The sequence below is a fragment of the Larimichthys crocea genome, chromosome IX (assembly GCF_000972845.2).
Source record: "Larimichthys crocea isolate SSNF chromosome IX, L_crocea_2.0, whole genome shotgun sequence".
In the NCBI taxonomy this organism is placed as follows: domain Eukaryota; kingdom Metazoa; phylum Chordata; class Actinopteri; family Sciaenidae; genus Larimichthys; species Larimichthys crocea.
Genome location: NC_040019.1, coordinates 8,413,542 through 8,517,951, shown reverse-complemented (window position 1 = coordinate 8,517,951; position 104,410 = coordinate 8,413,542). Strand labels below are relative to the sequence as shown.

The window sequence follows — 104,410 nt, the reverse complement described above, 5'->3', positions numbered from 1 at the left end:
AGGCTGCTGAGCCCAGTTACATTGCCTGCTTACCCAGCTACAGTCCTGGTATGACACTGGCTTCGACACTGGCCCTGTATCCTGGGCCTGAAGAGTCCTGTGGTACGAATACTAACACTCCCCTAGTGTTTTGAGCTCACAGTTGAGCAGCAAGGCGCAACAAACTGAACTAACATGAGCTAACAGCAGCTATAGTTTGTGTCAGTATACTGTGCTGTAAATCATTACATACTTTTTATGGGAGATCATAACCTATAGTGCTAGAACAGGCATACATCACATAGGATTGACAGAGACGTCATTCACTTGATTGTGAGCGTAGCATCAAAATGATATGTTAATATGAATGTTATTTTATGGGAGAAAAGTTACACAATGGGGCTTTAAATTTTACAATTTATGTATGTAAACCAAAACAATATTTGTCTGCGACACAGTAACACAGGACATGAGTTAACATCAGGTAAAAGCAGTTGTTGGTGGTAAGTAATTACAATTCATTGTTCACAGTATCCCCTCACCCAGCAGATAATCCATGGGATTAAATTTTTGCTGTTTTGACAACATGCCCACCGGTCACTCCCTGAGAGAGTGCCTTTGAGAGCTAATTGAAAACACCTGCTGTGACATCACTGGTTAAGGTGAAGCCTCTAGAGGCAGAAATCAAATTTCTATCATTTTATTTAGTTTGAATTGACACGGATTTTGTAGTTTGTTAACTTATTTCCCAAGCTACGACATCATATCACCATTCATACCAGTATTTTATTTAGCATTTTAATGTAGAGCACATTGAGTTTACATCAAATGAAATGTGCTCTATAAATAAAATTTCTATTGCTAATCGTGACAATACCATAGCAAGGAGCTCGGGTGACAGTAGTAATCATCCAATCATGACATTCCCAATGTGCCCTCGCCTACAAGGTAACATTACATTTGTAACAACAATTTTAATATTTTATATATATCGGAAAATAACCACTATTCATTTCCCTTCCCCCAATAACGTGATCCTCACAGTCTCTTGGTTTCACTCCTATTTATCTTTCACTGTCTCTGCCTCTTCATCTCTTTTACTCCCTGTGATCCTCTTCGTGATCCTCTTCGCAATCCCTCCAACTACCCCTCTACTCTCTCCACTGCCCCATGGCCAAACACAGTGACCTAGACTCCCAGCCTCCTTTGATGTGAGCGATGTGACCCCTAAGCTCCAGATGCCCCTTCACCGCCAGTCTTATCCTCTCTGAGAGCCGGCACAGCCCACAGAGAGGACCAGTCATTAACCCCGTACAACCTGGGCCTCCCCTCCTCTGCTTAAACACATGATGTATCACAACACATACCCCCATGCATCCCCTTCCCCTTCCCCCACCGATTCACCCAAACATGCATGTGTGGGCGAGGACCGATGATGCAATAGGCTCTTTAAACATTTAAAGAACAGGTCAGCTTTTCAAAGGGAGGACCTGGAACCTTTGGCCACTGCTTCAGTTATCATGGTCAGTGGTTGAAAGTCTGCTGATATGTCAGAAGGAAAACAAATGAATGTCTAATGAATGGAACACCCGGATGATGAATGAAACTTCACACTGGTACATTGCTGGTTTATTTGGATTATGAGTGTATATCTTTGCCATACCTGGACTGATAGGGTTAGACAGGATGAAAAGAAACAATGCTTTTATCTACTAACTGATTGAACATGATGAAACGCAGTGAAGATGTGCATCATAGGAGAACTGTTTATTATGATATGTTGACACTTAAATGAGTACAAGTGCATTGAAACAGCACTGAATTCATTCTGTCTACATCGAGTATCTTTCAGTAAACCCTACATCATTTTGTTACTTTAGCAGAGAGAAATTAAAACAAGTCATCTCAGAGTAATGATGAGTCATGGCCTCAGTCAACCTTAAATCTGAAACCTAAACAAATCATAGTCTGGGTGCCCCGCATGACAAAGGAGAAGAGAGCAAGAACAAGAGCATTCCTCGAGCGAGAAAAACGAGGGAGGGGGATTACTTTATTAAGATGTACTGAAACACAGATCACCACAGATGGATGAGCGCCTCGCACAAAGAGGGTTTTCAGAGAATTAAATCCATCTCCTGCAGGAGTCACAAACATCTGTTTGAAAAGTCAAACTGTTGCAACTTTAGGGACTGGGAGCCTCCTTTTGAAAACCTTTGGACAGCAAGCTAAGACATCAGTGTCAGAGGGCTCTTTTTAAGCTCAAAAAGACAAAGCGTGAGAGGGACAAAGAGGAGAGTACTCCTGATAACTACAGGGCTGTGCTTCTTCATGCAATTCTAATAAAGAGGCTCCAACCTGGGCCTCAATCGACAGAGCATCTGGGCCATCCACATAAGGAGGCAAATGCTAATATTGCTCTTGCTGGCAGATAAAATAAAGTCTTGCACACTTTTCTTGGCACACTCCCAGGGCAGATGTTTGATGCCTGGCCTGAAGGTTTCTGGTGAGATGGCAGTTGGGGTTGGTCTGGAATTAGGAGAGCCCTCCATCAGATAACACATTTTCTGGTTCATGTAAAGACGTCCAGCATTTCAACAGAGACATGCATCACCATGATGTGAAATCTGCATCTGTGCACGGCGAGCTGGTTTTTGCCTCCACAGCCGGCCGAAACAAGTCCTGGGACAGGAGCGCTGAAATGGGAGCACAGACCCTTCCATCTCCCACCATTCAGTCTTTCAGCACCACTCCTGGCCAGAGTCCTGTTGAGAGAGTGGGAGGAGAAGAGGGAGGGCAGGGAGCATCCTCTGAGGGAGGCAGACAGGGATGGTGCTGTGTTGATAGGGTGAGAGTTGGAAAGTGTCTCAGAGCTAGAAAGCAGTGCAAAAGATGTGTCCTAATGGTAGTGAAGAACTTTTAACTGGAGCACCTCTGCACGATTTTGTACACTTAAACAACCAGCGGCTGATATCTATGCTCTCCTGTAAGGATAAAATGTTAGAATCACTGGTCATCCCACAACGACGACCATTACTAGAGGATAATATCCTTCAGGTACAGTAGTAAAGCTTTATACTCAGTCGAGTACAATGACTGCTGCAAGAGGACATTGATTTTGGTAAATATACTAAATTTTTTTAGTTTTGATGATTCTGTTCAAAACTGGTTTAAATCAGCTGATTCAGACTTATGTTGCTGATGGTTTCATGTGCTTGAATGATAAAGGTGTTTCCACAATACCAATCCCCCTGCTATTTACTCTATATACAGCATGTAAATTATTTTTTTTCTGTATAGAGTATAGAGTCTATTTAAATGTATATTTACATAAATAATATTTATGACACATCTCATCAATCCTCTTAAGGTCATGTGTTTTGTTTTCTGTTTTATTGTGAAACTATATGATTTCTGTTTTATTGTGAAACTTACCCTTCCTCTCGTTTCAGACCGCCTCACTTCCTGACCCTGTGTTTTTCCCTCCAGTTTTCATTGTCTGCCCCGCCCTCATTAGATTCACCTGTCTTGTTACCACTCCCCTCTCTTGTGTATTTAGTCTGTGTTTCTCCTCCTCTGTGCCAGTTCGTTTTGTACCTCAGTGCCTTACGTCCCAGCCTTGTGATTTTCCAGTGATCGGATTTTGCCTGTTTACTGACCTCTGCCTTTGCCTAGCCCTTTTTTGGATTTGTTTGCCTTGTCTGATTGATTGCCGTGTAGCAAACCTTTCTTCTGACTAGTAAACTGATTTACGTTTGAACCTTGAACTGTTTTCCGAGTCGTGCTTCTGAGTCCTAACTTTTGTGGAGTACCAGTCTTAACAATTTAACAACAACAACAACAAAGTTTGTTTTAAAACAGAACAAAACATTATACAATCCAAAATGTTATCTATACGTTCGCTGGATTAGATATCCTGGATACTCATGTTGGAACCATTACTCTCAAACCACTGGAAGTCATTTATTGTTATGCCTGACATTCATTCGATTCATTACTCAAGATAACTCCCCACTGTGAGTTATATGGAAAGGTTGGATGGTCATCACTGACATGTAGACGCCATCAGCATTCCTGTGTTACTGTTGCCTAAATATCTTACATCAAACATTTTACACCAGATCAAAGCATAGGTCCATAGGTTAGCTTCCACTTCTATGCACTTTACTGCTGAACTGCAAAACTTATTCAAATGACAGACATTCATTCCTCTAAAATACTGTTTTTGCCAACATTTTATTAATATCTGTTACTGTATTATTAAGTGAGCTTGGGTGATTGTTTTAATGTGTGATCTTGAACTTAATAATCAAGCATAATTAACCAAACTAACTACATTTCAGAGACCAACACATTAGAAAACAGACTGATATGAACACAGAAATGAAAGCGGAATGGGAATGCACTTTCATTTGACAAGAAACAGATGATAGAATTGGTGAGAAAAATAGTCTTTACTATGTAAAAGAATATTGAGAAGCCCTGTGTGATTCTGGGCCAAATCATTTACAGTAACTGATGAGAGGGTTTCTATGACAGGTAAATTATGACTCTGCAACATTTCTTATCCCAAAAGCCAGCTCAGCCGGGTGAAATATTGTGCTGTACCAACCATGCTATCCGGTTTAGTACAACTAACACACATCTATTCATCAATTACACAAAGACATCTTGGTGGAGACTCTTTTTAATCACAGCCCACATTAATCAGGATTTTATTTTAACATTATGTTTTCATCAAACAAAACGGATTCACTGTCAGGCTCACATACCATTTTTAACCAAAAGGCCACTCTCAGCTTCAGCTCTCCGTGGAAGATAACCGAGAGTGAGTGAAATTATAGCATTTGCTCAGTAAAGCCATCATATCAGATTTGAATGAATGGTTAACATTGCAGAAGTATCATCCATCTTTGTCATGGGGAGACCAGGCAGGGTAGACCGTAATTGTTTCAATGTCAAAGCTGGGCCCAGCTGGAAAATGGCCTCCAGCTGTCTCATCATTAGAGCTGATAAGGCACCGTGGCCAGGCTCCCTCCATTCCTCGCTCAGTCTGTGGGAATTACAGGTACAGACTGGAGGTAGAAAACAACCTTTTCTCTCATCCACCTGGGTAGTAGTTTCCCCATATGGAACATATTTAGATCTGTGTCAGTCCTTTGAGATCCTGAGCATGCTGGTTTGTTTCAATTTAAACATTTCTATCTGCTGTGTCCTGGGAAGATCTTAATGTGTTGCATTTGTTTTGTTTCACATGGTGAAATGGAATAGTAACAGTAATAGAAGGAGTCATAAAACACCCTAAATCTAACCCCCCTGTGTAAGATGGGGAGGCTTTATTTACATAATATGACAGAAATTGCATGTATTTTGTATAACTGTATTTTCATTTGTGTGTAAACATCTGAAAATAAGAATTGTTATGGATTTTATTACTTTAGAAAGAGTCTTTTATATCTACAGATGCCTCAGTTCCTCATCTTGGTGTCTGCCATGGTGGTCTGCCACGTTTCTACAGTAGCCCATGAAGAAATAACTCGGGCTCTGAAAAGGGTGGTTCATATTTTTTACATGTTTCATGGCCACTGCTGGAATGCAAGTGGAGGAGGTTACTATTGGCATATACACCACGAGAAATCTCTAACACTGATCCTTTAAGTGCCTTCGATTGTAGGTTTGGCTATTATTTTGGTGATTATCATTGGCGACAGCAACATTGTACTCACATCACCACAATAGGCGAACAATAAAATGTTAAAACACCCATTACAGTTTTTAACCCACTGTACCCTGTACTTTGTACATTGTTTTTTCTAGCGTGTTTTTGACTATTACTGAGGTTTTGATTAAAAAGTCAGTTCTATCTTTTGGTTTCATTTCTAAATAAAGGTTGAAATAATCTAACTAAACTGAAAGCTTGTTTCCAACTTGTCTGATTGTCTGACTTCTTGTGTTTCTTGTCCCATCAGACTTTGTTTGCAGTGCGACGTCTGAGCAATTACTTTGGTGAGTACAATTCGTCATAACCATAACTATAAAAATCTATAAATGTCTAATTCAATTAATCATTCAAACTTTATTTGTATAGCACTTATATACAGAGTATCACACAATAACCCTAACAGCTATCATAGAGTGCATTAAAAAGTAAAAAATTAAGAATATAAACAAGTAAAGAAAGGTTAGCTATGTGTGTAATGTTTACATTTATTAAAAAATATTATATTTGGATAAAACTCTTTGGCTGTCACATTTTGACACGACACATGGAAATGTCACTTGTAAATGTTCAAATTGATTGAAGATCTTGGTTAAACAAGGTCGCATGAACACTGATCACACCTAATCCAATACCAGCAGGACACAGAGTGCGTAAATAATCTGGTCATACAAAGCTGTCGATACCACACCCACACGCAAAAACCCTGCTACATGTTATGAACTAGTTATGGGATACCTCAGCCATGACTAGAGCCATGGCTCTAGAGCAATACTCAACAGGGAGCTCTGTAACTGCTGGGGGATCAATACAATGCCTACAGAGCAACTGAACCCAAGGGTAGTGATGCAGGAACCATGCCTGACCCCTCTGTGCTTAAATAGACAGTGCCAACACAGCAGGTCAATACGTCTAGAAGTAGCAGTATGGGGCCATCACATTTTGGGACAGTAAGTTGACTTGTCATGCGTGGCACAGCCAGACTTGTGAAAATGGTTTGTTCAGATTATGTGAAATGTGTCAAAAGTTTGTTTTATTGGAGGTTTTAAATTGTATATGTTTTATTCACATTAGTTGTCAAGATATTTAAAGTCTCAAAAATAGTATTGATCTAAATGCATCAAGTTATTTTTTCTTTCATACAGTTAACGCTGTAACTATTACATTAGGTTATAGTGACAGGAATGGGTGAGTCTCTTATGGGATTACTACAGTTTTGTTTTAGAAATATAAAAAGAGCCGACTTGAGTGGAGAATATCAGAAATATCAGCTCCTTCTATTAACACCGGTTCCAGATCAATAATTCCTATTCTCCAGAGGCACTCTGAGCTCTTTGTGGCAAGGTATTGATTTCCATAAATGCAGGTGTCTGCATGTTGTTCTTGAAGACACACTGTGGCCTCAATGTGTGCCAGTATACCCCCAAATCAACCCCACCCCCTTTGCCCTTTGCTTTCTCCCTCTCTATCCGGCCACCCGGGCTAAGAAGCCAGCGTAGCACCTCCACAGAGGCCGATGTGTGACTTGATGCCATCAATAAAACCATCATCTGAGATGGACTTCCATCACGGCCCGCACAGTAAGTCGGGCTCTCTGCGAGGAATCACCTTGATAGAGGCAGACCCTCGAGGAGACAAACACTCGATATCTCACCAGTAGGTTTTCTCAAATCCATACCAGTTCATGTTCTTGCTTTTTTTTTCTCGTTTTGTTTTTTTTTCTGCTCTGTGTTTTAGGTCTTTAGGGCTCTGGGTTGGTCAACAGTGCTTACTAGATCAACATAAACTGTTAAGGTTTAAAGTGAGCAGTGAATGAATGACGAGGAAAAATCTAGCAGAGAGGACAGCTAAGAACACTGGACCTCGGAGCAGTTGCAAAAGTATTGAAACAGCTGATAAATAATAATAAAAGTAAATAATAAATAAAAATGTATTAACTGTTAATATGCAAGCTGATGTAAAAGCTTAGCTGCAGTATGACCAAAGACTGACAATTACCAAGTTTTTTTTGTCTGGGAATCAGCTGTTCAGCTTTTATCTTATCCCTGACAGGTTGTTTGGTTTTTGTAGCAGCTTTTTATCTACACATGTGAAAAAGGTCGCACTTTGGTAAATGTGTGTGCGTGTGTGTGTGTGTGTGTGTGTGTGTGTGTGTGTGTGTGTGTGTGGGGTGTGTGTGTGGTGTGTGTGTTGTGTGTGTGTTGTGTGTGTGAGAGAGAGAGAGAGAGAGAGAGAGAGTCTGTGATATCATGCTGGTGGTCTTTTTCTTTCCTACACTTGAAAAACAAACTGACCTTTTGGCAAGCTAAATCTGTGATATATGAAAGACTAATTTCCACTTTTAAAAGATCAAGCATCAAGATGTCCCGTAAGCAGATTTTATAACCTCTGGTCTTCTGTGAGAGGATTTAGAAGTTGTTGTATGAGCCTGAAAAAGATTTATATGGCATGAAAGGCGCATTTTTCTTTCTAACAGTGAGTCTACACACAAATCAAACTGGGAAGAGGCCAGCACCTCTTTTTAAAGTTAGTAGAATTCATTTGCACATTGAAAGCAATGCTTTCAATGTGCAAAAGGTTAGCAATGTGAAGCTAAGACTTGACAGTTGACAGTAACAGTATGGAAGACACCCCACTGTCCCATATCTTAACAGAGTGCCCTATCAAGATGGATGGGTCTGAAAAGACACTAAACGGTTAAACTGAGAGATAGGACAACAGACAGTCACTAGTCATGATAGCCAAGTCTTTAAATGCTGCACACAAACATAACTGTAATCTCTATGTGTCGTTTAGGTTATTCCAGTCTGGTCTTGGTTATACGTGAGCAACTAGTTCTCACACTCACTTGGAAGAAATTGGACAAATTAGGTGCTGCAAATCTCAAAAGTAAAAGTCAGTTACTGCCATTAAAGTCCATGAAAAGGTATGATGTTACAGAAATTCCCATCATAGTTGGTGCTATGTCTATGTATATCCTCGCTGGTGTTGTTTATACAATCTTTTTTCCTCTCCTTTCAAGATCCTGACTCTAGGTAACCTACTTCTGCAGTGTTTGGGCTCTCAGAGAGAGAACTGCTACGCCCGGCGTTGGTCCAGAATGTAGCGGAGATGGATGAGTGTATGACAGCACTCTCCCTTTAGTCTTTCTATGGGAGGCTCGCACTCAGCTACGCAGTATGTGTGTGTGTCTGTGTGCATACTGGCTGTATAAACTCACCCAGAGGGACCCCAGGCCTGTGGGAGATATAGACCTCTCCTAAAATGTAAACACTCTCTGAAGTGGCGAGCGGGGCAGCTGTAGTTGCACACACACACATTTAGAGAAATGCAAGCCTAAGGTCAAGGTTAAGCGGTACACTCTTTCAAGACTCACTTTCCCTCTTGACCCTCCTTCTTGCCATTGGATCTGCTCTGGAGTTTGGGTGCTGAAACATGGGCCATCTTGACAAAAGAGAAACAGTGAGAATGTGCAGAGGGCTGGTGCTACAGCACAGCGGTACAGCTGGACACAAAAAAAGTTATTGTATAGAAACAGGAGAGAAACTGGCATTTGAAGCTTTAAGGCTTATGAATATGTGTTTCGAGTGAATGATGATGAAATATGGTGAATTCATCGTATAACTGCTGTGAATTTAAAGAATGGGCAGTGCAACTGTTGGTATAAAAAAAAAGATCAAGCTGGTGACGCAAATCATTCATGAAATGTATCAAATTTCATCTTAAGAGCACAGTATGTCATTTTGATGTCTCACATCGAAACAATAACAAAAGACATCTTTTAATAGAGTTGTGAAGTAGCATGGGATCATGGGAGTTGTTGTCTTTTTTGTTAAATAACTACCATTGTCAATGACTTGCCAATCTGACATGGTGCAGAAATCATGTTCACGGATTAATATATTCAAGTTATGTTTACTCATGTTCCTTGACTTTGTTTATCACTTTCTGACGTACGCTGTGTTTCCCAGAAGTATTTGAGTAGAAAGGGGAAAACAGGAAACACCACTGACAGGTGATCAAATGAAGCCCACCGTTACCTTGAATACAATTACAGATTTCTCAGTTGGAAATATTTGGAATCATATAAGTACATACCGCAATAAAACATATACCACAGGTCTCGTTGTTTTTAGATATTTTAGTGTGAAAATGTAATTTATAATAATATAAATGATTTTAAGAAAATTAAGATTAAGATTACGGGAATTTTCCACAGTTAGAGCTCAGTAAAATTTCCACTAAAAAATGACAATTCATCTGTTTACATCATACTGTGGGCAAAAATGGTAGAGAATAGCAACCACAGATTTGGGCATTAAGTATAAATGAACGGCTGAGCAGTTATGAACATAATCATTCTTCTAAGCCTCTCTTAAACACTGCTAACCAAACATTTGGCTTTGCGCTCAAAGATTGAGAGGAGTAGTTCATGACAGCATAAATAAACAGATCAGGATTTGACTAAATGGCCAAAGATTAAGGCCAAAAATTCTCCAAAAGCATTACCACAAAAAGAAAAACACTATCAATAACAACCATTATCTTCTTTTCTTACTCCCATTTGTGATTCAAAGAAAAAAAAAATCTTCTAATCTCTCCTACTTTAGGTTTATTTTAGGCCCAACATCAATATCAATTTGGCACACTCAGACTGCCAAAATTTAAATAATCTCAAGTGTCATTGAGTAATAAAAATAATGACTCGTTATTAATTAAAACGTGTATCAACAAATGCTTGATTTGTATGGTTCTGTGCATATTCATTTGAAGTGTATATATAATATTAGTTTAAACCAAATGAATGAAAAATGATAAAATATTGTGTATATAAATAAAGTATTTTAAATCATATTAAATGTCATGCGTAACACAAACATCAAGCAAATTCTTGTGTTTTCTCCAAAGTCTAGCATGAAAACATTTAGTACAATGTCAGAATGCAAAAGTCTCCAAAAGTCCATGTACAAATGTACGCAATAAAACTCACTCAAGTGCCATGTGGGTGTGCTATTACCAGGGTGATGTTTGTGTACAAAGAATAACACACTTAACAAGTACTTAACAAAGTACCTTTTGCTCAGTGAGAGTGCTGTGAAAAATGAGAGGGGCTGCCCGGAATTGCTGGTAATCTTCGCTTGAGTCCATCTTTATTATCTTGGTCAATGGACAGAAGTGGATCCTGAGGTAAAAATACCGAAGCCTGCTTCTCATCAATGTGATGCTCCTTATCTGACATTTGAAATACATTCAGCAGGAGGAGTGAGTGCATAACGTATAGAGTCTGAGATTTGGCTTCTACATTTATATATGATGTACGTAAATTTATCAAAAATCGTTTCCTTGATATGTCTCATGAAAGATACTTTATAATCGCTCAACGTGCTTGTAAATTCTAATTACATTATGTAATTATCCGATTATTTCTCAAGTTTTTACTGAGAGAGAAATTTGCACTCAAAGATGAACTCAAGGCTCTTGTTTGACTCTATGCATTTCTGTTCTGGCTTGTCAATGAATTTGTAACCTTTAAGATGGAAATCAAAATATGGAAGGTAAGGCCACTTTCTATGGATGTTTTTGACTTTCATGTTGAAGTTCTACCTACCTCTGAAACAAGGAAAGCCAGGACAAACTTAAAGTTTATTTTTGTGGCTGACAGACAAAGTGCATCTCCATCTTTGAAGCGCAACAGATATCAATCCAGCACAGGGAGGACACAGGGGGAAACATTAGCTGTGTTTCAGAACGACAAGGTGAGAAATTGCAGCTCACAGTCTACAATAGTTCCACTCTAGTGAACTATTGATTTAGTCCTTAGTTTTTCTTGGGCTCTGGACACTCTGCAGCCCTTGGTGGCACTCTTTCATTTTCCTCTGGGATGCAGGATGAAAGGACGCCACCACTGAACAAGTAACTCAAATGTGTGGCGAATCATTCAGGGAAACACCTCCAGAGATGGCTGGCCTTTTTTTTTTTTAAATGGAGACAATAGTCCTCTTTGTTTGCTGGTGCATCCTTAAGCTGCTTAGGGATACAAACACTTGCTCTGAGTCAGTCAAGTGCAAAGAGAAAGAGACAAGGACCTGACAACAAATTGGACTGGTGAGAGGAAAATGAAAAATGCAATAAGTGCACCTTGTATATCCACACACCCATCAACAAGAGCCAGTGACATGCAAAGAAAAGTGAGGATGGAGGACAGAGGGAACAAAGAGCAGCTATGTCACAACACAATAACAGTAACTTCCTCAGCTGCCTGAATGTTATAGTGTTGCAAAGGTTTATAAAAGTTAATAGTTTATATATCAAGGATATTTGCATTGAAAAGATACATATGCATGCACAGACAATCACAATAACTATTTTTAATAAAGTCGATATGATTTTGTGTGTTTTTTTGTAAACGAGATCATCAAGAGTCATGACAACATTTTTCCTCATATCTCATTATGTTCCTCTGGCTCATTGTTGCTTTGTTTTCCTGTCCTTATAAAGTAAATGGAGGAGGAAGTATTAACAGAGGTTACAGCAAAGAAACTGGGAACAGTTCCTAAAGTTGTGGATGGACAATGTCAAAACTGACCTCATTTTCATGTGTGAATTTCAGTGCAATTCCAAACAGATATCCAGCACAACAATAGTAACACCACTGTCAGCAGATTTTGGTAAACTGGCGTATCTCTGTTGTTGTTTTTTTTCTTCCATGAGCTGCACATCTAGCTTAAAAACTCCAAATCAAACTGATTACTGCTAAACCTGTTAAATAGTAGACTGGAGTGTTTCAATTATTTTGTTGTTTATCAGAATCAATCACAAGTAACAGATATGCTCATCAGCCGTTCAGTGCTACACAGATCGGAGGAGCAGTGGTGAGGGCATTAAGGCAGCAGGCAGGCAGACGGGCGGGCGGCAGATAAAGAGGACTCTATTAGTCTCGGCTTATTGTGCCAGTCTGATTTCTTTCTACTTCCTAATTGGCTGGCTTCTGTAGGCTTGGCAGCCATATTTCAGTTTAAAGGGGAAGGCTCCATGGGTCACAGGAATAAAGGGGCCCATTTGACAGGTCAGCAGGCTGATGTCTACAGCATAGTCTTAGGTCGAAGGTCAAACTAACATCAAGATAGGCTGTGGCAGCGTGGGTCAGCTCCTACAGGAGATCCCAATAAGTAAGTCGGCAGACTGACTGGAATGTAGCATTTCGCCAGAGATTTTCATGCAGAGACAATGAGGTAATTGATTTAATTTAATATGTTATTTGAAAATAAATAAATAAATAAAACTTTTCTTTGTGTGAGCCACACAAAGAAATTTGAGATTCAGGCAATGTTTTAAAGGAACTGCCAAATTAAAGCATTACAGATTTATTTACTTTATATTTTAGAAAAGCCATGCCCATTTCCAAAAATGTAAGTAAATTATTTTCAATTAATTAACCTGAAAAGATCCATCCTTCAATGTGATCATCAGCCTAAAAAGTGTAATTAAAACATGACTTTAGTATTAATCTACTATCTATCTACTATGTACTTGCTGCTAGGCAAAAGATCAGTGAACACACACACACACTGCACACAATATTTACAAAGATTAATTAGTGTAACTGCAGGTTGCATGGAGCAGATAAATTGTGTACTGTTTCATCTGACAATTTCAGTTGGTAGCTGTAATGTATTGCAGTAAATAAAAAGCTGAGATTTCAGGTTGAAGTAAGAGATGATGATTTGAAATAAATTGGTGATTTTACTCATTATTCTGCACAAGATACAAAAAAAAAGCTAAAGTAATCCAACTATGAGTAATCCATGAATTGCAGTAGTCAGAGGGCTTAAGTAACTGACAACAGTCTTTAGGGGGGATTTGGTTTGTACAACAGATCACATTGGAATCAGCACCCTCCTAACTCGATTAGCATTAATGTTCACCTCTAGGAAATGAGTAGCCCAAAAACATGAAATTCACCATGCACATTTGCACACACACACACATACATGTGCTCACACACACAAGTGCAGGACAGTCTGCCTGGCACCAGACAGCAGTGCACGGCCAAATGAGATGTGTGAGAGCCCCCTGCTGCCAAGAGGCGGACAGGAAGAAGAAACAAACCCTCTCTAATGGAGACATGACATGCTCGCCGGGGCGGAAACTCAAACAAACGATTAATGGGCCATGGAGCCTTCAGTACAGCAGCAAAATACCCACCACTGCTCCCCCCTCTCTGTACTCTTTCGCTCCTGTTCTGTCCCATGTTGGCCGAGGGGGTTCGACATTTCAAGACCTAGGCCCCTACCCTGAGGTGACATATTTCTGCCACCCCCTTATCCCAATTCTACTGAGATCCCTGAACTGAACTAAGTGGACAACACAACATCAATATGTCAACCATCTCAGAAGATCATCATGCACCAAAGGAGAGTGAACAGACTTGTTGATTTACTGTCACAAAAGTGTTTTTTTACAGTTATCATGGGCAAATATCCAACTTATCTACATGTGAGCTAGGTTGCAAGGCTATTTCAAGGCGCAGGAGATGAAGAAGTTTTGTCGCTATCTAGAAAAGACAAGAATTTTTTGATCATAGTGACACAACACCAAATGAGACACCAGGGTCAGCAAATTCCACAGTGAGGTGCACATCCCCTGAAAGAAATAGTGGAAGGTACTACCATAAATAATGCAGCTGACAGACTGCAGGTCGAGATCCAATGAGTTTTGTTTAAACTTTTAGGGTGTAGCTTATCAAATGGAGCTATAATGATTTGTAATTTGATTAACATAAACCAATCACAATATTTAGTGGCTGGTAAAGGCTGCAGGAACAGCTGAGGTGCCTGAATGAGTCTAGGAAGTGATAGGATGGGGGTCTTCCATTCTCATGGGGCCATGAAGGTCCATCCAGTTCGGTAGCTGGTGCAGTCTTCTCCTTTTGTCTTCCCCTTCCATCTCGGCAAAGAGTAGCGAAAGAGAGAAGCGGGGAAGAAGGGAAGCCCCTTACGTTCATGTGTTTTGATTAGCAGGTAATGATCTTTGATCTAATTCGCTGACTGGGAAAGTGCGGCTCCCATTGAAATCCGGTGGATGCTTGGCCGACCTGGAGCCAGTGTCACTTCTCGTTAGGGCCTGCAGCTCCATGACCTCCCCATTGCCAGTCCCAGCCCCCTCCTCGCAGCATGTGCACCCCGCGTAATGATATCAATAGCAGCAGGGGTGCAATGAATACAAATCCGCGTGCAGAATGTTTGGACAAGAATTCGCTCCCAGCCCTCCCTCCTCCTGCCGACCCATTCACCACCATTCAACCTCTATCCCCCACACAAAGGGCTAGGTTAGGCTGTAATCTGGATGGTTGATTTAACTCAAAATAGTTGGCTACTGCAAAGAACAAATGCCCCCTGCTGGTTTGCTATAACTGCATATGTTTCATAAAGTACTAGCTACATTTCCTCCATCATGTTTTTAATACTTTCAAAATCGGCATGTGAAAATGTGTGTGATTGTGCCGAATTGTTTAAATTTATTCATGCATGCAACTAAAATCACTCAAGCTGCAAAGTATATGATAATGACTGTTACATGCTTAATTGAAAGAATACAAAACTCACTTGTCCATTTGCATGAAATAAGGCCAGCAACTCGCGGGTTGTTCTTACAGCAAAATATAGTTTTTTAACTGTATATCATATCATAAAATATACAACACCAACTGGCTGTCGGAAAAGGAAACTACTACACAGTTCTGTGACCAGGCACACAACCATCCCCTATCAAACACTCTGTCCAGTGTTGGACCTGACATGGCAGCCACCTGATTTCCGTCTCTGTTATTGACACAGCCGTTTAAAGCAGCCGGGCCACCAGCGCCCATAACAAAGGCATGTTCATGGAACCAGCCAATGAAAGCCTCAGTTAAATCAGGGAGGAAAGAACCAATGCATTTCTTTTCTGAATTAACAAGACTGGAAAAGCTATAAAATCCCACGCTATGAGACCTGTTTATTATCAATTACTGCGGCACAATGCAGCCACACTGTGAACTTACATACATGTGCTGCAACCATGTGCCTCTCTGCAAGGATTGCATGCCATGTGCACATGCTTGGTGCACACTAAGTCCTCTCTTCTTCACTCGCCTGGTTCATTACTGCTGTCTGAACACACCTCTGTTGCTTTCTACAAAGCTCTTGGTTACATGGTTCAGGGTTTAATGTGCTGTGAAATGCAGCAGTTTTAAGAACAATGTCCAAGATGCCTTAGTTTTAATTATGAGAAAGAAGGAAGGATGAATGTAGTTGAGGAATCATCCCAGAAAGGCAAAGAACACAGGATTATAAAATGTGCTCAAATTCTTTCCTCAATTTATGTTTTTGTACTATTTGGTTTAAATTATAAGTAAAGATTCTTCTCCAATACTGATAAATGATGATTATTTTTCAACATTACGAAGAAACCGTGCTCATATAGTCAAACTTTAAATTATATTTTGGTGTTTTTAATCTATCTTGTATCGCAGAAACTGTCAACATGAGACATGAGTATGAATCTACGTTCCTTGCCACAGTTTGACAGAAGTTTCTTAGCTCGTGGTCTGTCATCACTGAGGATGACATCGTTTAAAATCTGTTAATTGTAAACACACGTGTGCGCGCTGTCAATCTGTGGTGCAAGAGGCAAATTTATAACTTTTGGCAGGAAGCGCCTGTCTTCTGCTTCTTTCCTAAAATGCCCTGTGAGGAAATGTTGCATATTTCTTGTCTTTATTTCCCCTTTTTTTATTTTATTCATAATAAAACATAAATGTTTTAATAAGGTTTTGTTAGGCGTATCAGAGGTTAAGATTTTAGATTTAGATTTCAGGAGTCACAAATGAGTAGAGAAGTCCATGCATCAGTCAAATGTGGACCGTGCTGAATATTTTATGGTGTAACGTATAGTCACTTAAAAAAACCCCAGTATGACATTTACACCGGTGTGAGAAGTCCCATCTCCACAGATTCAACACTCAGGGTGTCTTTGTCTCAAAGGCTTTTTATTCCTGTACATCTAAAATGCATTAGCATTAATATGACTACTGGAAATTAAATATTTATGTGTACATGAAGAGGGTTCCTTGGGTCAAACATCTTTTGTCATACTGTCTCTAGATTGTGTCAGTTTCCAGCTATTATTGCACACATCTTCTTGTTATTTTTGTATTTTTATAATGCAATGCTGACAATATAGTCAACACATCTAGATTATTTTCTCATAACAAGATGTCTTTTCAATGTTTGATAATGTAATGAAAAGTGAAATGGCCTCTAACTATCTAGACTAAATGAGAGGAAAGATTAAGATAAATAGCTACATCTGGCTCTCACTTGAAACTCTAAAGGAAGTCGAGATAACCAAGGAGGGTCTGGTTATTCATCACCATCCAGACATATGCCCGTACACAACTATAGCAGCTTAGAAAAACAGACATGGACGGACGGAAACTCACCAGCCATGCATACTCGAAAGCAGCACCTGACTTTGGGCCCTGTTTTTGGGGGGATTTTTTTTTTGTTTTTTTTTGTTTTTTAAATAACCACTCACTGAGTTATACTGTAAAGAAGCAGAAGGGAAAGCGATGGAGTGACAGCTGGACCAGGAGGGCACCTGGTTAATTTCACCTATCATCCAGACCCTTAGTGCCCCACACATCCCCTTGCATCTCTCTCTCTTTCTCTCTCCACTCTTTTTCTCAAGGGAGCAACTTTTCCTCCAGATCCTGACTGACATAAACCCCAGAGCCTCAGACCCCAAACAGAATTCACTGCAGACCCCGGGCTGCTTGTCTTCTGTCTGCTTCATCTATCTCTTTCTTCCACAATTTCCATCCCCTTAACCATCGCTCCCTTTGTTCTTGCAGTCGATCGATGCACCATAACTCAACTGGCCTCTAGTGTTTGATGTCTGAGCTCTGGATATCATTTCAACCGTTTTTCGTTGAACCAGTGAACCACACTGATAATACAATGTCTCACGAACATAGGCGTGCAAACGATGTGTGCTTGCACACACACATTCACTGACACACACAGGCACAAAACAATATTGAGACAGGGAGGGGTAAAGAAAAAGAGACTGCGGTAAGTCTTCATACAGGAGAAGGCCTAAAAACAGTAGGCGATATGTCACAACACTTAAAAATATAATGTAAGTAACCTAAAACCGAATCACCTAATAGAAATTAGCTGAGTATTAAATCTGCATTGTTAAGCATAGAGCATGATGAACAATTGCTTGTGATTCATCACAACTATAATTTACCAATTGCCCAAAATCAGGATGAATTTTAACAAACTGCCTAATCAAACTGCATTTTTTGGACTAGAGCAGAATCTTGCAAAGTGAAAATGTGTGCACCGATATACTGACATGCATTACCTGCACTTCGTAAAACTTTCTCCATATCAGGTTTGCTGTGTGATGATGATCTTTTGCAGCGGCATACTGCTTCATCCTCGTTAAGTTACACACCGTGCAACCCAATAACAATTTTATGTGTTGGTCTGTTGTGTGTTTACGTGCCCTGTTAAAGAATACTTCAGCAGTGAACAATGAGGAAAGAGCAAATGTAGCTAATTTACCTTTCCACAAGCTTGAACCAACAACATAACCAATAGCTACCTGTCTATCGTTTGGAATCTGTAAAATAGTAAAAAATAAAAAAATCATGCTGATGGAGACATATTCATAATTTGGTCACAAATAAACAGTGTAATTAACCTGCATGCTAATTTAGGAAATGTTAGCAGACTGTACAGTGAAAAAGCAGCTTTTTTTTATTATTTTGGGGGTGTCAAACAAAAATTTAAGTTTTGCAGCCTTTAAACAGTTTACAGCCTTATTCTGTCTGTGCTGTTGACATTCAATATTAATTTCAAATATGTTAGTTGCTAGTTCATTTTCTCATTTCAACAATTGCATTTGTTCTGTGTGGAAAACTGTGAAATTTGAGTATCACACATTATCACAACATTACTTTATTTCTCAAGCTGATTATGAACATGCCTTAATTTGATAGAAATCAATAATCTATACTACCTCAGTTCCCTTGAAGCAGGCTGATTCACCAAACGTAGCAGCGAGAGATCCGATTTGACCTATCATGTCATGAGATAGAGGAGTGTGTTCAGGTGCAATGAGCTGGGAGGGAGTGCAGTTGTCATGTTCCCTAACGTGTAGCAGGATGTATTGCTGGCAGAAGCAGCAGGGGAGATCCAGAGTCTCTCCTGAACACTCACAGCCTCATGAAAGAATGATGGTTGATTACCTGCAGGAGATGAGCTACGCGGGCCCTCCAGAGTCACAGGATAGCACTTTAGCACTGCAGAGCTACACTGCTGAAGATGACTGAGAAAGACGGAAGGAGAAAATCCATCTTTGTATTTATTGTAAACCGAGGGCAGGTTTTAGTTTTTTTTCTAGAACTGTCCAGAAAAATACGACCTCACACGTGTATATGAACTCATGTCAATCTAATAGTTTGCTGACTTGGATGATTTCATATTATTATATGTGAGTACAGATGTGTTTGTCTTTTTAAGTAACTTCTGAAACAGATGACAAACAAACAAGAAACAATTTTAAGCCCCAAAATGTGTATGTTTATGTTGGCAAGCCAATGAAATGACTTAAAATATGAAGCCATTTTTGAAAATATGGCAACTTTCATAAAAATATAGATTTTTGTCAGCAAATTCTGGTGGTTCTTCGTGAATCCTCACATAAATGTGAATGTCTGAAACTGTTAACGCTACCAACATCTTTACTTTACCAAAGTAAATTACCTGTTTACCCTCAACACCTGTCAACACTGTCACCTGATGCTAGTTTGGTTTAAAAACAAATATTAAATCTTTTTTTTTTTTTTTTTACATGTTCTGCAGACTTTACTGTCGATACCCTTTTTGTGCCACATCCCCGCTTTCTGGGAGAACAAGGTCCAGATGGCTTGGGGGCCCCGTCAGTTTCCCTCCACCAGCCACTCTGCTTATCGGCAAGTTCACTTCACTTGAAGGAACCACTGACAGCTCTGTTAATTAGCACCTTCAGCCCTTTTTCCAGACAGAGACAACACTAAGACATTCATATGTCTATTAACTCCTGTCCCCTTTTCCTTGTATTTAGCCTGTTTGGCCACTTAGCTTTTCTTTGATATTCTGTGATGCAAAAATACCAAATTAATGAAGGAGGAGAATTTTTTTTATCATATATAACAGCCAATTCCTCTTTTTAAAGACAGATTTGAATTGGCAGATAGTTAAAAGAGATTAGGAATAAAAAACAAAAGTGTATTATTAATTATGAAGTCTGTGTTACAATTAGTAAACTGCTGATTTATTGTTTATTTATGCTATTTTTTGCAACACTTTTGTAACAAACTTGAACTGAACTTTTCATTATCTCCAGATGTTTGTTGTAATGGCCACACTAAAAGAAAAAGAAAAATACAAACCAAAAGCAAACATTCTGCAACACAGTTTTTATTTTGACCTCTTTTATGTAAACATTTACAAAGATTATTACCACAGAATCTGATGCTAACAGTGACACAATAAGAAGTCTTGTGTCATCATAAATCCATCATCTCTTCATTATCATCACCACTGCCAACCATTTCTACACCACCACTGAACAAAAGATCCACTTTGTCTAAAACTGAAAGCCATGAGCCACAGTTCACAGCACAGTGGCATCAGTCCAGGGTCAGTCCGGGGCCCTTGGCTTCTACCCTCAGCGGAACTGAGTTCCTGACCTATTGGCCATTTGTCCGAAGTGCAGGTTAGATCCCGGACAGCCTGCAGAGGAGGAAAAGCAACCCGGAGCTTTGATCTGCTGTTACCATGGATTGGGAGTAATGAAAGTACCCTTGCTAAATTACAGTGGGGTTCAAAAGACTAATAAATAATCATGTCCACCAGTTACAAGTGACTGGTACAGATCTAGGTCACATTTGATAATTAAATAGTAACGATGGTTTGCTGGTGGATCAATAGATATTACTAGATTTATGTTCTGCAACCAAAAAAAATCAAACATATTTCAACCAACATGACAATCAAACATTTTTTTCAGGTTGTTTTCTGTTCATGAAAGAGTAATTAAAGCAGCTAGATGTTGTTTGCTTCTGTGATCAGTACATTTTCCTCCTATGGCAGAGTGTTTTTGTTCTTTAAAGCTCTCCCTCTTCTTGACCATGAGTGATATGAATATAATTTGGTCATTTATACATAAGATAAATAAAAAGAGCTGACCATGGGTTTAATCCTCCCATATGTTTGAAGTGGTGGGTTGAGGGGCGGGACAAAGGGTGTTGATTGATAGTCACTTGGCCTATAAGGCCGGCTGAGCTTCCTCCAGAAGGTCACATCCTGTCTGGCCCCTGTCCACTGCACACTTCCACAACATATCCGGGGTCTCGGCCCTCCAAGCTGACTGCACGACACACACACACAAACTCTGTACCCCCTTGGCGCCATGCTGCGGCGGTGGTCAGGGCCTTGCGTGCCATCCAGGGTCTGGTGTGAGGGGGTGGGGAGGAAGCATGAGGGGAGAGAGAGATGGGAAAATAGTCTTTAACCAATCACAACACTCAGTTCTCCTTATGGAAAAGGTTACAGCACTCCTCCTCCCCTTCTCCAGTCACTGTAACTGTAATTTTAGGTCATTCTGTCTTTCACATCTTTATTACTCAACACACCAGATGTAGAGTATATAACCTGTTTTCTCTGCACCTGGCTGTATGTGTATATATTAGTCTTCAAGGGACTCCTACAACCACTCCAACTGTACACAATGTTACTGAAAAGTAGTGGCCACTTCTCAAAGATGCTGCTTAACGTTAACTTTGAGTGATCCCTGATGAATGGCTCTTTGCGCAAACTTTTCCACACTGTCTAGTTTGTACTGACTGACTCTACGATCACTTCAAACCCGCTCACAAACATCCAGAACTCAAACCACGATGGGAGGCCCAGAGGAGCTCAATGGCTCTCAACCTTCTCTGGTTGACCTTGGACAATGGATGTAGCACCATCTTTTGGTAGGTAAGGTAAGTGCAGCAGTAAATGATGTGTGAAAAAGCATTTCTAAACTTTGAAGATATAATACACAAAAGAACATATTAAAACATACTTAGATAAAATGATGTGGTTATACTATTGGATAGTTCGCAGAGTATTTAGTAGAGTATTTGTAACATTTCAGCAGCTTATGATTTGAGATACAACAAACTCTATAGATAATCTGTTAAACATCTACAGACAAAGTGAAACAGTTGAAGTGTGACAAATACTCGATAAGTTATCATCTGTAAATGGCAGTCCAAATAAAGAGTGACCAAAGAAGCAAATAATACAGTATTTAATGGTAAACAATAACTCTTATGAAACTTAATGTGCAATATTAGAGCGATGGAAATGCCCATGATTATTTAAATACTGTGTGCTAAATTCATGTTCATCACTGTGGATGAAATTAAAGCTAACAAGTAAATGATTCAATTTTTCCAAAGTCTTACAATATCGGACATAAATGATTAATAATGTGAAAATATTCAAATGTGCTTAAAGTTTTTAAAGCATCCTGAAATTCAGTTTAATATGACTGATAAAATAATAGTGAAATAAAAGTATTTAGCTTCTCATGGCTTCTGTCTTAACCAGCTTTGTCATCTTGTTATCCAGGGTTTGTCTCAAGCCTTCTCCTACTTCAATGTCCAGCGATTATTTTGATTTTTTATTTTTTTTTCTCTGATCCCGGGGAAGACAAATGAAGTGCATAACCACAGAGAGACAAGAGCACTCGCAGAGGGTGAAAAGAGAGTCTGGGAAAACATTCCTTAGACACTTAGACAAGGAAAGGAGAGAAGGGAAGAAAAGAAAGAAGGAAAGAAAAGAAAGAAAGAAAGAAAGAAAGAAAGAAAGAAAGAAAGAAAGAAAGAAAGAAAGAAAGAACGAAAGAACGAAAGAACGAAAGAACGAACAAAAGAAAGAACGAAAGAACAAAAGAACGAACGAAAGAAAGAAAGAACGAAAGAAAGAACGAAAGAAGAATGGAAAGATGTGGTAATAACATTACCAAATCAAACTAGATTTTACAACCCAGTTCTGGATGAACTGACATTGCTTAAGTTAAATTGAGTATTAAGATAAATAAATGTAATTTCATATCATATAAACCAAGTTTCATGGCTTTCACTGCTGTAGTACAAATGCATGAGCTAATATTGCTGCTGTGTACAATCAGAGGTTTGACATTGTGCATAATTACAAATATATACAGTGATTTTAGCTCAGCTTTACACTGAAATCCCATTAACCCCGAGGCATGATAAAGTCAAAGCATAACACACCTTTGCTCTCGCTGTTTATCAATAATGTAAAACAGATGAGAAAGGGGAGACAGATAGGGCTTGGAAAGTGTTAAGGAGAACATATTGTTGATGATAAAATGACAAAGAAATAATAAAAGTATTGTTGTATTTAGTGTTAAATTGAATGGAGTGGTTGAGTGTGAGAGGAAATGTGGTTAGAAAGAGATGTAAGGCCATGGTTCATTTTAGGGAGCCGGGGTCGGATCTGTGCCAGAGAGGGGCGGAAGGTGTTGACTAGATGCAAACGAGTTGGCCCCATCAAGGAGCGACAGTGAAGCTGATAACCCAGTTTCCACCCACCCAGAAAGGACCTCTTTATAAGGGCTTTCTGATGGGGGCCCGAGGCACCTGAACAGCCCCAAAAATAAACCTCTCTGTCCTGATCCAGTGGGCTGTGGCTCCAGGCCAACATTTTTCCACGTTAACAGCACAACACACATTAGTCTCTCTTGTACTCTCATTCGCACAAACATGAGTTAACATTAACATTAACTTTCTCAATTGTGGATTAATTGTAAGGATTAAAAAGGGAAGACATTTCATGTGTTTTTTCGTAGATGCACAGAATTAAATTGTCAACTTTCGACAGACTATGTTGAACTCTGCCCTTTAAGCAACTTCTACACAGATACGTTCATGTGCATTCTCAGTGATGGGTCCATTTTTCCACTTTAGAATACACACATCAATCCCAACAACCTCTATTTTCAGAGTTTGCGGTCACAATGACACAAAATATGGAAAGTGTGGGAAGATGCTGAGGGTAATAAAAAAAGAAAAAGAGGTGCAAAAAAAGAAAAAATGAGAGAAAAAAAGAGGTCTGCTGACTGTATTTCATTTTAATGGCACAAAGGCAAACAGCTTGCTTCAGACGTAATAGTCCCCGCTGAAAAAGCCTCTTTCCTTTCTCAGAGGGTGCATCCAGATTTACAGCTTGACAGCGCTAACAGATCTTAGCACAGACACAGTTCTCTGGCAATGAAAGATGCTCTTTACATTACAATTGGCAGGTAGTGGTTTCAGGCTGCATTGTTTAATCAGAGAGCATACCACTGGATGCTTCAAAATTTAAGAAGGGGATTAGACCGAGACAGCAGAACATTTATGTCATACATGTGTAAATCTTAAATTGTCCTTGACACGTTTAAACCCTGAGTAAGTCACTGACATATAAAATAATCATTGCTGCGGTGTTGAGAATTTGTTTTCTTGGCATTTCAACCTTTTGCTTTAACTAATTTTTACAAATGAGAATGTCACTTAAATCATATAAGTTGAGGAGATGTCAAGCAGCACACATGTTTAGCCTGGTTAGGTTAGGGTGGGCTGGGTCAAGAGGTTCCCAATTATCAGGAATCATTGAAACCTGCCAGAGAGAGAGAGGGAGAGCTGATTAGAAAATGTTAAGTAAATAGATTATGTCTCAAAAAGTGCATTTTCAGTCGCAGTATAACTGTTCTGAGTTTCAGCTTGTGACACTTCATCATAGAAAGTTCACATTTTCAAAGGGATTCAGATCTGTGTGATCATTTTCCCAATCTGGTTCCAATTCAACTTACTGTAATAATGGCTTACAGCCAACACAACCCCAACAGACATTTCTATTGCTAATTAGGAAACTTCTGGCCCCAAGACAGTCCCACTGACTACAGTTCTTCCCTTGTGATCAAGCTAATTTAAGGTTTACTTTAAGCGTCTGCATGGCAGGTTGTTCCAAACATCTTCATGAGCTGCCTGTTTCCAAAACAAAGCCGCAGCGCTGTAATTACAAAATGACAATAAACCGAGCTAACCAGCAGTTGACCTAACAACATCTCAGCTCCACCCAGTCTGGGGAGAACATCCCTGTCTGACCTTTATGGAAAACAAAAACAAAAAAATATCCCACTGAAGAAAGTCATCCGTTAATGAGTTGTCAGCAGTTCTCCACACAGGAGAATAAAACTGCTGAGGCGAGAAGGGCTCATGTCAATCATGTTGGCCCTGTCATTCCTCAAGTGGCCTTTTGCCTCGTAAGCGATAGCCTGAGAAAGGGCAGCAATCTTATCATCGGTGGGAGCACACAGAGAGGAGAGCCAGACTGCAGGGACGGCTGCTCAGGAAAGACACAACACACTCACATATCTGCAAACAGATAATTGCTTTGATAATGGATTAACATTAACGAGATAACTATGGGACAAAAATCTCAATATATTTTTATATATCTACAACACAGAGGTGTTGGGTAAGGTGGGGGGTGGATTGTAAAGCTGTGTACTCCAGATTTAAAGGACCCTGCCACTTTTTTACCATGTTTTCATCTATCCAATACACATCATGTATGTGCATGTGTTTTGCATGATTGCAGACATGTTTCCTTTCTAACATTAGATTTAATATGTAACTACATTTCTTTGTATTGTGTCCCTTTAGAAGCAGGTTTTCTCCCCTATGCAGGAGTATGTAGCAGTTTCAGTTTTGAGTTGTATTCATCATATGTAGGTTAGTACAGGGTCGAAACTATAATTAAATGCGTTACAAGAGAAAAACAGATCAGCTCAGCATTAAGAGTTGCAATAGCAGCGCTATACAGAGAAGACAAAAATAAACTAAGGTAATGGAATAAAATAACATTTTAAGTAAAAACTGGAATAATATAAATAAAATCTAACAACATAAAATGTGTAATTTAAGTATAACAGTATACTATACACTGCATAAATAAGAAAAGGTCTGCAAAAGTATCACTGTATGAATCCATATGAATGTACTACATAAATAAGATATACTACATTAAAAAAATATATGAAAATTGAGGATTGTGTATAAGAATGTATAAGTGTATATATAAGTACTGCACAAACTATCCAGTCCTGGTGCTATATTTTGTCAGACTACTGGTTTGAGTTTGGTTTTTGAGGAATTTGGATGTGCGCTTTCTATACTTTATAGCATAACATATTGTTTTTCTGTCTTCTGGGTAGCCATTAGTTATAATTAATTTCAAAATGTTGTGAAAATTATCATGCAGAAAGGCCTGAAATGTTATTGATGTATGTAAGCAGAAACTGATTTGAAACCTTCTTTGTTAGTGCACTTAAGGACAAGCTGCCAAGAGTCAGCTCATGAGCCAAATCAAACCCAAAAGACAATTCAAACATGGATGATAGAGAAGGGCAAAGGTAATAACAAATCTGGTTAGTTTTTGGTTAAAAATGGTAGCTATGTGTGAAAACCGTAATGCTGGAGTATCCAGAAGACAATCAATGGGTAGAAGATTTACACAGATTTGTAAATCTCTAACTAGTGGATATAGAACGTCCTCTAGACAGCACAGCCCTCATTGTAACTTCTGCCTATCATTATATCCCACTCATATGAGAGCAGCAGTACTCTGATGCTCGGGCTCTTTGGCATATCTCAAGTGGATGCTGTGTCAGTCCTGGGAACTCTAAACAAAGATAAAGCTGCCGTTCCTGATGACTGGAGAGCTGCTGTAGCACTAGAGAGCATTGGGACGGGGAGAGGGGCCACCAGATAGACAAGGAGGGTGAGGGATGGTTTCACAGAGGACGGGATATAAGGTAAAAGCTGTCTGTACTGTAGCTCTGTATCTCTGTGAGGATTAACTGATATCGTAGGCAACGTAACCTCCTTCATTCCAGTTTGTTCTGGTCCCAGATAGTTAGGGGACAGACGGTGTAAATGCTCTATCTCTTCACAAATTGCTTTTTATAGCTAGGTCGCCCATGCTTTGTTCAGGTGTGTATTTCATCAATCAGTTGATGTACAAGCCCCCAACTCCACCTCATGATTACCTCTCTATTTCTTGCCCAACAGCCAATATAAGATATCTATACACTAATTAGATGTTAACATATGACACAGTCCAGTATTCAGGCTGCATTAACCACTTTTAGTGGGATTCTTAAAATAAATCCAAATAAAACTATTTTATAAGACTCATTTATTTCCACATGATCAGTTCTTGTAACACCTAAAAGATACTTAAAGAACTTCCTTGTGGCTTACGAATGTCTGAATTCCCATATGAAATCCAGTGTAAGTGACAATAATGGTAATTGTTTTGTATATTGTAACTACTATACGGTATGTACATACATGTGTGCTTTTATATTTTTAAATTTGGTTTGTGTTGTTAATATTAAATTAACAATAACATCTATTGTTTTTAATAATACATCATATCATATACAGTACATTATATTTTATCCACACTGTACAACAGTATAACATAATTTGTAGTAGTTTTAGAACTTGTGTAAATACATAAATAATGTCTGACATTATTAAACTATATTTTATAATGTTTTCACATAGATTTGTTTTAATTATCACAATGAATATTTACACAGCTGTGACTTGTCATAAACCCCACCACAAACTTTGCTTACTTTACCCCCACGAGACTGGTGTGTTATATGAATGGATGTTACTTGGAAGATCCCCTTGCTATGAAATATGACAGTGCTCTGGTGTGTATCCAGTGACAATCTCCATGGTGACTACACTGTGTTTGGACCAAATACATTACCTACTGTATCTACCACCCATTTTATTCCACCTTTAGCAGCATTCACACAGACAACTGGAAGGCACAAATCTTCACGGAAGACCCTCGGCTCATGTGTAACAGCAGCCATGAATAACCTATGATCGCATGTGCGCATATCATCAAAAAACAGCTAGCCCCGTAATCGCATCCAGATGGACTGAGCCACTTGTCTCCCTCACTTCCATTTGTGGTGTGCAGCTCTTCCCTCTGAGGCTGCTGTGCATGTGGTCATGTTTTGCACCTTCCCAGCAGCTGAAGAAAAGACAGAGAACTCAGCTTTGGAGGATGATCGACTGTTGTATCTTTTGCAGGAAATAAATTACATGATCATTTGACATGTAGCCAGATGTGATGTTTCTCAGATGTGAGACAAGCAGCCCATTATTGATGACAGAAAAACTCAAGTTTAGTACGATATTGAGGTTTTTAAGGGAAATATTGCCTAAAATATAATTTTAAAAAATAGTGTCAGATATCAAAAGCAGGACTTAATCATATCAACTAATGATTAAACTGTTAGTTGTTCATACTAAAATTAAACCATTACACAATTAATTTATAACACAATTGAACCAAAATGATTGATATCACCATATGTTTTTTGATTAAATATTAAGCCTAGCAATCTGTTAAATAATAATCTAATATAAAATAATATGATTTCTATAACCCCTGCATTAAATTCTTTGTTTAGCCATACTGCCATGAACACTTGGACACTCTGATACACTTGCAATTCTAGTTTTCCACCAAAAGAGTGCAGCATTGTGATGCTAAAACAGCCATTATGTGTAAAAATAAAAATCTTCTATGCACAAACTAATCTGATGGATACTAACATTATTCTTGCACAGTAGATTAATAATGTGAACATTTGGGACTGTGTAGTTAAACAGTGGGTGAACTCGATGTTGAGGTTCACAGAAAAAAAAAGCTGTCACACAAACCAGTCTAATTTTTCCATTCACACCATCCACTGTAGCACAAAGTGCGGGGAAATCCAGACTTTACATCAGCAGGAAGAAACGACATATCTACCAACATGAAGGCTGAAGTCAGGGACATCAAACAGACTTCCAAAGCCTGTGGTTACCCTGACTGGGCTTTCATTAAAATAGGGACAAACTGTACAAAAGGACACCAGATAAAGAAAGTCAGACCATAGTTCCCCTGATGATATAACCCGGTTTAATGGGGCTATATTGTCATCCCATATGTAGCCAAGAGATTTTCCCCCACACAATCCTATCATTAAACAGTGAAGAGAGACTTCAGCATAATAAACCTCCTTTAGATGTCTTTATATCAGGATATGTGGGGACACCCCAATTTTACACATGAAGAGCTTGTCATGAGAAGTACGACTCAGGAAATGAATATTGATGTCATCAGGGAGTTCATCTTGGCTTGGGATTAAAGACTTTAAAAAAAGATGGCATTGTGTAGGATGCAGTGTTTGGGGAACATGGCCGATACACAGAACCAAAAGAAAGGATGTGTTAGCCTCTTAAATGTAGGTCATTCTTTTTCAACGGTCTCTCTCAGGTCACCTAGAAATGACTGTAGTACCTCTTTAATATGACTAACTTCAGGAAAACAGGTTGTAGAAGAATTGTGCACAAAAGATATACTGCCAAATAAATGTACCATCATAAATACACTTTTGTTTTGTTATATCAACATATAACTGCAAATGAAGACAGTGCAGAAAATTTCCTTATTAATATCTGTATTTTGCGAGATAATGTGTATACACATAGTACACTGTATCATTCTTATACATACACTGTATCAAATTCAGAGTTCAGTAGGTAATGATAGAAAATGTGAAGTTCACCTCTACAGTCTAAAAATGCTTTACTCAACTCCTTTAATTCACAATCATGAAAGACTGTGAAATTATTTAAGGTGGTCTGCGAAGATAATGAGTCCAGATATCCATCCAGTCCCTCGTGGTGCCTCCACCTTGACCATCTTACAGCACTCCCAGACAGTTCTCTCTCTGCGTCCTGCTCAGAGTCTCTTCTTCATCTTACCCTTCTTTTGACTGCCCCGCCCAAAACCTGACTTCTTAACATCTCCAAGATACTTTTTGTTCTTGGTGCGGAGGTTCTTTAGACCTCCACTCTGCAGGAACCGGTGCTTCTGCTGTTTCTTGCGCTGTTTCAGGATCTGCTCGTTCGTCTTCAGCTCCGAGCGGATTTTGCGGCCACCGGGCGTCTGCTGCGGCCCTGCAGACCTCTGGAAGTTAGGGCTCTGGAAGTTGGGACCTCCCCGGCCACGGCCACGGCCACGACCACGACCTGAAGGTTAGTTAACACAGAAACAAGAATTGAGAAAAATATAATAATTTACTGACTTATCTATGCTTGGAAGGCAGATTCTCTTCACAAAACCTTTGCAGGTTGGGTTATTAGGATTGAAAATGGCAATATAATCTGATTTCAAGGAATAGCACAACATTTTGGGAAAACTTTAGAACAAAGACAGACAACAGAGAAAAAACACCTTTTAACACCTCTAATTAGCTAATTAACACATTACATCTCCTTTGTTCAATTCATACTCAGAGTGTGTAAAAACATGAAAAAATTGCAATTGTTATATTTTCCAGGGGAGTTAAGTGGCAGTCTATTTTAGCAACTTCCTGGAGCTGGTTGCCTGGGAACTACTCGTCGCCAAGAAGTAGTTATATAACCCTGTGAAAAATGGCAAATTGTCTTTTCTTCAGATTAATTAAACAAGTAATAATATGTTTAATACAGTGTTAGTTAGAGAGTTTTAGTGCAGGTGGCAGACTTTGTTAGAACCAGGCTAACAGTCTTTCCCGTCTTTGTGCTTAACTAAGCACCACCAGAAAGCAAATAAACAGATTTCCCAAAATGTTTTTTGCTTTTGTGTGTCATCTAAATAAATAGTTCTTAAAAGCTAGTTGGCTAGATATTTATTGTTATTTTATGTATGTATTACATAGTTTTAACCATGACCAACCTTTTGATTTATTCAGTAATTACTTGTTTTTTTATGTTTTAAAATGTTAAGTTGAGACTACACATGCTTTCCTACCTCCTCCTCCTCCTCCTCCTGGCCTTCTCCCGCCTCTTCCTCCTCCTCCTGTTTCTCCGTCTGAGCCAGATCCTCCATCATCAAACTTGTATTTTTTCTTCCACTCCTCATAACTGACACGTCGTTAAGTGATACAACATCAACAATACAGCTAAACATTGTCAGAGTGTGAGGGAACAGCAACAGCAGGACTGGTAAACATTTAACCAAAGAGGTTTTGTTGAAAGGATACAAGTTCTTCTTATTCTTCTTGTTACTGATGACCTGTCCGCTGTCTATTCTGATCTTCTTCTTCTGGTCCTCCTTTCCTGTTTCTCTAACGAAGCGTTTCCTCTTACGGTCCCTACGAATGATAGAGAGAGACGCCAAATTATGAAGACGAAATAGCAAAATTAGAACCATAAAGGTGACAGAAAGAGGAGGAGAGAGACGGATATAGAATGAATTTTATATTTCACCATTTCATTATGCTTTTGTGCTGGTTGAGCCGCTCTCCTTCATCTCCCATGAGGTCCAGCACAGCCGTGGAGGCCTGCTGTTCAAAGGCAGTGCCCTCTCCACCGAGACTTAACCTAACACCACACAGAACATGAGCCACAGGTAAGAACACACAGATAATACACTTCACTAATGTTTGATGTCATTTTTTTTTGCTCCCTAAATCCTAATGGTTTGTGCCTCACCCTCTCTCAGAGTTGAAGTCTTTGGGTCTGTATGGGATGTAATACTCCTCATCTTTGCCCGACTGTCTGCTTCTTTTGTTATTTGACCTTTCGTCCCCGTCTTCCCGCTGGCCTTTCCTTTTTCCACCTACCACTGCAGAGAACACCCCCTGGTGGAGAGAAAAAGAATTACATTTGTATTACGTTGCATTAAAAACTGACTAGGTTGGCATTTAGTGCTGAGTATAAAACGAGGGTTTGTAACAGTAATTAACATATTAGCAGATTGTTAGATTATGAAAAACATTTTTTGCTCTAATGTCTCTTTTGACAATTGATAAGATGGTCTTTTACCTACTCGATGACCAAACACACTGTGTGTTTTGGCGTGTGAGCTGTATTTCCATTATTCTTACAAAACTACATACTATAAATGCTTTGTTTCAAATGTTAACACTACACATGAATGAGAGTCTCTTGCCTTTAGATCTTCCTCCTCCTCCTCTTTGTCTGAAGACAGTGCACAATCATCATCAGCGGTGGGGGGGTTGATGGGCTTCTGTATCCGGCTTTCTGCAGCCAGCGCATCTTTCTGTTTGCTGAATTTGTCCAGCAGCCGTGTGTCTTTGGAGCGTTTGGTCCGCATCACCTCACTAGCTTGTGTCTTACTGCTAGAGTTGATTTCAAAGATAGTCTACAAGACGGCCGAAGGAGAAATGTTTTGTTTTAGCACAGGTTAAGAAGAAAAATGTCGCACTATGAGATATTTACATCATTATCTACTGTAACTCACCGATTTGGATTTGTAGCCTTTGATGGCATCGACTATCTGAAGGCGCTCCAGTTCCATTTTCTCCAAACCTAACCCTGAAACAAGATTAATCAAATGCTGTTACCAACTACTGTCTGAGTATCATCATCATCATCACTGCTCTCTTCACAGTTCATCCTCCAAACTGACCTAGTAAAGGATGGACGGCCATGCCGGACACATCCGTGCTTTTGACCCGCCTGATGGACTCGGGTGAGGGGTTCGGTCGAGACTTGAGATACTGCTTGTAGGCGTTCTCTGAGATACGATGCATGTTTTGCAGGTCCTGGGAGTTTTCGTGAGCTGTGATCAGATGAGAACTTTCGTCATCCAGGATACTCTGAGGGACCCGACCGAACACGCCCTCTACATCTGGAGAAGAGAAGGAGAGATTTAGATTGGAGACGGTGACAGAAAAGAGGCAAAGACTGTGACAGGTGTTGCAAAACATACAGTGTGTGTGTTCAGGTGTGGCGAACTGAACAGGCCTTCCAAGGAAGAGGTGAAGATCATAGACATAAGCCATCTCATCTTGACAGATCAAACTGTAGGCTGTCCCACTGCGTCCAGCACGACCCACACGGCCTGATGTGAAAAGACAGGTGATGACCATAAAATCCTCTTTAACATATCATATACGGTCTTCATTCAGTGTATATGCCACTCACCAACTCTGTGCAAGAAGAGCTTGGCCTTGGAGGGGAAGTTGTAATTGATGACATTGTCCAGCAGGGGGATGTCTATACCACGAGCAGCAACATCAGTCACAATTAGCACCATTGCTTTCCGATGCACAAATTTCCCAATGTTGATCTTCCTGGCAGTCTGATCAAGGGCGCTGTAGATGTAGGCACACTCTATGCCTTCTGAAGACAACAGCTGAAGATCAAAAGAAAAGAAAATGACCATTAACCAAAGCTGATGTTTAAAAAATGGGATTTACTACACAGGTTATACTGCTGTTTCTATCTTACCTCCTTGAGGTACTCGACATGATGTTTAGTGGCTGCAAACACCACCGTCTGCTCGTGAGGCTTCACTACATTCCTCAGAAGATGAAGCAGCAGTGCTGACTTGTCATCCACACGTATATGGAAAAATGACAGCTGAGGGAAGGGAGGAGAAGTTAAGATTTTGTAAGTGTTGGACAGACATGAAGTGAGGATTTACACGTGCATGCACATGAGTCATTATTTTTATATTTTTATGATTTTCTCACTCAGTGAGAGTCTCTTACGAGCACCTGAAGGCAGGCATGTTTAAAATGGTGTCATTTAATACCTTAATCTGGTCGCTGAGCTTAGAATCCACATCCAAACGAATCAATACTGGTTCAGTCAGTCCTGGAAATATAGAAAAAATGCTTTGATGATGCTCTTCAAAAACATCTTCAATGATGACGGATGCATGTAAAGCAGAAGCGATCGTTGATCTCACCAGCTCTGGCAAACTCCACCAGCAGTTTGGGCAGGGTGGCAGAGAACAGCAGAGTCTGTCTGGTGTCTGGAAGCCTCCGGATGATCTCCTGAAGCTGCTCGGCAAAACCCATTTCAAACAACCTGAGTGGAGGAAGGACAGCGGCGTGGTCACATATGCGTGGATATAAGTGAATACGAACTGTGGAATGAAAATATGACACCTTTCTCACCTGTCAGCCTCGTCAAACACCACGTACTCCACATTATGCAACTTCAGGTTCATCTCCTTGATGACGTGCATCAGACGACCGGGTGTTCCGATGATTCTGAGGGGAAAAGCAGGGATGAGGACTACATCATACAGTATGTGGACCAGGACAAACAACATTATATCATTACCAACACTCACATGTCAGGATTTTCATGAAGAGCAGCAAACTGATCATCCATTCTGAAAAACAGCAAAGACATTTAAATTCATCCCAGAATAAAAACAGAAGTAAATAAAGCAACAGGACAAGGATATCAAACAGTGACTTACCTGTCTCCACCAAGGATCAAGGCAGTCTTGAGGCCAGTAAATCTTCCCAACTGTAACATACAACAAGAGGAAAAAAAACATCAGGGACAAGGACACAGCAGTTTAACGAAACAATACCTAGAAATACAGCCACATGTAACAACAACAAATGGTTGAGCAACAGCAAACAGTCTGACCTCTTTTGTGAACTTCATGGTCTGTAGGGCCAACTCTCTGGTGGGGGTCAGGATGAGGGCCCTGGCTCCTGTTTGGGCTTGAGGGGCCTTCAGCTTCTCAAACATGGGCACCAGGAAGGCAGCTGTCTTACCACTGCCGGTCCTAGCCATGGCTACTATATCTTTACCGTCCAAGATCACTGGGACAGTCTGAATGGAAGAAGAAGAGAAGAAATGGGTGTGAAATATTTTATTGTTATTAGTCACAAATGTTTAATAACAGGAAACTGACATGGTGCTGACTTACCTTTCTTTGGATTGGAGTAGGGACTTTGTAACCCTTCTTCATGACGCCTTTATATACAGGGTAACTGAGACCTGAAATCATACATAATGTCGTTAGACATATATATATTATATGTAATAATTAGGGATGCACCGAATATTCGGCAACCGAAAGTATTCGGCCGAATATTGCAAAAAATGCCACATTCGGCTTTCGGTGAAGTGGCCGAATAGTGGCATGACGCAATTGATGCAATGAAACAACGTGCGTGGTGATCTGGCCAGGGTTTCTGATTCTTTTCTCATTCACATAATAAACACACGATGCAGGATATAGGAAAAACACAGGCAAGAAATACATCATACACTGCTCTTTAGAGGAGCTATATACTTCTCTCTAAACTATGGCGTCTCACACATGCAAGGTGTGTTCAATAACGTGGGAAAAATGGAAACTCACCGGAAATATAATAAAACTAAATAGTATTTCTTTCAAGAACAAATGAACAGAGATTAAAACAACATGGGCTTTCTAACAGTATAAATGAAATAATAATTATACTAACTGGAAATTCTACTGGAATATTTGAAGGATATTAAATAAACATTTACTTTCTTTGAAAAAACATGTCTACAAATTTATTCTAGGCTATTTATGCAATAGTAAAAAAATAGTGAAAAATTTAACAACCGCATTTCATATTTGGTTTCGGTATTTGGCCAACCATTTAATTTTTAATTTAATTTAATTTCATTTCGGTGCATCCCTAGTAATAATATATGTATTGGTGGTTTTACTGTGAGTAACTTGTGGACATGCAGCCCTCTTACCCATGGACTGAAAGCCTCCAGACTTCTTTTTCTTTTTGTTTTGGGCTCTGACCAACTGCCTGGTGTCCGGCTCCACATCTGACAGGCAGTCTGATGTGGTGGGGAACCGTGGCAGTTTCCTCCCTGGCTGTGAGACCAATAAGAGAACATGACGAGTCTTGTTAGTAACATGACAGAGGCACCAAAAACACAACCTGACAAGATAATAACATTTTATTTTAGCTGCCAGACTTCACTAAAAAGGCCTTTGTGCACTAATGGTTTCGTCATCATCACACTGTGTGAGTCGCATACTGAACAGGCCCAAACACGTATTAAACTCTGACTTAAGATGAGCAGAGAGAAACTTTCCCCTCTTCTGCAGATGAATGAGAAAAGAGGCTTTCTGTATCAAACTGCAGATAAACCGTGCTGCACAGAGGCTGCTGATTGCAATCCATCGCCTCACCCTCTCTGTCCTAACATGAAGGAGAAACTACAGTTGCCCAAAACATGTAAAAACTGATTAAGGCCATATGCAGAGCCCGCCTTTAGTAAGACATGTGACATGTGTGGCTATAAAAGAGACTCATTCTAAGTTAACAAAAGCATATCAATCCTTATTTTCAGTTCATTATTCACTAATGAACACAAAGTTATGGATGTTATATTTAATTCTTGCCGCATTCTGTAAATAGGTCCCTATAAATCTTACACACTGGACCTTTAAGTGATAGATTGATCAACAAAATATTTGATTGATCTTCTGATGGTTCCTAAACATTTAGCAGACTAAGTGTTTGAGCATGTATCCTGAAATGGGTAAACAATTATTAGGAATTTAAATAAATAAATAAATAAATAAATAAATAAATAAATAAATAATATATATATATATATATATATTTATTTATTTATTTATTTAGATAATACCAAAGTAATAAACAGTAGATATAAGTGCATGGATGGATGTATACATCAAGGGCAAGAGCATACTTGTTACATAGTATGTTCAGGCCTGAGAATAAGTAATTATAGAGTAACAGAGATAAGTTTTTGTAAATGTTGAGCATGTATAAAGAGTTCAGGGGGCATCCGGATTTGAACCGGGGACCTCTTGATCTGCAGTCAAATGCTCTACCACTGAGCTATACCCCCACACACACAGCACAGAGGTGAAACTGTGTAGTATAACACAGCTCCTGCTGTTATGTCTGTGCCCTGTGTTACTACATCAAACATATCAACCAGTGAGTGAGTAAAAGTCTTATTTTCTTACAGAGTCATCTTCTTTGACTTCAGCAGCCAGCTCAAAGTCTCCGCTGTCAGAGTCAGAGTTGGCGGTGTATCTCTTCTTCTTGGTGAGTTTCTTCTTCCTCTGGGCCATCCTGAAGCTTTAGTGCCCTGTTAAAGACTTTACTGTACACGATACTAAAATCAAACAGCGTTAAACTCTCTCTCGACACAGCTCATGTCATCTCAACACACAACAACACGGCGGGCAGACATGTTGGAAACACACGTGTGAGCTTCTTCTTCGTCTTCTTCTTCTTCTTCTACATCCGGTGGTATGTTACCGAAAGCTCAACACTGCCATCTACTGCCACTAGGGCGACCGCAGAGGTACTGCAGGGGTCCGCTTATTGTTGTCAAAATAATTAGTGAGAATTAAAAACACAAAACAAAAATGATAATTAGTAAACTGCAAGCATTGATATGCAATAAAAAGCTACTTTATAATAAAGCTGTTACTATTTATATATTATTTATAAACCATTCCACTATGCCTGTATGTTTTATCAATCATAAACACATACCCAGCATATAAATAGGATAATAAGGTGAAATAAAAGGTGATTAAAGTAAATATAAAAGTTATTATAAGCCAGGCTTAAAATGTGACACATGTGGGTGGGGGTCTCTGTTCTGTTTGTCTCTTGTCTAAGGGGTCCTTATAGATAGATAGATAGATGTCTGACGTAACAATATCTCATTTACAGACATAGGATGCAGATTTGATAGACTGCACTTCAAAGTCTATGATGCAGCAGCTAAATCTAATCATATAAGAGCATTTTATGGTCTTCCACCGCCCCCAAACCCCAAACTAATATAATGAATTCAGTGGAGATGGCTAATATTTTCTTTGATATCTATAAGCCTGGGTGAACAGGAAGCAGAGCAGCAATATCTCAGCTCCTTATTTTGCAGATTTTTGCACATTTTCTTGAATATTCACCTAAAATCAGTTGCAGTTGTTGCAAATATGGAGAGACATCCACCTCTAAATTTCTTCACTCATTGTTCATCCATTTATTGTGCAAATGTTGTGTTTATCTGTGTTATTACTTTATTTATTGGCTTTTCACTTGATTTATGAGTGTGGATATACCTTAGGCATCCTCACCTTATATTGTGTTAGCATTCCTATGTCTACACTTGAAATGCTGACGCAGATGTGTTGTAGCAGAGTCTTAGTTTGAATATTGATTGCACCCTAATTTTTACAGCAATGTCTCTGATGCACAGTCCAATACTGATTTAATCACAGTAGTGATTATACTGAAATACTGAAAACAGGTTCAGTCATGTGCAAGCAAATAACACAATAGGCATTATTTATCTCATCAGTCAGAAATAAATTAATTCACTTTGACTGGGATTATTTGCTTTATTAACCCCTTTATACACATTTATTCACAATATGTAATCAAGAGGTGTAATTTCCATGTCTGCATGTTGTGACAAGAAGAGCTGGCAACAACCAAGTCCTGCAAATTTATATTGGTGGCCTACGTATAATGTCACTAGATTGTGTATCTGTCTGAGGAAAATAAACTAAGCAGAGCTGGATATGCCTACCCAATGAAGCGTTAAAAATAAGGCATTGCACTAATATGCCTTTATTGTGATGACTACTTATATATCTGAAACCCCATGGGGCCAAAAAAGACGATCAGAGCTTTTCTTTTTGTTGCATAACTTTTAATGAAGTGACTGCATAGGACATTTTGGGCAGGCAAAGCCTACCCATCCATGCAACAACTGTCACACTAATGCTACAGGAATGCTGAAATGTGCTACGAGATTTCTTCTTCTTTCTCAAAAACAAAACAAAAAAAAACAACAGATTTTAGTCCAGTCCACAATCCACAGCCAACAAACATAAGCTTACAGAATCGCTGAGTTTCAGCAGGCATTATGCACTATGCTAATTTTAGGATTCTCTCCTTAAATGCTGTATTTATTATACACAAACTAAACGGAATAAATCATTGTTTGAAATAGCATTAGTTCCAAATAAAACCATGTTGCTGCTGATGACATAACAGAACACAGCTCTCCCTCCATTCATAAATACTGCCCCACCCAAGTTTATAGCAAATATCATCTCTTGACAGCCTTGACTTAAAATTAATCTCACACAACCAGTTGAATCTGTGAGGGGATCAAATATGAATCTCTTGTTCAAATTCTCGTTTTAATTTAGCCTAAAATGGTTCAGGATAAGAATTTTGTACTTGAAAATCTCCAATAATCCATGCATTCACTACTGGCACATTGTTTATTGGGCAGTTTAAATAGCAAATATATTGCACATGTGGTTTCATTAAAATGTCTGGCCAGCTGCTGCTCAAGAAAACAGCTGCCCAAGACATCAAATACCGAGATGTACAGTATGTCATATGAGGGAAAGATCTCAACAGTGTTTTCCTTCTTATTTTTAATAACCATCAGAATGCATGTGTTTTTTTAGAATATGTATCATTAATGAAAACCAATATTAGATTTTGTCAGAAGATAATAATAAAGCACATTTTCTTACAACATACAGGACTTTTTCCATTTGCTCATAACTTTCTGTTGTTTATAAGCAGCCACAGTTTCATTTCTTTAAATCACCCAGTATAAATGTGTCCTTTGGATGATAACACTGACACTAATATGGCAGCCAAAACGTGTACTGCGCTGTTTGAAGTCAGTGGGCTGATGTACAGTAAATAAGTCAACACCATGGCAACAGCCCCGAGCTAATGCCATTCACATTCCCTCACACAGCCTGGCTGCGGTGGCCTGTAGCCAAATCTGTTCAGTGAGCTGAGAGAGATGCAGGGCTTACACTCAGGCAATAGGTGTATGAAGCCACCTATAGGATCCGCTTGTGTTCTTAAAGGTGATTTAAGTGATAAAGCCTGAGGGAATTAAGATATGAAGCTGGCAGGGATGGGAAGGTTGCCGTGGGTTTGACTTGGCATCGAATTAAACTCAGTGTTGCCATCGGTGTGCTATCAGGTCAGCCTCCAAAGCTCCTGGCAGTGTCTTAAATCTCAATTTCCTCGCTATGTCAAGCCATGATGTTGAAAAAATGCTCCCGAATCACTGCATCATCTCTACATGATGTTGTTCAGGCAGTTTATTTTCTAAATTGCTTTCCTATTCATTAGGCAGAGCTTTTATTTCTGTCAATGTGTACTGAAGCCTATGAAAGGAAATAGAGCAGCGTGTCTTAATTTTCCTATTGGGACCAGGGCTTGATAACGCCCCACCTCTTACAAATCCCCCGAGAGCCCTGTCATTGATTTAACAAAGTATAACGATTAGATCTATAAATGACAAACATGCATAGATTTATGAGGACTTAATGTAGGCTGAGCTAAGCTGCATCCTGAGCTATATGGGACTTACAGTGGAGTGTCTGAGCTTTCAAAAATCTGTGGTGTAAGTTAAGTCAGTGATGGTTTTTTGATACACTGGTTCATGAAGCAGTCAATGCCTAAATATGCGCTGAATAAAAGTCATTAGAAGAACAGATGTCAACATGTCTCAGGTTTGATTTTTATAAAGATGTTCTCCAGCAGAGTGTGTATGTGCATAACAGATGTTGCCTCTAAGCCTTGGAGATTGAGGGTAATGTTTAAATTAAGACATTATTAAACTGATGGTTTGTAAGCTTTTAAATGGGGGTAGAAGTTAAATATTCTTCCACTCTATCTGTGTCAATTTAATTATTTATTAACCGCTCTTTAAAGGGCTGGCCATGGGTTCAGTGGACCTTTTAAAAATAGTCCAAACATCCAATTAGTATTGCTAGTGATGTGTTGCAGCATATCAGGCGGGCACGTCCCTCCAACAAGCCTTCAAATGCTGGTTTGATTTTCCATGCCAGACGCTGCACATCCAAGGGACAAATTAATCTCTGAAATCTGATAACAGCTTCTCAAAAAGTTAGAAATGGCTGCTATTAGCTTTGGAGTTGCATCCCACAAAAAGATTATATCCTAACTGTGAAATGTGAGATTTACTGTGAATGTTGAAACTGTGAAAACTGCTGAGAGACAATTTCAGAATCCATCGTCATTAAAAATAAGAAAAAAAAAAAACATTTTGTTAAACTGTTAGCTTTTGCATCAAACTGAAGCCAGTTCTTTTATGCAAACATCATATTTTCCAATTCTTTCTGCAAAATATTTCTATAATATTTCTTTAGAATCAGGAACCAGTGATGCAACGTGTAGCTGTAATCTGGTGAGGAAGAAAGTACGTCTCAGGGCAGTTGAAGAAAGGGTCAATGCCCGATCTTGGGCTCATTGGGCTGGCATGGCACTGCGAACGTGATAGTGCCACCCCCAGTGACAGCAGCAGATGGTAAGTGGGCCCCTGGCTTCATCCCCGGGGCTCCTGGGCAAGGAGACAGAGCAGCCATGCACAAAATACAAGGCCACTGATTGGACCGTGCCTCTTAAGATGCCACGGGCTGATAAGACGCTGCGAGGAGCAGCGCTTACATGCTTGAGAAGATGTATAATTATGTTAACCCTGTAGTTTCTCTGGACCCTTCACTTGCCCATCATGGTAGACAATGTAGCTTATTAGGTCAGAAAGTTTTACTAGGGCATCAATTTCAAACCATGAAAAATTGTAGGAGGTCAGGATTTTTTTATGTAGAAGATCACGATACCCACAAAGGATTAGGAGAATACCGGAATAATCTGTGCTCCTACAATTGATTACATAGATGCAGGGAACAAGCAGACATTTGAGGAACGTATGAATTATAATGTATCCATACATTATTACTAAGCATAACAAAAAAATGGATTGTTTTCTGTTTTGAGTACATAAACTCCTTGAATAGTAAGAGTATATTTGTGACTTCATGTAGTAAACAGTTGCATTGAGTAAATGCGCTTCCTTTAAAAATGCTGGTGACCATAATTTAAAGGGCATTGAAGCAAATTTCAGAAGTGCTTACTTTCCCACAAATAAAGCTAAGCCTTTTGCTGAGACGTCTCCTTTGCTGTATAAGGAGAATCCAGCTTTGCACTCCCTTTAGTGTAAAAACTGCAGAGGCACATACATCCGGTCAAACTTTCAATTACTTGATATTCTGGGTGCTAAAAGGCAGTTTCCCTTCAAGGCTTCAGCAGTTAATCTTACAGCTAGTGGCAGAATTAAGGCGATAATCATGGGACATGTGATACAAAACACAAAAACTTTTGCTAAAGGGGAACTGTAAGGGACCCAACCACGAGGATTTCTCCAACCAGCCCAACTGGTGGGGCATCAATGTCCCTGAAAGAAGTGTGAAACCTCGCTGCTCTGTGTCATTTCTAGACTTCTTTTGATTTAGCTGCACGTAGCCTGCAGAATATTTTTCCATGGTGTGGAGTATTGTGGTCAAACACTACTGGATTACTGCTCATTAACTCTGCAGAGAACCCGCTGGGCTGTAGTTAATACACAAGACTTAATGGCCATTCCTAGTCTCATCTCCTCATCATTTTTAGGGGAGGGTTATATGAGATGACAGTTGCCCAGAATTAAAGCCCAAAGAGCAGAATTAACTTTTCATGTATTTTCTCATCACATCCTTGTTGTTTCTTTTTGGTCGCTAGCGTGCACAGCCTCAGGCTCACTTTTTCTTCTGGTGTCTTAATTGCAATTTCATCAAGAATTTAAAGCCATGTTGCCTTCCCTATTCTTCTCACTGTCACTCCAAACTAGTCACCGCAGGGGACGTCAAGGGTATTTAAAGCAGCTATTGTGTGTCATAAGATAAGTCAGGAGGAGCTTGGGGAAGACTCACTTTCATCATTCTGGTACTGCTGGACCTCCTCTCCTCTCCTCTCCTCCCCTCCACCCCACCGAATCCATCCTTCTCTCACTCTCTCTTTCATGGCTTTATCACTCAAAGGCTCAAGCAGCTCAGCAGAATATAAATAAGAAGAATAAGAGCTGTAAGATGGGGAAAGAGGGGAAAAAAAAGGTTAGGACAAAATTGCAGACGCACATCAGCACTGGGACTTGTTCGAAGGACTGCTCTTTTATGTTTCACACCACTCAGTTTGGTTGTACTGATGCAATATGAAAACGCCACATTATAGATTCATCACCCGTGTCCCTGACGAATGGAAGCAACCTGTAGTTTTTTGTTGTTGTTTTTTTTAAGCTTGCTTAGCCTAGCACAAAGCCTGGAAACAGAGGGGAACAGTTAGCCTGGCTCTGTAACCAAATCCACCATCCCTAATGCTGACTTAGTTTAGTTTGTTTAATCTATAGTGCAAAATAACATTTAGCAGGTTTTCTGAGCAGTTGCTATGACAGCAGAGACTATAGGAAATTAATGTATCTGGCCAAGATGATGATTTTTTTTTAAAACAATGATAAAAAAACAAGATATAATGTGTTAAGTGAGCTTTAGTGGTGCTGATAGCCAAGTTTTATTACCACTGGAGTTAAGCAATCTGTTATTATATTAACACAAGTCCCTGTATGTTAAACCATTTCTTTAAGGTTTAGTTTACACACACACACACACACACACGATTATTGTTTTAAGCCAAGCTTAAAACAGCATCTTTTTTCTGTCTTCTCACTTCCTCATGCAGACATGCACAACTGTCCACATGACCTTCTCTACCTACCATATGCTTCGCATAGATAGTACACACTGCTGGCATGTCTCTTTTCTTGTCCTGCTTTTTCTTTCACTCGCACTCACACACAAACAATGAGTCATGAATAAAATCACAGGGAGGGGAGAGAACTCACACACAGCTGCACACGTTTACAAATAAAAAGAGACACATTTATGTGTGTGTGCAGAAACATAAGGAACAAAAAGGATGAACTGGAAGTCGTGATTAGACATTGTTTGTTTTGTCATGAAAAAGTAGCTCATCTGCATTCCACTGTAATCAAAACATATGTGGAAAACTCTGCACCGGCCTCTGTAAATATGTCTTAATATGAATGACAGCGATCATTGGCAGCCATCTATCAGGCTGGACCATATGTTGCTTTGGGTGGGGAGGGAATGAGGGCTTACCACAAAGCCTGCCTTATCCACTGGCATTACAGTCTCTAAGAAAGGATTTACTCTTTAATTCTTGATTAGATAGAATTTTCTCCCCAGTGTGTGAGCACAGTGATACACCGAGCTGAGATAACCTGCCCTGTTGGAAAACTGTGTGAGTGTGTGTTTGTCTGTCCTTTGGCAATGCTCCCCCTCAGACACACACACACACTCATATTCGCCAGCCTACCCCCTCCCACCAATATGCCATCCCATTTAGTGCCTGGGCTTTTAACACATTTTGATAAGACTATTATTAGAAGTGATGGATTATCAATCAAGAATTAATCCTGATTGATGTGTTCGCCCCAACTGGAAAAGAACCACACACATTGCCACACTGTTTGTTTTCATCTCTGGGATGAAAGAAGGTGGTTTTCTTCATGGGGTGACATGAGAGAGGATCTTTTTTTTTCTTTTTTTTTCATGATCAAACCACCAGCTTCCACCATCTTCACCTACTCAGAGACGTGAGGAGACCACTGAGAAAGACATACATTTATTTAGTTCCTTCACTCATTTATCTTCCTCCCCCCACGTCTCTTTGCCTGACTGGCTGCTGAGCTGACTGACTGCCTGGATGGTTGGCTCCCTCTCTCACTGGACTCTCACTGGCGCTCCACTCACACACTGTGTGAGCTTCGCTGGGGCTGGGGTGGAGAGAGACAGTCGGGCTTGCTCAGGCTTTGGGAAGTAGGATCTCTGCTAGATTTTTCTCTCTGTCTGGTTGGTAGACTATTAGATGAGAGCAGAGGAGAGCAATATCTGGCTCTCTCTCCTCCAGCACTGACCACTGACCATCACTACTGTGCTGCATCCATGACTTTACATACCTGGCTGGTGTATGGGCTTGGATTTATCTTGGCTTGGGCACTCTGCTTGACACAGGGTGAGTAGGATGTATTTGGAAATGTATAAAGGATTTTGCAATGCATGGAGACATGTGAGAGGGTGTATACACGTGTGTGTCTGTGTGTGCGCATGCATGTGCATGCATAGATTTGTATGTGACAGACAAGAAAAAGTGCACTGAGCTCTAATGATATCACAGATTCAATAACACTTACAACAGGCTTCTGCAGACAAACTAATCAATAACATAATGTACAGTCATAGAGGTTATGTTGCAGTATACATATGAATACAGTGAAAGTATTGTAAAAATCAACATTTGTTAAAATAAGAGAGAGCAGTCGAATTATGGAAAATAGGCTGGGGAAATCACATATATATAATAAACGACCATGCTGAAAGGTGCTTTTGTTCTGCATGTAATTGACCTGGGAGTTCAAAGCTATGGCTCCCAACAATAGGTAATATCCATAGTTGGCAAACTAAATTTCCCTAAAGAGCAATAACGATTGACCTGACTCGGCTGGGCTGCAACCTTTGTTTCACTAGGGACCAAAGAGAAGGAAGAAAGAACTAGGGTGATGTGTGCTGAGATGTTGCTTTGCTTGACGTGTATGTTTTGGTCTGAATCAGATCACCTCTGATCCCAACTCCAAACCGGAGGGTGAAATGAGCTCCTGGACCGATTAATGATGTGGCTTTTATAAATAGGGGAGCAGATGAGGCAAGAGAAGAAAAAAACATAGATGTATAATGGATAAAAGGTGATAATGAGTCATTACCAACAAACAAACCAGAGGAAATTGAGCTTAATAGCATGGTAGCACATTATTTAACACTTACTATGCATGACATAATTCTTGATTACAGCAATAATCTTGCAATCATGATTAGTTTCTAAAACGTTTATGGTGTCTTAAGTGCTCATTTTGAGCACAACCTTATTTTAAGTTCTACTGAAAGAGTAAAACATAATAATATATATTGAGATGGGAAAACTGTAATAAAATGAAACCCAAATGTTCTTATGATAACTCCTCAAACCCTTGTTGCTTGTCTGTTCATGCTTTTTCCTTTTGTCCTCTTCTTTAAACGTTTCTCATAAAAAATGTATAAAGCATATAACAGTATTATGAATTTAATTGGCTCTGCGTTGAAATGCAGATGAGCAAATTTGCATGATTACATGTTAAACATGATCAAAACCAATAATTGATGAAATTAGATTTAGGTCACAATAGATTTTGATATATACAGACTTAATCAACATTAGCAATGCATACTGGGAGAGGATCTGGTTATAATTAATTGCACTGTGCCGTGAAAGCTGAATGTCTTTCCAATATTTCTCATTATGTTGACAAATGCTCATATCGGGCAGCTTTTCAATGTTTCATGAGGGAGGTGTGTAACAATATCGGTTCACAGTGAATTGATAAATCAGGTTGTTAGCCAGATGTAAATGCCCATGCCATGTTTTTTGTTTCTATTACCCGACCATTACCCAGCTCTATTGAAATGCTCCAGTATTTATGACAGCTTTCACTGCATGGCGTATCACCAGCAGGGGAATATGACACATCCCCTAAAGGCTGGCATGTGCTCACAGTCCCTATGAGGCTTTACATTGATTCCAGCAGATTTCTAAAGTGATTTTTGTAAGAGCATTTGCCTCGGATTAGTTTGCTCCTGAAAGCTCCATCAGAGCTTTCGGTGGGCTATTTAACAGAGCAGAGGTAGAGAGAGGCTCGTGTCCACTCACTGCCCTCGCACTTTGTAGGTTGTAGGTTTGTACAGATAAAGAGGGAGGATTGGTTTCAGCCAAAGCTGATCTTCCATCTTATGTGTGTGGGATTTTAGAGGTCAGGCACAGGTGTGTGAGTGGTCTGAATTCACGGACAATCCCTTTAAGCTCTGGTGGATTTGTTCTGTAAAGCTTAGCCTTACTTTCTTGAGAGAGTTAGACATTTGGGAAGTGAGACGGGAGAAGAGGGAGCTAAAGATGAAAGAAGCATTCGGATCACCATTAAATTTCTGAAAAGATACGCTTAAAAGTTCTACTGTATCGTGCTTCGATACAGGGACCAAGCACAGTTCGGCAAAATCATCATGTTGGGTCTATGATTTTTAGGCTTTAGTTGAGAAAGCAAAGTAAACAGCATCGTCTGGCTGCATATTGATCAAGTCCCACTCAGGTCCTTTTCTGTGCTGTAGTTTCCACCATTTACAGGGTGCTGAGTGGTAGACACAGCTTTGAGATCACAAGCTAGAGCTGGCAGGCAGACAGCTTAGGATGGGGTATACTACTGAGGGTGAGTCACCCTTAAGCAGAAGAGAAGAGAAGAGAAGAGAAGAGAAGAGAAGAGAAGAGAAGAGAAGAGAAGAGAAGAGAAGAGAAGAGAAGAGAAGATTGTGAATATGTATGTTTATGTATGTTAAAGATGATTTAAATTTGAAAGTCAATGGAGATCCTTCTGATGTAGATTTGGAGTCATGGTTTCATCAAAGCCAGGTCAACTTTACCTCTGAAGAAACAATATTAGCATTACCAACATTGCTACAAACTGGGTTTATTAGGCTGGATGTCTACAAGCGGAGACAGTTAACTCACACTTGATGTTGTTCCCATCATGAACACATTTCTTGGCATAATTCTTGGATTCTACTATGTATGCTAATCCTTGCATAGTCTAAAGTAGCAGGAAGTGGGCTATTTCTTATGTACACTCATGTCATGTACTGTTCTGTGTCCCCTGCAGTCAATGGGCTGCAGTGCTATGGCTGCAACATCATTCAGGGCCAGAGGTACGTGGACGTGGGCTGCTCCAACCCAGAGGTCATCACCTGCGCCCACTCACACAAAGGATTCAAACACCGATTCTGCATCAAGACAGAGAGTAGTGAGTAAACCTTAATGAGCGATATATAATGACGAATAAACTGAAATCATATTTACAATCTTCTTCTTCTTCTTTTCTTCTCTTCTCTTCTCTTCTCTTCTCTTCTCTTCTCTTCTCTTCTCTTCTCTTCTCTTCTCTTCTCTTCTCTTCTCTTCTCTTCTCTTCTCTTCTCTTCATTTCTAGTTAGGTAGAAGATTATTAAATCATTATGAACTCACTCTGGCATGCCACTGGACATTGGCATAATCATTTTTAATCGGTACTTTCATGTAAATGTTCTGTGTCCACTGATGTGAATATTCTATTGCTCCTTGCACTGAGGATAGTTATGTAACCCTACTTAAATGTGCTTTGCTGAGTAAATTATAAGTCCTTCATTGTTTGAAGTCAAATGAAGGATGTGGACAGCCACGACAAGATAGTGATGGCCAGATGAGTGGTTCTGCTGATGTCCATAGAAGCGTGGACAATCCAGCTGTTCCTTTGCTTGATGTCTACCTCGGTTCACCCATGTTGAAAGGGCTGATGAGGCACCTTTTTTCGATTGGCTCAGAGAAACTGAAAGCTCAGACAAGGACTGACAACAGCCCATCAGAGACAAGTATGACAGTTTGTCAAAACCTTAAAGCAATGTCTTGGTAGTAATCTGTAGCCAGTCAGTCTGTTAATCTTCCTGTGACCCCGCCAAACTCAAATCTAACAGATGCTGGTGAAGTTCTATAAGAGTCTTAGACTTCTAGTCCCCTTTGTCCTCGGATACAAGACATCTGTCCTGAGCCCAAAGCCGGCCAAATGCCCTTCTCTCCTAAACATAACGTCCTCTCACTTCTTAGCTGTCTCCAACATATAACTGAGATGGGCTAGACTAAGAATCATCATAACTGAAACGAAGAAGCTGATCTTTTCAAGTTGGCAATCACCTTAAAAACATCATCACTTACCCTGTGACATCAGGTTGTCTTTTATGGGATTATAAATGACAGAGATGTTGTCAGGTGCTAATCGAGTGCCAGAAGGTGATCAGTAAAATCTCATTAGAGAAATTACCTAAATAGAAAAACAGGGTGAAGCTGAAGTAGGGCTGGAATTCATTTATTCATTTATGTAGAGTTTGCCTGTGCCAAGTATTCCTGCGTTCAGATTCTAATTATGTATTTTAGTTTCATCGTTTCCAAGCTGCAGGCACTGAAAGAATAATTTAAATATAACACAAACTGTATTGCAGTAATTATTAGAGGCCAGTGTTTTTCTTTAAGACTGTGTTACACGCAGAAGTGACAGAATTTGCAGCTCTCACTTCGGGATTTAGGTTTAGGTATTTATTTATTTAGATATTTTCAGTATTTTCCCAGTTGCATAAAGCTAATACGCATTTTAAATATAGACTCTGCATTTTGTTGCTATGCTTCTCCAGGTACAAAATGTACCATTTGTCAGAGGCTTGGTTTCTCAACTGTGAAGACACATCCTGTGGAGTGTGCCTTTAAGATCTCTAAATGTCTTCCTCATTACACACTTGCAGTATTTGGTGCTTACTTATGCTTTTTTTTCTTGCTGAGACAAACACCAGCTCGTCACTCTTCTCTCTCTGACTGACTGTCTCCCCCTTCTGTCCCTCCAGCGGCTCTGGGTATTGTCCTGACCAGTGGTTGTGCCACATCCAGACACTGCCAGCAGCAAGAGCTGCCAGGGGTGCGCATCCATTGCTGTGACTCAGACCTATGTAATAGCGCCACCTCCTGGTATCCAGTCACACTCCACTACATCAGTGCATTGTTCAGCCTCTTGCTGCTGAGGATGTGGTTGTGATATGGAGTCAAACTGGAGAGGGTTTTGACACCAGTGGACTATTGGATAGTAATTTTGTATTAGTAACTCTCACACACTCCTCATGTTTAGAGCTGAATGAGAGTTTATCTCGGTGTTACTGGCAAGCACCTTGAAATCGTAGTTAGACCAATGGCCAAATAAAATAATGATGAAGCTATACTGATGAAGTCATCAGTGAATTTATTGTGCACATCCACTTACTCAAATGTAGTTTGTACAGTACATGGAATATTATGGGACAATTTTTGCCATGAAAGAAAGTTCTTTATTTGTCCGTTCATAAAAATCTTTTAGTAGCAGATACACACTGACTACAGTTTTATAAAGGCTCACATCCACTTGTACTGTAAGACATAAATCCATTTTCTCTGTTATAAGGAGTCCATCGTCTTTCTGAAGACCAAATCTTTGTGTGCAGTACATTCTTTTAAAGTCCAAAGGCTATTTACTTTGTAAAATGAAAGATATTTTTTTAGTTTGCCGTCTAGTTCTCCAGGCTAAGCTTGGGGGAAGCACACTGCATGTAGTTCTGTGTAGGATTGTAAGAAACATTGTACAGTGAAAGCATGTAATGTTGTGAATTTATGTATTAAAATGTTTCATATTTTTCAAAAGAAAAAGGCTTTGAATTGTTTCGTCATACCAAAACAAAAGTTATGTGACACGTGAGGTTCATTTGTACTCAGTTTGTTTTTCAGTGGTAGTGTTTGCGTACAGTAAATATATTCATATTACAGCGAGAACTGTTCAACGACAATCCATCATTACTTAAGACTTGAAATTTTCAAGAACTTTAAATGTGTCTTAGAGTTCAGTCACAAAAAGCATCAAACACTATGATCAAACTGTCTCTCATGACAACCACCCCAGTAAAGTAAGACCAAAGGTTACCTCTGCTGCAGAGGATATAGGTTCATTAGAGTTACCAGCCTCAGAAATCCCCAATTAACTGCAACTTAGATTAGAGCCCACATAAATGCTTTACAGAGTTTACATAACTGACACACACATATCAGGCTTTGATGTTCGAATTGCTGCAAATAATCAATTACTGATGGAGACTAACAAGAAGGGCTAAGAAAAACAAGGAATGGATATTAGACCAGTGGAAATCTGTACTTTGGTCTGATGAGTGCAAATTTGAGATAACCTCTGTGTTTTTGTGGCACAAATGATGATAATGATAATGATGTATGATAACTACATGTGTGGTTCCAACAATATTGCATGAAGGAGAAGGTGTGATGGAGGGTACTTTCCTGGGGACACTTGTCTATCTATTCAAAATTCATGGCACTATGAACTAGCATGGTTGGCATAGTATTCTGTAGCAATATGTCATCCCATCTGGATTGCACTTTGTGGGACCATCATTTGTTTTTCAACAGGACAATGACCCAAAACACACCTCCTGACTATGTCATGCCTATTTGACCAGAGAGGAGTGATGGAGTGCTGCATCAGATGACCTGTCCTCCAGGATCGACCGACCTGAAGCCAATTGAGATGGTTTGGGATGAGTGGAACCACAAAGAGAAGGAACCGGTGCATATATGGGAACTCTGACTGACTAATGAAAAACTGTTCTAGGTGATGCTGGTTGAGAGAATGCCAAAGCTGTGATGTGATCAAAGAAAAAGATAGGTACAATGAAGGAAAACATTAGAGACATACTTACTGGAAGAGTTTGCCATCCTTTACACATCTTAATAATCTACAGAAAAAAATCTGTTTCAATACGATATTCTTGAAGACAGGCCTGCAATTTGACCTGTAAACCTACTCAAATAATTTAGTTTGAATGTTTTGTATAGCACATATATTTTGATGCAACTTTAAAATGGGATGCAATGGTAACTACAATATTAACTGCATGTAAAGTAAATGTACACATGTTTATTTTTCATGTATATTACTGTTTGCACCTGTTTACACTATTTTTTTCTCTTTCTTCATTCTTTTTTTCACACACACACAACATATTGACATCCAGTAATTGTCATTATTTCAACTTAAAAAGAAAAGAAGATTATATACCTGTGTGTGAATCAGGTCTCCCGTAGAAGCTATCTAAAGCTTATTGAGGGAGCCTGTGTACATGCAGAACAAAACAATACAATACATACAAAACAAGACAATACAATACATAAAACATTCATATTTCAATTCTCTGTGTGTCCTGTACATATGGCAGTATTTACAATAAAGTTGACTTGAAGGAAACAACAAACAAACAGACAATAAATTATTTTTTTGGCCACAAAATGATTTGATTGATCCGTCAAACGACCTCACATCTGTCTGATTAGTCTTCAAAGGCAAAAAGGGACGATGAAACTACCATACCATTTCGTCACTCTGCATTTGGGCAATCAGCCTTCTCTGTGAAAGCCACAACTCAGTGGAAAGCCCTACCTTACGATATAAAGAGCTGCAGTTCCATCAGTACATTTAAAACCAAATTAAAAAGTCTGCTAATGGATAATCAGCTCTGTAGCCACTGACATTGTGGGTGTATGTTATGTGCTATTGTGTGTAACTTTGTATTTTGTCTTATGTGTCCTGTGTGTTTGTTATTGTGCTGTAATATGTTTTAATTGTGTCTGCCAGAGGCAGAGGTGCCGCCAGGAATTTTGGGCCCCATGACAAAATTTGGTTTAATACGTTTATACTGGTGTTCACCTATTTTTTGGGGCCCCTGTCAGTCGCGGGCCCTTGGAATTGTCCTAACTTTCCCCCACTATACGGCGCCCCTGGCCGGAGGGACTGCAGATGAAAAATAGCTGTAACCTAACTCTGGTGCAGTACATCAAATGTAATCGTTTATGTTTATGTTTAATACTGTACATGGTCCCATTAAATAAATGAATGAATGAATGAATGAAACAGCATCTCAAGTGTAAAGTATATGAATCAGGTGTAACCCAATCCCTGAAACACACAAGCTTGTATCTCATGCTTACACCTAAGTTTTCATAATCTGATACGGCACTTCAATCAGCATTAGGTCGTACGTACATGATGAATACACCTGCGCAGGTGAGGTCGCCTCTTCCACGTAAACCGTGCACCCCTACAGGTGAACACACCGCAAACAGCCGCATATGATGCTCTTTGTCCCAGAAGCCCATTGTACAGAGCGGAGGAAACCCTGTGCAGCCCGAGCAGCCATCTTGGACAGACAGATCATACTTGAGCCAGGATAACCTGCATTCCTCTTGTGAGCAGCTCAGGAACACAAAGCTCAAAGGACTTCATTTCTGGTAAGGTCAGGGGAAAGAGGAGACACACTCACACACACACACACAGTCCGTGTGTGGTACGTGATAAACGCTGATATTTAAAATACGGGCACGGTTAGTGGACGCCTGTGTTAGCCGGGAGACAGCTAACTGGAAAGCTAACGACGCTAGCTGACAGATGGCTAACACTGTGTTTGTGTTTACTTCCAACAAAAGGAGATAATCTCCGGTTAAACTACTATCATAGGAGATAAACTACCTGCTTGGTGTTGACTGAATATGGGTTGACAAGCTGACTAAGCTACGTATCTTAACATAATCCAGCCACTGCAGCTAGCTGGCAAACTAGCACGCCAAAGCTAACGCTGGCTAGTTTTTTGTGAAATCCGTCCAGGAGTTATTTTTTCCAAAAAATGACAAAATGACTCTATTGTTTGTGTGTTTTAATAGAGGCGACCGGCTCACACGTGTGTATATTTGTTGTCAGGGTACACATCCGTGGATGTGAGCGAGAGGCAAACGCAAACTTAGCTGTCAAAACAGCTAGCTGTGATGTGAGGGCCGTGGTTTGTTATCAGGCACGATCATGTAAAGCTTCATCCACGAAGTAAATGTCAGGGTTTGTGTCTTCTTCCGCATGGAAACGTTGTTGTTTTGTTTTTTTCTGTGTGTGTGTGTGTGTCCTAACAAACGAACAAACAATAGATATTTAACCAAACTGGTGTTGTCACACAGCCGGCTGTTGAGCTAAAGAAAAGCTAGGCACGGTTTAGGTGAGCAGGTATAATAATAATAATAATAATAATAATAATAATAATAATAATAATAATTAACAGACGCTCCTGTTGTGTTTGTTTGTCTCTTTCTCTCTCTGGCTTCTTGTACATAAGAGATCATACAGTGATATTTCCGTAGCTAATAGTGGGTTGACTTTACTTTTGTTTTATTTTTAAAAAATATCCGCTTTTGTGTGTTAAAGTGGAAATTAGTATAGAGCTGCCCTTTTTATCCAACATAAAATGCTGCATCATTTATGTTTGTGGTGCCAGTAACACTCTTGTTTACTAGCAGGAAACTTGTTCAGTGTTCATATAAACACAAATTTGATTTAGTATGCATTTGCGTTAGGGCGTCTGTCTCGCCTTTTTTTAAAATTCAGTGATCTCATTATATTGTTTTTTTCAGCTTGAAAGAAGTCACATGATTCGAATAGTGGGCCTGAACATCATGGAGGCATTGTGGCTATAGTGTATGTGTCATGATTTTTCCCAACAAGGCCGGTGGTTTGAGTCACCCATAAGTCGTGCATCCTTTTCCCTTTTTTGCAGTCGAGAGGAGAAAAGGCAGTGACAGTGTTTGCTCCGGAGGAAAGATTCAGTGTGTTAAAGAGTAATGGGAAGTGCTGAGGCTGCAGTCTGGTCACATGATCTTGACTCGCCTTCTCCTTGATGGATACTCGTGGGGGTTTATTTCTGTGTAACGAGCTGAAATGTTAAGAGAAAAAAAAAGCGGGGGTTGTGTATCTAACTGAATCACACTTTCAGGTTGGGGGATAACCTCCATAAATAGCTCACTTTTCCAGAGCGCTGGAAACTATCACACCAGGTAGAGAGAGATGCCACATGAGCGTCACGTGACAGGAGGCAGCTGGGAAACGACCCTCAAATGTTCCTCTGGGGTTTTAAAGGATGTCGATGGTGTAACTGTGTGATTTGTTCATGGTTTCACTTTTGTGTTTTTAAAAAAAAAAAGAAAAAGTGCCAAACTTAACCAGAAACATCTGTTTATTAATATACTGCATCAAGCGACACCCTCGAAACGACCACTGCAGTGTTAACAAGCTTGTGGTAGCGAGCGTCCTGGTCATTCGTGATCATTTTTGTGATATCACAGTATGTTCTCAGTCGGGTAGATACCGAGATAGTACGAGCAGCACGTAGCAAGTTTATACAGACTGCTTTTCACTTCAGTTATCTTGTTAGTGTTCGCCTGAATAATCACCAAATGTCAGCTCGAGTTGCAGAGTTTGTTGGGGATTGAGAGTACGAGCCAGATCTTCTCTGGGCCCACCAACAAAAACACGGACACAACCTGCTCTGGTGTCCCTGCCAGTTGTTTACATAAACGATAACATTAAGCACCTTCTTCTGTTGGAAATGTACATTTTTCCTCAGGTAATTAGTAATCTCATTTTAATTATTTTATCCCGATTTTTTTTGTGTTTTCCTCGAGGTGTTGTAGTCACAGTCACAGTCATGTGGGCTCCTGACCCAACAGCATTTTAATTCAAGCAAAGGTGACACCCTGACCTGAATTAACCTGAGCTAAGTAGCCTTGCAGGCCCTCCTCATTTCCTTTCTAGTGTCTCCTGTAGCTATATTTCACATGCTACCGAAAGTCTGCTACTCCCATTTATCTGTCTGTTTCTTTTGATTTATTTCCATCGCTTCTCTCTCTGATTGTCATCCACATTTCTTCTGGGAGTGTCAGCATTAATCTGGCCAGTCAAACACGGTCACTGAACTGCAGCTGTAGAAGCTCGAGCATAACACCAGCAGCAGCAGCAGCAGGCGGCTCCGACATGGCACAGTGACTCCCAGGAACTGCTTTAACTACAACACAGTTTTCCTGGATCTGCAGATCACAGAAACACAGACTGCTGTTTGCCGGGGACATAGAAACCATCAGGCTGCTGAATGATTACGCCCCTTATTGTTAAGGCTGAGTTATTAGTACGACAGAACCTTGATACAGAATTATACAGCAGCTTTTACTCAGCACAACTCTGAAATAGCCTTGATGCGAGGAGATGTTATTGCTTTCTAAAGCAGCTTCATTGATGTCCCTCATGGTCTGAACAAATGTGCATGTTCAAAAAGAGACTCCCTCTCTCTCACTCTTCAACCAATTTGTGTGAAAGCCTTTTCTAATTTACCTCTAGTGGTGTTATTGTGCGGTAAAACTGAAGGCATTTCCCTACATGCTTTGTCTATGCGCTTTGAATTGAGCGAACAATGAAGCGTCACCAGGTATCAGATAGGTGTCGAGGCTATTTTTAGCCCAGCTCCTGAGCCTGTGATGCTGGAGCTGTTCTTGTGTACATGCAAGTGCCACGGTGTTTACTTGTAGACAGACGTGTGTGTGTCCAGTGGCATCAAGATTAGCCAGTGTTGTGCTCTGTCATTATGAGAAGAGACTGCAGGGATTGCTGCTATAGAGAAAATACTGACGACACAGAGCAGCCTTCGTCTACATGCACTGCATCCGTCACATTGTGACCGGGCTTTAAATACATTGGTCAAGAAAGAAATTAAGAACAATAATAATAATAATACCGCAGGTGATGCCGAGCACTCCTGTTACTTCATTGGCTGCTGAGATTTCAGCCTTTGTCATCGACAGAGCTCTGGTTTTGTTAGGATCGCTGTAATCACCTTGGCGCTGTCGTAAGGCAACACACTTCATTTAATCTTCCCTCAAGCCAAGTGTACATTGGTGTAGCGTTTGAAAGGTTGCCTTTTCAATTCTCTACAGAAAGTGAAGCCTGCCAACCTCAGCTGTACTGCTGAGTCAAAAACCATGGCGCCGCATCCGTTTATTTGCTTTGTGCTAGACTTTGATTGTTTTAGTTAACATTAAAAACATAAAAATGGTGTGTTATCTTTAGAGTACAATATCACTTAAATTGTGAAGTGTACATACATTACCAAAGATTCTTGAGCCCACAAACGGGTCCGTTTTGTAACATTTGTGGTAATATAAAGGGCTGACTCATTTTTGGTTACTTGTGTTGTCTTACAGGAATTTAAAAGGAAGTAAATAATCTCATGATCATGAGACACAGGCACATATGTTTTTTAAAAAATGTTTTTTATCAAAGCCATCTTTGCTGATGCTGACGAGCACTCATCAGACCAAATTACATATTTTATAATTGAACATTGCTTAATATAATTAGGGAATTACTCATCAGTATCGATCACTACAGAGAGATGGCTTACTGTTTTTATTGCTGTACTTTAGCGTGCAGTGTTGAAGGAGCCGGGCTTGCCTGCACTCACATCGTTATGGTTGTACTGCTCTGATAGGATCGTGGCTTTGTAGAATAACACTGTCATACATGACAAATTAGTCATGTACAGGGACAGTACTTAATGTGTTTTATTTGCATCCAGACATGCTCAAATTAGATTTCTACTCTTCTAGTATAGTATGTTTGTTTTTTTTGTCACTCGTATTTTAATTTATGTATAAACTATGCAGTGTTAATCCTTTTATTCTTATAACATATTTTATTAATTTATTGCAGACAGAATGTGGTCAGCGTTAAGCCGACAGTCGACTATAGTTTTTGTTTATAAGATAAAAGAATGATGTTTTTACTCGTGACCCACATTGACTTATTTCCCTCGCTTCCCTTTCTGACAGTACATATGCATAAACTCTCTCTCTGTTCTCTCTTTCAGAGCCACAATGGCCACCGCACCATACAACTACTCATACATTTTCAAATACATCATTATTGGTAAGTGAACAATGTCAACGAGTGTTGAGGGTTGATGAGCTTTGTGGGAGCGCTTCACAGTGCATTAATATATCCACTTCCAAAGGACCTGAATGAGTGTTTTGCATACTGTATGTTTCCCCATACACCGAGCATGTCTCAGTATGTCCATTAAAGTCTTTTTCTGCTTTGATCTTTAATAAAGCACCAGATTTTAAGAGCTGTTTCTGCATGACTGCTTTCATCTGCTGAGAGACGCTAATGCTCGGCGACGAGTTCATGTATCAGTAAAATCGGCAAATGCACGAGTCGAAGCAAGCCTGTGACTGTTAGTCCACTCACATTTCTTTAGTCAGTGGCCTATAATATCTTCTTTTATCATCACAGCTGCATGCTTTAAAATGACCAATACTTTAATGTCTGTGCTGTGTATCAATGAAGAGTTTAACACATATTCATTTTTTCCTCTTTTAGAATTATGCTCTGCTCTTTCTGAAGTTTCTTCACGTGAACACATTACTGCTTTTTCTTGTGCATATATTTACAGAGGGACATAAAACACACACACGCACAGCTCTGGGCTATTTATCCTCCTCTTCTGTGAAACTTAAAGCGCCTTGCCTGAAAGCCAACACACTAACAAAACAAACGTGCCATTAGTGTGTGTGTTAAACATGTGCTGTCAGACTCTGTAGGACTGTGCACATTATATTTAAGTCTACGAGAAATTTAAAGTATCATCGCTGACTCCCAGTGGACCCGCTACATCATGCACGGGGACGACACTGCAGGCTTGAATAGAGGATTGTTGTTCTTCTGTTATTTCCTCGGATGACCTGAGTTTCTCTCTCTCTCTCTCTCTACAGGGGACATGGGGGTAGGGAAGTCATGTTTGCTTCACCAATTCACAGAAAAGAAATGTAAGTGCTGCCCTGATTTCTAACTCCTTTTTCATCATTGCTTGCGCCTCGGTGTATGTAAGGTTGCCAGGTTCAACTGGAGTGCCTAAATTGCTTTAGATTTCTTTGTATGCCAGCGGAAGTCAGTGGCATAGAAGTCGAGTGTGAGCTCAACAGTGAGAGACTCTTCTTCTGTGTGTGAGTCAGCTGCAGCCTCCCATTACCATTCAGCTCTGTTTTGTTTAGTGCTACTATTAACAAGCCAGATGCTGTGTTCCTCATTCACTCGCCAACATCACATCCTGCATACACACACACACACACACACACACACACACACACACACACACACACATACATGCACACACATACACTGGGGTGATTTAGAAAAGGTTTTCAATGTCAGCCTTTTTAAAGAAAATTTGCTGCTTTCTGGGTGTTGATACTGAAAAGTATAATGACTAAAGACTGATTATTGATGCACCTGCAGCTGGCTTACATTCAAGATGTGCATGTAGGAGACTACACACGCATTCACGGACTATATAATACAACATTAACATTGTAACATCAGGCACAAGTCGTAACTTTCATCAACCTTGAAAAAAAAAGAAAACTTAAACACAGTTCCTGTCACAATAAAAACCCAGAAATACATGACGCAACACAAAAAATGTGTGAATATTGAGGAAATACTGAAATAGACCCTGTGAAATTCTTTGAATTTATATATTTTGCTCACCGGCTCCCGCATTGCATCATTGTTTTATGTGCCACCTGCCTCAAGAAAGTGTGACGTGCGTGCATGAGTGATTGAAGTCAAGTGATGCAGGAAAAACAGTGGCAAGCAAGCGTGAAAGCCAACGTTAAGCAAACGTGTTCAGCAGAACATTCAAGCCTCGCTCTCTGTGAGTTTCTCAAACATTAAACACATGTTCACAGTAACTTCGCTTTCTTCTCCCCAGTCATGGCGGACTGCCCCCATACGATTGGTGTTGAGTTTGGTACAAGGATAATCGAGGTGAGCGGCCAGAAGATCAAGCTGCAGATTTGGGACACAGCGGGACAAGAGCGCTTCAGGGCCGTCACTCGCTCCTACTACCGCGGAGCCGCAGGAGCACTCATGGTCTACGACATCACCAGGTACCGGTGCTCGCTTTACACCAAAGATTTCATGTAACAAACATTTGCAGTTATTCTATAAAAACATGTATGCAAGAGGAATGTTAATGGAGGGTTGAAGCATCTCATAAAGGCACAGTCCACCCTTACAGACTCCCTCCTGAACAAACACAAAGAATTAGTCTTATGGCTTGTGTTTAAACTTCTTGCCTAAACTGTGAGATGCTATCAGTGGTCTGCCAAACGCACACAGTTCAACATGTGGAGTGTCTGTCCACACCACACCCAAGTGCCCTTTGGGGGGGCCTGGAAACGGTACTTAACTGGAAAAGCTAATATTAATTGTTTACATTACTGTTAATGCGGGCAACCACAGCTTCTGCTAGGCTAATGGACAAGAAGATGAGTTTGTGTCATACATGAACACAACTCATTCCATGTCCACGTCCTGTAATTGAACTATAATTAAATGTGTGGCTTTATAATACGTTTTTTTATATTTGTTTTAATCCCTGGACTTCAAGTTTCAAAAATAGTGTTATTTCAGTTTAGAAGCTGACAGTACAGTTAACCCCAGGTGTTTTTGTGTCGGCCATAGCTAACTCGGCCAGAATTAAATGACTGAAACCAGTTTGGTAGAAGTTGTTTGTACTTCAGGACCAGTTCTTTGACATAATGTTTTCATGAGAATCACACTGTAATGTTGCAGAAATGGTACAGATAAAGTGTTTGTACGTTTCACCTGTGAGAAACTTCTGCTCTCATTGTCACACCGTCCTTATGATGTAGCAGCTGCAGAGTCTCATCTGATCCCTTCTCAGAGACGGCACCATATTAAGTCTTTGCCTGTCGTCATAGTAACCTCTGTCCCTCTGTTGACGTCATGCAGGAGAAGCACGTACAACCACCTCAGCAGCTGGCTGACTGATGCCAGAAACCTCACCAACCCCAATACTGTAAGTACACAGATTAACGTGTACTTGAATTACTGTGTGTCTCAAACTACATGTCCCTACTGTCTGAATATATTCTGTTACTTTGTAGTTTCCTCCTTTCCTTCCCCCCAATGAGTCTGTTTGAAGCCATAGAGCCCTGTCCATTTCTTAAATTGGATTTCTTGGTAAATATGATTAGCTCCTAAATCATACTGCTCTCGTTTACTGAGCTGTGTTCCTTCAACGTGCCACTTCCACTCCAGGTTTTAACATCAGATGAAAATGATTTCCTGTTTTAAAACAACAGAGGTTTCTTTTTAGCAAGCTATTTTTATGTGAGCTTCATGTTTTCTTTTGCTTATTTGTAAAGATAAATATGACCCTTGTATTATTCACCTCTACAATTACGCAGTGTTAGTAGACTAATACGCTTCTGTTGATTCTTTGCGAAGCTGTTTTTCACGGACGTTTCTCGTCTCAGCCATGCGGTGGCAATGTTGTAGTCTAGTTATGGTTCCTGCAGTCAGTGTCGACATGTGTTCCTGCTTCGGGAGATGTTTATTTGGCTGCTGCTGTTTAAGATTTAGAAACATAATGAACAGATTATCTGATCATTTGACTAACTGTCGTCATCTTGAATAAAAGAGAGTTATGCAAGACTTCTTGTAAGCTTAAAAAAAAAAAGCAGCTCAGTTTTCCCAGTAACAACCACCGATTCAAAAACGTAAGATTTAATTTAATTTTAGGTTAACGTCAGTCTCAAATCTCCTTTTATTTTTCCCCAAAACAAGTTTGAAACTTTGTGCCACAACACATTGAAATGTTCACCGCAACAGTGATGATCATCAGCTGCAAACACATTGAGGATCATTGTGAGAAATTCTGAAATAAAACAGAAGAGAAAGAGAAAACACTGAACATGCAGCAGTTCCACTGGAGTCTTAGGAAAGTCTGTCACCGCTCCAACAGTTCATTACATTACAGGTCTAATTACATCAGTTGCTAGGGGCAGTGTTGTCTGTGTGCTCATGCTGGGGTGTCAGTTCCTCGTATCTCTCAATCGATCTCCTAACCGACAACTGCGCAGTGTAACAACTGCTCTAGGAACAGTCTTCCTATATTAACCTTTATCTTGAAACCACATTTCTCTCCGAGAGAGCGCACACTGTCAAGAGGACTGTCTCACCCTTCCTGTTTTGTCCTCTGTGTTTTCAGGTGATCATTCTCATAGGAAACAAAGCAGACCTGGAGGCCCAGAGGGATGTCACATATGAGGAAGCAAAACAGTTTGCCGAGGAGAATGGTGAGTCAGACACAGAGCAGTGCATGTTGGGAAGACAGGACATGGGTTTTAGGAGGAGGTGGAGGGAATGGTTTCTGTTTACATTTCACCACTCTGTTAGTCTCTTTAACTCTTTAAGGCATTAACTGGTCACAAGACACTCAAACTGCAAAAAACATCTCAAGACCGTTCTATCCTCCAATCACAAGAATCCCAACTAAATGTCTCTAATAAAAACTGAGATTTAGGCTCTGTATTCTTCTCAGAATGTTTATAATAGAAGCTCTTATGATGGATTGCACGAGACAAAAGTGAAGATTAACATTCTTTTCTATTTATATTGCTGAGACAGAAACTAGGTGACTTGAGGATAAACTGTGATTCAGAGAGGCAAATTAGAACTTGGTATTTGAGGCATGTGAGCTTGTATCAACAATATTTTACTGACTCTGTCACTGTCTGTTTTTATGTTCTACAGGTCTGTTGTTTCTGGAAGCCAGCGCAAAAACGTGAGTCTGCATAACTTCAGCCGTTCAAATGACTGCAGAACATGAAGTATCCAGTCGCTGACATTCCCAAACTCCCAATTGCCGTCTTTCTCACGTTTGTGTTTCTGCCCCGTGTTCAGAGGTGAAAACGTTGAGGACGCCTTCCTGGAAGCTGCTAAGAAGATCTACCAGAACATCCAAGATGGCAGCCTGGACCTGAATGCAGCTGAGTCGGGGGTCCAGCACAAGCCCTCTGCCCCTCAGGGCGGCCGGCTAACCAGCGAACCACAGCCCCAGAGGGAAGGCTGCGGCTGCTAATGACACAGCAAACTCCCTTCATCTTCCCTTCCTCTCTCTCTCTCTCTCTCTCTGTCCTGCCCACCGCCCTCCCTCACCCATCCTCCCTCCCCTCCATCCATTCCTCCACCTCCGTATGTCCATCCACCCTCCTCCCTCACTGCACCAGGAGCTGCATGAGAGCAGGGCTGCGGAGAGAAGGAACGGGGGACGGATATCGACTTGGGCCAGACTGAGCTGGAGCAGGGCTGTGTGGACTGCACCTCTCCCCCTCCCTCCCTCTCTCTCTCCCCCTTCTCTCTGCCTGTCTGTCTCCATTTGTTGCCGTCTCGCTTACCCTCTCTAAACTCTGTGTCCTTCCATAACTCTCCTCTTTCGCCCCCCTCCACTCTATTCGTGCACCATTCAGTGTAGTCCTCCCTCCATCATAGAATCGTAGACACCACCACCACCATGCATTACACGGGTTACTGACACTTTAGATAGATGTAATGTTGATACGATAACGATAAACCGAGACTGTTTTTTATGTTTGGTTTTATAGCTATATATGACATGTAAACACTGCATTAAGTTTCATCCATCATTGATCAGTTCTGTCTGAATCGGATCGGAATTATATCCTGAAAGTCCTCACGTCTCTCCCGCATCGTTTACCAATCCAGCGTTTTAGCGAGACATGTGGGTGTGACAACACGCCCACCGGATCGGGACAGTGAAGGCAATGAAGTGTAGTGTATCATGCAGCCACACAGGTGGAGCCTCTTAAAGTGTGTCAAAGAATGTGTAGCCGAGTGAGCTTTTTTTTTTCTGAAGGATTCACACCTGCTTGTGGCTTTTTAATTCTGTTTCTGCTGCTCGGCACAAAGCGAGTTCCTTTGCCCCCCGACGTGGCAAAGCTGATGCGCTCAGAAGAGAGAGAGAGGAAAACCCGGAATAACCCATGAATTCTTTGCGGGTGATTCCTCTGTCTCTCCTCTGAGATATCACAGGAAGGAATATTGGGTGTTTTCCAGCTTGTCTGTATTTCGTGAGTGTCTGTGTGTGTTTAAGAAGTTGGATGGGAGTTTTCTTTTTGACACTTTAGCAACAAAAAAAACCAACAAAAAAACATGGCATTTGTTTTTGATGGAAAAATTCATTCACATCTGTTTATTTGCACCAGCTCTCCTTCTCTCCTCACTCATGTGACCCCAGAGCTCTCATATCAACAGATTCTGTCTTTACCAGCATTTTCTTTGTCATTGTTTGTTGCCTTATTATAATTAATGTTATTTACTCTTTAATCTTTCTCGTTTTTGCTGCACTTGCTCTTCACGCTGCTGTTTGGATTCTCCCTGATTCAGTAAATCAACTCTTTTTAGAATAATCATTGCATTTGACTGGAGAATAACAGACACGTACAAAGTGGTGGCTCACACGGTCATATTATCTATCAGCAGCATGGTCTTAAGCCCACATCTTAATTAATGGGATGTAAAAACAAAGTGTCAACACTCCTTTATCTCAAAGTGCTGCACTGAAGAGCTGATCTTTGTTCATTTGGGCAGTTGTTTCTCTGCGTTGTATAATACAACACCAAGCAGCATGACTCCCCCCTCCCAACACAGTGAGATTGTCAAAATCCAATTGTTTTTTTTTCTCCTCCCCAAGTACAATTTTTCTGTACCATAGTGATTCCCTGATTAGACAGCTGTATATATTGCTTCTTAACTATTGGTGATGACCTCGCTACTTGGGATTTAGACATTTATTTGCTGGCTCTGCCAAGATCTGTACAGTTGATGTGCTAGTGGGTTGCCTGTAATTCATGCTTGGGAAATTCTGTAACATAGTTTCTATTAATAAATGTATGTAAAGGACAGACACCTAGACACCGCCCTCCTCCTCCCACCCACCCTGTCTGCACACTACTGAACCTGTCGATTGGTTAAGGGGAGAGGAAGTGGATTGAGATGATGTGCAAACTAGTATTTATGTCTGCAAACTTTGATTCCTCTTTTCTGTATGGAGTGGAGAAAGGGGCACTTTTATGTTTATATTCAGTTTTTTGCTTTCCACACCCCATCATCGCTCCTCCCCACATGGGCGGGGCCTGCATCGCTGTCTTAACTTTTGGGGAGTGGGGATCGGTTTATTATTGTGGGAAGTTGGTGGACTGGGTTTTTTTTTTTTTCTCTTCTGTGTCCGGCCTCTTTGCAGTCTGAGTGACCACTTCCTGCTTTTGTCTGTCCACAAGTACAAAAAAAAGTACATATGTATAAATTTTTAAGGAGCTGTGCTAACATTTAAATGCATTCTTGAGTGTATATGATTTTAAAATGTTGACATTTTGATTTTAATGACAAAATACTCTAGACAGAAAAAATAAATTATACATAACCTGTTGCTGTGTGTCTTGTTTTTTTTTACTTACAGAAAGGACGTAGTCCGGGATATATTAATATATTACTCCACGTGTGGGGGGGGGAAAGCAGGAGACTCAGTTTTGTATTTCAAGTAGCACAATTGCTTTGTATTTTATTGCAACAAAAATTGCACCAAGGCTAGAGGATGAAACAAATAAGAAAAAGACATATTTACAAAGAAAAGAAAAGTTTGTCTACAAAATTGGTGAGGAGGCTTAGTCACAAAAGTAGAGTAGTGGTATGGTTGGTAAAGAGGGAGGAATAATTAAAAAAAAAAAAAAAGCCTACATTGACAGTACCATGTTGAAGTCAAGGCAGCTTGCGGTTGACTTGTGTCCTCAGGCATCGCAGTCAGACAGGGCACATGGGGTGAGACGACTACAGCACAAATACTGAAAATGTCCAAGAGTTGTGGACAAAGCATATAAAGGAACGTATGATGTTAGAGTGGAATTTCATGGGTTATTTTAGTCTATAATGGATCAGTTTCTCACTTATACATTACAGCAAGTGACAAATGCATTACATTTCAGTCCAGTGTTTCCCCCAGGATATATTTCTTTCTTTTTTTTTCTTTTTTTGCTGGGGTGGAAAAGCCTCTGAAACAGCATTTAGACCACATGACATAAACCCTCCATCAAAGCTAATATTCTTTCAGGCAAAGAGGCCCTTGAGTGGTCAGAGAAACGCTGTTTCAGTCTGTGATCCCTCTTTACAGATAAATGCTGCTGCAAGGCCGAGCTGCTACTGATGGCTTTTGTGACTGGCATGTAGAGAAAGTTGAATCAAACTTATTTAAAAAAACAAAAAAACAGTCCAGTCTAGAGGACAACAATGTAAAACAACAGTTCGATCCACTGAGTTGCAGATCGTGCACCCTGGTCCCTCTCCAGCACAGACTGGAGACAAAGGTTTTTGGTATGGCAATCAAACATTTAAATCCAATAAACACATCAACACAGCTATTCCTAACCACATTTCTGCACTTGTAAAGTGGCAAGTCTTAAACAACTCTGCCAGTAGTGTTTAAGGCACTAGTTAACAAAGTGTGCAGTGAAGCAAAAAAGGTGAAGGCCAGAAGCTCATTCTGCCTCATTTGCTTGCTCCCATTATTATCTTATGGCACATGGTTGCAAATACTGCAAAAAAAAAAAAAAAAAAAGCATTCATACAGAACAAAACACTGACACATTTCTTATCACTCGGCACACAACCAATCACTGATGACATGGTACAAAGCAATGGAAACTCTTGGGGATGTGTTGGACATCGGGTTATAAACACTCCACGGCTCCTTAATTCTTACAGGTGAACATGAACACACTGGACATGAACATGAAAATGAAAAATCAGTTGTTAAAATAGTTAGAAGGCATCCTGGAACAAGATGAGGTTAGGCGTTTTGTTTTTTGCTCATTGTCATCGGCATGGATGAAAAATAAAACACTAACAGTGTTTGGAAACAAATGGCCTTTTTTTTTTTCTCTACTAGTGTCATCGATAAAGGGGGAAAACACAACGAGAATATGTAAGACATGATCATTTCAAAAATGATTGGTGAAAAGTCATGTTGATTAGGATTTGGGCCTCTCATTAAAAGGCCAAAAGACGCTGTTCATTCATGGTTAAGGCTTTTCAATATTGCAAACTCTTGTCTGACGACGTCTACAGAAAGATTCCTTTGTTTCCATCCACAATAACCACAGGCTTAAGCGTACTCTAGTGTGAAACCTACACTTTGATGCTGCACTCCCGCAGGCTTTACCCTTCGATCTCCAACATGAGCTCAGGATGAACCATGCGCATGCTCAGAAAAAAAAAAAGGGTAGTGTTCATATCAGTTTTATATCTTGGTAGTTTTAAGATTTTATGGCGCTACCTCTGAACAATGTCACTGATCTCTTTGACAGAGGACAGCAGTTTGCTGAAGTCCTGCTGTGCGTTGGCACCCCCTGTGGCGGTGGGGCAGATTTGTAGCTCGCGCAGACTGTTCTCAAGCTTGTTGATGGCCTCGCGGAAGGCAAACTTGTTCCTCATCTGCTGTATGGAGTCGACGTAGCTCATGCAGTACTTCGACAGGTTCTTGCCGGCCTCCAGCACAGCGCTGTGGCTACCCGTCTGCTCCGAGTTGCGGCAAATGGCTGCGCGGAGAAGCTCCGTGCCTTCGAGCACCATCTCGCGCGTCACGGCTGAGTTGGGGGTGCGCTCGGAAGCCTGGCGGGGTGCAGTCTTGCGGAGGGAGCGTCGTGTGTTCACTAGGGGGATGAAAGCAGTGGGGGAGCTCTGATCACTGGAGGAAGAGAAGCCTCCTAGGCTCTGGCTGGAGAGGGAGGTGGTCACTGAAGTGGCAGAGGTGGAGGTCTTTAACGGTTGAGGTTTGGAGGTGGAGCCCAGGGGCAGCTTCTTGGAGCCCTCACCAAGGGGTGAGCGGGCTTGGTCACTGGCAGTGGTTGTGTGGTGGGGCTCTGAGACAGAGGGGAGGCCCTTAGCTTTGATGTCTGAGGTGGTGGATGAAGGGGAGGGGAGTTCTTGAGTAGGGCTGCGGGAAATCTTGCCAGTTTTGGCATTGGTAGGTGGTGGAGGTGGGGCTGGCTTGGGTTTCTGTAACTTTCCTCTATCCCTGACAGATGAAGAGTCCACACCGTGCTTGTGTCTGCGGGCCCTGCACTCTTCTCCAGCTGCCCCTAAAGCAGGAAACACATTGGGCTTGAGAAGCTCAGCATGGAGAGCACTGGTCTTGGAGTTCTCCAGCCCCTGCGCCCCTGGTCTCCTGACCACCTTAGGTGTCAATGCCTGGGGACTGGAGCCGGGACTGGGATCAGTCTCTTTGCCTAAGAAGGCAGTTGAAACATCTGATGAGGTGTTCAGACGTGGGGGGGGAGTTAAGGTGCCCATTCGTGGGGCATTCTCCCCTTTTTGCTCACTGGTTCTCTTCCGTGGCAGAGCTGGCTTGCCCCCGAAGGTGCCTGAGTCAAAGTGGCGCTGGGCAGGGTCTCGTGGCAGTGTGACAGACTTCCATTCAGTGCCATCTGAGCCGCTGGGAATGCTAGAGGACCAGAGGAAACGCTTCGAGTTAGACATGGATTCCTCCTCACTAGGTGGTGTTGTAGCTGCTTTTCCTCCAGGTCCGGGCACCGCAGGAGCTCCTTTCTTCCTGGGAAACAAAGGCCCTGGGTAGGTAGGAGCCCCGTTGGTGATGCCACCCGCCCCATTGTTGTTAGTACCCAGGAACTTTGCAGAGTCAAGGCCATGTGTGACATCATTAATGGCCAAAGATGCACCATTGTTGAAGCTATCACTGTCTCGAGGATCTGGAGTCACGCCCCTCCTGTCAGGGTGGATATCCGTCTCTCTGAATGAGGAGCTGCGTTTGGGCGGAGCCGGTGCATTCTTTTTCTTTTTCTTGATGAGACTGAGAAAGCCACTGCCACGTGTCTTGTCCTTGTCTTTGGGTAGCAAGCGGTCATCCTCATTCAGATTACTGTCCAGTAGGGTGCGCTCTTTCCTGGGGAGCATGGGTGACGACACAGCTGCTTCTGGCTCCACTGGGTCTGGAAAAACAGAAAAACAGTCATCAGTGATGAAAACGTAAAAATACTTTTACTAATTATCAAACTACAATTACAAAATACTTGGACAGACTAGAAAAAACATCAATGGAAAATACTGAAAGAAAGATGAGTGGGTGTTTAAAAGAAGAACGAGTTGGCAGGTGTTTACAGAGTGAAAACTCCACCGGTCTTAGCTTTTAGCTCTGTGGTTATGACCAAAGATCTCAGACTGCACTTGATCTTTCTGGCTGTTTTAACTCAAAAGGAAACTAAAAGGAAATAAGATAAGACAGCATCACGATGGAAAAACTTAAGCAAAGAACCATCTGGACAAATTGAGAACATGTTTCAAGTTATTTCTACAGGAATTCCAGTAACGATTATCTCTATATTCCTGAAGGTATAATGATAATTGTGTTGGACTACTTTACAACTAGTTGTAGCAACAATGGCAGAAGGCACAGTGGATGTGAGTGCGTCTCACCTGGACTATCTCCATCCCGGTTGTCCGCGTTTTTACGGAGAGTTCTGGTTTTGGTGGGCAGCTCTGGAGCTTGCTGGAGGGGGCCTAACGTCGCCTTCTTCCCTTTCTTGCCCAATTCCTTTTCCACCTCTAAAAGAAATACAACATCAATCTAGATTTAACAAGCAACTGAACATGACTATTGACATCTTAACACCCACAAGTAAAAGTGCTTTGGATATAAAAAGAAAACAGCACTGACCATCAGAGATGCTGGACTCCTGGAACATGGTCTCAAAGGCTTGGTGTGTTTCAGCAAAGGATGGACGTTCTGAAGGGTTCCATCTCCAACCTGACAGGAAAACAGGGAACAGAATTTTTAAAAAGTCATTCCAGTAGAACGGAGTCCCTCTAATCACAGATGGATGAGTTTTGCTACTCACAGGCTGTCATGAGTTCGTAGACCTTCTCAGGGCAGCCTTCCGGTCGGTCCATACGGTAGTCTTTCTCCAGCAGCTCGTACACTTGGGACAAGTCAATGCCAGGGTAGGGGGACATGCCGTAGGTGGCGATCTCCCACAGCAGCACACCAAATGCTGGAGATGAGGATACATACAATACAACATGTCAAGAACTAAATAACTGCGACATAAAGTCATGGTGGGATTATGTGCAATCATTTAATGAGTAAAATTGTTCCCTTGTTAAATAGGAACCTGAAAGAAATTAGCTACTCGAGCAAGAACATCAGGAATACATTTTAGCGTTGTCTGAATTAAATCAAACTCACCCCAGACATCAGACTTAATAGAGAACTTGTTGTAGGCCAGACTCTCTGGAGCAGTCCACTTAATGGGGAACTTGGCCCCAGCATGAGCTGTGTATGTGTCGCCAGTCATTAGCCTGCTTAGGCCGAAGTCTGCGACTTTTACCAGGTGGTTCTCCCCAACCAGACAGTTTCGAGCAGCCAGGTCCCTGCAAGAGACAATACAGAGAGGCGAATGAGTGATGGACAGGAGGACATGGTGGAATTCTGACTTTTTTTACAATCAGAAACAGACAAAACAAGTCCAAAAAATTTAAAAACTGACTTCAACACAGGCATTGATGAGAAGAAAACACAATGAAACAGAGCATAAGAAAACACAGTATACAAAAACAGTGTGTTGTTACAACATCCACTGCAGTGTTGGCTCTCTACAGATGTTTTGTGCGGAGCAGAGTCACAAGCTGTGTCTTGTCAGATTTAAAAATTAAAATGTGCTTTGGCAAATACGAAAGACATAAATCATGTCATCTCTTCTTTAGGACCCCGTTAAACGTGCCAGAACACACTAGCTATGTTACGACATCCACTTGTGTATGATACAAGTTGGTCATTCAGTTGAGAGAGCGATGATAGAGCAGCTTAGGAATGGAAAGAAAATAAGATTCAAGGATTCAAAGATGTTTTTTCTTCTACTGTTATAAGTTGCAGCTCTAACTACCGCACTACTGAACATCACGCTGCCTGATTACCAAACCTCTGACAATGAAAATACTGTGTTTGCACCCACCTGTGTATAAAGTTTTTTTTCTCCAGGTACTCCATGGCAGAGGATATCTGCGTGGCCATGTGGAGCAGCACCACCGCATTGACCTCCTCTCTGTTACACTCCCTCAGGTAGTCTAGTAGGTTACCGTGGGTCATGAACTCTGTGATAATGTAAAACGGTGGCTCCCGCGTGCACACACCTGCCAATGAAACAAGTTTGCAAAACAAAAACACATCAGTATTCACTGGATCACTTGTTTTTGTGTGTTACTTTCAATAACCTTGACGCAGAAAATCTCCATTGAAAAAGCTAGTTGTCCTGCAAACATGAGTACATTTGCAAAATTGATCGGTGCCAAAAAAAATGGGGTTCTACATCTGATCAATAGCTCTTCTCCTGTTCATGAGATGACTTTCAGAGTAAAGACACTGAGAAAGAAATGGCTCTTAACATACCTAACAGTTGTACCAAATTAGGGTGTTTAATCTCTTTCATGACAGCGGCCTCCTTGAGGAACTCCTCCACTTCCATCGTATCCTCCTGGACAGAGTTTTGTCAAAAAAAGTGAGCGATAGCACGGGCTGCTTGCAGTTGCATCCATATAACACCAGATGGTAGCATTATTCAGTCAAGTGTAAGACTTATTGTGTCACATAATGTGTTTCAAAATGTTTCTACTTCAATAGATGGATATTAACGTTCGTCCTTTCCTCGTAAAGTCTAATTAGGAGCAGTAGGCATGTTGTTCTTCTTACCTTTAGTGTCTTTACAGCCACAGTGAGGTTGTACTTCTTCCAAACACCCTCATACACTTCCCCATACTGGCCTCCTCCCAGCTTGTGCTTCATGGTAATGTCAGTGCGCTCCATCTCCCACTTGTCATAGTTGGGAGAAACTCCATAGATGGTGGGCTTATTGCGCTTCGGTGCCGGGTAGTGCAGCGTGGTGATGAGGCCGTCGGCCACCGTGGAATGGTGGTGCACCAGCTCTGCCAGTGTGTTGAAACGGCTTTCTGACGAGACGTACAGCTGAAGGAGAAAGAGATTCTACATTTGAGTAGATGCACATGAGAGGTCAGTTCAGCTTTGGATATCGACAGAAATATCATGACATAAAAGATAAATACTTCAATGATGACAAAGTCACTGGGGAATCTATTTAAATTCTGCACTTGGGCAAGTCGGAGCACTATCAAAACAATGCAATACAGCTGTTAAGCTTCTAATAAACAAAAGATGCTGAAATGTTCCCGAATGTTTTCATTACACGATGCTACTTGTGTTAAAATGCATTAAAATGTTAGTGCTGTCTGGAAACAATGAGTGATATTAGGGAAAGGTATAACGCCAGAAATAACGGGCAAAGTTCCAGTAATCGAGCATGAATTAATCTACTAAGTCTTGGCAAAACAACACTAAAACATTTTCTCCATCAAGAACGGTCTTAGCCCATTCAAAACTCACAAGGCATTAGTCAGGAAAAGCTGGTTGACGGAAGGATATTGGTCAGGGCTCAATGGACACAGTCTTTTCCATTGTCCAAGACTTACATAACCCCAGAAATGATTTGCTCTACAATTTGCACTGTGCATTTCTTTAACTTTACAGGCGCTTTGAGCGAGAGGGCAGGAAAAAAAAAAAAAAAAAAGAAAAGAACAACCTTGACTGCAGTCGAAAAGACCTTTGAAATCTAAAGAGGATTTAATGGTCAGTTGGCCGCTCTCCTGGCTTAAACTGTGACCATTCACTAAATCAACGGGGAGAAAAAAACAACAACTATTTATCAACATAAAAACCTTAGTTATTCGGAGCAGTGTTAATCACAAAGTCACTGTGAAACAAAGCTGTAGCTCAGGGGAGTGCTGAGGTAATCTCAAATTATGGGAGAAGTCTATCATACCAGACTCTTGAGTTGTAGCTCAGTGGGAGGATGGAAAACAATATGAGATGGGGAACCGTGTGTGTGTGTGTGTGTGTGTGTGTGTGTGTGTGTGTGTGTATGTGTATGTGTATATGTGTGTGTGTGATCGTACATTTGTTTCGTGTGTGTGTGTGTGTGTGTGTGCGCGTGCATTCTTGGCTGCACTGCTCTGTGCTAATGCATGTCTTAGCATGGGCGTCAGTGTCTGGCCGACCTCGCGTCTGCTGGCCATTATGAGCAGCACAGTGGTGGTTAGAGGCATTCTTGTCATAGCAAGCGTTCCTCGAGCTAGCTCACCTCGCTGCATCACAGACAGGAGGAGGGTGACACAGCCAAAATGGCAGCGGCTTCTCGACTGACATCGCATTTTGGGGGAATCCCGCGGAAGGAATTCAGCCATTCCAAAATGGCCAGCACTTATCCACTGGGACCTTGAGGATGGGTCACCATATTTAAAAGGATAATGCGAGTGTGCTCAACCTCATATTTCTTCATTTTTTTTTTTTTAAGCATTTTAGGGACACTAAAATAATAAGAATTATCATTTCAGATCTCTGAATGATTGAAACTTGTGCCCTGAGCAGCTTTGAGAGAGAAGAGAACAATGCACTCATCTGTTCTTGCAGATATCAGTGATACTTTGTGAGCGTGAGCGTGTGTGTGTGTGTGGAATACAAATATGTCTTCCCATTTCTCAAAGTGCTGCACTGGATGAAAAACAATCCCCTTGATTAATGCACCTGGCTGCTATCTTCACTTCAAATCAGTCATTACATTCCATCTACAGCCGATATAGAACAATGAGGTAGATCCTGCCATGTGCTGTAGATAACATCCTGCCTTTATGAAACAAATAATAAACCACAAAACCACATCAAACAATGAGGTTTAACCGTTAGATTCATTTAGGCGCCATCAAATGTGAAAAAAGGACGAACCTTAAGGCTTAATGTGAGCATGTGTCGGTGTTAACTTGGCAAAAAGTCGATTTTTTGAGTTGTCAACATAATTCCACCTTTGGTGTGTGTAGACAGTATGTGTTTGTGTTTCCTGATGCCCACCTTGCCGTCAGACGCAGTGTTAATCCTGTAATGGTAGACTCTCCCCTCGTACCGCAGAGAAATAGACCTCTGGCCGGGGCTGCTCTCACTCTCGCGGACCAGAAAGCTCCCGTTGATTCCCGAGCTGAGCAGGTACTCGGCCGCGTTGCGTGACACGGGTCCATGGTACCAGCTGTGCTTCTCCAGGCTGTTGACGGGGGTGATGTAGTTGGACGGCACCCAACCCTGGCCATTCTTGGTCTGCGCCTCGCACCACTCGCCGTTGTGGTTGTATCCCAGCACACGCAGTTTCTCTCCTAGTAAACGTGAGATTAAAATAAAAAAATAAATAATACAGGCATGTATCTAATTGGCTGCAAACCTATATACTTAAATTTTAAGGATACAGATCATTCCTGTGAAAGATCACAGGAACAATTAGGAGGACCACAAGTAGGACTGTGTGAATCTTCTGTATCCTACATATTAAGAACAGGCTACCATGGACTGACACACTGTATCCTCAGATCAGGAGGCACCAGTCATTTTGTGATCTAGATTCAAGGAACGTATTTCTTTCCTTCAGCTTAGACAGGGTGTAACAAAAAATATCAAATTATGTGTTTAAATCCTGAAAGTGCCAAACTTCAGATTCAAATAACTGTTATTTGACAACATAGACGCAAAGTAAAATGAACTTTTTCGTGTAATGGCTCATATTAGAACGAAGTGGAAAGTACTGCTGTACAGGACATTTTCTTGTTTATTCCGGTGCATATGTTCCCCCGCTTCCTTCCTCTGTTTGTCCGTGTGATCCATCTGTGGTATTGTTTTACAGTCGCTTCAGAGGAAGAAAACAACCCACGTTTGAGACCATCGTCAGGAAGTGAGAGTCAGACAGGGATGAAGACGGAGAGGGAAGGGGACAGGAAGCAAATAAGTAGATTCCCAGTAAGATTCACGACCTTACATGTCACCTAAAAACATCCAACCATAAGTTTTTTCAAATATCTAAAAATCAAACAAACAACAAAAACAAACAATGAGAACGAACCTTTAGTGATGCTGAGTGTGTTGTCACCACTGGCAACAAAATCATAGAGTGCGACAAACAGGTTGGGGTCATTCTCGCTGGGTCCAGCCAACAGGTTCTCTTTGGAGTTCCAGCGGGCCGCTTCTGTCAGACCCTGACTCTCAAAGTCTGGTCTCTGGAGAGCTTCTGAAAAAACAAAAAAAAAAAGGGAAGAAAACATCAGAACACATGTAGTTAACTGAACCGTGAGGGAAAACATCAAACAATGCATTGCTGAGGGGAGACTGAGGGAGATCTGTAGGCGTGTGTTTGGTATGCAGCGGCATTGTGAAGCCGTTTTTACCATACAGTTTCACACATGTAGGATGATTCAGCAACAATGTCGACTCGTCTCTCCGCGTGTCATTTAAATTCAGCTGGGTCTTGCTCCGACAAGCAGGTCATCAGCTGTGATCCCAACGTGGGATTAGAGCATTAAAACCTGATCATGTGACCGGCCGTGTCCCAGCTGCCTTTGTAACTTTTCATTTCCTGGATTATCCCTGCTTCGTTTTTCATTTTCCTGAATACCGTGACAACTAGCACACATGAGACCGTGAGAATGTGCCTCGGCATGAATCTTCATTGTAACTATACGTGCTCACGCTCACAGGTAATGAGCCTCAGAGTTCAAAGTGCTTTAACTTATAGTTATGTTAATTACAGACGCAGCTTGAATTATAGCAATTTCAGAGCCGTAAAACTGATGGCTGAATCACAAAATGTGGAAAGAATGTGGAGAAAATTGTGTTTAAAGAAGAAAAAGAGAGAGAGAGAAGTGAGGCGAGAACTTTTGTCTAACTGCAGTTTGGCCTAAACATGAGCTCGATTGTGTGACTCGCTCAGCTGTTGTCACACATGTTTTCGAGGCATCTTAGATTTCATCCCCCCCAGGCTCACAAACTCACACATCTTTCCAGCAGAGACAACAGGCCAGAGCTGCGCTATATTTCCACCTTCCAAATTCTCAAATAGTAGTAACACGTGAGAAGGAAATATTTTAAATTTACTTGTAAGGAAATAGTACACAGTGCGATGAGGAAACCAAGCGAACCCTCCAAAAAGACACTGAACATTATTTTTTCCAGTCATTCTGTGATTGTGAAACAGAAGAGAAATGGAGGCAGACTACAGCAATGCATATATTTACTTTTGAGTTTACATCATTGCTACTGTTTTTTTGGGGGAAATGAATCCAAGTGCCCAATTTAGAACAGAAACATAGCCAGACAGACAAATGACTGTATAAAACATCTGCAGACATGCAGCGTCCGGTGATTTGGTAACACCAGAAAAATAATACTTGTAAATGTGTAACTTTCTTTAGTGTTGTGTGTAGCTTTAAAGTTGAAGGAGGGCGTAATTGTGAAATTACAAACAGAATCCAAAAAACAGGATTAGGCCTATTTCCCTTCAAGTAAAAACAGAGTGAAATTAAAACCTATTTTTTAGTTGAGGTGATGACATAATTCTTCATACATCCTGCTACAAAATGCATTCTTTAACCAAACACATCCTGCTACGGAAAGATTGGTTCTAACAAGTAAACAGTTCACCAACACTGACAAGTCTTCAAAGTGGAACAATGGTCTGAGTGCAAAGTTTAGCTCCAGAGGACATCGTAATTATGATTAATGCAATGAGAGATCACCACTCTTAAGAGTATGGCTTCTCTTCAAAGTTGAATAATATGAAAAAAGGAGACAACTAATCATCACGCTTATTGACTATATTATGTATGTACATGATTCAAATTTCTACAAAGTCTCTGATAAGAGTGGAGAATGTTGCAAAGACTTTTGTTCAAGATAAAAAAAATTCTCCTTTTCTTGCTTTGCCGTTGGTGTGTTGCACTGAAAGCCCTGAACTCAATGCCACTTTGTTGATTGTAAGTGACAGAAACCTTTACGGCTCCAAAACGGTGACGTATTAAACCGTGGTTAACAGCTAAAATCAGTTAATCGCTGCATCCCTGGTCTGAAATGCTGGTCACAGTCGGATCAAAGCATTTGAACAGAAACCAGCTGTCAATGAATTAGTGCTCATATCATGCCATTAATACTGCAAGCGGGAAGACCGTGGCCAACTTAAATCACTTTCCCAATCGCATGCACACAAGCACAAACAAGACGGAACAGTTCTCTGTTGTATCATCTCTGTTATTCCAAAACCATACCATTCATATTTCTTTTTGTATCCTCTATGTTTTCAGCTCGTAAAACCCTTCAAAGACATATATCTAAGACACGTTTCATTGTCTTGGCTGTTGAACACCACTGGAACAACACCAAGTCCCCCAGCTGCATAATATAGCAGATTATGACTTGTTCACCACATTTATTGCATAAGTGGATGTTCCAAACGTCCATACAGATACAGTGTATTTCTGCAAAAAAAAAAGTCTCTCTCATGCAGAGCAGACAAAATCATCCAGAACCTGTCACAACTGTGATTTACTCACTATACTGTCATTGAGGCAGCTGGATTTGGCTGATTGAGCTTGCAGCAAAGAGGATACTTTGTGGCATAGTGGTTATTGTACACAACAGTCACATGCACCCTCTCTGGATGATTTAGACTGTCAAATACAGAGCTGCAAACAATTACAGATAGAGGCCTACTCAGCACAAGGCGATTTATTTGTCTAGCACCTTCCAACGATAAGGCAATTCAAAGTCAACCATTCAGCGTCTTATAAATCAACAGAAGTGTTTTTAAAGTTAATTCTTTGGCAAACAAAAAGCCAATGTAAAGATCTGAGAGCTGATGTGATCGACTCTCCTCTCTCGTTTAGTAAGGACTAGCAGCAGCTGTCTGATCGACTTTTTAATGACTTATAAAGACAACGTTATAGTGTGCACCAAAATCTCTGGCTCGGTTTGTGATCTTTAATGTAAGTGACTCTAGTTTAGCACTGACTTCTATTCAGTCTTCTGTGGATCCATAAATAATTATTTCTGTTTTATCTCTGTTTAACTGGAGGAAATACTGGTACATCCAATCACTGACTGAACGGCAGTGAGTTCGGAAAAGAGTTCAAAATGGTGAATGCAAAGTCATTCTTTATGTATGTCATAATGCACCTGAGCATTTGTTTTTCACTATCTGTGTTAACTTTCAACACGCTCTTTTATTCTTTTTTTTTTTTTTAACCTGAATGGCATTTCTTCATGTTTTTTTTCTTGACCAGAGACAACATTTACCTTAGTGAGGCATCAAAAACACTGATAAATTTAGATCACTTATACTGTGTTCTGATTGAATTGGATTGGACATTTGCGTGTGCAAATATAGTCATCTCCAAGAGAACGCAACAACAGTAGACAGTTCACTTCCTATACACTGATTTTGACTGTGTAGTTGTGAAGTCAGTAAAGTCTGCAGCTCGACAGAAGGAATTCGAAGGAAGAGCAACATATTCGAAAGAAGCAACATCTGTTTGCACTGGATAGAATTATTAAAATGGCAACTCCACCTTCTTTTATACTCCATTTTCTCTCATAAAACTGATGTCTGGAGGGGTTGACTCAATAACAACTCCTGCACTGTTACGTAAAACATAAAATCGGGATTGTGCTTGATTATCAATTTAAGAAAGGGAACTGCCTGCCAAAGACCTGATGTTGAACAAAATCACATTAAGTGCAATCTCAGAACCAATCGGCTATCATCTGATGGCGATTTAGCCTCTGGGGCCAACAGCCAATCTTTCTGATATCAGTTATCTGTTTTTTGGATAACGAATATCCATGCCACGACCTCCCACTGCAGTCCGATTAACAACGTCAAATATGAAAATGATGAGGAAGACACATTTTGGCAGATATCTGCAAATGAATGCAGAAAACTTTTAAAAAAAAACGTATAAAAAAGTTAAGTTGTCATCAGACGATTGCTCTCCAAGGACTGTTGCAACCAAAACCTGCTCAAACATGACTGGTCAATACTACTTGAACTACACGCATAAACCTAAACACTTCTGGTGCTAAAAATGTGTTGATTATTCTACTATTTATCAAAACAGGAATAAGAACATGAAGTACAGAAGAAGAGCCTGCTTCTGGGTGTAGTTGTTCAAACCCAAGTGTGTGTGCGTGTGTGTGTGTGTGTGATTGTTCCCACCTCAGATGGTGGAGCTTTGGAGTCACAGTTGGAGAAGATTGGACTTGCGAGTTTCTTAAGGCAAGAAGTCAAAGAATTTGTAGCCTACAGGAAAAAAACTAGTACAACTCTAAGGAAGTCAAGAGAACATATGCAGTCCACAGCCCGTCACATGACTTTGTTGACAAGTTTCATGCACAAGTGTGTTGGGAGGCCAGTGAAAGCCTTTCACAAAGCCTCTTCTGCCAAGTTAGGCTTGCCAGCCTGAGCACACCGAGACAATCAAACCAAATGTGGTGCTTCTTTTAGGTCACAAACCTGCCATTTTGTGTGAGAACATGCCAGTTTCAATTTCATCTGGAGCACGCTGTTTGGCTCATACTCCTGTATTTAGGTGAGTTCCAATCCTAAAAAGAGACAGAGCTGTTGCATTTTTGAGCAACAGTCAATGGTGCTTCCCTCAGTTGGCAAAGGTACAGGTATCTATTTGCCCCGTGCGAGAATAAAGACAGACTGTGAGACCACGTCACATGATTCAGAAACAGCAAAAACTAAAAAGGCCCTTGAGGGAAGCAAAAGCATAAAGTAGCAGATTGAAGCCTGAGAATGAAGTCGAGGAACATGACGGTTATTCCAGTAATTAAAAGATGTCTGTTGAGCATTTGCAAAACTGCTTTTTCGTTTTCATAACCATGCAGAGACGAGCGATGTCATCGACTTGACTGGTAATCACTCAGTTCACTGGCATCTGAAAAGTGTTTGACACAGTCTTGTGTCATCTTACTTTGTTAATGCAGCCAGTCTTACTTATTTAATTAAAATACTTGTGTTTGATCTGTTTGTATTCTGTCTTAAAGTCACAGTTCTCTAGACGTAAGATGTTAACACCCATGTATTGATACAATGTAAATACATAGCTAGACATAGAGAAAATACAGATGAAGTCAAAAACATAGCTGTGTTTTGTCAAATGTGGGTTTAGGCTGAGATCAGAGATCACACAAGAAAGAAAGAAAAAAAAAAGAGCCCAACTAAAAAGATGCAGACCTGAGAGCGAGCAGGACATATCATATGTCCAGAGTTTGGCCAGCCATAAAGTATGTGGGCAGCGCATTTGAACAGCCGACGCCACACATGTCCACTTAACGGCCCCAAATACCACAGCTCTTTGTGAGAGGGTGACGGCACACTGACACATGGACGATGACAACACAGGGCTCAAAGAAGTGTAGGAAATAAGGCATAAAAAAGGAACCTCGGTAAGAAAGATACAAAAAAAGTCCATTATCAGACTTCTGTTTTTCTGAGTCACACAGTGAGAGAAATTGTCCGGGGTTGCATTACTGAGACAACACTCAAAATGATTAAATATGTGTGGAACTTGTAAAGAATTCATAGCTATGACTGCACCGCTATGAGCAATAGGAATGCATCCAAACTCACACACTGATGCAAGACAGAAATTTCTGCAAAAACCAGGCTATTAAAAAATATCATGTCTGGCTCCACTTGGTCCTGGCGATCAAGCCTATGAGAGCTCTGCTAGTCTTCATTCCAGTGCTTTAATAAGCTGATTTACACCCTGGATGAAAGGAAAATCCAACTAACTATCCGGCACAATAGAAGCCAGCAGTAGACCGAGTCCAAAACCATGAGGCTATAGAACAGTGTGGTCCACTTCCATGGTCCCAAACCACATATTTCTGAGGGCTGAGAGAGGGAAAATCTTTATCTTACATATTTATCAGCTGTCATCGCCTGTGCGGGGGGTGGTGGAGAACAAGGGGAGTATATTCAGATCATACATTTGATGTGGTTCTTACCCCACTGTGGGAGATATTATGTTAATGAGATAAGAGCCCAGTGGAGGAGAGCAGGAAATACCAGGTGATAATAAAGGCAGCTTAAACACAGAGGAGCCGCCATTTTCATCATTTGGATCATAAAATATTCAAACTGCATTCTCATCTTTGTTCATGCTAATGATGTTAAACAGCTTAATGCTTGGAGCAAATTACTAATAAGGCCTCAAATGAAACTTTTCATTTGGGGTGGAACATCTCAGCATGAGATCTGTTGTGCCTTGTACCATATGGTCTTTTTAGAAATTAGAGAGACTCTTTATCAATGTCATCCACTTTAGTGGGGAGCGTACCAGGACTATTAACTCTATTAAATCATTTGGTTGCGCAATCTTTGGCACACATGAGACCATCCTTGAGTCTTCCATTGCCAATCAAGTATTATGTTGATCATGCAGACCCTGGATTTCTTGTGTTTTCTTGAAGAGAAATCAATTACCCACTTTGACTGTGACCAGAACTGTCTAATTAGAAGTAACAGGAAACAAATAAATCGCTGGTGCCTATGCTAGAAAGTGTGTGTGAAATATATAGATCTACGTTGTTTTCTGAAGTTATTATGGAAGCAGTGAAGAACATCACAAGTACTGGAACATAGCAGACATAGCATAAAGAGCAGCGCAGACTTAGATTAGATCCCCTCTCCTCATAAACACAAGTTAAGTGGGCCACGACCAGGAGTCAAATTTCCTTGTATTCTCTTTGCCGTCTCTTTTTCCACTTCTTTCCTCCTCAGCTAGCCAGTGTGTCTGGCCTCCCTCACCCTCCCCTGTGCTTACTCTCCCACTTTTCCCCTCCCCATTCTTCTGTTTCCACAGTGCAGAAATCATTGTTGAGCCGTTACACGGCGAAATCGTCTTCTATCCATCTCCTTGTGTATTCCACAGCCCTGATTTGTGTCTTTTCTGACATCTCCACTCTAAGTACTGTTTATATTTCTCTAAAGTAAACTTACCCGAGCTAAAAGACGACCACAAGACACTACAAGCCATCGCAAAAAATATTCTTACCTTCCAAATAACAGCTGGAGGAGGACGAGAGGCCTTTCTTAGATTTACACCCCACCAATTTTAGGCATATCTCCAGCATTTTCATTTGCTTTCTTTCCCTTCCTGCTGGAAAATGTTCTTGCTGGTTCAAATCAGACGTCCCCTCGAACGTTTCCCCTCTACATGTGTCCAACAGGAAAAAAATTCAAACACAAGGCAGAAGCTGACGAAAGGAGAACCATCACCAAGCCAAAATGGATGTTGAAATATACTGTTTTTCTTCCCCTTTGTCCTTTCAGTTACTGTAAATCCTCTTTGCTTCCTCACTCGTTTCCGAAACAGAAAAAGCTGGAATCTGCTGTCCGGCAAAGTCTATCAACTTTCTCTTCTGAGCGGCTCCATGTTTTTTCCCCCTCTTCTGCTTGTGGGTTTTTTGGTCAGCGCCACTTTTTTGTAAAGATACAACAAATACCAAAAAAAAAAAAAAAAAAAAAAAAAAAAAAAGCTCAGGTTTGGTCCAAAAGCTTTGTTGACCTGTAGATGTGTCAGTTGAGTGGGCAGAAGGGCAGTCTGAACGGTGCCATTCCTCTCTCCTGTCCCCTGTGTGAGTGTGTAGCTTAGGCACAGGGACTACTCGTGCTACAGCTGCCAACAAAGGGCCTCTTTCAGGCTCAGCCTGCTGCACTCAATGACATCAGCTGAGCCCTCCCACCTCTAGCAGCAAACACACAATGAGAGGGAGAGAGACCGCTAACACACACACATACACACAAGCCTTTTCCAAGGAGAATACAAACAACAACAACACACCATCACCCAAATCTCTTGCCAAAATATGAGGAAAGCTGCAGAGGTCTCTTGATTAAAGTTTAGATTGAGTGTAGACTTTAAACAGTTCTTCCTCCTTTTTGTTGAAGTCATGAGATGATTACAAGAAGCTCCTCCTCCAACTTTTCAACCCCCTCCTTCCCCCCTCACTTACTGTCCTTCTGCCTCTCTCTCTCTCTCCTTCTTCTTCTTCTCAACTGTTTTTTTCCCCCTCTCTGAAATGTTTACAGGTTGAGGAATCACTTCTGGAAACAGGACTGCGTTGTTAAAAGACAAAGCTTAAGCTCTCAATCAAGAGCAGCTAACAAGGAGGGAAGTATAACCACTCACCAGTCTAGGCAGGGCCCACTAAAAACAAGGCTCATTTACCACAATATTCAAATGTGGATGAAGCAACCTATTCAAATCCGTCAAAATGAGAGAACATTTATCTTTTGGTGTTTAGAGAAGCATGTCTGACCGTGTGATTTTCAACAGCAGGAGTGATCATATCTGGAAGTAACACATAGTCCTTGGCAGTAGCAAAGGTGTCTTGCAGCTCTTTTATCTCTTTTCTCAGCTGTCTCAAAGTGTAGAGATAAACAACTCATTCAGACGTTTAGCCATACTTCTGAACTAGAAGAGAATCTGAAAATCTGATAAAAGAAACCAAGACAGGAATGTCACTATGGCCGTGCTTAGAAATGTAAGTAATGTTTTGTGGCTTCTGCGCTCTTCTGACAATTGTCGCCGTTCCGTCGAACTTAACAATACAAACTTCTCAGCAAAGTCCACATAGTTTCACACTGAGGTCCTTTCCTCTTTTGCTTCGACTTGGGTTCAGATTCTATTAAAATGTTTGTCGCATTCTTTATTAAAGGATAAAGCAAGTAAGGAGTTTGTATCTCTCTGGCTACATCTACAGAGGGTGAAGACATCATTAAAATCCACACGATGCAATTGGAAACAATAGCCATGCAACAATTACTGCAATTGTGAGTCTCATGCTTTTATTATTATTGACTTGTGTTTTCATTTACAGAGAAATGATGGGACTCTAATAATTTCTGGTTTATTGCAGGATATTGTGTGTAAGTGTTTCTGTTATTTGATCAGCTCGTGTAATAAAGGCTAAAAAGGATTGGTGATCGTCATTAGACTGAAACCACAAATGACATGAAAGCAGCTGCGATCTATTGACTGTATCTAACAAATATGTTCCCATTCGCAATGACAAACATTACTCCAGTGATAAGAAGTCCAGTTAAGTGGGTGATTACATTCTAGTGGGAAGCTAGCTTGATGACACCATAGCATGAATACCAAACCAGTTTACTGGCTGACCCGGTCACAGGAATTTCCCATGAGTGAGCAAAAGCACCGAAATATGACCCATACAGAAAAATATACACACGGTACAATGGCTTTAACAACTTTAAATGGCCTTAAAAAAACAGAAAGTGAAAACTCAATAACTTTATGTCAACCAGAAGGCTTAGTTTGCAATATGAATACATTTCTAAAATAAATATATCTTTACTTTACTATACCAATGAGGGCAGACCACTTAATAGAAGTACTCCTTCATATAATGCAATATAATTCAACAGGATTACAATCTTCAACCTCCATAATGATCATTATATTGAATCAACACTGCTCTAAAACACAACATTACAACCTAAATGAAAGTGAAATTTAATGTAGGAGCATATGGACAGTCAATTCTTTAGTGGTGATGTTTAAAAACAAGAACAACAAGTAGACAAGTAGGGACACCAACACCCCAAATCTATGTATAGCTAATGGTTGGACCTTTATTGGACTGAATTCTAAAGTATTTTGAGTATTGTAGTCAGATAGGCTGACTGGCCCACTTGGCAAGTAATACAAAGAGAGGAGAAGTGAACAATAAACAGATGTTTCTGAAGACAAAATTGATTCATGTGCAATATATAAGATGAGGAAAATTGAGGAGTAAAAGGAAATCCAAAGATAAGGTCATGTCTGTCTGAGCAATGGGATCACCCTATAAAGACATTGTGCACCGTAGGCTATTACTGCCTACATTTATGAGCGAGTCTGCAAACGGCTGGTCATATAAATATAATCTGTATTATTATGCTTGTTTCATAGGAGACTTCTGACTTCTTCTTCAAATGTGGGAAGGCAGAGAGTTCAGAAACATCTGCATGTGCTGTCCACCTCTCTCACAAAAACACTAGATGAACCGATGCACGAAAGGGTGCTGGGAAGTGGGAACACAACAACTTTCGGTAAGCTGCTTCACTTCTGGTTGATTGCCTGCCTTGGGCTCTGGACACCTCCTACATATTTGTAGTTGTGGGTAATCAAGAAGAGAAAGAGGCGATGATTCCAGATAATCGGTTTGAAACAGCCCCATAATCTGGCCAAAAGTTATTGCATGACTGTGTGGGGAGCAATGCTCTTGTGTGATGCTCTTCTCATCTATGGGTGTTCTTAAACGCTGCTCAGTCTCAGTGGCTTTTGCGAGTAACGATCTCAATACCCTGAACATCCAGTCACATGGCACCAGGCCCTGCATCATTGCTAAAATGCTGGTATGGCAAACATTTATGTTCCTCTCATGCACCACCCTAAACACCAATTAAGAAGAAATGCAGGCTTCCTCAAACTCTGAGAAAGGCCCATTAACTTACCGCAGTCACAAAGTGTTGGGGGAGATGAGAGGATGAAGGGAAGAGGAGAGGGGCTATAAAAATGGAGGAGGAAAGAGGAAAAAAGGTTGCAGATGGAGAAACATGAAGCACATTGTTTGGAAGTGAGCTCATAGGAGAATCACTCGCTCGCGTTTTATAATCCGGGCCGTGTATGTTAACAGTTAGCTGACGTACATCCACCCACGGGATGGTTTTTGGCCTTTTTTCTCTCATGTACCCCCCCTCCTGCTTTCCTGACTCCGTTCTTTAAATCTTTAAGCAGAGAACAGGTTGTATCCCCAAACTCGGAGGCAGCAACTGTGCCGTGATTCAAACTAGAGCGGTGCTATCATTTGGATAGTGTTGACATGAATATGCCCAACTATCAATTACGAACTCTGCATTACTTTGACACTTAATACTTTTTTTACCAGTATGCACCGAGCAAGAATGCACCTCAATAATTCATACCATCACATGATTAACTGCTACTGACATCTGCTATGAGCATTTTGACATGTGGCAAGGCGGTGAAGGCAGAAGCAGGCCATTAACTTGTATGATAAATTAATACTCGGTCATGGTGACGCTCAAATAACAGAGAAATTAAGTTGATGGTAAGAAGATATCGTCTTTAAGTGTTACAATACTACTCGCGACATTTGAGGACAGTTTGATTCCCGTCCTGTGCATGAGGGCACACATACACAAACATAATCGCACTGTCTAAAAATGTAAGCCACCCAGCACTTGGCTTAAATCCTGTCCTTCTAAGTCATGGAACAAGAGTTATTAAACTTTTAAACTGAGCGAGATTTTTAATTACAGAGGAAGAGAGGGGTGTGAGACAAAGCAGAGTCGGTTCCTAATAGTGATTCTGCTCTGCACATGGTTCGTCACTCCACCGCATTGCCACAGCAATATGTAACAGCCAAGTGTACTTAAATGTCAGACGCTCAAGAAGCAGGTATGTGGTGTATGGATATGTGTGTGTGTGTGTGTCTCTATGAGCATGTGTGCTTGTGGCTGTTTACTCAGGGCCCTCTGGAGAATGCAGCCAGAGTGTCTGAGGCGTGCAGACCAGCAGATGAGGTTAAAGGGTTTAGAGTTCCACATAATTCTCCACTTACTATTATCCACAGGGAGAATGGACACTTAAGAACGACACAGTGGCTGCTCTGGTTCAAGGTGAAGGGCTGTGGCATCAGCCTGTGGCGGTAATAAGTTACCAACGTGGATAACAGTGAAACTGAATATACAGAAGCACATTAGAAAACATTTTAATTTGCGAGTTTGCTTGAGCTTTTGATGTGCGACCAAATAAAATAAAAAAAAGACAGACAACGTTCTTTGCGTTGATTCTCTCCCCCTTTCTCTCTCTGGGCTTGTTAGAAGCTGTGTTCTCATTGTATTTCACATGGAAACAGTGAAACTGACCCAGAGGTCATTAAACACATTTTATGATGAAATCCACTTTATGTGTATCTGCTCACACACACAAACTTTCGCTCGCTAGCCAAACCCCTCTTATTTGAGGTGACCCATTAAGAGTCCACTGTCAGCTCAGCTTTACAACAGTCTTCCAAGACAGATGGGGGCCGGGCAGATGCAGTTAAACCCGGCCGACCCTATTGGAACAGGACTGGAGGAACCATTTTATCACGACGACTGACACGAAATAGGGCAAAAACAACCCAGGTGACTAGGCAGAACATTTGCTCATTTCCCCGCACGATACACTGCTGTAGGCCCAGACAAAACTATGTAGTGCCAAAAATATGCAAACCTAGAGAGAATGGAAATGTATGCATGCTGGCCAAGAGTTAAAATTTCATACTTTGAGCAAACACAAAGCCAGGTCAAATGCACACAACTATTCATCACTTGTCAGGAGGTAAAATGCAGCACTAATCATCTGCGATGAAAAGGTCTGTGAAAATTAAGAGGGCAAAAGAGACTCCAGACGTATGAGCTCTACTCCGAAATAGCAACCTGCATGTGTGGAGAGGACAGGGTGCTAATCCAGTCATTTTCAGAATTGGGCTAAACTACTCAATTTGACCCAGAGTACTGGAATGAAAGCACAACTTTTTATATATTCCATTGTTTTATGAGTGTGCAGACCAGCAGAGCCAAACTCCTTCAGGAGGGAGCGAGAAAGCAGAAAAGAAAAGGGTGCGTGTACATACGTGTGGGAGGTTTGCCATTCTATGGCAAAGAAAATGATAATATGAACCCCTCTGCTATTACTTTGGGGCTCATTTATTAATTCAACAGCATACAAGGACAACACTTTATAAAACCTCAGACAGACACAATAAACAGAGCCAGTAGATTCCCTGTCTGTTTTTACAGCCTATCAGCCTTAAATGTCTTTTAGATGTTATCTAAATGCCTGGGGAAAGACCCCATTTGTCTGTATGCCCATTGGGGTAAAAACAGAAACAGATACATAGAAGAGTGACTCCTGCTACGAGGCTCTCAGGCTGCAGCAGTCGAGCTGCTTAGGCTCTTCTTTGTGTCTAAGTGAATCCAGATGCAGCAAGCATAGCAGGCCCCCTCTTTTTGCGCTATGAAGAGGAGCTTAACACAACACAAAGGGACAGGACAGCATACCAGTACTGTATGGCCTGGTGAGGGGGGGGGGGGGGGGGGGGGGGGGGGGGCAGACCAGACAATAATGTAACTGGCCAGACAATGCCTAAGTGGATAGGATTTTGTTCATTCCTTGCACAATGGAAATGAAATTCAATAAAACATTTGACTAAATATAGACCTCCAGATACCGTGACACTCTAAGAAATATATAAATGTAATCCATCATCATCATCATTATTAAAGTCAACCTCATATGAAAGCTCTCCCTCGTGCCAAATCAGGCCCTTTTATCGTGTAATCCGCATGGGGGACCGAGGCTCTCTGACCAAGAGGGCCCATAAATTTTCACAAAAAGACAGAGCTGGCATCCTAGGTAGCAGGTTGTCTGCAGAGAAAACAACAGCTGCGTCTGGAGTTGTGGCTGCCTGCTCGGGCATGGAGCGGGGAACAGGGGGTGTTTTTTTTTTTTCCTCTTTCTTTCTGTATGTGTGTGGACCCGGGTGGCGGAGAGCTCCCACGCTGCATTCCTCACCCAACTTGGAGGTTTTCGGTATGCGTGTGAGTGTTGTATGTGTTGTATGTACATATGTGTGCACCATGGACGGATAAGAAACAAAGGAAGCGCTTGTGGTGGCCTCTTACTGTTGTCACTGGAACTTAAGATTGACGATTAGATGCAAGATCATAAATGTGGGCCTGGGATGAGAAAGCAGGCAAGGATACCTATATGAAAAGGGAGAGTAGATCTAATGAAGGTGAAATCTTACATAAACCATCTTTCAGAGTAAACCTGGAACAATGTATCAGTACAGTAAATCCTTTTTTTTTTTAAATACATGACTTTTCAACAAAAAAGAAAAAAAAAGGAGACATTTCAGTAAATAATTACTTTCTTTTCAGGAACTGGGCAATCACAAGAGCAGATTTCATAACATATACTGTTGCAGACACTGAAGTGAATCCAAATAACAAAAACCAGAGTGAGAGTCAATGACTCAACAGGACTGTTTGTCCTAAACCGACATGCTTACACTTCAATTGTTCTGTGCAAAACAAAACTGTGTACCTTATGTATATGGAAAAATCTCTTTGGTTTAAGCTTTTGGTTTGTGCCTTTGTGATTCTTCCTTCCTTTGTTTGCATTCAGGACTTTCCCCCTTCAAATTAACTTCATTACAAGTAGCTCATTTCTCATTCAAAACAATATTTTATTCAGCAATATGGACTTAGTTTTATTTTGTTATAGTTTTTTGTCACTTAAAATGTAATATATAATCAAACCAGATGAAAACTATGGTAGGTATGCTGCATTGTATTACATTTTATGGACTAACCAAGGACAGGCACCTAATGTGCTCATCAATTCATGCACACCAAATATCAACCATCCATAACATACAAAAACATGGCATGACAGAAATGCATAATACACACCTACGTAAAACCACACACATACTTCTACACTCTGAATTCTGATATACCGTTGCCGTAACGCTTGCTGTTTATGTTGTTCGCTGTGCTACATTATCGTCTGCTGATTTTCGTTCATTTAGCCTGTGGGCCCATTCTCGCTATTGTTCTCTACATCTATAAAAGTGTTCTGTCAGTTGTAAAAATCCACTTAATAAAAAAGTAGAAAAAAAGAAACAGAGACAGAGACAATGACAAAAAGAGGAGAAAGACAAAAGAGAAAGGGAGAAAAAGGAAAGAAAGAAGGAAGGGGGGGTTACACCAGTTATTTGAGAGAGGAATGCACAAGAGGTCACATTCTTCACTCCACTGCTGTGGCTTGCCCTATGTTCAACTCTCTCCCTCACTTTTCTCTGTGTAAAATAGGCAATATTACTCAACACACCTCTGGTGCAACAGATCACAGACAAACATATGTGAATCACTAGAAAACACAGTGTACTGGCTTTGGAGGAGTAGGACGAGGAGGAGGAGGAGGAGGAGGGTGTAGGCTAGGAATCTATTAATGATATAGTCATACTGATCAGATGACTTACTAAGTTATACAAGAGGAATGTCACAGTAGGAAAAGCACAGGTGTAAATCATAAAATTAAAAGTGGCTGGATTCCATTTAGCAGCTTAAGTTTCAGGGTCCTGGTGTTGTGCATGCAGGCTCACTGGGACACAACATTGTGTAACTTTTCTACCATAAAATAACAGATTTTAAAATCATTTCGATGCTACGCTGAATTGTAATCAGGCGAATTCATTTGTGCTCCGGGTAAGATCTCCAGCGAGAAGTATGTAACACTTTATGGCACTGAGTCACACATGGACAACTATTTTCACCGATTTTGGTGAAACTGGATGATATTTTATGGAGAAAAATGTTTCCTGGTTTTCCACTCTGGCTGCTCTATTTCAACTCTCTGTGATTTACAGAGTGTCCTGATGAGAGTAAAGTTAACTGCTGCCAACTGTAGCTGCTGTTAGCTGATGTTAGCTCAGTGCGTTAGCCCAGGAGGGGGCTGAAAGACAGACGCCTGGCTGGGCTTCTTGCTGTTGGACTAGTAAATGATATTAGCTAGCTGCGATGAATAACAGTTATTTCCTATCGCTATAAAATGCTACCATTAAAACTAAATAGACACCTTGTATGCAGAGCATCTGTTCATTCCAGTCTTATCATACAATGTGCTGGAACCAAAGGCGTCCATAAATGTTATCACAGTGACCGTCAACAGAAAAACTGATAATGTTTAACCTCTTAACTCACCAATGACTGTGTGAGCTTTCTGAAAAACCTTTGTGCCTCCTTTAATGTAAACTACTCCTGTGCAGACAGACGTATGATTAGATTCGGTTCTGATAATACTTTTCACAAACACCAATTTCTTCAAATCCTTTCCAACTAACTAACCTTAAGGTCTGTTTCTGTGAGAAATGTGTGGTCATATGTCTATTTGTGGAGAACTACCCTTGACCTCATCATTCAGACATGTACCATTTTAGATGTAAACACGATAAAATACTTTGTATTTGTCATGCTTTTTCAGACTTTTTGCAACCAGCACATGACTGCTATTAGTGTCTCTAATTCAGGTCCATGTGAAGCTCAATTTCAAGAGTTAAGAAGATGGAACTTGTGAGGGACAGACTACTTTGATTTATACACACAGCTGTTTTGACTAGTCATCAGCTAGGGTGGTAATAAAGTGGACTCCTTTCCAGGTGGTCAAGACTTGATGAGAGGGGAAAACACTTACTAATCAGCAATGTGTCATCCGGCAAGGGACAAATGTGTCTCTGTCTCTCTCTCACACACACACACACACACACACACACCCACCCATTGATATGTAGACATGGCCAGCCACAGTGAGGGACAAGCCACCAGGAGCCTAACAGCTGGCCTAAATGAGCATTACTATGAGGCGGCTGCTGCATGGGTACGTACATGGGTGCACACACACACACACATATATATATATATACACTCAGACTCCTTCCTCTCATCTTCAGGACCCACAGGGATCATTGGAAAAGATCTGGTGTGTAGACTGTAAAGATTCCTCGAGTTCCAGCCAAGAAAGAGTCAGATACAGACTAAAAGAGAAATGGATTCACTTACTGCATAAACGCTGAACGCAGCTGCTGCAGGAAAAATGCACACACACACACAAAAATCAAATGATGTCACTGAAAGGCTACACGAGAGGAGGAGGGGACAGACTGGCCCAAAATACAACTATTAAAAATACATTAACCACAGTCACTTAAGAATGAAAGCCTCTTCATTTGCACCTAAGATTTTTAACAAAAACTTCAAGAATCAAGAATCGTGATTACAAGTCTGGCTAGATATTTATATGCAGCTGGAACACACTACCTCCTACAGTCATATTAGCTAAATGTGATGACCCCTCTGACAGGATGGAGAGCTGAGTGGCATGAAAGAATTGATCATGCATCTAGAAGCTAGGCTGAAGATCATTCACTGATGAAGACATCATGTCAGGCTCTATCAAATAACAGGTATTCTGCTGGAGGACCAACTTAGGCCTGATATACAAATTTTGCAGAAGGAGATACAGAACTGATTTTATATTTTCATGGCCTCTTTAACATAGACAAAAGCAGAGACCTGACAAGAAAATGAGAGGAGAGAGAGCAACAAAGGTCCCTGGCCAGGCTTGAACAGCAAACGCGGCATGTTATAGACCCTACTTAACCTGTGGGTCACCAATGAGGCCCCATGTTCACATATTTTCCAGTTTCCCCCTTTTATGTCCTTCACAGACATGCAAGTCAAATGGTTTGTTATTTAGTTGCCCACAGATGAGCGTAAACCAGTGTGCTGTTGTTTTTTTCCCCCCTTGTTTTCTGCCCTGACACGCCGCTCCAGCACCCTGTGACCCCGAATAGAAATAAGCAAATAAAGACAATGAACAAATGGGGCGTCATCTTCCTTCATCCCTTATATTACAATATGTCTTGAACATACTTGAAGCTTTGCCAGGTTAGCCTGCAGGCATCAAATGGGGTTGGAAAATTATGGGGTGAAACTTTTAAGCGAGTAGAAAAGCCCTGTTGTGCCCGTACTGAAACCTATCCAAGCAAGAAGCAACTCACCAGAGACCCCTACATTTTTATGTAACCCAACTCGTCTGGCTGTTGACCATAATTTGGCACAGTTCGCTTTTTGTTGTCTACAAATGAAAGTTGATTGTAGTTAAAATTTGAGGGCAATCAGTAGCCAATCATATGCCAAAACCGCTGTCTGTTATACCCTTACACTGTTTCCAGCTGTTGTTGTTTTCCAGTAGTCCAGTGGAGTTTTTTTGGGGGGGGACTGACAACCAATACGTTAAGCTTCATACAGAGGCACGTTTTAATTAACTAAATGGAAACTGTAATTATGTAATATACTGAGAGTTCAGAGTTCAGCTTGCTGCACATTACTGAAATCTGCCTTAGAGATGATATAGCGAAATTAATGTGTCATTGTGTGTCAATTTTCCATTGGGTTGAGATATCTGTGACGTATAATAATCAGAGCCTATGATGTGGGTTTTCTATACCAAAAGGAATGGCACAGAAAAAAATGCAGCTTATCTTTATTATATGTTAGAGGTTTGAGGTGTGACCTGTAGCTCTTGATCTAACCACTGATGGATTAAAACAAAGGATGAGCAATTCAAACATGGCAGCCAGTTCATTCCAACGAAAGACGCTAAAACTTTTTAATTTGTACTAGATCTAACGGTTTGTATTTTAAAGATGCAACAACTAATTTTGATTATATGTGAGAATATGGGTGTGTGACTTACTGTAGCTGAGTCACCGCAAAAGCTTTCCTTGGCTCTACTATTTTACTTGAACGTGGAGCAGCAACGATGCTAGAAGTTGCATTCATAATATGGCAAATAAGAGCTGATCAGAAAGCGTCTTTTAGATGCAAGTAAGAATAGGAATATAGGAATGAATTGAGTCAGGCTGTCTGACTGTTGATGGGGAATATTGGACGGATCATCAAGATTTATTAACACCTAAATGCTGCATACCGAGCTAGACAGCATGGGCATTTGTACCTATCTATGTTTTTGTCCACGTAAAAATAAGCTTATGTTCATGCCATTTCGTTGTCGGGCTGCTCTGTGCCATATCTTATTTCTGATTATATTAAACAAGCTCTCACAATCACTGTGTAAAAATGGGTGAATATTCTACACAAGGGGGCCTTAATTAAACATTTATAAAAATAATTATTTCTCAATGAAAACGGTATCTAGGTCAAAACTGCAATGAAGCAGAATCAAACGCATTAACCACATACATAAGTGGCAATTACCAAGTTGCCTCCAAATCAGACAATATTGTCGTGAGTCTTTAAAAAAAAAAATGTAGATCCTCTTTCCTTTGAACCCTCCAACCTCCAAATCCCACTCCGCTTTCCTCTTTCCTCTGTCAGCCCTTTTTGGGGGATGGCAGGAAAACAAATGAAAGGCATCATTCCTTCGTTGAATACTTAATACACAGCAATTCCACTTCCTGCAGCCAGTCGAAAACATTCCAGACTTGCCAGCCGTCACGTATTGTTGTCCTATTGAATTAAAACACTAAAATTACGGGAGGAAGGAGAGAAGCGCGCATTTGACGGAAGTGTGACAAATTTTGCTTTAGTGGGTGCAAAAACAATTTCTGAGAAAAGCAAAGCTTTCAATCACCTTAGTTATGGACCGACCAAGCCAGCTTTTAAAAGCTTCGCTCAATACAAACTGCGGACTTTCCTCTAGCTTTCGTTGCTAAAACAGGAAAACAATTAGAGAGTTTAAAAGAAACCTGAATTGCAGATTTAATCCAAAGTCTAAAGCAGTAGAATGCAGAAGTTGTGTGCTTGTAAACTGAAACCTGTTTGCACATAGAAATCCCAGAGACAACTGGTAATTGCTGGTCTGGTATGGTCAGGCTACCTTGGTTATTATTTTATTTCAGTTAAATTACTTGCGGACAAGAATGGTAATAGTGTTGCAGGGATATGCTGCAGTACAAAGTATACAGATACAGTAATAATGAGCAGCTACTAAGCTGTAAAACTATGTCTAAAACAAGGCTGCAATGACCAAAGGATTATCAATCCAGGATGTATTCTTTGTCAACAAGCAAACATGACACAAAAGGAGGAGATTTGACTAAAAGGAAGTGATCAAGTACACCTTTTTGTGTTGTGCTCAGACCTGCTTTTCAAAAAACAGGCCTGGTAACATACTTCAGCTTGTAATCTAGTCCATTTATCCATTGAGGTCCACGGCCAACTTCAGGGGATACTCACTTTATCTGAACCACACACACACAGAAGAAATGCAGTGTCTGAGTTACGGTTCCAAAAATCCACTAACCTGCTCAATCCTTATAATCTGCGCTAGCTAGCCAGTGAGATCATACCTCCCCCACTATACAGTACACAGAGGTGCCAAGAGCAGAGACAGGTCTTTGCTTGCCCTTCACTGTCTCTCTCCCAGGCAGCTGCACGCAGAGGTCTGGACCTGCCTGCTGAGTAGCAGCATGGTGCTGGCTAGCCCAGTGTTAACTAGTTGGGGCTCACCAGGAAGAAAAAAAAACACTGATGTAAAACCGTGTGTTGATATTGCCCTCCTCTTGCGCTGTGACTCACATACCCCTCTCAGAGTCGAACCTGCTCATCACAGGAGGAAAGGGGCAGAGAGAGAAAACAAGTACGCCCCATGTCACTGACCCTTTGCCAAATTCGATCCATTTACCGGCAAAGGCTTTCATTCTGTTTTTCTGACCTTCCCTGTCCTGTCCCCCTCTGAGTTATGCAAGACTTAGAGTCAGTGGAAAGTATTCCTGCCAAGGCATTCACAGCCCTACAGACACATTTGGTAAACTTATCAGTTAGCTGGATGCATGGCATGTATCCGGTTCAATGGCAAGTGATCATTTTTTAAAAGGTTAAAACATTTCTCAACTGAAGCATGAATTTAATCAGACATTTTGTTCTGCATGGATAAATAAATGTTTGTTTACTTCTGCAATACTTTCCACTGATGTCTTGAGATAAAAATGTTATGATCCACCTCTAAATTTTGTGTTTTTATTTTGTCTTACTCCCCCACTGAGTATTCATTACATTATTAGGAATTAAAGTTGAGGCAGTTAAAAGAAACGGCTTACAGGCATTAATGCACAAAAAATGTCTATTGACAGTTTTATTTTGATTTGTGGTACAAGCCTCACTGCACCTTGGTTATATTGTGTGTTCTACTATTCTGGAAAATACAGCCCACCATGAAGGCGTTCATGAGCCAAAACCAGTCAATAACAAACCATTGACTATAAAAAAAAAAAAAGAGAGAGAGAGATGAAGCAACTGATGATGTCACCGCTGGTTTCTACAGGTTATGACTGAAGCTACAAAAGTCTGCTTTCCGTCCACTGATATGTTTTAAAAAACAAAACCTGATCCTCTAACCAGGAAACAAACACACCGCGAACACATACGCAAGCGCAGGAACAAACACCAGCAGGTAAGACATCTATGTGTTACAGTGCATGCTGTGGGCCATTGCTTTGCAAAACACAGTGTCTATGAGGCTCCGTGCCAGCAGCAGACTAGCCTTCCCCGGAGGCAAGAGAGGCTCCCTGAGGTGTGCAGTGACAAAGCTTTCCTCATGAAGCAAGGGCGTGATTAGCTCTTTCATGCAGGGCCATGTTTCAGGTATATCAGAGACCGTGTCTGAAATCATTCACTCATTCACTAACAATTTCAAATATGCATTTAATTGACTGCTATCTAAACTTGCCTTTTTTCCCCGTTTTGTGCAATGCATGATGTAGTTCACTCACAATCAACACTACGGTACTTTTGACAACATATTGTGGGGTCATTTGAACCCTCTCAAACCTTGAATCTGCAAAAAAATGCTACATTTCTTGACCTCAGCTTTTTATTTGTGATAGTTTACTGTTTTTCTATATGATAGTAAACAGGATGTGTTTTTCATTTTGGGCTGTTGGTTGGACAAAAGTAACTTTTCACCATTCTCTGACATATTTACAAGACGATTAATCAATTTATTGGAAACATACTCTACAGATTAAATCAATAATGCACATTATTAACGTTGGTGGTTGCAGCTTTAATCTCAGACACAGCCTCTGTGCTCTACATCATGTCTAGGATATCTAATAGGACTTTGCAGTACACACTACACACCATCCTGTACAAAACACAGGAGGAGGCTGTTGAGTTCTGCCACATGACAAAAGCTCCTTCGTATTATAGATGTGGATATTCTTCTACATCTGTTCGTCAGTCAAGGCGGGTTAAGTAAGAGCAGGGGTAAGGACAGGGACAGACTTGTCTTTTACTGCCCTACACTTTAATAGTCCACTTTCTCCTCACAACACTGATGTGCCTCTCTCTGTAATGGGAAGTTAGTCAGACTTTGCATTCTTATTGAGTTGTAAACAGTTTCAAATCTTTTCCAGGTGGAAATAAATACTACAATGTAACATTGATTTATTTACGATGCTTCAATCTCATATGCTCTCTCTGTATTGCTGTACCGTCTGCAGATTCCGAGGGAGCAGAATCAAAATGTGAGAAATATAATAAGGATGTTAGACATGCATTTATGGATTTTTTAAAAACATTTTAAATGTTGCAGGTCTAAATGTTGTTATTATGGGCCCGAGACACACTGATGGCTGGGAAATCTCTGACCACAGGATCAAAAAGCTAATATACAGACATTAATATTGATATCAGTGAGTAACTAAAACCACCATATGCCAAAAAAACTATCCCTTTACACCCCTAAAGCTGCACAATCAATTTTCTACTTAATACTGCAGATTTTCTACTGTTTGTTTATTTGTATTGACAACATTTCCTTTAACATCTATATAGTTTTATTGTCAGTTTATTCAGAATTGATAAAATACTGGAAAAAGTCAAATCACAGTGTGGATGGAATAGCGATTAGAAGATCTGAATGTGCAAACCGAAAGCTTTTTTTCCAAGCTTACACTATTAGAGGTGTCATGGTTAGCACAGCTGCAGGTTTCCAGATGAAAACAGGTGTAATCAGAAGTCACAGATATCAATCTAATGCGGATGTATTTCTAACAGTGTGCTTTTTTAAAATAACAGGCTTTATGGCGATATCGATTTGTGGTTGGTTACTCTTATCTGGTACCATAAACTAGTGAGTCTGCCAGTGTGTCAGTGAGTTCAAAACATTTAAAACAATGAGTGACGCAGTGAATGTACCACTGCACAACGATGACTCACTGATCCCTGCCATTGAGAGGAACCCATTTTCTTAATCAGTTTACCATGCCAGAGATACCAAATGATCCAAGATGACACCAAACTGGTTGCAGCGTACCGCACATTATATGCTTGATTAAAGGGCCGACTTGCTAGCAGGGCTAAGTCATGAGCTGTGGTGTTGCATTACAAAATGAATCGCACTCTGTATTGGTCATGTGACGGACAAGAGATCACAACAAAGACCAAACAAGTGACCAATCAAAACGGCATAGACTCGTCATGCCATCTCCAGGGTCACTCTGTGTCAAATTTGACAGCAAAGAGTGGCTTTGTGAGCTGCTTGGACTGTTATTATTGTGTGGTGAGTTTGATTAGAAGCAGTTCAAATTTATTAGTGCATGCTTTTAAGTCAGCACCACTTTCTCTCCTCCAGGTTGTGCAAGCAAGTCTGTTGTTCAGCTGGGAAGCTGCATTCCCGATGACACAACCACGGTAGTCTGTACATTCTTGTGATTTCTGTTTATGCCTAGTAACATCATCTGCATCTTGCATTCTTGCTTTTTCACAACAACGAATATCGTCCACTTTTTTCCGTCCAGTCTACTGATGTCCGTACTTACTTTGTTGAAAAGTAAAGTGGCAGACAGACTATGGGACGCACAAGATGGGAAAGCGTCTCTGTACTTGATTCTTGGACAGAGGAGCTGCAAGGCTGTAATGCTGATCCATGACATCCCCATTAAACAAAGCGATACAACTAAGCGAACTGATGATAGTTCAACAAACAAATCTGCTGTCAATGACAAGCGATCTTATAAAGCTTATCAGTAACCTGTTCTTACCGTGCACAGCAAAAACGTTACAAGGCTGCGTCCCATGGCGTGACGACTCTCTCTTCCCACCCTTGATGAAGGCCGGCAGACTGGGTCTCCTCTGGTCCCCTACAAACTTCCCCGGCTGCTGCCCCATAAGGGCAGGGTGCCAGGCCGCAGCCGGGACTCTCCAAGCTGGACTTAGTTGCTCACCGTGTCGTCCGACAGTGGGCCACCAAGCAGGGAGAGGATCGGGAGAAGGCGGGGACCCCTTTCCCCGACTCAGTCTGTCCTCTCCTAGAGTTTGGGTGATGCGGGTCACCTAGGCAGATTTATTCCAGTATGTCTCTGTTTATTGTGCATTAATGGAGCCTGGGTGCTTCAGAGATGGAAGAAAGGCATTTCAAAAAGTGACCTAGAGGCGGAGAAAAAAAAAACAGAAGTGAGTCCATTAGGAGTAATATGATGGGGTGCAACAAAGTGACAACATGTGGGGGTTGAAATAAACATCACAACAAATCAAAGCGAGCATTCGTTTCATAGGTTTCTAAACTTTCTAAAGCATGCTCTTGTCTGATTTTAAACTTCATTACTACTGAATTTCCTCTTTTTAAAATGCTAGTCGAGGTATTTAAATGGCATGCTAAACCTGCAGGCTACACACACACACACACACAACCATGTTGATCATTGCTCCATACAAAAGGACGTAAAGACAGAAGAGTGTAGCTGCAGCACAGCATTAACTATTATCACCCTTAAGCTTTTATCGTGGCTGGAAAACTCACTTTATCACAAAAGCAATGTCAGAAACACACAGAGCAGCAAAGAAGCACCCAAGTGAAAAAATGCCAGATCTTCTTAGCATGCGTCACAAACTTGCACATACGGAGTAAAGAGGAGGGTAAATGCAAAACTCACACGGCCACAGAAACATTTATATTGTTGGTTAGCTCGCGATCAAGCTAATGTTGAAGGTAGCCATGGAGGCTAACTAACGTTAGCTGGTGGTATGCAGCGCGAGACCCTTAACTGCACATCGAGCGTTCAACAGTTGGGACCTCGCGGGGCTTTAAACGTCGGACAAGTGCACTTAAACGTCTCCAAAAAACATCTCCGCTCACAACAACTCAATGCTGTGCAAGTAGTCTTTCCAAAAAAAAAACAAAAACAAAAGTTTGTTTCAAACTTCCGTGTCCACTCTTCCCGTCTTGCGGAGTTTCTTCCCCTGTGGTACCCGGACTAAAGGCACTTCAATCAAGGAGGTGAAGAGAAACCGAGGAAACTCAGCCGGCCACAGACCGACGACTCTCTCCGCAAGCACGTCCCCCTGTTCACGGTGTCCGAGCTCTTCGTTGCCGACCCCTCGGTTCGCGTACTTATTCATCGCTCTCACGTGAAAATCCCAGCAGTAAAACTTTGGCCGAGTAGTAGTAGTAGTGTCGCTGGTGCCGCCATACTTCCATACGCAAGGTGGTTTACAGAAATATGTGGGTGGGGCGACGTGTGACGTCTGGTGCGTGCGTGGGCTGGTACATGGGTGAGCAGGAGCAGAGCTTTTATTATGCTGAAGAGAGAGAGAGAGCAAAGCGACTCCAGCTCACTGATGTGAGGGCGTATGAGGAGATCATCTGCAGAAAAAGAGCAACTAAAACCTTTTTTTTCTTTCAAACATACAAGCTATATTCTGTTAAGTGTGTGTAACGTTCAAGCTGTGTTTTAAAAAAACTAAAGGTTCATTTTGATCTCAAAAACAATATATCATATCACAGATATCATCATATGTGATGACACTGTCAAATAAATTGTATTTATACTGTTAACAAACCAATATAAACCAAGTTATGCTCTACTACTTATTTAAGAAATGATAATTAGACTTATCTGCATTACTGTTGTTGCTCATTGGACAAATAAACCCTGGTGTGAAGGCATATGAAGAGATAAGTTGAAGAAAAAGAGCAACTTCTTTTTTTTTAAGTATACAAGCTATATTCTGTTAAGTGTGTGTAACGTTCAAGCTGTGTTTTTAAAAAACTAAAGGTTAATTTTGATCTTAAAAACAATATATCATATCACAGATATCATCATATGTGATGACACTGTCAAATAAATTGGATTTATACTGTTAACAAACTAATATAAACCAAGTTATGCTCTACTACTTATTTAAGAAATGATAATTAGACTTACCTGCGTTACTGTTGTTGCTCATGGGAAAAATAAACCCTGGTGTGAAGGCATATGAAGAGATAAGTTGAAGGAAAAGAGCAACTAAAACCTTTTTTTCCCCCAAAACATACAAGCTATACTCTGTTAAATGTGTGTAATGTTCAAGCTGTGTTTAAAAAAGAACTAAAGGTTCATTTTGATCTGAGCTATCACAGATATCATCATATGTGATAACACTGTCAGATAAATTAAATCAAACCAAAATAAACCAAGTTATGCTCTGGTTAGGCCATACAACTTTCACCCACTTAGTTCATCCAGTCATTATGTGTCACTACTTATTTAGGAAATGATAATTAGACTTATCTGCGTTATTGTTATTGCTGATGGGAAAAATAAACCCTGGTGTGAAGGCATATGAAGAGATAAGTTGAAGGAAAAAGGTATATAACATACAAGCTGTGTTTGAAAGAAACAAAAGTTTCATTTTGTTTCTCCTCCAACTCACATGCACCATGTTGTAAAAAAAACCCTAAATATTACATCACATATATCATCGTGTGATATACACTGTAAAATAAATTGATCACAATCCTTCGAAAAACTTTTTTTGGGGGAGGCTTTTTCTGGACACATATAGGCAAGTGAATTGTCTCTGTTACCATCAGGGCGGCGTTATGCTATACCTGCTTGTAAACCAGATACTCTAAATTGTTCATTTCCTCTGCAAACCAATTACTAAATGCTCTGTAGTCTTGTTCTTAAACTGTTGTCACTGTTGTCTTTTAACATTTTTTTTATCTTGTCCTTTTGCACTTTATTAATCAGAACTTTTTTTTTATCTTGTCCTTTTGCACTTTATTAATCAGAACTTTATTAAGAAATAATAATTATACTTATCTGCATTACTGTTATTGCTGATGGGAAAAGATGGCATAAATTCACAAACTAAAACCCCTTACAAAGACTTTTCTTTCTGTTTCATCGTTATTCAACAAGACACACCACACTGACAAGTACTGAAAATTATAGAAAATTTATTGCATACAACAGTTTTTTGTATAACACAACAGATTATCAAAAAAATTGTTTCACTGTGCCTCTGTAAAGCTAAAGAACAGCTGCTCAAGTGATTTCTGAATGTTGCGGAATTTAAGAGGTTACCCATCTTTTCCATTAGCTGTCAAACAATCAGCAGTTATGTTAGATAAAATACAGTCGGAGCTGTTCATCTGCACAACAGACTGGACTCGGATAGGTGGTCAGTCTCTGACAGAGCTGCTTGATGTGGTCTTGGTTTTGTGGTCACGGTTTGGATTTGTGCTCCTCAACCCTCTTGTTCCAAAAGTTTCTGTTGCGTCAACATTACAATCTCTTCCATCACTTCTGGTTTCAAGATGTCCTTAACCTACGGAGACAGCAGAGAATTATAGATCGGTTATACTGAAAAAAACACCACTGGTTTAAAAACACCACAAACATATTTATGAAACCTGTTAATCAGTCCTTACATGGGCTTTGTTAGTTAGGGGTATTAGTAAGAGGGGAAACTAACGTCCACATTAACCATGAAGTATGCCACGTAGATGTTAACGTGGTAAATGTTACATGGACTATACTTATATTAACTCATAGCGCTTTTTCACTACATGTCTCATTCACCCATTGCAAGGTGCCAACTGCTCATCAGTTTTTGGAGCTAACTATTCATATGCATTCACACACCTATGGCACAGCATTCGGAAACAATCTGGTGGATGAACCGCTCTACCTACGAGTCACAGCTGCGATAAGGTGAAAGCATATGAGCTAACATGCTGATATTATACAAGCAATATTTATGAGAAGCATTTGGGATTAAGTCATCAGTTCCCTGCCCAAAAGAGCAATGAAAACAAGTCTGTCTTAGAACAGCAGAGTCAAAGTTGAACTGTAATCAAGTGATGCTGTAGGTTTCCAAAATGGCCACTAGATGGCACAATACATCACAGAAAAGTCCACTTGAGTCTACGTTTGTGAGACAGTGGCGTTATTTCAAAAGCAAAGAAACACATACTGTTGAAGTGCATCAAATTTGATCATTTTGCTTCTTACCTGGTGCTGAACCGAGGATTCATAGCAATAGAGAACACTGGTGTCAAACAAAAGGACCTTGTGTGCAGCCAAAGCCAGCAGGCAGTTTCTCAACCGTGAAATCACCTCTCTATCTGACAAACTGACGGGCTGAAAAGATAAACAAATAGGTTTGACATATAAATAGAAATATAATTTAGATACAATAAAATGAATTAAAATCAAGTCCCCCTTCTTAGCAGATTACTTACTGTACGGGTATCTAATCAAGACTAAATGTATTTATCAGAATTTCTATTCCCACATCCAAACTTTACTGGTAAAACTAGGTAGGACTTCTCTTAGTGGGTTCTGCTCTGACCTCCAGGCTGGTGTAGAAGCCCCCGGCCTCCTCTTCCTGTTGTTCCGGTGTGGGATACAACCACACAAAGCCGTTATTCCCAAGGATGATGGATGCACCACATGGCAGGTTGTGGAAATGTGTTTTCTGCCTCTTGATCAGAGAAGGAGAAAGCTGTACCAGCACTCCTTGACCTAACTGATGGTCAGATAAAGTGGAAACAGGACATTAAAGTCAAACTGGGAAAGATAAGAAAGTATTCGGTGCTTATTTTTTAGTAACACAATTAAATATACATTTTTTAATTCAAGAATGTAAGGGTAGACATCAAGGTATAACTTACCTTTCCATACTTCAAACTGCGGGTATGGAGTGATAGAGCTCCATCTGAGAATACAGACTGCACCTCTGCCTAAAAGAGCAACAAGAACATTATAAGCAAAAATAATAAAGACACAGCAGCCAATAAAAGATTATAATAAACTGTGACTTACACTGATGAGGTCGCCCTCCTGAAGGTATTCTCTCATGGTGAGCTCATCTTCTGCTGATCGTCTCCTCTGAAAAAAAAGAGAACATCAGATGAACATTTCAAAAAATAAATAAATAAATAATTCTCTTAACAGTGTAATACACAGAATAAGCAGCTCACCAGCTCTCCGCCAGGCAGATTGACAGAAGATAACAAGAGGACAGAGTCCAGTCGGGAGTTGGTCTCCACCTTCCACCGTTTCTGTTGTACCTACACGTCACACACAAAAAAAACAGGTTGTTGTAACCAGATATTTGGCGGGATATATTGAAAATGGTCATACATCACATATGAGAAGAAATGTAGCGGCAGTGCCTTACCTCTGTGATTCTGCCAACCACCACATCTCCAACCTCACCATTAAACCTGCCATTCAATAAGACACAACACAACACAATTATAATTACACATGAAGAAGCAGCAGTACAAGTCTGCATGCACACGTCAATTCACACCAGGCCCACTTCACTTTTTTGACAATTACTTACCTGGTCTTTAGTGGTCGGACACAGATCAGCTTGTCTACTCTCTGCACCTCTCCAGCGACTGAAGCTGTCAGTTTCTCTTCATCGACATAGGTACCATGACCCCTGGAAATTGCGTACAGCAGAAAAAGCAAGAGTTAACAATGACATCACTGCTGCTCATAGATGACATGGGCACAATTTTTGAAGGATTCAATTCTGATTTTGTTCCTGTTCAGAGCTCCTGTCGCAATTTAAATTACATTAAACACTACAGGATTTACACTGACCAGTGTTGATGGCAGAGCTTTTTGATTATATTATAGCCAGACTACAACCAGCATGTGCTTCCCTATTTTGAAATCTTTTTATAAGAAGGTACTTCAACTTAGTGTATTCTGCATAACGCTGCTGCTGATTATGGTTAATACACCATCTAAGTGCAGCTACCCAATGGGAGATCTTCTTTTTATTTTACTGGCAGTAAAGCTTTTTAAAAATCAGCTGTAAAGCAATATACAGTACAATGAGCAGTGCCAAACACCATCGGGCTCGTTTTAGTTGATTTCCTTCCATGACAACATGGTGCGACCACCATAGATCACCGATCACAGCGCCGGTGAACCGACCACTACCTACCTCATGAACCCGGTGTCTGAAGTGATGATATCGCCGGGGACGACCAGGTCTCTTCGGTCGAAAGCAGAGACCGATAAAGACACTGGTTTTCTAATAGTTGGTAATCTCATGTCAGCAGCCATGCTTCTGCTTTTGCGTCTCCTCCTTCTTCTTCTTCTTTCTTTTCTGTTAGTTGGCAAACAACTATCCGCGCTTTACCGCCACCTATTGAAACATTAGTCCCGGAAGTGTTTACCACAAATTTGAGTATGTTATTATTGAGTTTGTCTCTTATACAGTAAAACATACAAACAAAATAACTAAACAATTTGCGACAACTTCTAATACATAGTACTGTGACGTTCTCCTCGTGTTGGATGCTGCATCATTATAATTTCAAACTCTATGTAACTCTAAAACTATAATTCTTGTAACACATATTTATGATTAAGATTAAAAAACCCCAAAACAAAACAAAAAAACCATGATTTGTTTTGCCCCACTGCTTTA

The 104,410-nt window shown here is 40.6% G+C and overlaps 4 protein-coding genes and 1 non-coding gene across 10 annotated transcripts; 1 reads left to right on the top strand and 4 right to left on the bottom strand.

Annotated features, from left to right (window-relative positions):
• Positions 1-29,256: 29,256 nt before the first annotated feature.
• On the bottom strand, positions 29,257-36,967 carry ddx54 (DEAD (Asp-Glu-Ala-Asp) box polypeptide 54). Of its 3 annotated transcripts, none has more exons than XM_027282231.1 (20): positions 36,685-36,967; positions 35,427-35,562; positions 34,618-34,688; positions 34,332-34,520; positions 34,156-34,205; positions 34,024-34,065; positions 33,845-33,940; positions 33,634-33,755; positions 33,478-33,539; positions 33,171-33,302; positions 32,865-33,075; positions 32,650-32,781; positions 32,347-32,568; positions 32,179-32,252; positions 31,867-32,079; positions 31,407-31,555; positions 31,182-31,295; positions 30,956-31,066; positions 30,724-30,836; positions 29,257-29,960 (listed from the first exon to the last, which is right to left on the bottom strand). In XM_027282231.1, the coding sequence occupies exons 1-20, from the start codon at positions 36,790-36,792 to the stop codon at positions 29,671-29,673; spliced, it is 2,637 nt and encodes an 878-aa protein (XP_027138032.1). In that variant the 5' UTR covers positions 36,793-36,967; the 3' UTR covers positions 29,257-29,670. The 3 variants fall into 3 exon arrangements, with proteins under 3 accessions (XP_027138032.1, XP_027138033.1, XP_019129014.2); XM_027282232.1 differs by having other exon boundaries at positions 30,727-30,836; XM_019273469.2 differs by having other exon boundaries at positions 35,427-35,553; positions 36,685-36,966.
• Positions 36,492-36,563, bottom strand: trnac-gca (transfer RNA cysteine (anticodon GCA)). The gene has a single exon. It is a non-coding gene; the product is annotated as a tRNA-Cys (tRNA).
• Positions 36,968-52,418: 15,451 nt separating the features above from the next.
• Positions 52,419-64,263, top strand: rab14l (RAB14, member RAS oncogene family, like). The gene is made up of 8 exons (XM_010738366.3): positions 52,419-52,606; positions 57,052-57,110; positions 57,956-58,009; positions 58,954-59,131; positions 60,000-60,066; positions 61,261-61,348; positions 61,806-61,836; positions 61,956-64,263. Exons 2-8 carry the CDS (start codon positions 57,059-57,061, stop codon positions 62,131-62,133), a joined length of 648 nt encoding a protein of 215 aa, XP_010736668.1. The 5' UTR covers positions 52,419-52,606; positions 57,052-57,058; the 3' UTR covers positions 62,134-64,263.
• A 342-nt stretch (positions 64,264-64,605) lies between these two features.
• Positions 64,606-99,220, bottom strand: abl1 (c-abl oncogene 1, non-receptor tyrosine kinase). 4 transcript variants are annotated; one of them, XM_010738330.3, is made up of 12 exons: positions 98,623-99,220; positions 97,732-98,116; positions 74,084-74,248; positions 73,051-73,346; positions 70,825-71,115; positions 70,525-70,609; positions 70,091-70,268; positions 69,325-69,509; positions 68,978-69,130; positions 68,797-68,886; positions 68,556-68,684; positions 64,606-68,071 (listed from the first exon to the last, which is right to left on the bottom strand). In XM_010738330.3, the coding sequence occupies exons 2-12, from the start codon at positions 97,856-97,858 to the stop codon at positions 66,396-66,398; spliced, it is 3,375 nt and encodes a 1,124-aa protein (XP_010736632.1). In that variant the 5' UTR covers positions 97,859-98,116; positions 98,623-99,220; the 3' UTR covers positions 64,606-66,395. The 4 variants fall into 4 exon arrangements, with proteins under 4 accessions (XP_010736632.1, XP_010736640.1, XP_010736650.1 ...); XM_010738338.3 differs by having other exon boundaries at positions 70,825-71,097; XM_010738348.3 differs by lacking the exons at positions 97,732-98,116; positions 98,623-99,220 and adding an exon at positions 81,075-81,927.
• A 1,670-nt stretch (positions 99,221-100,890) lies between these two features.
• On the bottom strand, positions 100,891-104,112 carry exosc2 (exosome component 2). The gene is made up of 9 exons (XM_019278320.2): positions 103,922-104,112; positions 103,307-103,408; positions 103,139-103,184; positions 102,939-103,028; positions 102,781-102,846; positions 102,630-102,698; positions 102,308-102,484; positions 101,968-102,096; positions 100,891-101,281 (listed from the first exon to the last, which is right to left on the bottom strand). The coding sequence occupies exons 1-9, from the start codon at positions 104,041-104,043 to the stop codon at positions 101,201-101,203; spliced, it is 882 nt and encodes a 293-aa protein (XP_019133865.1). The 5' UTR covers positions 104,044-104,112; the 3' UTR covers positions 100,891-101,200.
• Positions 104,113-104,410: the final 298 nt, after the last annotated feature.

Excerpts from the sequence above, each read along its gene's own strand:
- ddx54 (XM_027282231.1), bottom strand. The coding sequence starts at position 36,792 with ATGGCCCAGAGGAAGAAGAAACTCACCAAGAAGAAGAGATACACCGCC. Across the intron at positions 35,563-36,684 it reads AAGTCAAAGAAGATGACTCT|GTCTCACAGCCAGGGAGGAA; the intron begins GTAAGAAAATAA and ends GTTCTCTTATTG. Across the intron at positions 31,067-31,181 it reads CACAAAAGCATAATGAAATG|GGACCGTAAGAGGAAACGCT; the intron begins GTGAAATATAAA and ends TATCATTCGTAG.
- rab14l (XM_010738366.3), top strand. The coding sequence starts at position 57,059 with ATGGCCACCGCACCATACAACTACTCATACATTTTCAAATACATCATT. Across the intron at positions 58,010-58,953 it reads CCAATTCACAGAAAAGAAAT|TCATGGCGGACTGCCCCCAT; the intron begins GTAAGTGCTGCC and ends TCTTCTCCCCAG. Across the intron at positions 61,349-61,805 it reads ACAGTTTGCCGAGGAGAATG|GTCTGTTGTTTCTGGAAGCC; the intron begins GTGAGTCAGACA and ends TATGTTCTACAG.
- abl1 (XM_010738330.3), bottom strand. The coding sequence starts at position 97,858 with ATGGGGCAGCAGCCGGGGAAGTTTGTAGGGGACCAGAGGAGACCCAGT. Across the intron at positions 73,347-74,083 it reads CACACTCAGCATCACTAAAG|GAGAGAAACTGCGTGTGCTG; the intron begins GTTCGTTCTCAT and ends CACGTTTACTAG. Across the intron at positions 70,610-70,824 it reads TGGCTGTAAAGACACTAAAG|GAGGATACGATGGAAGTGGA; the intron begins GTAAGAAGAACA and ends AACTCTGTCCAG.
- exosc2 (XM_019278320.2), bottom strand. The coding sequence starts at position 104,043 with ATGGCTGCTGACATGAGATTACCAACTATTAGAAAACCAGTGTCTTTA. Across the intron at positions 102,699-102,780 it reads AGGAGGGCGACCTCATCAGT|GCAGAGGTGCAGTCTGTATT; the intron begins GTAAGTCACAGT and ends TTGCTCTTTTAG. Across the intron at positions 102,097-102,307 it reads GCTTCTACACCAGCCTGGAG|CCCGTCAGTTTGTCAGATAG; the intron begins GTCAGAGCAGAA and ends TTATCTTTTCAG.